Consider the following 144,179-nt stretch of genomic DNA (forward strand, 5'->3'; position numbering starts at 1 on the left):
TCTCATTCTGGTTTATTTCTTCAATGGCAAATATCATCGTCTGTGCCAGTCGCAAGCTTGCAAAACCAAAACTGTGGTTTAAATGTAAAATCAGATTATAAAAGTGTTCAGATTCCTAATACAATCACATACCACGTCAAAGATTTAAAATGTATATATATTCTTATTGTCGATAATGGTGTCTATAGTACTGACCCGGGGTGCGTCACCATCTCAAGATAACATATACGATTCATTTCACAGTAAGCAACACAGTCAAATCAACCTATCGTTAGTGATCAAGTGGCAGTACTTTCCTAGTAATGCAAAGGCGAACTCATAAGTGCCGGGATAAATGGAACATAGACCAGACAAATAATACCAGAGCAACTCGGTAGGCCGGGATAGGTGAAGTGATCAATCACGTTTCCGTCCGATACTCTTACTTCACGACTGTAACAGAAGGGTGTAGCACTTCATATAGGCGAAGAGCCGAGGCCAGCAGCCTCTCTAATCCCGCTGAAGGGTCTCCGCACAGAGTATCGAATCTTTTTTGTCGTCCAGAGATGCTGTCTTATCTTCGGAGTTTGTCCTGTGTTTTGCATCTGTTGCTCAATATTTTCAGCTTCTGCTGAGTCTCATGAGTTCAATAATTGAAGTTAATTTATTGACAAAGTATGTTTCTTTCAGCGGTGGTAGTGATTGAACTTCATATGAATCCAATTTGAGTTCTGAGTAATTTGAAGTGTGGGTGGGTAGCCAGCTAATAGTACATAATATTAATATACTCCGCCATCTTCCATTATTTCAGACGATGTTCTGAAATTTGATTTGCGTTATTTTACTTAAATATAAATACGGAATAAATATTGAACATTTCTGTACAGGGATAAACCATCGGCTAATGATGTAGTGCCGAACCACTTATACTTGAAATTAATTCCCTAATTAATCTAATTCTTACTGCGTATGCATTGCCCGATCTCCACCCCAAACTCTATTCCCTACACATTCATATGCCCATGAAACATCTATTTCATTTGCCTCCACCACCACTGACAACATATGCCAGCGACCCACCAACATCCTTGCTAAAAGAAAAACAACAAACAATCTTATCCGGTCATCTCCTTTCATTTTAGCCCTTCGCACTTATGTCCTCTGGTGTTATACGTTTGGAGTTTTGTAAATTATGCTGGTAAGCTATTCTTTGGTTGCGTCATAATTTTATAATCTCTCCTCAGGTCTCCTCTCAGTATCCGCTCTTCCAGCAGAAACGAACTAATTTTGTCCAATGTTCCCTTATTGCACACGTCCTATAATCCAGACAATATCCTGGTAAACCTCACCTGCGCCATTATCAAAGTACTCGTATTGTTCCTGAAATCGGACGACCCGAAATAAATGAAATACAACTGATATTTCAAATTAAAGTGTTTGTCATAATATAAAGGATCAGATAAGCGCATGTCTTGTTTTAAAACCTTGACACATCCTTAAAGTAGTTTAGTATTCATCAGACAATAGTTTAAATCATTGAACAAATGAACATATAAACACGTATTTCAATGAATATTAATGTACATTGTAGCTGAAACTTTTTTTCAAATGTGAAGTTACGTTGCACCGACGCATTGACGAAGTTCGTGCGGCATTTAGGCAGTTATTTTGAGAGTAGATACCGAAGAAATGCAGAGTTTGGAATGGCACTATGGTTGGTATTGACCAGTGAGCTGAAAGTAGCAGCTGTGAGCTCCTCTGATTTATGATGTTGTGAATTTCAGCAAATTGACAAAAAATTGTCAATGAAAATGCAAGATAGAACACTAGCGTATATTAACAAAGTAACATTATTAGGCATTTTCTCTCTGACATTTTTTAATGGACACAGAATCGAAGAATCTTCTTCTGGGGCATCTCGTCTTAGAATGACAACAATCCAAGATTGCAGTAAGTTTCATAATGTTGTCGGCACTGCGCGGCACGTTATGGAAACCACCTCCCCTATATGGCTGCACTTCTTACTACCTCAGCAGAGCAGCAGGCATAATCAAAGACCCCACTTCACACATCTGGCCAATTTCATTGTGCATACAAAAATAAACAAGTGAACACGTAAAACTATGCAGGAGTACCACTTTCATCCCAGAGTTATAAGAATATTGAATGTTCTGTTTCTATAAAAGGATGGAGTATTGACCATAGAATCCAACCCATTATGGCTTTGTGCTTGATTGCCCATCTTTACTGAACGTTCTTGAAAATTGTGAAACTATGTGCTGAATTTTATTGTAGTTGTCCATGTTACTATATAATCAGTACACCTTTCCAATGAAATGATATGTGTTGTTGTGTTTAACGAATTAATCATGAATGAAAAACGTATCATTCTAAATAAGCATCCGTTAGTCTCGTGAGACCATGGATTTGCGCCTTGGAAGGTTTCCAGGGCGCAGGCCTGGGCGGCGAGGTTGTATGAAAGACCGGTAGTTGCCAATGCTGCAAATCCCCCCTTTTCACGCCACCGATGTTGTCCAAGGGATGAGCACTAGGGCCGATAGAGCTTGGCACCGGTGTTGTCACAGAGCAATGTGTGGATAAGTGCCTTGCTCAAGGACACAACAGGCTGCCTCAGCTGAGGATCGAATTAGCGACCTTCACATCACTAGACCGACGCCTTAACCACTTGGCCACGCGCCATCACTCTAAAGATACGTAAAAAAAACGGTGTAAATCTCTTTCAGATGTTTGCTTGGTTGGTTTAGCCACATACTTTGGATCATGGCAAAGGTAACACACGGTCTCTTACGATAAACGGATTTTACAACACAGGAGAGTATGTGAAATTGACATTTGCTTTACAATAACATTTAAAATAGTTGCAGATGTGGTCGTATCTAAGCGTCGAAGTTGTAGCGCCTGACATTGAAAAAACTAATAAATGCCTTGCCACCAGGATACGAGAGAAATCCTTCCAGAGAATTGTTCGTAACACCAAGTCAATAATGCGGCCGCGAAACTTGAATTGTTATCACAGAAGAGGCGATGCTGCCCATCACACTGATGCAGGTAAACCCATCGCACTGACGAAGTTCCTGTGTGCGTCTGCACATTAAACGGACATTAGTAACCTGGAGAAAATCTAAAAATGGCCGAAAAAAATCACCAGTCCAAAATGGGGAGCAGATGCTCTGATTAATCATAGGCAACACTACTGCTGAGGAGAGTCATTTTCTCCAGCTTTGTTATTAAATTTGCACGCCAGAATGGTTGATACCTATCCGTATCAATTGTGGTACCATTACCGAAGGCATGGATACAGCAATTGCTGTATTCCAGAATAAAAATCTGTATTGCACCTCTGTACCTCCATCTGCAATTGGATCTTCGACTTCCTAACCGGCAGATCACAATCTGTGCGGATTGGTGATAACATCTCCTCCTCGCTGACGATCAACAGTAGTGCACCTCAGGGGTGTACACATAGCCCACTGCTCTACTCTATATATACATATAACTGTGTGGCTGGGCATAGCTCAAATGGCATCTGTAACTTTACTGATGATACAACCTTTGTTGGTAGAAGTTCTGATGGTGATGAGAGCTCATACAAGAGCGATATATGCCAACTAGTAGTGTCGCAGCAACAACCTGATACTAAATGTCATTAAGACGAAAGAGCTCATTGTGGACTTTCATAAGATTAAGGCGAAGGAACGCTCACCAATCCTCATAAAGGGATCAGAAGTGGAGATAGTAAGCAGTTTCGTGTTCCAGGGTGTCAAGATCTCTAAGGATCTAACCTGCTTACAACAAATCGACGCAGTTATAAAGACGGCAAGACAGCGGCTTTTGGAATTTGAAGAAATTTGGCATTTCAACAAATACACTCAAAAACCTCTATAGGTGTATCGTGCTAGAGAGCGTTCTGCCTGGTATGGGGAGCGGGGGGGTGGGGTCCTACTTCACTGGGTTTAAAGAAGCTGTAGAGAGTTCTAAATTTAGTCAACTCTAGCTTGGGTACTAGCTTACAAACTACCCAGGACATCTTCAAGGAGCAGTGCTTCATAAAGTCAACGTACATTGTTAAGGACCTCCAGCACCTAATGTATGCCATTTTTCAATGTTACCATCAGGAAGGAGGCACAGGAGGATGCAGGCACCCACTCAGCTATTCAGGTACAGCTTCTTCCACTCCGCCATTCGATTCCTAAATGGGCATTGAACCCCTGGACACCACCTCATTTTTGACCACAATTTTCAATCTATTCAATATATGCATACTGTCTAAAGTATACTGAATATGATTTGAATTATTATTATTATATATATTTTTCTTCTATATTATGTATTGCATTGAACTGCTGCTGCTAAGTTAACAAATTTCAAGTCATATGCCGGTGATAATAAACCTGATTTTGATTGTGATTCTAGATACGCAAGCTAATGAAGGAACTCAGCGGGTCAGATGGGGTGTGGTGTTGGTGAAATTATTCACCCGAAACATTGTCTGTATATTTCCTTCCACAGTACCTCTCTGATCAGCTGATACAGCACCTTGCTTATATTAACTGTTGTCTCCATCATCTGCCGTCATTTTTGTTTCCATTGATTATATCTCTCTCAAGGAATACCCAGTAGCCTTTACAGAATACCCAACACACAACAGATTGAACAATTATTAACCGGTGCAGCACCTACCATGGTTGTTACGTTCGCTTGCATGTATCTTTATGTGACTGCACAATTTCTAAGGTAGGCACAGCGGTTTCCTCAGGTGCCTTCCTGAGAGAAAATACATTGTCCAGCCCAGTTTTACAAGGATCCCTGAGCAGGAATACAGACCCAGTTATATTGTTCACTGCTGGTTGATGATGAAGAGAAATAACTTATACTATTCCGTTCAAAACTATATTATTTGTGTTACGATTTCATTTCAGTCGCCCCGTAACAATTGAAGTGTTGTATAACAAACATATGTTTGTGAAGACACACGAAAACTAACGGTAATTCAAACATTTCACGTTGATGTACAATGGAAAATAAATATTATTCAAGGACGCTGCTAAGTAGCAATAAAGGACCATTACAATGGTGCACAAAATCATCGGATGACAATTTTCTATCGAATTGAAAGGTCTATTCGATGTGTAGTAATCATTTCTGCTAATAGCAGAGATGTAAACCCACCTTTTACACTCAGTGCTCTTTGGAGAAAGGGTAAATGTATGGAAGTGACGAATAGGATCCAAATGTATGGTGAATATCCCACCAAGTATGATATCTCCATTCTTCGCTAAATCAGGCAAACTCTCCTTTACTCGACGTTTGCAGAGGATTCCGTGCGCTTCTGGCGTAGCGGTGAGGAACACGAAAAGCAGGAACAGAAACATTGTATTTTTAAAGAGTCTTTCACGGCCAGTAGAAAATCGTGCATTTATATTGTCTGCAATATGATCTGAAGATGTTCCAAAACGGATTTAAAGTGCAGTCACTGTAATAATGTATTATGTCTCTAATAATGACTTGGTGCATAAGGGATACAATTAAAAATCTAGGTACATCTGTTTAACAGCTGGGACAATTTCTCAGAACAAAACAATTACATCTAATAGAATGAGTTAAAGGCGCATTTTCAGGAAAGTGAAAACAAAAAAAAACTTTTCGTTCAAATTAGAATATACTCCAGACAATATGAATGCTTCGAGCTGCTAATAATTCATTAACGGTATGCAATTTAGCCACTACTCACCTGATACCACCATGATTAACTAAAATCAATTCTACGTTAAATAACAACTGCACAACACAACTATAGCTGGAGACATCGATGGCAAGGAATGCAAATTCTACAGGAGGCGGTGGATACGGTCGTGTCAATCACAGTTACCATTTGCCTTTTACCATTGAGTCCAGTTACATGGAGTACTGGCACAAGTAAAAAAACATCTATCATCCCACCAGGTTCAGGAACTAACCAACAACCACCAAACTTCTGAACTGGCGATGATAACTTTATGGATATCTACTCTGAACACGTTACGACCGACATAATCACCTGAAAGCCCTCTTTACATCCCATGACCTCAAAATTGCTTTTCATGAGCATTGAAATCATGTTTAACTTTCCACGCTTTCATATTTTCCTGCCTTATCCCGATATCCATTAGTTTCCTTAATATCCAGAAATTCATATATCTCTGTTCTGTGTGCTAAAGAATCCCAAGGATTAATTCCTCTATTAATGAGAAACTTTCTCCTCATCTCAGTTCTGAGTGGTTCTTCTGGCCTCAACATGTGAATCATTCCACTGCACCCATTCCCATTGTGTCAGCTTTTGTCGGAACATCTCACTTTCACTTCAACACCGGAGCATATGGAGGTAATCCATTCAATTCCTTCTGATGTTGTAAACCTGCCATGGCAGGGCAATTCCGGTGAATTATTGTTACACTTCTTCCTTTGGAGAAGTGTGCTAATGCACATCATAATAATCAATTCTGCTCTCGAACACAGCGGTGCGATTTCATATCGACACTTTTATAATCAAAAACGCAAGAGGTAATGCAGATGCTAAAAATCCAGAACAAAACAAGCAACGGCTAGTAGGACTCACTGGCAGCAATGAGTTAATAGTCGATGTTTCCAACAGAGTTACTTCATCGGGACAGAAACGGGAGGGGACTATGCCAGAATAAGAAAGTTGTATTAGCAGTTAGAATCCAAGTTAGATGGTTCTGGTGAAGCCAGTTAGATGGGGAGGGACATTATCACAATGGGGGCGTTGGGGACGGACCCATATGCAAGACATAGACACCGAAGTACTAGGAACAGGACTTGACTAGAGTACGGACGTGACAGGATACAGACAAAGAGCAGGGACAAGAACTCAGACTTGGGCTAAGACTTGGACAAGACAGGGAACCCAAACAAGGAACAATTCACTAGGAGCCTGGGTTTGGGCTCTAAGCCAGAGACTGGACAAGGACCCAGAACCTGGGTCTTGCCTCGGGCTCGGGCCTTAGAAACGGCAAGGACATGACATAGCTACAGAGCAGGTCGTGGCAGGGGTCTAGAAGCTTGGGGCTGCAGGCTGGCGTCTTGTGTCTTGAGGATTGAGGCTGGAGTCTTGAGTATTGAGGTTTGAGACTGGGGTCTTGGGTCTTGAGGATTGAGGCTTGAGGCTTTGCTCTTGGGTCCTGTGGCTTGAGACTGGGTTCTGGATCTTGAGGCTTGAGGCTGTGGTCTTGGGCGTGAGGCTTGAGGCTGGGGTCTTGGGCCTTGAGGCTTGAGGCTGGGGTCTTGGGCCTTGAGGCTTGAGGCTGGGGTCTTGGGCCTTGAGGCTTGAGGCTGTGGTCTTGGGTCTTGAGGCTTGAAGCTGGGGTTTGGGTCTTGAGGCTTGAGGCTGGGGTCTTGGGTCTTGAGGCATGAGGCTGGGGTCTTGGGTATTGAGGCTTGAGCTGTGAGACAGGTTGGGGACAGTACATCAACATGGAGCCGGGAATTATCCTTAGAAAAGCCGAGAATCATCTTTAAAACGCCACCAACATGAGATAGGACAGTACATAGACATGGACCATACTTAGACAAGCCAGGACACAAATTCATCTTCACACCAAGGTGGGACAGGACCATCCGTTGGGTAACGGCAGAACGGCCGGTCTTACCCAACAGAGGCAAAGACAAGACAAGAGAAGACAGGTCCCCCTGCAGGGCAACGGCAGAACGGCCTGATTATCCCACGCAAGCGAGGACAAGACCAGTCAGACCCCCTGCAGGGGAACGGCAGAAAGGCCTGACTTACCCCACGGAAGCGAGGACAAGACAGGAGAGGTCCCCCGGCTGGGCAACGGAAGAACGGCATTACTTATCCCACGGAGGCGCGGAGAAGAAAAGGCAAATACCAAAGAACGGCAGACAGTTCCATCTCCGCATCGGGGTTGCTCCGAGTAGCAGTTCCAACCCGCAACCTCAGCTGGCTACGGAAACAGCTGGATCCCTACCTAGCTCCGAGTGGCTGGCAGCCACTCAGTTGGCCCGGGAAACAACCGAATCCATACCGCAAAGACGGCACCGACTACCGACAGCAAAGCTCCATTAAGCGATGCTTCTCTAACGCGGCCTAACGTGGCAAGTGCCCACTCTAGCCTTCAACCGGCAGCCTGCTCCCAGGGAATCTTGTAAAGACAAACTAGCACCTCACACTCAACCCCAAGGCTACTGATATCCCAAGCCCCAAGATGGGAATCAGGTGCCTATAATTAACTCAAACAAAACAAGGGGCAGCTGGAAGACCCGAAGTCCCGAGTCTACGGACCGGACCGTGAAGCGGAATGCGGAGTTCACGGACTGGACGATGACAGTAATGAAATAAAACGCCGGAAGTCGGTAGATGGAATAAGTAAAGGACTGGTGAAAAAGAAATCTGATAATAGAGGAAATTGGATATAGGAGAATGGCATGAAAGAGAGGCACAGGGAATAGTTGATGAGCAGCTGACGAGGAAGAAGGGGTAACTGGGGAATAGGAAATCCTCTTTCTGGAAACAGATGAGACAGGGACGAAAAATCAAAAAAAAAGGAAAAAAAGTTTTTTTTTTTTTTACAAGAGACAGATTAGGAGGAGGAATAGCCAAAATAGCCAGTAAAAGTTGGAGGAAAATTGACGAGCTGAGCATGGGTGCATGAAGCGGCACTCCCAATCAGCTCTTTTCACAAGAATAAGTCCTTGTGTAATTCCCACTAATCCTTCTCCATCGCTTATCGCTGCAAGCCGAAGAAATGCTACAACTTCGTACTCATCTCATCCCTCACCACTAATTAGGACTCTAAACAACTCATCTAGACGAAACAACGCTTCAGCAACAAAACTATAGGTGTGATTTGCAATATCTGATGTTCACAATACGGTTTTTAAAATTTGGCGAGACACTATGTAGATTTGGAGACACCATTGTGCAGCACCTTCGCTTCAGAATTAGGTTTATTATCAGCCGAATGTAACGTGAAGTTTAAACATAGAAACATAGAAAATAGGTGCAGGAATAGGCCGTTCGGCCCTTCGAGCCTGCACCGCCATTCAGTATGATCATGGCTGATCATCCAACTCAGAACCCTGTATCAGTCTTCCCTCCATACCCCCGATCCCTTTAGCCACAAGGGCCATATCTAACTCCCTCTTAAATATAGCCAATGAACTGACCTCAACTGTTTCCTGTGGCATAGAAGTTTGTTACCTTAGCAGCAGCAGTTCAATGCAGTACATAATTTATAAGAGAAGAAAAATAATAATTACAATAAATATAATAATAAATCAACAAGTAAATCAAAAGAACACAAATAGAATACCGTATATTAAAAAAAAAGTGAAGTAGTGTCAAAGGATTCAATATCCATTTAGTAAACGATGACAGAGGGGAAGAAGCTGCCATGTACCAAAGACGTGATTACCGATTGACCAAGTATTTAAATTCCAATCCCTCTTCTCATTATGACATGTCAGTCCATGGCCTCCTATTTTGCCATGATGAGGCCACTCCCAGTTTGGAGGAGAAAATCTCATATTCGCTCCAGTTAGCCATTCTGACAACATGAACATTGATTTCTCCACCGTCCAATAAATTCCCCCCTCCCCTTCCCTGGTCTTCTGCCCGGCACTTTGCACCCGTCTCCCTTCTTCTCTTCTGCCGACCTAGCTATCCCTTCCTTTCTCCTAGGCTCTCCTCTCCCTTCCTATGATTTTACCTCTTATTCAGCCTTTATGTTTTATAACTATCACCTCGCATACCCACCTGGCCGTACGTATCACCTTCTGGCTTGCAAGACTTACCGTGCTGCATCATCTTATTTTCGCGTGTTTCTCACTTCCAGTTCTGATCAAAGGCCGAATTTTCTCCCTGGTTTCCGCCTGAAATGCTGAATTCTGCTGGATTTTATATGTTTTGCTGTTCTAATCAAACCTTATTTCTTCATTGAAAAGGGATTTTTTTTTACGTTATTTTCCATCCGGTATGCAATTACCTACTAAATCATCTTGTCAGATTCTCGAGCGCCTTAACAGCGTCCTCCCTACTTTCAACTCCTCTTACGTTTGTATTATTATCAGATGTAAGTGGAATATTTGCTTCCCGTCAGCCAAATCGCTGATAAAGATCAGGAGAGATTGCGGAAGCATTCGCAGTAATCTTTAAAGATTCTGACATGGTATCCAATGACTGGAAAATTTCAAATGTTACTCCACTATTTAAGAAGGGTGGGAAGCAGCAGAAAGGAAACTATAGATTTGTTAGCCTGACATCAGTGGTTGTGAGCTGTTGGAATCGTTTGTTTTGGATGAGATTACAGAGTACCTGGAGGCACATGACAAGATACGCCAAAGCCAGTATGGTTTCCTGAAAGGAAAATCCTGCCTGACTAATGTATTGATTTTTTTCTGAGGAAATTAGCAACACGGTAGTCAAAGGGGCTGCAGTAGATGTGGTTAATTGGATTTTCAGAATGCCTTTGACATATAAGGTTTTTTAGCAAGATAAGAGCCCTGGGAATTACAAGGAAGTTACAGCCATACGTCGACCATTGGTTAATTGGCAGAAAACAGAGAGTGGGTATAAATTGACCCGAAACTGGCTAGCTGCCGCTTGTGGAGTTACACAGGGGCCGGTGTTAGCACGCTGAATTTTAAGATGTATGTCAACGATTCTGACGATGGGATGAATGGTTTTTGGCTAAATTTGCCGATTCCGCTCAGATATGTGGAGGTGTGGGTAGGTTTGTGGAAACAGAGAGATAGTTTAGGGGAGTGGGAAAAGAAGTGGCAAATGATACACAATGTTGGAAAGTGTATCGTCATGCACTTTGGCGGGGAGAGAATTCAGAGTGCGACATTGCAAAGGGACTCGGGAGTCCTTGTACAGGATAGCCTAAATATTAAATCTCCAGGTCAATAGCTGTTGTAGAAGGCTAATGCAATGTTGGCATTCATTTCTAGAGATATAGAAATAATGGCAGAGATGTGATGTTTAATCTCTATAAGACACTCGTGAGGCCACACGTAAATTGCGTGCAGCTTTAGGCTCCTTATGTTAGAAATGATATACTGATATTCGAGAGGGTTCAGAGAAGATTCACGAGGAACGACTGGCAGTTCTTGGGCTGCATTGCCTGGTATTCAGGAGAATTTTGGGGTGGGGAAAGATCACATAGAATGTTAAAAGCCCTGAAGAGATTAGATATGGCAAAGTTATTTCTTATGGCAGGGGAGTCTAAGATTAGAGGATCCGAATTCAGCATTGTGGAACGTCCATTTAGAACAGATATGCGGAGAAATGACTTTTTCAAAGTGTGGTAAATTTGTTGCCACCAGCCGCTGTGGAGGCCAAGTCAGTGATTGTAGTTAAGTCATTTGAGTGTATTTTGATTAGCCAGGGCATTGGTAGAAGGTAGGGGAGATAACTGGAAGAATTGGATCAGCCCATGATTGCATGTTGGAGCAATTCGATGGGCAGAATGGCCTTCATCTGTTATTATATCTTATGGTCCTATGATGTCATGGGAAAAGCTACCGTCCAAAATTCTGATCTCTTCCACACACTATGATTTGCAGCTCGCTGACGAGGGAACGGCCAAATTTTCCCAATTAGAAAAAAAAAATCAACTTCTGATGTGCACTCGTGCACACTGTCCTGGTGTATTATCCCCAATTCCATATGCTTTAGAGCTGTCGAACAACTTAATGTATAGATCCCTCCTGAAGTACTTCATGAAATCTATACTCGTATATGTTCCTCATCAGTTCTCGGATGTTCCCGGAAGGCCGAATACAATTAATAAAAACGATTTTCCCATTTATAAATATTTGATGATCATTTTCATTTCTTGATGTACTGGTAAAATGTCCCGCATTTAAAATATCCTGCAGTAGGTCCCCTCATATCATTGTTATAGAAAGATTTAATACATTTCGCTTGTCTTGTACTGTATATATTACAACAATAACTCACTACTGACGCACTAACCAATCTACCCGTTTAAACCGTACTTGTATCTTCTGTCCACGTTTTCACTTCTGTCCATGAACTCTGGTCTACACAGGATGTACCAACCATCGACACTCTGAGAACTTTGCGGAGGGATCACACAATGTTCATGATTGTCCGTCAGCTGTCTACATCACTTCAACTCTTATATTTCTGGCCGTGCAGCTTCGCTATTACATTTAGTTTTGGTTATGAGGGACATTTATTCACTTGGTCGCAAGCATCGTTCTGAACTAATGCAATTTCGCTTATGATTAAGCTTATGATATTTATACTCTGTTTTCATAGAGTTATGGAGTACAACACGCGGTAGATACTTTAATAGGTTCTTTGAGTTTAAACGTACAATGCATTCTGAAATGCTGTTTTATTGTAATACGTGTTTTATAACCATATAACCATGTAACAACGACCTTCGGAAACAGACCATCTTGGCCCTTCTAGTCCGTGCCGAACACTTACTCTCACCTAGTCCCACCGACCTGCACTCAGCCCATAACCCTCCATTCCTTTCTTGTCCATATAGCTACAGACGTCAAAGTTGCTGGTGAACGCAGCAGGCCAGGCAGCATCTCTAGGAAGAGGTACAGTCGACGTTTCAGGCCGAGACCCTTCGTCAGGACCCTTCGTTAGTCCTGACCGAGGGTCTCGGCCTGAAACGTCGACTGTACCTCTTCCTAGAGATGCTGCCTGGCCTGCTGCGTTCACCAGCAACTTTGATGTGTGTTGCTTGAATTTCCAGCATCTGCAGAATTCCTGTTGTTGTCCATATAGCTATACAGTTTAACTTTAAACGACAACATCGAACCTGCCTCAACCACTTCCGCTGGAAACTTGTTCCATACAGCCAGCACTCTCTGAATAAAGAAGTTCGCCCTCATGTTACCCCTAAACTTTTGCCCTTTAACTCTCAACTCATATCCTCTTGTTTGAATCTCCCTTGGTGCCTGCCTCATTGACCATCGCCAGTGGTCCAATCTACCCTCCGATCGCGAGGCCTGGCGACGCACCACTCACCAGTATATTTCCTCCTTCGAGAACGCACGCAGGGCTGGCATTGAGGACAAAAAGGGAACGAGGAAGAACCGTTTCACAGCAGCACCAAACCCAGAACAGAATTTCCCTTGCAGCCGCTGTGGCCGGGCCTGCCTGCCCTGTATTGGCCTCGTCAGCCACCAGCGAGCCTGCAGAAAACATGGACAGCCCCTTTCCTAAATCTTCGTTCGTGAAGCCAAGCCATGAGTGAGAGTGAAATACAAAGAAAGCAATAATAACAGTTATCATAAAGATATACTATCATCATATGGGTTTCCTTTGGGAGATTGGAAGAAATACGTGGAGACAGCCGATCGCTGATTTAGAGACGCTACGTTGCATCAAGTGATAATTAATTTCTCATAGTAAAGGAACACTGATGTAGCAGTAATTAATCTAGGATTATATGATCCATCCAGTCTAAGGGAGTGCAGAATAATGCATAACAAATGTAGCTAAAAATGACCTGTCAACCATTACATAATAAAATCAGACCAAGCTTCCACTGGCACGTAAAACGGAAAGACTATCCAGGGAAACATCGGATTCTATAGAAAATATTCCTTGTAATTTGGAGCGTACTTAGAATGTAAGCAGGGAGAGAAAACTAAGAGATTTGTTAAGTATAATATTGTTTCAAACACTTACAAATTCCCAATATCGTCATACGTGGCCCGATACAGGGGTTAGATCTCAAAACACCTATCTTTTCTACCACCACCCACACCCACCCAGCAGAGGCCTGTAAATTTTATTTTATATTTATTACTCAGATTGCTCAGTTTCGTGTCATGAATGTACTTTGATAAGTGCTTGAAAATAAGGAATTGTAAAATACAGGCCAAACAGAGGAAAGGGGAACTTACATGGGAATGTTACTTGATATTGACAAGTTTGGCCCGATGAACCATTTTCATTCTAGATGATCCGACAATTTCCACCCATTAAATTTCCTCAGCTAAGGTATATATGCAATATGATCACGAAATAATTGTATCTACTTATCCCTAATGTACAGTATTGTTCAGCGCATGGCAACACATGTATAACTCATAAGCTCCGAACCTTTAATCCAAGCCAACTTTGCCACCAGCTTTATTCAGGTTCAACAACGTCTTGTCGAATACTGCATTGACTGCGTGGCATTTACTTAACCAGAAGGACTGTATTTGAGAAACCACTTTTCTGTGATTTTCTACAGGAGGGATTTATCTTTGAATAACGTTCACAAACTTACGACAATTGGTAAATGTAAGAATGATTAATATCTCATAGAAAATACCTGACAATTGTTCAATATGGAAGTCTGCAAATAGACTAAATTAATATTTTAAAGAACACAACATTATCATTCTTCCTTTACAATTCTTAACTGTTAGTAGCTACAAATTTATGTTCATCTTATTTTCCTTACACCTTTAGATGAAAAGTCACTTCAGCTATCAAGCTATAAACATTACCTCACCAGTTAAATTTAACAATTTTTTTTTATTATATCGCAAAGTACATATCACCATGCAGCATATTAAACGCCTCTAACCTAAACTGACTACAAATTTCTCGCGGTTTTCCTCGGAACAGTACAACAACTCTATAAGTTTCACGAAACTGAATCAATCTTCATAAATCTTCATTGATTCAAAGAAATATTATCATTTTTTAGTGTCTTTATATCAGAGGGTTTATATTATATTCCAACATTTTCCAAACTCTCATCGTCAAACTAGCAAATTGGTAGTTCTCTGCGTTTTCCTTCCCTTGTTGAAATAAATATTGAAATCAGATTTCCTCACTGTTGGAACCTTGGGGAATCCATGGCTTTGGAAGTCGGTGTACAAATTATCCCTAGACTCCAAAATTCTAGCGCTTAAAAACACCAGGCCCTTGGCACTTGTCATTTTATAGACTAATGTCGACCACTATAACATAACATGTACTTGTCCCGGTACTGATTGCGATGTTATTGAAACGCTTCTTCAACATGCATACGTTCGATATAAACTTTCCAATATATTTCAAGCAACACACATAAAAGTTGCTGGTGAACGCAGCAGGCCAGGCAGCATCTCTAGGAAGAGGTGCAGTCGGCGTTTCAGGCCGAGACACTTCGTCAGGACTGCCTGGCCTGCTGCGTTCACCAGCAACTTTTATGTGTGTTGCTTGAATTTCCAGCATCTGCAGAAGTCCTGTTGTTTGCAATATATTTCAAGTCTATTTTCCTAGGTAAGTATTTTATTTATTATTGTTCAACAGCAACAACCTATTAAAGCTATCTCAGGGCTTAAATGACATGAACAATGAAATTGAACAAAGACGTAACCATGACGTAACCATAAATCGGATATCAGGTTGCCTGTTGGTTACACTGCATGTTAAAGTTTCCATGTTCGCACAATCCAATTAAAACTATTTGAATATGTGCGTAAGCGCAATTTTTTTCCTTAGAATCCCACTTAATTAAACGCCTGATACATCAAGAAAGAGAAAACAGCATTTAATAATCGGTGATTACAAACAATAATGCGGCAATGCTACACCGGGATACTGGTCGTTACAGAGATGTCCCTATCGCCATCATATGTTTCTTTGTATTAATGTGTGGTTGCAGTAAGATAGTGTAATACTTCGGTCCAAAAATACAGCAGAGCAGACCGAAGCTTGATGCCCAAATACCGAGCACTTCTACAACCACGGTGTACTTTCCTGGAGAGCTCACGTAAGCTGGAATAAAAGTTATCCAATCAGCGCAAAAGATCAACATGCTGAAGGTGATATACTTGGCATCATTGAAACTGTCCGGGAGTTTACGAGCAAGGAATGCAAGAATTAAACACACAACAGCTAACAGAGCAATATAGGCTGATACTAAGTAAAAGGCAACTAAAGAGCCCACATCACATTCCAAAATAATTATATCTCTGTAATGACTCGTGTTTTTTAGGGGGTAGGGAGGATTGACAGTTATCCATCCAACGCAAAGCGAAATTTGTAAGAAAGTATGGGTTTTTGGGTAACTGAATGGACTGAAGGTGGCTAAGTCACCTGGACCAAATAGTGTACACCCCAGGGATCTGAAAGCGGTATCTAAGAAAAACGTGGAGGGATTAATATTGATCTTTCAAGCATTAATAACATCTGGACTATTTCCGGAAGACATGCAAATCTTACTGCACATACCATGCAGGAAGCAAGGAAGAGTGCGTCAGAAGCAAGGAAACTATAGGTCAGAACTCAACAGTTTGGAAGATGTTGGAATCGATTATCAAGAATAATATCTCAAGGTAATTGAAGGCACATGATAAAATAGTACGTTTTCAAAATATCTCCTCAAGTCAAAATCTTGCCCTCTATACCTATCAGAATTATTCCACGAAATAACAAGCCGAGTAGAGAAAGAGGAATCGCTTGTTGCTTTGTCCTTGGATTTTCAGCAGTCCTTTGCCAAGGTATAGCTGATCGCCAGTATTCAAAGAATGAGGAAAGATGGAACAATTTTTTGCTGGTTGCCGGTGACGGGTGGTATTCCAAGCGGTCTTTATTGGGACCGATCCTTTTTTACCTTTATCAGTCAATGATTTAGATTGTGGAATTGTTAGCCTTGTTGAAAAGTTTTCAGACGATATGAAGATAGTTGGGGGTGGGGGAGAGCGGTGATGGGGAGAAACAGGTCATTTTGAGGAAGTAGAGAGACTGGCGAAGGATTAAGACAGATTAGGAGAATGGGCAGTGATATGACAGATAGAATATACTGAGGGGAGCGAATAGTCATGCACTTTGGTGGATGAATTGAAAAGTTTGATTATTTTCTACCTGGTCAAAGAATAATATAACACATAGGTACAAAGGAAGCTGGGAGTCTATTGCAAGATTAACTAGAGGTTAATTTGTAGGCTGGGTCTGTGGTAAGGAAGGCAAATGCAGTGTTAGCACTTACTTCAAGAGGAATATAAATGTAGGGATGTAATTTCGAGATTTTAAAGCACTGATGAACTTCACTTGGATTATTGTGACACCGTGGAAGCGTAGAATGGAACATGAAGAGCTTTAGATGGCTCTGGGAATGTATCCACTAGAATTTAGATGAATGAGGGTTACCTCTTTGAGGCCTATCGAATGATGAGAAGCCTTGATAGAGTGGAAATCTAGAGGATGATTCTCCTGCAGGATGCTCTAAAACCAGAGGACGCAGCCTAAGAATATATGGGCGTCCTTTTAAAAAGGAGAGGGGGATGAATATCTTTATTCAGAGTGTGGTGAATTGTGGCAATCGGTGCTGCAGCCAGATGTGGATGCCAAGTCTTTATGTATATTTAAAGCAGAGTTTAATAGACTCTTGAGTGGTAAGCACATGATGGAATACGATGAGAAGTCAGGAGATTCGGGCTGAAAATAAAATTGAATCAGCCAACATTAAGTGGAGTACCTGAAACACTGAGCCAAATGGTTTAATTCTACGCCTATATCGTATGGTATTTTGGTCTGATGGAGATTGCATCCCTGCACATTAGCTGCTGTAATCCCCGTTGTTAAGAGATAAGAGTGCTAAACTTTCGAAACTATTTTCTGGGATTAACATTTGACTTCTCAAACAGAATTATTTGATAAAATATAGTGGCTCTAACTGGACACCCACAAATAAAATTAGAACATAGTACACATTTCAAAAGTTAATCATACCGAACGACATTCTCAGTGCATTGTTGAATTAGCAAAGGAATTCATACCTACCTGCCATGGCTCGAATTTTGCAATATGTGCGCACGTGTCATTGCGAAAGGGTCCGTCTCCTTCTACACAGGTTAACAGATTGTGGAGTGCGTGAGTGTTGGAGTAGACCGCAGTATATACGTGGTTTGAACTTCCATCCATTATCGCCGGAAGGTAAGCATTTTCTATCCCTTTCATCTTCTCCTTCCCTGTGCATTGTCGAACTTGACCTGAAGAGTTCCCTAGGTTTGTCCCGTTGTCTGTTGTAAAACAGCAGTTGAATAAATTTTCCCAAAAGTCCTCCACAATATTATTATCAGGAAAGTTAGAAGGATGGACGTTGAGAAGAAAATCTCTGAGATCCGCTATCTCTGTCCTTCAGTGGACGGCCCGATTGTTCCTGCAAGATAAATTACCCTTTCTTCGGGCTGGAGAAGATCTTCTGTCACCCACGCTTCACTTCCAATCCATTGTAAACCGGTTATGTTTTAACGCAGAATTTCATTCAATAAAATTCGCATATCACCGACATGAGCAAAGGCTACTACCACTTTAGTGGACGCTTGTTTAATCACTTGGACCATTTTGCGGATTTTCTCCGGCGGATCGGTCCTGTAAAATGACTCAGAGTAGGCAATACAAACCCCAAACATTTGCACATTGTCGACAAATTCTTGCATTCCGAAATTACCATAATCGGTGTTACTTCTAATGGTTCCAATCCAAGTCCAGCCAAATTTTCGCACAAGTTCCGCAAGAATCTTGGACTGGTATTGGTCGCTGGGAATAGTTCTAAAGAACGTGGGATATTCTCTCTTATCGCTGAGACAGGAGCAGGTAGAGTAGTAACTGACCTGCAGAGAAGGAGGTAAATAGATGAATATCTAGATCTGGCTTTTGTATGTACGTGCCTGATAGACGCGAACCGTTTCTTTGTGAATGTTCTTACGTTTGTACATAACTATAAAATTGGATATGCAATATGAACAATACAGCAGGATAACGTAAAACGAAGCATGAACTACCACTTTATCACTCAGTTAATAGATATCTGGTCAGCCAAATCAAAACTACTGTTTTCAATTCTGACAGCTCAATTATAGAAAAGATCTGGAGTTTCCCAAGGGTGCGTAGGCGATGCTAAATAGTTTGCTGGCTGAATTCCAGAGGATACGCGAAAGGGACAGTTTGGCCAAACTTGGGCACTTGTCAATGCAGCGACAAAGAAGGAAGTGATACCTGAAAGAAATATATGAGATTCAGATACATTTGACTGCCGGTGTTTCACTCCTAGAGTTGAAATATTTTCTACCATAATCCTACATTTTAGGTAAGGCCGGGAATGGAAATGCGTTCGACATTATTTGTTCCCACACAGAGCTCATTATCTAAAATACGTTGCCTGTGGTGGTGAGGGAGACAAGTACGAAAGAGGCGTTTGAGTCTGAAATTACAGAGAAAAGAAATACATTGGCATTATGCAGTGAAAGCTGGTTATTTAGTTCATCATTCAAATAACATTTTAATTATTCCGGTGCTGTATATGGGCCAAAATTAATAGTCATGGTCTGAACTGTTAAGTACTCTGTGCTCTATTTTTTTAATATAAAAAATAACATATCATCATAATTTTGCATTGGTGCTAAGAAGGAGATGGCACGACCATCTCACATATTACCAGAGGAATCCCGAATAATCCAATTGTTCTTGCGGTTACGATAGAATTTGTAGATATATCATAGCCAACGATGGCCGCAACGTTGGAGGAACTTCTACATTCGTATTCAATTGATTCCCCTTCTCCATTGATCAAAGCGAGATCTGCTTTCGAAGCGATTGTGGAGGACGAGCAGTCATCGTGGATCTGATACCCGAGTGTAATCCCCGGGAGGAGATTCTCATTCTGGTTTATTTCTTCAATGGCAAAAATCATCGTCTGCGCCAGTCGGAAGCTTGCAAACCCAAAACTGTGGGATAAATATAAGACGAGGTTTAAATGGTATTCTGATTTCTACCGCAATCGGAAAGTGACATTCAAAAGTCTTACGTCTTGATCTTGAAACATTTAAGATATAACAGTTTTCTTGATGACGAAAAAAAAGTGTTCACCGCACTGACCTCTGCTCCGGACGGAAACTGATATTTGGCAATTTTAAAAACTGAAATCACCAAACGCGTTCCATTTCACAGTGAACACAGATCAACGGACTCCATTGGAGAGGGATAGAAAGGAACTGTATTCTTAGCAGTACACGGCCCACCGCACGAATACATGAATAGCGCAGTAAAAGCAACACACTAAAAATGTTTGAGCAATTCAGTATGTCAAGCTGTGTCTATGGAGGGAAATGAACACTTGAGTTTATGGGCCGAAACCCATTGTCAGGATTGGACAGAGAACGCACATTATTTTACATGGTTGCAAAGTCGTTAGGCAGCAGTATTTCGAGTTCTAATGATCGTTCTCGACCCGAGTTACTCACTGTTTACTCTCCTCCATATATGACATTTCAGCTGCTGAGTTCCTCCAGTACCTCGTGTGTATTGTTCAATATTTTCAGCATCCCCAGAATCTCTGGTGTGTTTGTGACGAGGGCAGAATGTGCTCAGTTGGGAAGATACTCTGTGGTCGCCCTGGAATATTCCGTTTAAGGACAAAGCATGATCGGAAACTTCCGAACAAATATTATATTCCGGTAACGCTGACTAGAAAGCTTATGAACACGAAATATAGCACATTAAACTGTTGGGTGAACATCCAATGAATCTTAAGTGAAATGCAAGTTCTACCGATGCTGCCAATTGAGAGAAATATGCATAGAATGCTGAATGAATTTCATAGGCCATCCAGCATGCAAAATTTCGGTCTACGAATTTTCATCAACTCTCTCCATAACGTGAATGTACTTGGAATCTACCAGTAAAATTCGTGAATATTTCTGGACGACAATTCAATACTTAGCTAAACTAACCCCTTCTGCCTACACGATGCCTCTATCCCTCTATTCTCAGGACAGCCATGTGAAAATCTAAGCTTCTAAACCTTGTATGCGCCACCCCAACCCCAGACATCGCATTCCAGTCACAAACCAGTCTCTCTATAAATAACTTATCGGCACATCTACTTTGAATTTACATACCTTAACCGTTGAGTAGTACTAAACATTTCTATTCATGGAAAATAATACCGGTTGTCAGGTTGTCCATTCAACAGGAAGGTGAAACATCAATACCAACTCCGCTGAGAATCTGTCACAGTCCAATAATCCCGCTTTTACACTCGACACATAAAAGTCTCATTTCCGAAAGAATCATGGTTAGGTATAGCAACTGTACTAATGGAGACTACAAAAAGATGCAGGGTGTTGTCGACATAGTGCAACATATAGACCTACGATTCCCGTTATGGGTACACTTTCCACAATTCCGTACAGCAGACAGCAGAATGAAGGACCACACCACCCTCGGCATTTTTGTAGCTTCCTACCTCTTCCCCACTCCCCATCCACCTACCTTCCCTTTTACTTGTTTTCATTTACCACCTGCCAGCTGGTGCTGCTTCCCCTCCCACAAATTTGTATTCTTGTTTTTTTTTTTTACCTTCGCTACGAGATATTGGAGGAACTCAATGGGTCGGGTAGGATGTGCACCCAATGAAATGTTTCGATTCGAAATGTTGACTCTTTATCCTCTTCCACATATTCTGCATGACCCGCCGACTTCCTATGGCAGTTTGTTGCTCTTTTTCGTTTAAAAAAAAAGCTCCATATTCTATCGTTTGCCGTCATTTGCTTCCACAATGATTATAGCTCTAAGAATATCCAAAATTTTTCAAGGAATAACCAAGAGTACAAAGTTTTACATCACAGTGCAGAAACAGTAACTGATGCAGAAACGAGATTGTAAATGCCTTGCCATAAGCACTTCACTGAATTCCCATTTTGTTACTTATAGATTTCTGAATCCGGTGCTGCGGTACCTAGTTTACCACGATCCCCAGCGAAGGTGGACCACAAGCCAAAAGCATACCTACTGTGTATTTTCCAGGATCTTTGAGAAGGTGAAATGTAAAATGACTACTATTCCGTTAAAACGGGATTCTAGGTGATTTTTTTTTTGTTAATCGCAGAGAGGAAAACAAAGTGATGAATAACAAACAGCTATGTTTATTAAGACACGTGAGACATTTTGCGAACGTTAATTCAACAACTTCAACAGGATACACTAAGTTCGAATTGATACAGCAACATGCTAAAACGGCAGATAAAAAAAAACTACGATAAAAGTACGCAAAATTCCACATGATAAGCAGCTCTACAATAAGAAACATTTCCACCGGACGAAAACGTTAAGGATTGCCACTTTCAAGTGGTAAACTCACGTTTTGCACACAGTGCTTTTCGGGGAAATGCTAAATGAATGAAAGTCATGAATTAGATCCAAATGCATAGTGAATATTCCGCCGAGAATGATATCTCCATCCTTGCACAAAACAGGCAAATTGAGTTTTGCTTGACGTTTGCAAAGGATTCCATGTATTTCCGGTGAAACCGCGAACAACAGCAAGAACAGAAAAGGAGGCATTGATCTGAAGCAGGGACCTGTTATGAATAACTGGAAGAAAGTGGATTTATATTGTGATTGAAGATCTGAAGGTGTCCCAAAGCAGACCAAAACTGCTACAACTTTTGTAATGTATGAGGTATCCGATGATGACATGCTACACCAGGGGATCATATCCTGATATTGGTACATCTGGGTAGCAGCTGGGGAATTTCACTGAGAATAAGAATGACATCTAATAATAGTAGGCATATCTTCCCTCCCAGAAGGGAGCAAAGATTTTCTAATAAAATAAGGGATTCGTGATGTTGGGTTTTGTACTGCTAATAATTGACAGCTAATATGTTATTCCACCAGTAATCACCTGGTCCCATCAGGGGTAACTAAAATAAATTCTTAATTAAATACTAACGACAGAAACAATTTATACATACTTATCTCATCATTGGAAAGACTGAAGTTGAACCTAAAATCTGTCTCTGCTTTTCAAAGGAGACAAAATCTCGGCAACAACCAGTCTAGATTCCAGCATCTGCAAACTCTTACATTACTAACGAAATCCAGATTGGAAGAAATTGTAAAGGTTTCTTCTTTTATGTTACTGCTAAGATGAATAAAGTGGCTTCTCTGTATGTAACTTCTGAAGCAGTGGTTCTCTATAGCAGCATGTTAGTGTTATAATTAGTGACGACGAGACTTGTATTCATTTGCTAACCAATTGGGATAGATATTATTTCTTCTGTCTGTGTGGAACCTGTTAATTGGCGCGGGCTTGGGAGAGAAGGCGCAAAGAGGATGAAGAGAGAAGAACTGGCTTGAGGAGACGGTTGCCGGACCCGCTGGGCCTGGGCTCGTGGCGGGAGCTCAGGCGTTGAGGACGAGCAAAGGAGGATCAGCGAAAGGAAATCCGTGAGCTCCAACGTTTGTGCACTGGACATGATTATGAGATTTATTGGCGCCTTTTATTTGTTTTTCTTTTTCTTTTGTTTCTCTACCAACCCCACACTTAAATATAAAATCTTAATGGTTTAACCGCACATTGTGGACTGAATGTTATTTCGGGGTACTGAAGGTACACAGGGGACACAACACGCAGAATCCACCCAATCAAGAGTGCTAAAGTTTGTTCGGGTAGGGGAGTGCCATCTCCGAGATCATGCCACTAGGCAAAGCGAGTCTTACAACATGAAAGTACAAGATGACCAATCGTGTTGAGGAACCAGAGCGTGAGTCTGATTAGGAGCACGACTACTTTTCTGGAGGTAGCAACATCTCTGCCAGTCCTAACTCATCAAAGGTGCCCTGCAGGATTATTCGACAAGTACTCTATTCAGAGAGACGTAGAACACTACAGAGCAGGAAGAAACATTTTGTGTAATCCAGTCCTATCAAATTATTAATCTGCCTAATCCCAACTACCTGCATTTGGACCTGAGACATCCATACACATCCCAAAGATGCACCTAGAGTTATAGACTCCTAGAACACGACAGCACAGAAATAAGTTCTTCAACCCACCAAGTCCAGGCTAAAAATATATTCTGCCTATTCCAATCGTTCTTATACAATTTTTGCATTACTTCCCATCTCCTGTACTCAATACATTGATTTATGAATGTCAACATGCAAACAAGTTTCTGTAAGACTCTATAAACCTGTTACGCCACTTTCAATGAATCATGTATTTGTATTCTAAGATCCCTCTTTTCTACCGCACTCCTCAGTGCCCAATCACTCATCTTGTAAGAACTACCCAGATTAGTCCTCCCAAAGTGTAGCACGTCAGACTTCACTGCCTTAAATAGCATCTGCTATTTTTGGCCTATTTTTTACAGCTGGTCCAGGTGCTCTGCAAGCTTTGTTTGTGCTCCTCGCTGTCCACTACACCCCGAAGCATTGTGTCATCCGCAAATCTGCTGATCCAGTTCACCATATTATCATCCAAATCGATGATATAGATGACGCATAACAATAAGTCCAACACCAGTCCCTGCGGCACAAAACTGGTCACAAGTCTCCCGTCATCGAGACAACGATCTACTACAATACTTCGTCTTCTCCCACGCCAATTCAATGTCTAATCGAATGTACTAACTCGTCTTGAATGCCAGAGAACTAAACCTTCTGAAGCAAACTCCCATGTTGTACCTTATCAACGGAATTGCTAGTGTCCATGCGTACATCATCCACTGCCTTCACTTGAAAACCTATCCTCGTAACGTCCACGAAAATCTCTATACGTTTGGTTAACCACCACCTACCACGCATGGAACCATGTGGAATATCCGTAATCAGATCCTATCTATACAAATAGTTACATATCCGGTCGCTAAAACTGCCTTAGAATAGCTCTCTCGCAGCTGATCTCAGGCTCACTAACCTATATTTGTCTGCCCTATTTTTACAACTTTTCTTCATGAACGAAATAGTATTAGCTATATTTTGATGTTCCGGTACCTCATATGTTTCTAAGCATGTTGAATATGTTTCTACGAAGGCCCCTGCAATTTATCTACTAGTCTCCCATGGAGTCCAGGTTGACACATTGCCACCAACTGGGGATTTATCGGCCCTAATTTTCCTAAAGACAGCAAAGACCTCTTCTCCTGTAATCTCAATGCGATCAATGAACTGGCAGCTGTTTTGCCCAACTTCTACAGTCTCTGTGTCCGCTTTCAAGAATTCCATTCAAAACCTGTCCCTACTACATCAACTTCACAAACATATAACCGCTCTTATCTCCCAGAAGATCATTTTTCAACCCCTTGCTGTCGTGTTTTTTTTTTAATTTTCTGAGGGCACCTGTAAGATGCTTTACGATTCTTCACTTGTTGGCTAAAGTAAAACCTTGCTTCCTTCTAACTCTCTTCTTACAGTTCTTAACTGTTCTACTTCATCTCTGATACTCCTCAAGTGTATTATTTGTTCCTATCTGTTTATATCCACTATGCACTTCCATCTGTTTCCTAACCAGGGTCTCAATAAGTCTCGCATACCAAGCTTACAGAAAACCTGATTAAGGAAACGTAACTGTACACATTTGACAAGCTCTATTCCACCCATTTCTTTTACAGTATGAGAGTCCCAGCAAATATGCTATAAGTTAAAATCACCAACTATTTTAAAATTTCTTGTAACAATTTCTCTGAATATCTATCTCCCGCAGACTTCAGAATAGTATATAATGTAATTCCATTATTTTGTTCATCAATTTCTTATTCGTTAATTCCAAACATATTGTCCTGTATATGAGCTTTCTACCCTATCCTTTCGGAGCACATCCGTGTCATTGTCCCGAACTGGTAATTCCAACCCTTGACTTTTAATCGGTCCCGTTTTATACTCCATATAACAACGGATTCCCGGAATATTAAGCTGCCAGACCTGTTCCTCCTGTCAACAGTCTCACTAATAGCTACATTGACACAATTTCACTTGATAATCCATACCCTCATCAAATTTGCAATTCTTAATATATACCTTACATTGAAATGTACACAAATCAGAACAGGAGTCCCACCATGCTCAACTATTTGGTTCATGACTTTGCCGGTTGGTTTAAAAAAGTTTCTCCCCATAACCACAACTCTATCTGATCTGGCGCTCTAGTTCCCATCTCCCTGTAAATCTAATTTAACCCGTCTGCATGCAGTAAAATAAAATATTTCCCCAAGGATATTACTGCCCCTACAGTTGAAGCACGAACAGTCCCTTCTGTACGGGTTCCACGTTCTCTAAAGAAAGCCTAATGATCAAAAATTCTGAAGCTCTCCATCCCACACCAGCTCCTAAGCCACGCGTTAACCACTATGATATTTCTACTTCCGGCCTCATTAAAACATGCACGGGTAGCATTCCTATCAGCAGAAGCCCCAATGTTCTGTCCTTAAATTTAGCACCTAGTTACCTGAATTCACTTTGCAGGACTTCGTCAACTCTTCTATCCACGTCTTTGGTGCCGACGTGGACCCGACACTCTGGCTATTAACCCTCTTATATAAAAATGATTGCCCATGGACTTAGCAAATGGGAGGAAACAAAACATTTCGTTCTGTTGAACAGAATCTGTTGTTTGTTCAGCCAGACAATCAATTTCGTAACACTATAGGTCGCCTCTTCTCACTCCACCACCCCACCTACCTTCTAAGCCATAGAGTCATCTCAGTGCCAGAGACCTGACCGCTGAGGCATTCCTCTGGAAGATCAACGCACCTCCCATAGTTTCCAGAGCTTTATCCCCGTTGATGATGTGAACGACCACACTGTACTGGCTTCCCTCCCACTCCCCCTTCCTGACGATCATGTAGTTACCTGTGTCCTGCACCCTCGATGTAGCTGCCTCCCTCTCTGTACTACCAATGGACCAGTTAGCCTCACGAATAATCTGGAGTTTGTCCAATTCCAGCTGCAAGTCCTTGACACGTTCATTAATAAACTGATAACTTACAGCTGTAGTAATTAGGGACACTAGAAGTCTTCCTGTCTACCTCAGGCCGAAAGAGGAGTGCTCCACTATTCTGTCCTACTTCCCTCTGGTCTAACTGTGCAAAAATAAAGAAGGAAAAGTTAAATGAAATAAACCTACCTACTCCCTCCACCTATCTTTGAAAGAGCCTCTGAGCCAAAGCCTGAAATCCTGATTCACACTGGCTAATTCATACAATGTCCCGTGCAACAATGGCCACTTTGCATAAAAAAATAATTTTATTAAAAATTGCCGATTTCATGAGTTCGCACAATTCATAGTCTCCTTGGGAGGTTTGATGGGTGGAGAGACTCTAATGGCCCGCATAATACTTTTGAACTCCCTCCTTCTGTGGCACACCGAATGTGTGCTCTCCTCTGAACACTCTCACGACTCTGTGGGCAGATTCTGCTTTAACAACAGCGGCAAGCTTGCAGATGGCACATCCTTACTAGGCTGTGTCCCAAATAAGGAAGAGTCGGAGTACAGGACAGGGGAAGTCCAAATAAGGTGGAGCCAAAGTGTGCTGGGCTCTGAAACAAACAGTCTAGTGCACTTGCTCAAAAAAGCAGAGTGTTGACGAAGAATACTGTGTTCAGAGGAAATTTAATAGACTGAGGACCAGACACGAGATTATTTGGGCCGAGGTGGAAAGTTACTTCCCTTTTGCCATGAGCCGGAATGCCGCCGATCGTGTCCATACCATTGTCAAGGGCAAGGGTGAGCAGAGAATAATGAAATAGGTAGACAATGTGATGAGGGTCCGCAGAGATATTTTAGGAAGCTATGCAAAAAGCTGAGAAACAGGAGCTCTAGGGTCGTGATCTCCTGACCCGCTGTTTCAGGTGTCAGTAAGGGAAAGAATAGGATAAATTGGTAGGTGAATGTGTGGCTGAGAAATTGGTGCAGCAGCGGACAGGGGTTCAGATTTATGGATCATTGGAACCTCGTCTGGGGAAGGTATAACATGCACAAAAAGGATGGGTTTCGCCTGAAATTGAGGAGTCAAATATTTTTGCAGGTTGGCTGGAATTCTTCAGGACGTTTAGATGGATTTGGCAGGTGGTGAAAACCAACGTGATAGTGCTGAAGATGAAATGGTTGGATGATTAGAGGCAATATGTAGTGACTTGCCGACGACATGGCAAAATTCCAGTCAACACAATGAGCTGCAGCGAAAAAGGTGGTCAAAATTGAAGAGTTATTACAGAACGGACGGGTGTTATATATCAATGCGCGCAGTATAAGGAGGAAGGGCGATGAGGTCGCACAGTTAGTTAATACTTCAAAATGGGTCAATTTGCTGGTCCTGTTAACATTATTTCTCGAAATGTGCAGAACAATTAAAAGCGCCTCAGGCTATTTCAATCCCTCCTCTTGGTATACTTTGGCTAGATGTCTTTCGGTACTACACTCATCCTTCTCCACTAATCCCGATGCTTGTGGTTCGTAGGGTAACGCTACCTCCAGGAGAAACCCATAGCTTATCCCAATACTTCACATATTTTTCTTTTACCACTGTTAAATTTACAAGGAATCTCAAATCTGGGAATAATCTTCATCAGGACTATAACTATTGACCTATTGTAACCTTGCAGTTTGCCAATGGCATGGGGAAAACATGTGCACTATTATTGATATATTTAAATCTTCCTCTTGCTACCATCTATACAATGTGCATCTGCAGATTCATTGGTGGAGTCTACGGGGCGGGTAAATGATCAAATTTAGCAGCAAACTTCCCCCAATTATTTCTTTGGCAAATCTCACGACTTCTAACTTGCTGTTCTGCTGCTACCGGTAGCCCCGCGGTAAAGCACTGCTATGATATTTGGCCACTCCTCCTTTCCCTTAATGTCCTTGGCCATGTTGTAGTTCAACGATGGCATACTACTGGTACACACAGGACAAGCATCACCCATCGGCATCACCTGTGCAGCATTAACAAAGCTGCTGTTTCTTTGTATTGGCCACCTGTTACGCAGCTAGTAAGGAATCAATGGTAGTGAGTCCTGGTGTAAACAGTTGTAAGTTTATTCAAACTGTTATGGCCTCTCCGAAATGGCGGTGGATTTAGCGGCCGCATCTACGGTAGCTTTACGTTGTACCACAGGGCTTCACATTTCATTACAACAATCTGCTGAGGCAACAAAACTGCTTGTAGCTAATTCTTAGTAAATTGGACATGCTGTATAGATTTAGCATAGAAGATAATAAAAACTATGATGCAATAGGATTCCGATATCATGCACTACACCAGAAGAATGTCGTGAATCGGTAAAAATATTTGACTCTGCAGCTTGTTTTCATTTAAGTAAGGTTTAAGTAAGGAGACACACTTACACATCACTCGCAGCTGGAATCGGATAATGGAAGGAAGCCAGTGACTAAGGGGTCACTACTTGGAAAGTTCGAGTGCCCACAAGGGTGGGAGAGTATCGATCCAGCACATCTATAAGTGGCTATCACGTTGTGTGATTGGGTCAACTTCGTGGAATCTACCTATGCGTTAACCCTTGCCTGGGTGATAGTTCTCTTTGAAGATGGTACCCCCTGTGATAAGTTACTATTGGTGATAATTCGTAGGTAGATTTGGAACGACGACGGCTAAAACCTAAGGCGATTGTTACCCTGTTACCACCGTGGAACCTGTAGAATACGACATAAATGCCTTCTCTCGATATTTTCCTTGCAGTACAAATATCTTTCTCACACCCTTTAATCCGTGGATGAACTAAACTTTCATACCTGACCATGTCAAGATTTTAAGCCTGGTGCCGCCCCTCGCCCCCGAGTTTAATTGTTTGGGAGTTATATATACACATATGTATACTCATAACACTGTTAACTTTTGATTATCCTTGTTTAAGTTGCTATAGTAAGTAGATACGAGTAAAGATAGTCGTTTTAACATCAAAACGAGCTTCAAGGCGTGGTTTACTGCTGCTGGTTCATTTAATTTGTTCGGGGTACGTAACGAAAACAATAAGCATCATGCATATTGCTAACTAAAGGAAGGGGAAGGGTGTTAACAATTCAGATACTGTAACCCTTCATTGAGAAATTTCTTTCGTAACAAGGAATTATTAACCGGTGATTCTGACATCAGTTATGGGAAAATTATTGTAAGCTATTCCAACGGACCGGGTATATAAGAAATTGGTTAGCCACACTCAGATTGTGGATAATCAGCATGGCTTCATGTGTGGTAGGTCATGATTAAATAATATTATAGAAAGTGGTGTAAGGCAAGGCAGTGCATGTTGTTTGCACGGATTTAAAAGGGCATTTGACAAAGGGTTGCATACGAAATCGGTCAAGAAAGTTCAGTCGCTCTGCATTCCTGATCAGGTAGAAAATTTAGTTATACATTGGCTTCATGGGAGATGTGAGGGAGTGGTAATATATCGTTACATCTCTTACTGGAGGCCTGTGACTGCTCAGCCGCAGTGAGCGATGCTTGCCCGTTGCTTGTTGTCGTCTATATCAGTGATCTGGATGACAATGTGGATAAGTGGATCAGAATATTTGCTATAGGCGTTATGTTTGGGAGTTTATTGGGCAACGAGGAAGGCTATTTTAGCTAGTAGAGTGAGTGAAACAACCGTGAAAATGGGCCGATGAATGGCAGATGGCGTTTAATGCAAACAGGTGTGAGCCATTGAACTTCGGTAGGTCAAACTGGGGTAGTTTTTTCTTCACAGTCAATGGCAGTGCGCTGAGGAATGAAGGAGGAGAAAAAGATCCAGAGCGATAGGTCTATAATTCGTTGAAGTGGCTTCGAAGGTAGATGGGTTCTAAAGGAACTTTTTGACTCATTGGCCTTCGTAAATCAACTTACTGAATACATGAGATAGGTTGATAAGTTGAAGTTGTATAGCACGTTGGTGAAGCTGAGTAGTGTGTTGTTCGCCTACCTACAGAAAATATATAAGTGTTGGAAGCATACAGAAGGATATTGCCCACCTGGATGACGTGAGTTATATGGAAAGGTCGAACAGGTTAGAACTGTCTTCCTTACATAGCAAATGGATGACAGTACAATAGAATAGAGAGGTAGACAAAATTATGAGGGTTACAGTTCAGCTTAGTACAAGCAATTTTTTACTGCAGAAGTTGTGCGGAATACAACTAGAGCTCATGGGTTCAGAGTGAAATGTGAAATAGCTTGAGGTGAGTATGCGGACATACAACTTCACTCAGATGGTCGTGGGAGTCGTTGCTCAACTGCCAGCACAACTTGTGCATCCTTAAATTAACGTTTAAGATAATTTTGGATATGTAGAATGTATAGCGGGCTATGTTTCATGTTCAGTCCGTTTGGATTAGGCGGTTTAAATGGTTTTGGCATGTAATAGATGGACAGAAGGTCGTGCTTACTTACTATCTTCCCTTGAGTCTATGTCTATGATAAGAACAGTACCATGCAAAATCGTTCGATACACAACCTATACATAGATGTCTAAGACTTTTTTGGTGGTGGCTAGGCTGGTATTGGTGCGTTGGCTGTTTTCACTCCCATTGTAGATCCTTCCTCTACACCGCAGTGCAGTTTCATATCATAGCGTGATTAAGCTTGTTAGGGTGCTCTGTTAAGGTGTAGAATAATGTGAGTTTTGATGTATAGGTCAGGTCTCATCAACATCCTCAAAAAATAAATTCGTTGTTGACATGTCCTGACTGAAGGAATGTATCCTTTGATAATGCCAGGTATTCCAGAATATCAGGACCCAGGAGAAGTTAGGAAAGAAACGATTTTTCAAACCTGACAGCCGAGGAAGCCCAAGAAAACTATGGTCTCATCCCGTAGTCGTCACTACATATTGGATGTTACTATCCAAAATGATGGATTTAAAAATAGTTCCTATTATTGGTGGGTGTCTGATATATACGGATGGAGTGAAAATAAAAGAAACTGTTCACATGCTGGGCTGTCGTGGGTTTAACCAGTCATAATGCAAAGATTTGACCTCAAACTATCAACTGTTTCTTCCTTTCCACAAATGCCTGTAATGCTTATTATTCACAGTATTCAGCTTTGTGTTATCAATGCACCTGCACAGGGACATTGAAAGGAAAGGTTTCGTAGCACAGGGGCAAAACACAGGCAGATTCGATGAGCTTAGATACGAATCTCAGTTGGCTCGGTGAAGTTAAGCCAAATGGCCCATTTCAGTGCTGGGTGACCCCAAAATATTTTGGAAGTGTTACAGTTCCTATACTAAATTTTTGATACAGAACCAAACCAAAATATTTGTTAACATAAAATAATCTGCAGATGCTGGGGTCAAAGCAACACTCACTGCACGCTGGAGGAACTCAGCAGGTCGGGCAGCATCCGTGGAAAATTCGAAATATTTGTAATCACTAATTCCTGTGGTATTCCATTAGTCACAGCATAACAACCTAAGTGGGACCCATTAATTGCAAATTTTAATCCAAGCTTGCTACATGACGGATCACAGCAGATAATCGTTTTTAAATGTGATGCTTATTGCAGCAGATATTACCACACCTGTGAATATTAACAATATTATTTTGTCATTACACACCGATCGATTACTAAGTAGAGTATAAAATATCACTATTCTGAAACACATGTAATCTTTTCGCCATATTCTTCGCCAGGCAAAGAGCATATACGCATAGCCAGACATTCACATTCTTCATAAACCCATATTGACTTCACACAGACATATTAATGTTTATTCATATTTCGAAATTACTGACTTTAGGATGCGTTCCAGCATATTCCCACCTATTTGCGTCAAAGCAGCAGATTGGTAGTTCCCTGTCTTTGGTTTCTCTGGGCTCTTAAATATTTGCTTTACATTTAATATCTGCAGAAACTTTTTTATGAATCTACATTATTTTGGAAGATATTAACCGACGTATCCACTGAATCCAAAACCATCTGTTTCAAAACTATTTTCTTTAGACCACTAGGCCTCGAGAACTCTTAATAATCAGACTAATGTCACCACTACAGCACAGGAAGTATTGTACGTGGACTTTATTACATGCACTCAAAATGTTCTCCGTCGATATGAACTGTCCATTGCGTTTGAACACAAGTGTTTTCAGATACATATTTGATAATTATTTAATAACCTTCTAGTCTTAACCTTCTACGGCAGCAGCCGTTGAAGAAACACCTAATGAATATGGTATTCATGGAATTCAGTAATAAATTTGAATAAAGGCATTGCAATTTCACACTTCCCTAGGGTTGAAATACACTGAAGGAAATAATACGTTTTGCGTAAAATTGATGTAGTGGCTTCATGTAATGTTAACTCCAAAGGGTACTGCAATAGCTTCTCTGTAATGTTAACTGCTGAGGTAATGGTTCTCTGTAGCAGAAATGTTTGGGTTATGACCAGATAACTGGACTTCGGAATTCAGCGGCTAGCCAATGGAGAGATGTTATTCTTGCTTGTGCGTCTGAAACCTGTTGGTTTCGCGGGCTTTTTTCCAGAAGGCGCGATGGGGAAGAAGAGAGGAAACGCGAACGTAGAGATACAGTAGGGCGCTTGACAGAGTGGGCTCCGAACGGGAATCCAGAGGTCGGTGACTTTTCGACAGAGGTCGTTTGTGGAGGAATACCTGGTGCGTGAGCTCCAACGTATTTTGAGACTTTAACTGTGGGCCCTTTTATTTTTGTTTGTTTATTTTCATACTAACTCTATATTCGAATTAAGATTCATAAAGTTTATCATCTAATTGTATATGGTGTACTGTTCGATATCTTGTGCAGTGGGTTTGTAACTAAGGGTACATTACACAGCATCCACACAAACGTGATTACCTAGTTTGGCGAGGCCGAAGGCTGCTTCCCCGAGACGAACGCGAGCTGAGCAAGTCTGGGGGTTACATTGAGATTTGTACTGGCAGGTAACTTTCGACCAGCACAAGTTAATTATGAGGTAACCATAATTAGAAGTGAGACATTACATTAGCTGTTGTCCATACTCTCTCATAAACGTTCGCACAACCGAATATAATTAATTCACAGCGAATTCTAAATAAACTTAAAACACTTGAGTCCATAAATCACAAAATTCAACTGTCGACATATCAGAAAAAAATTCAAAATTAACTTCAATGGATGAGGACAACAAGCACGGATGAAATATTGAAAAAGGACGGACGTAGTTACAAGGCATCCCCTTTAGCCATCACCAGTTTCTTTGTGTTACGCTCCGGTTTCAATAAGATTATGTAACATTTCGGTACAAAAATGCAGACAAGTATACCGAAGCTCGATGCCCAAATAGCAAACACTTCTACAGCCACTGTGTACTTTCCCGGAGAGCTCACATAAGCTGGAATAAAAGTTATCCAAACAGCGCAAAAGATCAGCATGCTGAAGGTGATGTATTTGGCATCGTTGAAACTATCCGGGAGTTTCCGGGCAAGGAATGCGAGCACTAAGCACACAATCGATAACAGAGCAATGTAGGCCGACATTAAGTAAAAGGCAGTCAACGAGCCCACGTCACATTCCAGAATAATTATATCTCTGTAATGTTTCATGTTTTTCAGGGGGTAGGGAGGTGACACACTTATCCAGACCAAGCAAACTACACATTGCATAGATGTAAGGACGAAGATGCCCAGGCGCTGCTGCGCTACTCCGAACCAGTTCATCACGCTGCTGTTAGGAGAAGTTGCGTTAAAGGCGACCACGACAAGAATGGTTTTGGCCAAAATGCAGGAAATGCAAAGAACGAAAAGAACTCCGAAAGCCGTTCGGCGCAATATGCAAGTCCAGCGGGATGGCTCTCCAATGAAGGCGAGCGAGCAAAAGAAGCAAAGCAGGATTGCGAGGAGCAACAGGAAACTGAGCTCGGAGTTGTTCGCTTTAACCATGGGAGTTTCTCTGTACCGGTAAAAAATCACAACGGTGACCAATGTACAGCATATTCCTACCAGAGTAAGCGTCACTAATACAAACCCCAAAACTTCTCCAAGGGAAAGAAATTCAACGTTCTTGAGAACGCAAAGAGTTTTTGCATGATTTGACCAGTATTCCGATGGACACGTGAAGCAATCAGTAGAATCTGGAATGATCATTTTATAAGAAATGAGTGTGAATGCGGAACTGCGTAAGTGAGAGAAACATTACTGTCAAATCTCAGCACTTACCAGTGACATTGCTGATCTCACCATCGGCGCACTCTGCACAATCAAAACAACACATCGGCTGCCCCTGCCGGCTGACTTTCCTTGATCCAGGAAGACAGGGTTCTGAGCAAACTGCTCGCGGGATCTGAGGCAACAGAAAACATTCTGATTGTAACAATGGGATGTGTAAATGCACTTTGTCGATCATGCGGAACAGCTGACAGATTACCATAAAACTATGGTTGAGAAGGAAAAGTAAATTAAATGTCCAGTGAACATGCGATGAAAATAATTATAATCATACAACCATATAAAAATTACAGCACGGAAACAGGTCGTCTCAGCCCTTCTAGTCTGTGCCGAATGCTTACATTCACTTTGTCCCACCGACCTGCACTCAGCCCATAACCCTCGATTCCTTTCCTATCCATATAGCTATCCAATTTTACTTTAAATGACAATATCGAACCTGCCTCTACCACTTCTGCTGGAATCTCCTTCCACACAGCTACAACTCTCTGGGTAAAGAAGTACCCCCTCATGTTGCCTCTAAACTTTTGCCCCCTAACTCTCAACTTATTTCCTCTTGTTTGAATCTCCCCCACTCTCAATGGAAAAAGCCTATCCAGGTCAACTCTACCTATCCCCTCGTAATTTTAAACATCAAGTCCCCCCTCAACCTTTTACGCTTCAAAGAATAAAGACCCAACTTGTTCAACCTTTCTCTGTAACTTAGGTGCTGAAACCCATGTAACATTCTTGTAAATCTTCTCTGTACTCTCTATTTTGTTGACATCTTTCCTATAATTCGCTGACTAGAACTGTACAAAATACTCCAAATTTGGCCTTACCATGCCTTGCACAATTTTAGCATTACATCCCAACTCCAACACTCAATGCTCTGATTTATAAAGGGTGGCATACCAAAAGCTTTCTTCACCACCCTATCTACATGAGATTCCACCTTCAGGGAACTATGCACCATTATTCCTAGATCATTCTGTTCTACTGCATTCTTCAATACCATACTATTTACCATGTATGCCCTATTTTGATTAGTCCTACTAAAATGTAGCACCTCACATTTATCAGCATTAAACTCCATTTGCCATCTTTCAGCCCACTCTTCTAACTGGCCTAAATCTCTCTGCAAGCTTTGAAAACCTACTTCCTTATCCACAACGCCACCTATCTCAGTATCATCTGCATACTTACTAATCCAATTTACCACCCCATCATCCATATCATTAATATATATGACAAACAACATTGGACCCAGACTGAGGCACACTACTAGACACCGGCCTCCAATCTAACAAAGAGTTATCCACCACCACTCTCTAGCGTCTCCCATCCAGCACTGCTGAATCCATTTTACTACTTCAATATAAATACCTAACAATTGAACCTTCGTAACTAACCTTCCGTGTGGAACCTTGTCAAGGGCCTTACTGAAGTCCAACATCCACCGTTTTACCCTTGCCAACTTTCCTAGTAACCTCTTCAAAAAATTCAATAAGATTTGTCAAACATGACCTTCCACGCAGAAATCCATGTTGACTGTTCCTAATCAGACCCTGCCTATCCAGATAACTATATATACCATCTCTAAGAATACTTTCCATCAATGCACCCATCAGTGACGTCAAACTCACAGGTCGATAATTGCTAGGTTTACTCGTAGAACCTTTTTTTGTAAACAATGGAACAACGTGAGCAATACGCCAATCCTGCGGCACCATCCACGTTTCTAATGACATTTGACATATTTCTGTCAGACCCCTACTATTTCTACACTAACTTCCCACAATGTCCTAGGGAATATCCTGTCATGACCCTGAGACTTATCCACTTTTATATTGCTTAAAAGCGCCAGTACTTCCTCTTCTTTCGTCATCATAGTTTCGATAACTTCCCCACCTATTTCCCTTACCTTACACAATTCAATATCCTTCTCCTTAGTGAATACCGAAGAAAACAAATCGTTCAAAATCTTCCCCATCTCTTTTGGTTCCACACATTGCTGATCACTCTGATTTTCTAAGGGACCAATTTTATCCCTTACTATCCTTTTGCTATTAGTATAACTGTAGATACGCTTTGGATTTAGCTAGATAGATAGATAGATAGACACACTTTATTAATCACAAGGGAAATTGGGTTTCGTTATAGTTGCACCAACCAAGAACAAAGTATAAATATAGCAATATAAAACCATAAATAATTAAATAATAATATGTAAATTATGCCAGATGGAAATAAGTCCAAGACTAGCCTATTGGCTCAGAGTGTCTGACCCTCCAAGGGAGGAGTTGTAAAGTTTAATGGCCACAGGCAGGAATGACTTCCTATGACGCTCAGAGTTGCAACTTGGAGGAATGAGTTTCTGGCTGATGTACTCCTGTTCCCAACCGGCACATTATGTAGTGGATGGGAGACATTGTCCAAGATGGCATGCAACTTGGACAGCATCCTCTTTTCAGACACCAGCGTCAGACAGTCCAGTTCCATCACCACAACATCACTGGCTTTATGACGGAGTTTGCTGATTCTGTTGGTGGCTGCTATCCTCAGCCTACTGCCCCAGCACACAACAGCAAACATGATAGCACTGGCCACAGACTCATAGAACATCCTCAGCACCTTACTTGCCAAAGCAACCTCGTATCTTCTTTTAGTTTTTGTATTTTCTTCCTTAAGATTCTTTTTACATTCTTTATGTTCCTCGAGCCCCTCATTTGCTCCATGCTGCTTATATTTATTGTAGATATCTCGCTTTTTCTGAACCAGATTTCTAATATGCCTTGATCGCCATGACTCACTCAAACTTTTAATCTTTACTTTCAACCTAACATGACCATAAAGAATCTGTACCCTGAAAATTTCACCTTTACATGACCTCCATTTCTCTATTCCATCCTTCCCATAAAACAAACTGTTCCAATTCACTCCTTCTAAATCCTTTCGCATCTCCTCTAATTTAGCCTTCCTCCAATCAAAAATCTCAAACCTGGGTCCAGACCTATCCTTCTCCATATTTGTATTGAAATTAATGGCATTGTGATCACTGGATCCGAAGTGCTCCCCAACACATACCTCCGTCACCGGCCCTATCTCATTCCATAACAGGAGATCTAACACTGCCCCTTCTCTAGTTGGTACCTCTATCTATTGCTGCAAAAAAAAAAAAAAAAACTATCCTGCACACATTTTACAAACTCCAAACCATCCAGCCCCTTTACAGTATGGGCTTCCCAGTCTATGTGTGGAAAATTAAAATCTCCCACAATCACAACCTTGTGCTTACTGCAAATATCTGCTATCTCTTTACAAATTTGCTCCTCCAATTCTCGCTCCCCATTAAGTGGTCTATAATACACCCCTATAAGTGTTGACACACCTTTGCCATTCCTCAATTCCACGGAAATAGCCTCCCTAGACGAGCTCCCTAATCTATCCTGCCGGAGCACAGCTGTAATATTTTCTATGACAAGCAATGCAACACCTCACCCTCTTGTCCCTCCGATTCTAACACACCTGAAACAAGGAAATTCAGGAATATTTAGTTGCCAATCACACCCTTCTTACAACCATGTTTCACTAATAGCTACCACATCACACTTTCAGGTATCAATCCATGCTTTAAGCTCATCCACCTTTCTTACAATGCTCCTAGCATTAAAAAATGTATTTAAGAACATTTCCACCTCTCATTCTCTGTTTATCACTAACGGTGCAAACATCCTTACTATTTTCTTTCTCTTCCTTCTCCCCTACATCTGTTCCTACACTCTGATTTCCCTTCTCCCTTGTATCTAGGTTAAATCCACTGCTACCTGCAAGAATATTTGTTCCCCTCCAGCTCAAATGTAAACCGTCCTGCCGGAACGGGTCCCACCTTCCCTGGAAAACCGCACAATTATCTATAAATCTGCACCATACCTTCGGCCACGTGTTGATCTACGTTATCTTACTATTTCTAAACCCGCCTGCACGTGGCACTAGTAGGAATCCTGAGATTGCTATCGTGGAGTTCCTGTCCTTTAACTTGGCGCCTAACTCTCTGAACTCACCTTTCAGGACCTCCTCACTCTTCCAAACCACGTCATTGGTCCTTACATGGACCACGGAATCCAGCTGCTCACCCTCCCTCTTGAGAATACTGAGAACTCGATCCCAGATATCGCGGACCCTCGCACCAGGGAGGCAACGGACCATCCGGGATTCTCGATCTCTTCCACAGAACCTCTTATCTGTCCCCCTAACTATTGAACCCCCTATCGCTACTGCTCTCCTCTTTTCCCTCCTTCCCTTCTGAGCTGTGTGTCCCGTCTCAGTGCCAGAGACGCAACCACTGCAACTTGTCCCTGGTAGGCCATCCCCATCAACAGTATCGAATATGATATACTTATTATTGGTGGGAACGGCCACGGGGTGCTCTGCTCATTCTGTTTGTTCCCTTTCTCTCTCCTGGCTGTCACCCAGCTACCTGTCTCTTGACTCTTAGGGATGACTATCTCCCTGTAACCCCTGTTTATTTCTGCCTCTGCCTCACGAATGATCAGAAGTTCATCCAGCTCCAGCTCCAGTTCCCCAATTCGGTTTGTCAGGAGCTGCAGCTGGATGCACCTTTTACAGGTGTAGTCATTAGTGACGATTGTGTTCGTCCTGACTTCCCACGTACTGCAAACAGAGCACTCAGCTGCCGTAACTGCTGCCCCTCATTACCTACTCCTGAGGTAATTAAATTAATTAAAGGAACTTACCCGATCTTATCATACGTGGAGTGAAGCTCGTCCTTCAGCCTCTGCTCGCCAAAGCCTCTCGATCCAAAGCCTTCCTACTCTGTCTCCCACTACTCCACATATGTTAAATAAATTATACTTTTACTTAGCATATCTACACCTCTCAATATTCTGTATAACGTTCTCAGGACTACACATTCGTAGACCACAAGACCATAAGACATTGGATCATAATAAGGCCATTCCTCCTCGCGTCAGCTCCACTCTTTCTTCATAGCTGATCCCGGATCCCATTGAACCCCATGCACTAGTCTTCGCGCCATATCCTTTGATGCCCTGACCAATCAGGAAACAATCACCTTCCCCATTAGATATAGCCATGGACTTCACATCCATCGCAGGCTGTAGCAGAGCGTTCCGCAGATTCACCACTCTCTGGCTTAGTGAAAACCATCTTGCATCTTTTCTGAAGTTTGCACCCTCAATTTTGATTATGTGCCCTCTAGTTCTGGATACTTCCACCATAGGAAGCTTCATCTGCATATCCATACTTTCCAATCCTTTCAAAATTCGTTAGCTTTCAATGAGATGCCCAAGCATACTTCTAAATTCTATTGAGTACTGGCGAAAAGCGTGTCGAAAAGCTGTCAAACGCTCCTCTTCATTTCGTTAATTATACTGTTCCAGTGAAGAAAGTCCTAACCCATTCAACATTTCTGTACGATCTTGTTTCTCAGCTCCTCGCAACATTCTTGTAAATTTTCTCTGTACTCTGTCAAACTTATTTGCATCTTAACTGCATGTACATTATTCAATGTGCAGAAACAGTGCAAATAAGAACATTTCAACATCTAATAGAATTTCTGCATAACATTCCAACTCCTGGACTCAAGGGCTAATTTATGAAGGTCAATATGCCAAACATTTTTAGAACCCTGTCTACATTTGACTCTCTTTCAATGAATCAAGGTTCTGTATTCCCGTATATATTTGTTGTACCACACTCCTCGGGCCCCAACAACTCACCCAGTAATTCATACCCTAGTTAGTCTCCCAACAATGCAACACCTCATAGTAGTTTGCATTAAATTCAATCTGCCAGTTTTCACCCTATTTTTGCGGCTGGTCTATATCCCCCTGCAATACTTAACAGTCTCCCTCGCTATCCACTACAACACCAATCTACACACATCAAAGTTGCTGGTGAACGCAGCAGGCCAGACAGCATCTCTAGGAAGGGGTACATTCGACGTTTTGGGCCGAGATCCTTTGTCAGGACTAACTGAAAGAAGAGCTAGTAAGAGATATGAAAGTGGGAGGGGGAGGGGGAGATCCAAAACGATAGAAGACAGGAAGGGGAGGGATGGAGCCAAGACCTGGACAGGTGATTTGCAAAAGGAATATGAGAAGATCATGGGACAGGACGTCCAGGGAGAAAGACAAGTGGGGGGGTGGGTGGGACCAGAGGATGGGCAACACCAATCTTAGAGTTTTCCAGACTTTGCTGATCCAGTTTACCACATTATCCTGCACATGTTAGATATACATAACGGGCAACAACTGGTCCAACACCGACTAATACGGCACACAGATATGCGGTAAGAGGGACAATCATTTAATTCAACTGCATGGTTGCTTCCTGAATTAATTTTTTTTTATCTCATCTTGAACGCCGCATTACTAAATCTTCTTAACGTAACTCTCATGCGGGACCCTGTCAAAAGGCTTGCTAAGGTACCTGCTGGCAACGTCCGCTGTCTTGCCTTCGACAGCTTTGCTGGTAACATTATCGAACAACTCTTTAATATCCCACGCACAAAGCCATGAAGACTATCTCTAATTATTCCATGTGTCTCCATATATTTATATATCAGGTCCTTAGAATACCTTCCAACCTCTTACCTACTGCTGAAATCTGCAGTACAATATTTTTATTTACATTAGAACTCAAATTCGGATCTGATCATCGGCCGTCTTATTTGAACGTCTGTACTTTGTGTCGTAATTCTCATGCACTATATATGTTTTTGGAAAATTCGAAGTTATAGCTTTATGTGCACCTTTGTGACGGCCCGGTTAAGCACTAGCACGACGGGAAATGCGGTATAGCTTTCTTCTACTTCGGCGCAATATAAAAATTGTGATATGCCTGGGATATGGGAACATGAATAGAACGTTGCTGACATTACAAGAAGGACGCTTCTTGTCGGCACTACTGCGCGCCATACTTCTCGAGGAGACATTAGATTGCGGATAATGAGCCACTTGGCAACATTCAAGAATAATAAAGAAAAGTTAGGCGTAAGAAGACCGGGCAGTGTGTGAGGTAGTCACTGTTTTAGTGGAAAGTTTTATATCGTATGTGGCAAAAGAGCAAGTCTTTGTGTTTCTTGCTCTTTGGATCAGAAGACTTGATCTTTCTGCTGATTCGAGGTTTCGGGTAGGAGAGGTGTTGGCCATAGCTAGATATTTTCTATTTTATTTATTCTTTCTTTCATATTGCACATTTATAGCACTGGGGATGCCAAGCAAGGTAGAGGAATTCCACTATTACGGAACCTGGGGAAAGCAGGGAGATCTTCAATATCCCTCGGAGCTACACATGCAAATATTTGATCCAGCTACACCTTCCAAAAGAACACTTTAACGGGTTAGAGCTGGAACTGGATTAGCAACGTGTCATTCTGGAGGCTCGGGGATTGCTAGGCAAGACAGAGATTGAACTGTACTCAAGCTGCAGGAGGCGAAAAGAAGATAGGCAGACAGTGTAGAACGGCGCTGTGGTCGTGGATGGCAACAACAGATATACCGCTTTGTATAACATTCAGGGACGCACCTAACAGACAAAAGCTACAGTGGATATCTTCGGCAATGAGACTTTGTCTTTAGTTTTGAAGTTGTGGGTGTTGAATAACAGAGCTGTAGTTCGTTGGTTTAACACTCACAAGGCGATTCTGTGCCGAGAAGGGGATTACTACGTTGTATATTCCCTCCCAGGTGCCGGAGTCAGGAATATCTAGGATGGACTCAAAGGCGCGTTAATATGTGACAGTAAGAAGGCAGTTTGTAGTCCACGCCGGCACCAATGACATGCGTAGGAGGCATTACGAGGTCCCGCAAAGAGATTTTAGGATGTTATGTGCTATGTTTAAGGACAGGACCTCCAGAGTTGTGATCTCAATATTGTTACCCCTGCCACGTGCTAGTGATTTTCGAAGTTCCAATGGAATCACAGTGAAGGGACAGGATAGATGTTAAAGAAGGAAAGATGGCATGCAGTCAGACTGCCAGGAAGGGCAGGCAGGTGATGGGGTTTAGTTGCAGCCAACAGACTGAGTATCAGATCATTAGAGATGCAGAATCAGAAAGGATAGCAAATACTGCAATCAAGTTTATGTGCCTGAATGCCAATAATATAAGAAATACAATGGATGATCTTGTTGCAGTATTGCAGTTGGCCAGGTATGATATTGTGGCGATCACTGAATCGTGGCTGAAAGATGGTTGTAGTTGGGAACTGAATGTACACGTTTACACGTTATATCAGAGGGTTAGTAGGTAGGCAGACGGGGTGGTGTGGCTCCACTGGTAAAGAATGGCATCAAATCAGTAGAAAGATTTGACATAGGATTGCAAAATTTTGAATCATTGTGGGTTGAGTTAAGAAACTGCAAGGTTGAAAGGACGTTGATGGTATTTATATATAGGCCTCGCAACAGTGGCTGGGAGATCGACCACAGGTTACAACATGAAAGAGAAAAGGCGAGTCAAAAGAGCAACGTTATGGTAGTCATGGAAAATCTTAACATGCAGGTAGATTGAGAAAAACAGGCCGGTAATGTATCTCATGAGAGTGAGGTTGCTCTATACCTAAGATATAGCTTGTTAGCACCTGCGATCTGTTCGGCTCTGCACGCTCTTTTGGTGACCTGGTTAGATCAATTTGAGTTAGTCTCAGTTGGTGAGAATAATGGAAGTCACCTCAGGCAGAAATCTGTTTGAAACACACAGAAAGCATGTTGATTGCATCCCTGGGTTACATCCACTTCCCATTGGATGTCAGATAACCTTTTTACCAAATAAATTGCTGTATCACAGATTGATCTAATGAGGAAAACGATAAGATTGTAGATCTAGGGAGTCACTGGTAGTGAAATCTCATAGAAATCAACAGTCCTGAATGTAAAGGATCCCACATCGGACACATGGACATAACACTAGGAACACCAGGTACGACTGGCAAGAATAAACTATTTCTCCCGTGTATTACCGTTTCTCTTCATTGACCTACATGGAGGATCAGAAAACCCTAGACGGTCTGCAGTCCGGTATTCGCTTGTATGAACTCACATGCTTATAAACTCTGCAAATAAAGGCTTTTTATAAATAAAGATCCTTTCTGTGCAGAAAGTATCGTTATTGCTGAGGGTAATCTTATTAGCAAGGCTTTCAAAAGTAAAATGTTGAAAGTAGAGAGTTACTACCCTCTTGGCAGAATAAAAGGCAGGGCTAATATGTTTAGAAAATTTTTGTTTTCGAGAGGCCAGAAGACATAGGAGAAGAATTAGGATATTTGGCTCATCGAGGCAGGATCGCCAGTCAATCACGTCTTATCCTTTATTCTACCCTCCTTAGTCCTGCTCCCTGCATCACACTCGTAACTTGTGATGGCAGGGCTAATCATGCCAATCTCTTCCTTAATTATATGAAAACGACCTGGCCTCCACAGCTGCAAATTCCATAAATTCATCACTCTCGACCTAAAGAAATTTTCTCCGCTTCTGTTTGTTAAATTGTCGTCCCTCTATCTCGAGGATGTACCTTCCTTTCCTACACTACCCCATAATGGGAAACATCGTTAGATTCTGGGCTAGTTCCTGAGGATTGGAGGGTGGCTAATGTAACCCCACTTTTTAAAAAAGGAGGGAGAGAGAAACCGGGGAATTATAGACCAGTTAGCCTAACGTCAGTGGTGGGGAAACTGCTGGAGTCAGTTATCAAGGATGTGATAACAGCACATTTGGAAAGCGGTGAAATGATCGGACAAAGTCAGCATGGATTTGTGAAAGGAAAATCATGTCTGACGAATCTCATAGAATTTTTTGAGGATGTAACTAGTAGAGTGGATAGGGGAGAACCAGTGGATGTGGTATATTTGGATTTTCAGCAGGCTTTTGACAAGGTCCCACACAGGAGATTAGTGTGCAAACTTAAAGCACACGGTATGGGGGTAAGGTATTGGTGTGGGTGGAGAGTTGGTTAGCAGACAGGAAGCAAAGAGTGGGAATAAACGGGACCTTTTCAGAATGGCAGGCGGTGACTAGTGGGGTACCGCAAGGCTGAGTGCTGGGACCCCAGTTGTTTACAATATATATTAATGACTTGGATGAGGGAATTAAATGCAGCATCTCCAAGTTTGCGGATGACACGAAGCTGGGTGGCAGTGTTAGCTGTGAGGAGGATGCTAAGAGGATGCAGGGTAACTTGGATAGGTTGGGTGAGTGGGCAAATTCATGGCAGATGCAATTTAATGTGGATAAATGTGAAGTTATCCACTTTGGTGGCAAAAATAGGAAAACAGATTATTATCTGAATGGTGGCCGATTAGGAAAAGGGGAGGTGCAACGAGACCTGGGTGTCATTATACACCAGTCATTGAAAGTGGGCATGCAGGTACAGCAGGCGGTGAAAAAGGCGTATGGTATGCTGGCATTTATAGCGAGAGGATTCGAGTACAGGAGCAGGGAGGTACTACTGCAGTTGTACAAGGCCTTGGTGAGACCACACCTGGAGTATTGTGTGCAGTGTTGGTCCCCTAATCTGAGGAAAGACATCCTTGCCATAGAGGGAGTACAAAGAAGGTTCACCAGATTGATTCTTGGGATGGCAGGACTTTCATATGAAGAAAGACTGGATGAACTGGGCTTGTACTCGTTGGAATTTAGAAGATTGAGGGGGGATCTGATTGAAACGTATAAGATCCTAAAGGGATTGGACAGGCTAGATGCAGGAAGATTGTTCCCGATGTTGGGGAAGTCCAGAACGAGGGGTCACAGTTTGAGGATAGAGGGGAAGCCTTTTAGGACCGAGATTAGGAAAAACTTCTTCACACAGAGAGTGGTGAATCTGTGGAATTCACAGTTCATTGGCTATATTTAAGAGGGAGTTAGATATGGCCCTTGTGGCTACGGGGGTCAGGGGGTATGGAGGGAAGGCTGGGGCGGGGTTCTGAGTTGGATGATCAGCCATGATCATAATAAATGGCGGTGCAGGCTCGAAGGGCCGAATGGCCTACTCCTGCACCTATTTTTTATGTTTCTATGTTTCTATCCTTTCCACATCTCCTCTGTCTCGGCCCTTCAATATTCGAAAGTTTTCAATCATATACCCCCTCATCCTTTATAGTTCCAGCGAGTACAGGCCCAGAGTTTCCAAACGTTATTCATATGATAACCATTTCAGAATCATCCTTCTGAAGCCCATCTAAACCCTCTCCAATGCCAATAAATAGTTTCTTAGATGAGGAACCCAGAATTGCTCATAATACTCAATGTGAATTCTCATGGTACGTTATAAAGCATCAGCATCATATCCGTGCACTTCTACTCTAGACCTTTTGAAATGAGTACTAACATGCATTCTCCTTCTTCACCACCGACTCAACCTGCACGTTAACCTTTAGAATCTTCTGAACAAGGACTACCAAGCCGCTTTGCAACTCAGAATTTTGCATTTTCTCCCCGTTCAGAAAATTGTCTGCACTTTTATTTCTACTAACAAAGTGCATAAATCTGTATTTCCAACATGGTGTTTCGTTTTCCATTTTATTGCCTATTCTTTTAATCTGTCTAATTTCTGCAGCATACCTGTTACCCCAACTAATTTTCGTATCATCTGTAAACTTGGCCACAATGCCATCACTGCCATTAACTAAATCATTGATATACAGCGTAAAAGAAGCGGTTCCAACACTGGGAAAACAAGTAACCACCTGCAGCGAACTGGAAAATAATCATGTTATTCCCACTACTTGCCCTCTGCCATTCCGCCACTACGCTAACCATGCCATTAACTGCCCTGTAATACCACGGGCTATTAATTTGGTAAGTAACTTCATATGTCTCATATGTGGCACGTTGTCAAAGGCACTCTGAAAGACCAAATATACTATATCCTTTACATACCCCTTACCAGCCTTTGTTGTAATTTCCTCAGAGAATTCCAACAGGTTCATCAGGCAAGATTTTCCCTAAAGAAAACTACGTTAACTTCGTCCTATCTTGCCCTTTGTTAATAAATACTCCCTAACTTCATCCTTTAAAACTGAATTCAACATCTTTCCTAGCACAGAGGTCAGGGTAACTGGTCTATAATTTCGTTTCAGCTGTCATCCCCCTTACTTAAAAAAAGAAAGAGTGGAGTGACGTTTACAATTTTCCTTTCCTCTGTGACCATGCCAGAGGCCAATTATAATTTGAAAGATCATTTCCAAGACTTCACAATCTCTACCGCTATCTCTTTCAGAAATCTGAGCGCAGGTCACTTGGTACGAATGACTTATGCACCCTTAGGTCTTTCAGCTTTTTGAACATCTACTCCCTTATAATAGTAACTGCACTCACTTCTCTCCCCTTACACGTGGCACACTCTGATATCTTCCACAGTGTTGACTGGTGCAAAGTACTCATTTAGTTGATCTGTCATTTTTTATCCCCGTTGTTATTTACCCGGACTCGCAGTTGTATATGCACTCTCAGCCCTCTTTTACTTTATGTGTATATATATATATATATATATATATATATATATATATATATATATACTTGAAAGCGCTTTTGCTATCCACCATGGTATTGTTTCTTTTATGTTTGATCTTTTCCCTCCCAATGTTTATTTTCATTCCTTTCCGTTGGTTTATACAAGCTTCCCAATATTCTATATTTCTTCTACTTTTGTGCTTTGTTCTAGATGTTATTTAATGCTTTTACATTAACTTTGGCATCCCCTGTCAGCCACGGTTGTACTATTTTGACATTTGTGTATTTTCATATTTATGGGATATATGTATCCTGCGCCTCCCTCATTTTCTTTTTCATCAGGAATGCAACCCACTGCTGTTCTGCTATCATGAGTATCAGCAACGTTTTCCTCTCTACTTTGGTCAAATACTCTCTCATAAGACTACGATTTCCTTTACTGTTCTGAAGTACTGCAATGTCAAACGTTACCTTCTCCCTATCAAATTTCATGTTGAGCCCAAACAAATTGTGCTCACTGCATCCAAAAATGTTCTGTACCTTCAGCTCCCTGATCATCTCCAGTGCATTACATACCACGCAATCCAGTATATCTGATCAACTACTAGGCTCTGCGACAAGCTACCCTAAAAAGTCATCTCGTAGGCCTTCAACAAAATTACTCTGTTGATATCCATGACCAATTTAATTTTTCCAATTAATCTGCATGTTGAAATTTTCAAAAGCTATTATAACGTTGACTTTTTGACATGCACTTTCTATTTCCCATGGTAATCTGTAGTCCACATTCCTGCTACTGTTTGGAGGACTGTGGACAACTGCCATCAAGGTATTATGTCCTTGCATTTTCTCACGTCAACCCACAAGCATACAACATATTCCGACTCTATGTCACCTCATTCTAATTATTTGATGTTATTCTTTACCAGCAGTGACACGGCACCCCCTCTCCCTACCTTCCTATCCCTCTGATATAATGCTAACTGCGTAAAGCTGTGCAATTAGCTCCTAACTACAATCATGCCGCAGCCATGCTTCAGTGATGGTCACAACGTTATACTCGACAGTGTGTAAAAGTGCAACAAGTTTAACCACTTCATTTCTTACACTGCCTACTATACTGATACTCACCTTGCTGCTGCACTTTTGTCCTATCGTCTTCCTGCCCTTTCTGACAGTCTGACTGCACGTTAACTGTGCTTTTTATCCTCGGTCCTATCCTGAGTCCTTTTACTTCGGCTCCCATTCCAATAAAAATATGTTTAAATCCTTCAAAATAGCTTTAATAGAAAATAGGTGCAGGAGAAGGCCATTCGGCCCTTCGAGCCTGCACCGCCATTTATTATGATCATGGCTGATCATCCAACTCAGAACCCCGCCCCAGCCTTCCCTCCATACCCCCTGACCCCCGTAGCCACAAGGGCCATATCTAACGCCCTGTTAAATATAGCCAATGAACTGTGAATTCCACAGATTCACCACTCTCTGTGTGAAGAAGTTTTTCCTAATCTCGGTCCTAAAAGGCTTCCCCTCTATCCTCAAACTGTGGCCCCTCGTTCTGGACTTCCCCAACATCGGGAACAATCTTCCTGCATCTAGCCTGTCCAATCCCTTTAGGATCTTATACGTTTCAATCAGATCCCCCCTCAATCTTCTAAATTCCAACGAGTACAAGCCCAGTTCATCCAGTCTTTCTTCATATGAAAGTCCTGCCATCCCAAGAATCAATCTGGTGAACCTTCTTTGTACTCCCTCTATGGCAAGGATGTCTTTCCTCAGATTAGGGGACCAACACTGCACACAATACTCCAGGTGTGGTCTCACCACGGCCTTCTACAACTGCAGTAGTACCTCCCTGCTCCTGTACTCGAATCCTCTCGCTATAAATGCCAGCATACCATTCGCCTTTTTCACTGCCTGCTATACCTGCATGCCCACTTTCAATGACTGGTGTATAATGACACCCAGGTCTCGTTGCACCTCCCCTTTTCCTAATCGGCCACCATTCAGATAATAATCTGTTTTCCTATTTTTGCCACGAAAGTGGATAACTTCACATTTATCCACATTAAATTGCATCTGCCATGAATTTGCCCACTCACCCAACCTATCCAAGTCACCCTGCATCCTCTTAGCATCCTCCTCACAGCTAACACTGCCACCCAGCTTCGTGTCATCCGCAAACTTGGAGATGCTGCATTTAATTCCCTCATCCAAGTCATTAATATATATTGTAAACAACTGGGGTCCCAGCACTCAGCCTTGCGGTACCCCACTAGTCACCGCCTGCCATTCCGAAAAGGTCCCGTTTATTCCCACTCTTTGCTTCCTGTCTGATAACCAATTCTCCACCCACACCAATACCTTACCCCCAATACCGTGTGCTTTAAGTTTGCACACTAATCTCCTGTGTGGGACCTTGTCAAAAGCCTTTTGAAAATCCAAATATACCACATCCACTGGTTCTCCCCTATCCATTCTACTAGTTACATCCTCAAAAAATTCTATGAGATTCGTCAGACATGATTTTCCTTTCACAAATCCATGCTGACTTTGTCCGATCATTTCACCGCTTTCCAAATGTGCTGTTATCACATCCTTGATAACTGACTCCAGCAGTTTCCCCACCGACGTTAGGCTAACCGATCTATAATTCCCCGGTTTCTCTCTCCCTCCTTTTTTAAAAAGTGGAGTTACATTAGCCACCCTCCAATCCTCAGGAACTAGTCCAGAATCTAACGAGTTTTGAAAAATTATCAATAATGCATCCACTATTTCCTGGGCTACTTCCTTAAGCACTCTAGGATGCAGACCATCTGGCCCTGGGGATTTATCTGCCTTCAATCCCTTCAATTTACCTAACACCACTTCCCTACTAACATGTATTTCGCTCAGTTCCTTTAACAAGCCTGCCCGTGAGAATATTGGTCCCAAACCTATTAAGGTGCAGCCCGCTCTATTTGTACAGATCATACCTAACCGAGAAGAGATCCTAAATGATCCAAACACCTGAAACTCTGCCCCTTGGGCCCACTTCTCAGTGACGCGTTGATCGGGCAAATCTTTCTGTTTTTACCCTCACTGTCGCGTGGCACAGGTAGCAATTCCCACCCTGGAGAGTGTTTCTCCTCTGTCTCCCCTTCCTTTCAATTTCTCTCTTCAGGACATCTTTGTTTTTCCTTTACATCATTGGTACAACTGTCTGCTTCCCTTCCCACTCCAATTGTGAGACCTCCCTGACCTTGTCACCTGGGAGGTAACATACCATATCGGTTTCCCGTTCACTTCTACAGAGTATCCTTTCAGTGGTCTGACTATTCATCGATATTAATGTTTTGAAAAATAAGGTACGAAGCCAGTACAGATACATAGCAACAGATAGGGCATTTGAAAACTATATGACTTGCAAAAACACTTCAGAAGGAAATCAGGAGGGCTATAATAAGACATGAGGTTACACCACCTAGACGGTGAAAGATAATGATGTTTTCCTACAAATATATCAAGAGCAATTGGTTAGCATGAGGCAAAGTTGGTCCTCTGGAAGAAGAGGGAGGAAAATAATTATACAGGGACCAAAAAGAAAGATAAGGGAGAATTTAAATGGATATCTTTTGCGTCTCTATTTACTCAGGATATAGACGCAGAGTGAATAGAAGTGAAGCAGACAGGTCACGGAACTATAAGGTGTACAGAAAATGAGGTATTCGCTGTCTTGAAGCAAATTACAGTGGCTAATTCCCCATAGCCTGATAAAGTGTTCCATGTGAGATCCCAGGATAAAATTGCATGCGCCCTTTACAGCAGAGGTGTACCAAAGGATTGGACGATAGCAGATGTTTTTGATGTTTCAAAAATGCTCTGTGAATAAGCCAGGAAGTGTTTGACCGATGATCCTGATGTTAGTATTGGGAAATTTATTGGAATTTACTCCTAGGTGCTAGACATTTAAATATTTATTTAGAGAAGGGTAAATTCGGAGTAGCAAACATGGTATTCTGCGTGGTAGTTCAGGTCTAACCAATGTTATACATTTTCGAAGAATTTACCAGGAAATATATTGAAGACAAGTCACTGTATGTTGTCTATATGGACTTTAGCAAGGCGTCTGACAAGGTCCCATATGGGTGGTCGATCAAGAACGTTCAGTCGCTCGGAAGTCACGACGTATAAATTGATTAGACGTTGGCGTCGCGGGAGATACCAGAGAATGGTAGTAAATATTCGTTTCTCCAACTGTAGGTCTGTTACTTATAATGTGCAACGTTATATCAACGTTCTGGATAATTATTTGGTAAATTTGATTATTAAATATATGAAAGGAACCACGATTGGCGGTGTAGTGGACAGCACTGAAAACTGTCAAATCTTCCAAAGTTTTCTGGACCACATGTAAAAATGGCCGGAAAATGGCAGATGGAATTTAATACAGGCTAGTGTAAATTGTACTTTTGGAGGACCATCACTTACACCATAATTGGTACAGCACTGAAGAATGCAGTCGAACAGAGGACACTGGTAATACAGAACCATAACTTCTTGAATGCTACTTAAATAGGGTCGCAAATAATGCCTTCAGTACATTGGTCTTCATAAATCAACGCACATATTGAAGGATTAGGAATGTTGTGTTGAAATTGCTTCCGTTGTTAGTGAAGCCGCACTTGGAGTATTGTGTGCAGTTTTCGACACATGGTTACAGTAAAGATGTAAGTAAGTTTCAGTGCAGAGGATATTTACAAGGATTTCTATGGGAATTCAAGACCTGAGTTGTAGGGAAAGAATGAATGGGTCAGGACTTTATTCCTGGAACGTAGAGGTTTGAGGAGAGATTTGATGGAGGTACACAAGGTGATGAGTGGCATAGATAGGGTAAATGCAAACACGCCTATTCCACTGAGTTTCAGTGAGACTAAAACGGGAGGTCACGGTTTAACGCGAAAGATGGAATGTTTAAGGGGAACATGAGGTGAACTTCTTTACTGAGTGGGTGGGTGGTCAGCAACGTAACTGGTGGATGGGGGATAGATATCGGCATCTTCGTGAAATTTCGATAGATGCATGGATGGATTGGTTATTGGTTATTGAGGGCTATGGTCCAAGTTAAGATTGATTACTGTTTCGAAGCGGACCAGATGGCTGGAAGAGGGTGTTTCTGTGCTACTGTCTCCTCTGTCTTTATATTATGCAGATATAAGCGATTATTGACAAGAATGCAATGTAAAATGCACTATTAACAGTTTGGTAAGTTCTCATAAGATTTAGAGGACCGGGGTATGTTATTATTATTTTAAAAATCGAGGTCAACGTGAAGGTGTTGAGATCGTTTGTGCAGTTTGAATGTATCGTACGAAAGGAAACAGTAACGAAGTATGACGCTGACTATTTCAAACATTTTTCTTGTTTCAGATCATGTTGAATCTCTGGATTCCTCGCTCCCTAATGTGGTAGAAGCCAGATCATAAAATGCATTTACGATAGAATGAGACAGATGTTCGATAGGAATTGAGGGTGAACGGGAACTGGCATAGAATGAGTTGAGGCCAGATATACCATTCATGATGAGCCTGAATATTTGCACAGGCTCGAAATACCATGTGCCCTATTCTCATATGATTGTTGCCGGTGTGATTGTACCTTCTATTTTACTTCGTTATACGACATCTAATAATTTTGCAAATAATATTGCTTAAAGCAAACCTGTTTTTTTTTTAAATTCTGATATGAACACTGGTACAGAATTATAGAATAGTTTACATTCTGAACTTGGCGATGTATTGAACTGAGATAAGTTACTAGTCCTTATTTACTTAATTGAGCCGAACCATTCGTGATTTCGAAATCCGGATATCATCGTCTGTGTGTAGTAGTTTCCATCGTTTTTGTGTCTGTATATCCCACCCTTATAGTATTGAAACTAGAAGTAGAAGTCATGGGTTGATGAAGAAAGGTGAAATGTTTAACGGGAACATGACTGGGAAGTTCTTCACAGATAAACTGGCGAGAGAGTGGAACGGGCTGTCTGCGAAAGTGTTGGATGCATGCTTTTATTTCAACATTTAATAGAAATTTTGAATAAGTAATGTCTGGTAGGATCTTGGAGGACTCTGGCCCGGGTTCATCTCCATGGGACTAGTGCAGACTATTCTACAGTCTAGTTGAGCTGAAATTGTGTTTGTCTATGGCTATCGAAAACTGAATTAGTGTTAGGAAACATTATTTTAAGATTAGTAAATATTGCTGTAGGAAGTGAAATTGGATGCACATGCACATAAGCACATAAGGATATAAGGCAAGCCCGTTCGGTGCCACGAGCCTTTTCCATTATTCAGCCTGAACGTGACCGTGCTACGCTCGGCTCACCTCCCATTTTGTGACAGTTCCGCTTCACTCTCAATTCCTTTCGACACCTAATTAAACGTAATTCACTATGTGTTCTTCACTGTTCACGGGGGCCGAGAATCCCGGAGATTCACGAACATCTGAAAACAGAAATGTCCATGCACATAGTTTATACTGACGAGCGACTTACCTCATTGACTGGTTCCCCTTGTTCGGTACTATCCAACTGGCCAACCGATCCGAACATCTAATCTTGGGCCCATGTCTTTAAATAAGCTTTTCAGTTGTTCTTTTAAGCGCTTAAGAAAGCAAACTGAAGTGTGCGGACTGCAGTTTACATTGCAGTTAGCCAGAAAATGACAAGTTACATCTGTTTCTATAATACCAACCATATACCGGGTGTTTTCCATTTCGCTTGCTTTAAATGCATGGTTAAAAAATCATACCGTATTTCCGGTCGTGCTCCACATGATATCTCCGATATTCAGCGTTAGCTCATTCCCTGCCGGAGCCGAGCCATCATAATATCCGACTCTTACTATGTCAACGCTGCCTTTCAAATTCGTTTGTAAGTTCACGAATTCATATCTTGGAACTGGGTCACCATTTTCATCAAAATATACGGCTTCTCCACTCTTCGCTGTGAAATTCACGGTTCGGAGGTAGTTCACCATCTAGGGGGTAAGGAAACAATAGAGGCTTATCTCTGTGTCGTGCGTTCGGATCACGACTTTCAAATTTGCCATGAATGTAACTGATTTGAAGGTGCTGCAGTTGAATCTACCACAAAAGAAGTGACGTATATTAGAGACTGCCGAAAATCGGATCTGGAGTAAAAACTATGATGTGAAAAACGTTTTTAAAAAGTACTACTCGGGAAGCTCAGCAGGCCAGGCTGAAATCTATTTGGAATTGGATTTACAGTCCATATCCCTTCACAGATAATACCTGAACCCGGTGAGTTCTTCCAGTAATCTGTTTTTCGGGATTGATGATAGATACGGGTCAGTAGTGTAACGTACGAGTTTCTACGGAGGGTGAAGAGTGTTTATGGAATACTATAATTGCCGTGCATCCCCAGATATGATCATTGAATAAAAAAGCTCTAGGCTGTAGAAAGAAGGTGGAGACACAAATGACCTCCAGGCCACTGCAAAACCGAAGGAATGCAACTTTCTTCAATGTACATTGTGTTACAATGTGCCTCCCTATCACTAATATAGAAGAGTAAATTCGAGACAGCTCTACTTACTGAAAGAAGGAAAACATAAGATTTTGAAGCAGAATTATGCCCTACGTTCCAACGTCTAATACGCCATTTCATCATTGCTAATTCTCTTAGCACTACTCTCCTGTGGTCTCTCTTCATCCCTACATACCCTGACCATACAAGAATATATCACCACCAGCTAATATACAGGAGTAAATTCATCAGAATGCCCTTGACGGAAAGCAGGAAATGTGCACCAGTACCCTGGCTAAACTTTATCCTTCAGCAAACACCCTCGGCAAATGATCGAAGCGTGATCACGCTGTTATTGTTGGAGTTTACTTTTCAGTTCGTAAGCTGCACTATTCAAAATTTATTAACGGATTGGCATGCTATGTATTTGAGTCACCTGCTGAGAATAGAGGTTTTGACACACAAGTATGATTCGTTGCTGATAGTTGTCAGTGGCTGATTACCCGCACATGAAATTACCTGGATGAAGCGGCGGAAGGATGGGTGGGTAGCTTTACGGATGACGCAAAGATTAGATGAGTTGTGAATGGAACTGTAGGTTGTCGAAGGTTACAAGAGGAGGCAGGATGCAGAGTTGGGCAGAGCAGTGGCAGATGGAGTTCAATACGGATAAATGTGAGGTGATGCATTTTGTAATGACAAACCAGAAGGCTGAGTACATGGTTAATGGTCGGTTACTCAAGAGTGTGGACGAACAGAGGGACCTTGGGGTTTAAATCCATACATCCCCCAAGGTCTCTGCACAGGTTGATAGGATAGTTAAGAAGGCCTATGGGATGCTAGGCTTCATTAATAGAGGAATTGAGTTCAAGAGTAGAGAAGTCATGTTGCAATTCTACAAATCTGTGGTGAGACCACACTTAGAGTATTGTGTTCAATTCTGGTCACCTCAGTATAGGACGATGTGGAAGAGACATCAGGGGTAAGTGTTTTTACACAGAGAGTTATGGGAGCCTGGAGCCTGGAATGACTTGCCAGGGATGGTGGTGGAGGCTAAGTCATTAGGGGTATTTAAGAGTCTCTTGGACAGGCACATGGATGAAAAAAAAATAGAGGGTTACGGGGTAGTGTGCGTTTAGAACATTTTTTAAGGAATATATTGGTTGGTACAACATCGAGGGCCAAAGGGCCTGTACTGTGCAATGGTATTCTAGTGTACTAGAAAAAAATCGACAGATATTAATTATAAACTCTCCCTGCTGTCAATTAGCTGCCTCCTTTTTTAAATGAAGTACAGACCTACCTGCCAGGGCTCGAAGTTTGCAATATGCGCGCATGTGTTGTTGATAAACGGTCCATCCCCTTCGACGCAGGTTAATAGGTCGTGGAGTGCGTGAGCGATGGAGTAGACCGCTGTATACACGTGGTAAGAACTCCCGTCCATGATCGGCGGTAGATAGCTATTTGCTATCCCTTCCATCTGTTCCTTCCCTGTGCATTGCCGATTTTGAACTAGAAAATTCCCCGAGCTCGACTTGTTGTCTGTGCTAAAAGAGCACATGAATAAATTTTCCCAAAACTCCGTCACCAAATCATTGCCTGGAAAGTCTGAAGGATGGACGTTATGCAGATAATCTCTGAGAAAATCTATCTCGATCCTTCGGGTGGCCGGACCAATTGTCCCGGTGAGATAAATTGCACTTTCTTCAGCCGGGAGAAAGTTTCTTGTCACCCAAGCTTCACTTCCGACCCATTGTATACCGGTTACATTTTGACGCCAAATCTCTTTCAATAAAATTCGCATTTCACCACTGTCAACAAAGGCCACTACCACTTTAGTAGAGGCCTGTTTAATCACCTGGACGACGTTAGTGATTTTCTCTGCCGGGTCCGTCCTGTAGAATGACTCAGAGTAGGCAATGCAAACCCCTAAGTTGCTCACATGTTCTACAAATCCCTGCATTCCAAAATTACCATAATCGCTATTACTTCTAATGGTTCCAATCCATGTCCAACCAAAAGTTCCCACAAGTTCAGCGAGAAGTTTGGACTGGTACTGGTCGCCTGGGATAGTTCTGAAAAAAGTGGGGTACTCTCTCTTATCGCTGAGGCAGGAGCAAGTGGAGTAGTAACTAACCTACAAAGAAGTAATCAGATCAATACCTAGGTCAGATGTGTAACTGTAAGTGACTAATATACCGTTCTCGTTTCGTTGAATCATTTTGTTTTTACATAACTCTAATACTGAATATACAATACGAATATACAAAAGATATAACAGTAATTGCAGATATAATTTAGAACGTTCCAAAAATTACTTAGTTATTGCTTCGGTAAGATAAATATTACATGTTTAAAACTCTAATACCAGATGGCAGGCATTTAAGCTGCGAGGGGCATTGTTAGATTTGCCGACCATTTTTAATGCAGAACGCGAGAATGCCTGCAATCGTTGACAAGGGATGGTAGCGCAGGTAACTGAGGCAACGCATTTTAGATTCTTGGGCAATAAAATGTGCATAGAACGTAGTAATATGGACACAGCACAAATGCATATGGTAGTAGTTTAGTTCGGCGTTGAAGTAATAGTTAAATTCGTTCAGCGGAACACCATTCTGCAAAAGGGATTGATCCTAAACCGTTATGTTCTACATTCTGTCGTCAATGTTCTATAACAGCGAAATCGAACAAAATTTGTTGAAGGCTTGTGTTTTTATTTTACACAGTTTTATTACTGTGAATGGCACATAACATTCTGGTGGGTATATCAGGCCCTCCGTTGGTCATATTCATAGTCATAGTCATACTTTATTGATCCCAGGGAAATTGGTTTTCGTTACAGTTGCACCATAAATAATTAAATAGTAATAAAAACATAAATAATTAAATAGTAATATGTAAATTATGCCAGGAAATAAGTCTAGGACCAGCCTATTGGCTCAGGGTGTCTGACCCTCCAAGGGAGGAGTTGCAAAGTTTGATGGCCACAGGTAGGAATGACTTCCTATGACGCTCTGTGTTGCATCTCGGTGGAATGAGTCTCTGGCTGAATGTACTCCTGTGCCCAACCATTACATTATGTAGTGGATGGGAGACATTGTCCAAGATGGCATGCAACTTGGGACAGCATCCTCTTTTCAGACACCGACTTCAAAGTGTCGAGTTCCATCCCCACAACATCACTGGCCTTACGAATAAGTTTGTTGATTCTGTTGGTGTCTGCTACCCTCAGCCTGCTGCCCCAGCACACAACAGTAAACATGATCGGGGTCTGGGTCGAGTATTGCTATTGCGTCCCGGCTCACTATATGATACACAAGCCTATACGCAAGGCAGACCAGGCTTCCTTTTGCACGCATCTGATGAATCTATAACAACGGCAGAAGCCTATACAGTTTGGCATCATCGACATCGCGGGAGGTGCCATTCATCGTTGAAAGCCACGTAGGACCTCTTAAGGACCCCAGTTCCCTATGACTGGGTCTATCCACAAGGCAGCGAAGGTTTGAAATCTCAGTTTGCCTTCTCTTAGCTGAGCTTCCAACCACGGCTAACAAGCCCCATCTGCTCGAGGCGACTGGTTTTATGCAGCCAATAATCCGCGTTTGCCTTGTCTTCTATCAGCTGAAACAGTTCGACTAGACTTAATAGCTAAGAGAGACGTGAAAACCAGGAACTGGACTTTGATGTTAGAGTCCATTTGAGACGCATGCTCTTGGGAGTATTTAATAGACAATGAGAGCTTATCCTCATTCCCTCTATGGGCTATGAAAACAACGTATCAATGCTATAAAATATTACATCTACTATCAAAACTATATTTAAACTAAATCAAATTAAAGAGGCTAGGCGTGAGGAGGTTAGTTCACTACAGGGGGATGGGAACCAGTGCAGAGAGACAGAGGGGTGTAAAGTGAGGGTAGAAACAAAAAGTACCATGGAGAAAAGTAAAAGTGGCAGGCCGACAAATCCAGGGCAAGCATTAAAAAGGGCCACTTTTCAGCATAATTGTATAAGGGCTAAGAGAGTTGTAAAAGGGCGCCTGAAGGCTTTGTGTGTCAATGCAAGGAGCATTCGTAATAAGGTGGATGAATTGAAAGTGCAGATTGTTATTAATGATTATGATATAGTTGGGATCACAGAGACATGGCTCCAGGGTGACCAGGGATGGGAGCTCAACGTTCAGGGATATTCAATATTCAGGAGGGATAGACATGAAGGAAGGGGAGGTGCGGTGGCGTTGCTGGTTAAAGAAGAGATTAACGCAATAGAAAGGAAGGACATAAACCGGGAAGATGTGGAATCGATACGGATAGAGCTGCGTAACACTAAGGGGCAGAAGACGCTGGTGGGAGTTGTGTACAGGCCACCTAACAGTAGTAGTGAGGTCCGAGATGGTATTAAACAGGAAATTAGAAATGTGTGCAATAAAGGAACAGCAGTTATAATGGGTGACTTCAATCTACATGTAGATTGGGTGAACCAAATTGGTAAAGGTGCTGAGGAAGAGGATTTCTTGGAATGTATGCGGGATGTTTTTTTGAACCAACATGTCGAGGAACCAACTAGAGAGCAGGCTATTCTGGACTGGGTTTTGAGCAATGAGGAAGGGTTAATTAGCAATCTTGTCGTGAGAGGCCCCTTGGGTAAGAGTGACCATAATATGGTGGAATTCTTCATTAAGATGGAGAGTGACATAGTTAATTCAGAAACAAAGGTTCTGAACTTAAAGAGGGGTAACTTTGAAGGTATGAGACGTGAATTAGCTAAGATAGACTGGCAAATGACACTTAAAGGGTTGACGGTGGATATGCAATGGCAAGCATTTAAAGGTTGCATCGATGAACTGCAACAAATGTTCATCCCAGTTTGGCAAAAGAATAAATAAAGGAAGGTAGTGCACCCGTGGCTGACAAGAGAAATTAGGGATAGTATCAATTCCAAAGAAGCAGCATACAAAGTAGCCAGAGAAAGTGGCTCACCTGAGGACTGGGAGAAATTCAGAGTTCAGCAGAGGAGGACAAAGGGCTTAATTAGGAAGGGGGAAAAAGATTATGAGAGAAAACTGGCAGGCAACATAAAAACGGACTGTAAAAGCTTTTTATAGATATGTAAAAAGGAAAAGACTGGTAAAGACAAATGTAGGTCCCCTGCAGACAGAAACAGGTGAATTGATTATGGGGAGCAAGGACATGGCAGACCAATTGAATAATTACTTTGGTTCTGTCTTCACTAAGGAGGACATAAATAATCTTCCAGAAATAGTAGGGGACAGAGAGTCCAGTGAGATGGAGGAACTGAGCGAAATACATGTTAGTAGGGAAGTGGTGTTAGGTAAATTGAAGGGATTGAAGGCAGATAAATCCCCAGGGCCAGATGGTCTGCATGCCAGGGTGCTTAAGGAAGTAGCCCAAGAAATAGTGGATGCATTAGTGATAATTTTTCAAAACTCGTTAGATTCTGGACTAGTTCCTGAGGATTGGAGGGTGGCTAATGTAACTCCACTTTTTAAAAAAGGAGGGAGAGAGAAACCGGGGAATTATAGACCAGTTAGCCTAATGTCGGTGGTGGGGAAACTGCTGGAGTCAGTTATCAAGGATGTGATAACAGCACATTTGGAAAGTGGTGAAATGATCGGACAAAGTCAGCATGGATTTGTGAAAGGAAAATCATGTCTGACGAATCTCATAGATTTTTTTGAGGATGTAACTAGTAGAGTGGATAGGGGAGAACCAGTGGATGTGGTATATTTGGATTTTCAGAAGGCTTTTGACTAGGTCCCACACAGGAGATTAGTGTGCAAACTTAAAGCACACGGTATTGGGGGTAAGGTATTGGTGTGGGTGAAGAGTTGGTTAGCAGACAGGAAGCAAAGAGTGGGAATAAACGGGACCTTTTCAGAATGGCAGGCGGTGACCAGTGGGGTACCGCAAGGCTCAGTGCTGGGACCCCAGTTCTTTACAATATATATTAATGACTTAGATGAGGGAATTAAATGCAGCATCTCCAAGTTTGCGGATGACACGAAGTTGAGTGGCAGTGTTAGCTGTGAGGAGGATGCTAAGAGGATGCAGGGTGACTTGGATAGGTTGGGTGAGTGGGCAAATTCATGGCAGATGCAATTTAATGTGGATAAATGTGAAGTTATCCACTTTGGTGGCAAAAATAGGAAAACAGATTATTATCTGAATGGTGGCCGATTAGGAAAAGGGGAGGTGCACCGTGACCTGGGTGTCATTTTACACCAGTCATTGAAAGTGGGCATGCAGGTACAGCAGGCGGGGAAAAAGGCGAATGGTATGCTGGCATTTATAGCGAGAGGATTTGAGTACAGGAGCAGGGAGGTACTACTGCAGTTGTACAAGGCCTTGGTGAGACCACACCTGGAGTATTGTGTGCAGTTTTGGTCCCCTAATCTGAGGAAAGACATCCTTGCCATAGAGGGAGTACAGAGAAGGTTCACCAGATTGATTCCTGGGATGGCAGGACTTTCATATGAAGAAAGAATGGATGAACTGGGCTTGTACTCGTTGGAATTTAGAAGATTGAGGGGGGATCTGATTGAAACGTATAAGATCCTAAAGGGATTGGACAGGCTAGATGCAGGAAGATTGTTCCCAATGTTGGGGTTGTCCAGAACGAGGGGTCACAGTTTGAGGATAGAGAGGAAGCCTTTTAGGACCGAGATTAGGAAAAACTTCTTCACACAGAGAGTGGTGAATCTGTGGAATTCTCTGCCACACGAAACAGTTGAGGCCAGTTCATTGGCTATATTTAAGAGGGAGTTAGATATGGCCCTTGAGGCTACGGGGGTCAGGGGGTATGGAGGGAAGGCTGGGGCGGTGTTCTGAGTTGGATGATCAGCCATGATCATAATAAATGGCGGTGCAGGCTCGAAGGGCCGAATGACCTACTCCTGCACCTATTTTCTATGTTTCTATGTTTCTAAATACATGAAATATCTTTCATTTGTGTCAGCATTCAAAATTAAGACTTATCCCTATTTCAATTGATATCTCACATGGGAAATTTATGCCTTGTGCCACTGTTAATAAGGAAATGTACCGCTATACTAAAAATGCAGTCGAATGTTTGACATATTACCAGCGGAATCCCGAAAGGACCCATTGTCCTTGCTGTTACGATGGAGTTTGTCGACATATCGCATCCAACAATAGCAGCGACGTTGGACGAACCTCTGCATTCAAGGGATTCAACTGTATCTTCTTCTCCGGTGATCAGAGCCAGCGCTGCATTCGAAGCCTTCGCAGAGGAAGAACAGTCGTCGTGGATCTGATATCCGAGTGTGATCTCCGGGAGGAGATTCTCATTCTGGTTTATTTCTTCAATGGCAAAAATCATTGTTTGCGCCAGTCGGAAGCTCTCAAAATCAAAACTGTGGGATAAATGTAAGAAAAGGTAATAAAATTATTCGAATTCCTAATTTAATTGGAAATCATGTCATTGCTTTATTGTTGTTGAAAGATGGTGTTCTCAGCGCTTAGCTCGGCTCGGAACGGACACTGTTTATCGATTATTTCACCAAAGACCAGCTCAAGCTAACAAACACATCTCATCTCAAATTAAACAGGAGTGATCGGATCTCACAGTCGAATTCAGCATTAGGGGGACAACCAGAACAAAGCAGCACGAAAATAATGATGGAATAGCTAACAGGTCGGGATATATCTAGAGAAGAAAATCAACAGTCCCGTTTTGAGCCGAGATATTTTAACAATACCGCTGAGGACGGGCGGAACATCACATAGTCTAAGAGTCGAAGCCTAGCAGCCTCAATCGTTCTCTTGAACGGGGTCTTTATTGGCGATAACGGATCTAGGCGATTTAACTTACTTGTGAATAATAGGAATAAGAAGTATGTCTGTGAGGCCGGTGTTCTGTGCTAGGTGTCAGACGTGGGATGTCGGGGCGACTCGCAGCCTCCCTGACGTCCACACCTGCACCAGGTGCGTCGAGATGCAGCTCCTTTGCGATCGGGTTAGAGAAATGGAGGTGTATCTCGCTGACCTCAATCTGGTCAGGTAAAGTGAATAAGAGATAGAGAGGAGCTAGAGGCACGTAGTGACACCGTGGCCTCGGGAGACAGATAATTATGTAACAGTCAGGAGAGGAAAGAGCAATTGTCATATATCATTAAATATTTCATTAATCGAGGTATTACCTTGATAAGCATTTTTTGCACCGTTTCGAAATCCTGCATGTCCTTCATCGGACAACCCGAAATGAATGAAATATTACGAATATGGTCAAACTAGAGTTTTAGTCACAACATCAGGAATCAGATACGGGCAATAACTCCTTTTTAAATAGTAAAACACCCTTAAAACGGCTCACCGTTCACTTTAAAAATATGGTCCAATATTAAAATCCAAGAACAGGTAAACACCAAGTTAAATGAATATCAATATTCATTATCGATGAACCATCCTTTCATCAGTAATTCTGTATTTACATTGCACACATGTAATTACTTCGCTTGAAATGCAAATTTGGCAGGTAATTGAACAATATATTCCGAATATCTGGTTGACGTCGACAGACACTGCGGTCGACATTGACTAGTGTGTCGGTAGGACCAGCTGCCAGCCCCCATGATTTATTATGCTGTGGCTTCGAACATTATTTAGGTTGTCTGCCAATCAAGGTTGAAGGTAGAACAATATTATAAACTATACTGAAAAAGTGACATTATTATGCATGTTTCCTCTGAAGTGCCCCTTTTTAACGATGCAACATAGAAACCATCCTATTCCAATGCAACACACAAAAATTACTGGAAGAATTCTGCAGGCCCTGTAGCATCCATGGCAAAAGGACAGTCAACGTTTTGGGTTGAGGCCCTTCAGCAGGACAAATGCTTCACGGTTACTCAGATGCATCACAGTTGGGAATAACAACTGCTCCTTTCAACATCCAAAGTTGTGGATAGTGCTCAGCTCATCATGCAAACCAGCCTCCCCTCCATTTTTGCCCCTGTTTCTGCCTCGCTAAGGCAGAGAACATCAGCATCACTCCACACATGGAAACCTTCTGCTTCGGTACCATCCTATTGCGCCAGAGATAATAAGAATGAGAACGCCATAAGACCATGAGACTCTAACCTACTGGAGTAGAACTAGGACACTTGGCCAATCGAGTCTCCTTTGCCATTTCATCATGGCTGATAGATTTTTCCTCTCAACCCCAATCTCCTGCCTTCCTTGTTTTCCACTCCTTCCAATCCGTATCCACGCAAGAACTGACCAATCAAAATTCAATGAACGTTTCAGTTAAATATGTATAGGTATCACCCCCCCCCCCCCCAGATTCACCACTCTGATCTATTAATACTATAATTCCTCCTCAACTCCGTTCTACAGGATGCCCCTATAATTTTAAGCTGTGTCCTCTGGTTTTAGATATTTCTACCATTGGAAACATACCATCCACATCAACGCGTACAATTTGACACAAGGATTAATTCTGTCCCGCTCTTATAAAAATAGTTAAATGTTCCCTTATTACAAGACTTGACCGCATAATCTATCCTGTTATGGGCTTGCACTTGTAACGCTCAGCTAATTGGCTCGTATAAATCTAGGGGAAATCCCGTCCGGCGCCTGCCTGGACGCTTCCAGTTGTGTCGGTTGCTGTACCACTGCCACCGAAATCAGTTTCAAACATCAATCATCAGGTAGCACACACAGTACGTTTTACTAAGTACACTTTATAGATACAGCATTACAAAGTCTATGAAATTAATATAAATTCAACACAGAAAAAAACAGGAATAGAAAAGGCGCCAGGCTTATCAAAATTCAAGTTCTTCGTGCACAGGTTGGAGCTCAGGAATTTCTTCGGGACCACCCTGACCCTGTCGACTCGCGGCTCGGGACCACCCAGAGTGATCGACCAGAGTCTTCCCTCAGATCCGTCGTCCTCCCGGTCTCTCGTCTGACTCCCCGCCAAAAGCCCATCCTTCCCAGTTATATGAGACAGCACTATCGCCCCAGAAAAGAATAAAATTGTCACCCATTGGCTAATAGCACCCTGCTGTCTCTATTAACCCAAGCAAGTGTCTAGCTGGAGACTTTCTCAGCATTTAACATAACATAGAAGCCATTTTATTCCACATACGCAGCAGTTTAGAAGATTAACATAACAAAGAAGCCATTTTAAATTTAACATAACAAAGAAGAAACCCCGTACACACTTCAATACCTGTATGCCGTGTTACACAACGTGCTGCAGTTTGTTTTTGTTTTCCATGGTACTAAGCCAATATTTTTTTTAATGAAATAATGTTTACTGAATTTATCATGATGCCAGAAATATCAGTCTAATGAGACGAGACCTTTGGATTCTTCGACAAAGCCAAGTGGGGATAAATTATTTCAGAATTTTACCCATTTGTGGCACATACTTAGTGTAGGTGCAGCAACAGAAAATCATATGATCTTTCATGATAAGTTGTTTTTTGCTCTCAGGATGGCACAGAAAATTGGCCTTTGCTATACTGCAAAATTACGCATCCCTGAATAAAATCTTTGCAATCGTGCTTGTACGAACAGTCGAAATCTTGCTCTGAAACCTCTCTCTGATACACTGATGACTCACGGTGTTATTCTAAAGAAAAATAAAAAATACATACGAGCTACTGGTGGAACCGAGCGGGTGAGGCTGTATGTGGTCTTCGTGAGATTATTGATCCGAAACATTGCCAGTTGATTCCCTTCCAGAGATCTTATCTGGCCCGCAGAGCTCCTCCAGCAGTCCATTTGTATTAACTGCTTACTCGAGCGTTTGCCGTCTCCACTGGTTAAACCACTCTCATGGAATACTTAACATATTTCATAGAAAACCCAACACATGAAGTGTAGCATCAGCGTGGACAACCAGTGCAGAGCAAGCCATGGTAATTAGGTTTTAATATCACACTCTTTTATGTAACCACATAATTCTAAAACTAGCCCTTTCAATACAGCATCAAGGAGGTTCTTCAGAGAATGTGTACCGCCAGCCGTGTTCTAATAGGATCTCTGAGATGAAAGGCAGACACAATTATGTTGTTCACTACAACCGTATGATGGAGAAAAGTAGCGGATACTACTCCTTTTAAAGCTGAATTCTTTGTGCCATGATGTCACAGCAGCAAGTGTTGAATAAGAAACACTTATGTTTCTGAAGACGCAAGAAAGCGTTAACTCAATAATTTCCCATTGATGTACCATGCTAAAATAACAATTGCACTACGGTGCCGAGCAACAATAAAGGACAATGGCAACGGTACAAAAATATCCGCCGATTATTAGCTCTCGATTTGAAACATATACTCAATGGGCAAAAGCGATTTCTTATGGACAGAATGTTGTCAAAATGCCGGACTACAAGAATTAAACTCACCTTTTACACCCAGTAGTCTTCGGTGTTAAGGTAAATGAATGGAAATCGTGAATCTGATCCAGATGTATGGTGAATATCCCGCCAAGGATGATATCACCTTTCTTTCTTAAATCAGGCAAATTGTTCTTTGCACGACGCTTGCAGACGATCCCAGGCATTCCCGGCACAGCGGCGAGTAACGCCAAAAACAGAAACGTAGACATTGCTCTGCTGTACGAATCTGTCACGGTCAGCAGAAAATCATGGATTTATATTGTCTCCAACAAGATCTGAAATCCTCCCAGAGCGGTTTAAAAATACAGCTACTGTTCTAATGTATGATGACTCCGATGACGGCATGTTACATGAAGAGCGTGTTTATTAATATAGGTACATCTGACACTTGGGAGATTTCAAAGTAAAGTGAAATTACAATTCATAGAAGCCTGCAAATTTGCACTCCCAGCAGGTTCTATCGACTTTCCAATTTAATAAGAAGGAACCCTGAGAGTATGAAGCCTTCGGGCTTCTAAAAATTGATACCTGGTAGGTAATTAAGTCATTAGCCACTCGATCTCATCAGGAATAAATTAAATCAATTCTTAATGAGATTACAAGAAGCCAAGGAACTGAACAAAAAAACTACAAAAGCAGGATATACAGCGCAGTCAAACACAAGAAAGTACCGCTCCACCACTGAGTACACTTACATGAGGTATTTCAACAAGACAGCAGCTGCCATCATCAAAGTACCCTACCATCCAGACCAAGTTTTCTTCTCGCTACAATCATCGGACAGAAGCTTTAAAAACCTTAAGTCCCATGCCACCAGCTTCAGGTCCTTCAATCATCAGCTTTGTGAACCAACGTGGTTAACCTGAACATATTCTACGACCTAAAGAACCATTTGCAGGGTCTCTATACAACCTATGTTTGTCACCAGGTTTGGATATGACTCAAGTGGTGAGTGAGAGACAACGAAACGTGTCGAAATTTCATAGACGTTAATGCGAACAGTGTTAAAGGCAAAGGAAAACAATAAACACTAGGCTAAACAGAGCCGTTAACTAAGCTCTCGAATGAAAACGAAGCCTACAATGCGGCTGAAACGAACAACTAAAAATAAAACGAAAGCAGAGTCAGTGCACTCGACAGTCCAGTTTCCCAGGCTTGGCAGAATGCAAACGTATTCGCTCCCAACGGGCAACATAATTCAGTCAACCACTAATATAGATAGCAGAATCTTCCGTGTGTTGCTTCACTAGCTGTGTTCAGGCATCCTGGTGAATTCACGCAAGGCATCAATCTGGAATGAATGGAATTATCAGACAATAATGACGAGGGAGTAAAACAATACTCCAATACTGAACACGAAAGATGCCTGAGATGCAGCAACAGCCCTGCCACGATTTTTCTCAACACTGGTGCCCCACAAAGCTGCACCCTCGACCCTCTACTCTACAAGGAAAATCTAACATGTTATATCTACCTACTCCTATTTATCGTCCTTATGTGTTACATCTTGAAAATTATAAATACATTGATTGATCTATTTCACTTTCACGAATACTATAAATTGAAACTGTCTAATGGTTATTTGTCATAATATAGTTTTATTAAGCGTATGTTAGCCTATTTTGTGGAGTTCGTTTGTCAGCAAGCCAAGATGCGAAGTGATCCCAGCTTCTCTTCAGGCAGTAAAGTCAGCTTCTAAGTACAGCAGTCAGAGGCCTCCAATCTCAGTCCACAAGACTGAAGTGTCTTCTTATACCTCCTCTTCGGCTGACACAACACGCAAGAGTAAAGTGGGTCCTGTTAAGCAATGCCCCTTCCAAAATAAACCGCACCTCCTCTAAAAATGCCCTGGATTTAGGGAGAAGTCCATCAAGAACAGGAAAACCTTTTTAAAGTAGCGTGGCATCTGCTACAAATGTTGTGCAGCATCAGCACATCGAGCCAAAAATTGTGACAGCAGCATAAAGTGTTCTGAATGTGGAAGCGAGGGTACTACCTCAGCCCTGCACCCTCAACCTGCTCCTTGGTCCTCAAAGGCCCAAACCCCTGCACGTAAAGCATGGCGGGGAGGAAGGTAACAATATTAAAGAAGCTACTGTTTTCTAAATCTGTACACAGGTCTGTAGGGGAGACCTCACTGGGAAATCGTGCTCAAAGATTTGACTCGTGGATGTTTATCCAGCTGGCCAGCAGGAAAATGCAATCGGTTATATGCGATACTGGACGATCAGAATAATCGCTCATTAATAAGGTCTGAGTTCTTTGACCTTTTTGACATCAAAGGCCACAATTCTCCTTAAGACGTGTGATGGTGTGTTTGCGACAGCAGGCAGAAGAGCGCCTGGCTTTCTGGTGGGATTCATGAACGGGCAGTTTATGCTCTCTCTACCAACTCTGATTGAGGTTCACGCGATTCGCAATAATCTCCACACCGGAAGCAGCACTGCATCATGCACATTTGAAACATGTGGCGCAAAAGATCCCGGAGCTCGAACCTCAGGCTCCGATCATAATACTGCTCGGAAGAGACATCATAAAGATCCATACAGTACGGAAACAGATAAATGGACTACATGACTCCCCCTAAAATACTGGATTAGGATGGGTTATTGTTGGCAACGTCTGTCAAGGAAATGTCCACAAGCCGGCCACTGTGAGCACCAACTATACCAACACTCTGGAAAATGGCCGCCACTCCGTCTTTGAACCAAGCTATGCTCCTAGCATGTTATGTTAATCGCTGTGTCGTAAAGGAAAAGTGGTAACGCAGCAAGGCCCCTGGTCTCCCCTCACCTGTCCTTGTGGAGGGACCCATATGTGAGGACTACGGAGACCACCTGGGATGTAGTGTCTTTCAAGAGGCAAAAGATGATAACAAAATGGGCCTTTCAGTTGAGGATATACTCTTACTGAAGACTATGGAACAGAAAGCATATAAAGATGAGGACAATAGCTGGGTAGCTCCCATGACATTCGGAGTACCACGACCTCGCCTCCTCAACAACAGATCATAAGCAGCAGACCGTCTTTCTTCACTGTACATCTCCTTGAACAAGAAGCCTGAGTTGAAGGATCATTTCATCTCATTCATGGTAAAAATATTCCAGAATGGCCTCGAAGAGGTAGCTCCTCCCCTTGGAAGAGATGAAGAATATTGGCACTTCCCTTGCTTTGGGGTTCACCATCCAATGATACCAGGCCAGATTCGGATGGTCTTTGATTCAACTGCTCAACACAAGGGAGTCTCACTTTATCAGGTCTATCTGACTGGCCCGGACCTCAAAAACTGACTTCTTGGGGTACGTATCCGCTTCCATGAGGACTCCATTGCCATCACAGTGGTCATACAACAGATATTTCACTATTTTGTCGTCAGGCCGGAGGACAGAAATTTCCTGTGATTTCTTTGGTATCGAGAGAACAATCTGGAAAATGACATCACGGATTATCGCATGAAAGTGCATGTCTTCGGGAATAGTCCATCGCCAGTAGTCGCCATTCACTGTCTCAGACGAGCCGCTGAAGAAGGGGAGAGGGTGTTCGGAAAGGATGTAAGCCAGTTCGCTGAAAGTGTCTTTTATGTTGATGATGGACTTAAGTTCCTGTCCACATCAGAGGCTGTTATCAACCTGCTCAAAAGAACACAGAACATGCTGGCTTGCTCCAACATCGGGGTACATAAAATAGCCTCAAACAGGAGACAGGTCATGGAAGCATTCCCCACTGAGGATCACGCCAATGACCTTAAAGATCTGAATCTTGGTATTGACTCCCAACATAGACAGCGCAGCCGTGGACTCTGCTGGGACCTGGAGACAGACACTTTCCTATTCAAGGTCGCACAAGAAAGGAAGCCGTTCACTCGCCAGGGTGTATTATCAACAGTGAACAGCTTATATGACCCGTTGAGATTCGTAGTACCGGTCGCTATACGATGCAAGACCTAACTTTATGAATTCTCAATGGAAACGAGTGATTGGGATGCTCCATTACTTCCAGACAAAGAAGAACTATGTGAAAAGTGATGAGAATCTTTAAAAGAGCTTCAGCACCTGAAGATCCCAAGGCAATACATAGGTGTGTCTCCAACAGAGGCCCAGCACAAATAATTGTGTCTTTTCGGATGCTTCAGATAAGCCAATATCGGCAGTTACCTATCTAAAAATCTCAGATGCAGAAGGGAACTGCCACATAGGCTTTACATTAGGCAAGGCAAGATTAGCTCCACGTCCAGAACAAGCTCTACCTTGGTTAGGGTTTGTGCTGCTGTAATGGATGTGGGCATGACGGAGCTCAATTCCTTTGAGATGGACATCGAGTGTGATGCAGTCACATTCTATACAGACAGCATGATATTTCTGGGCTACATTTATAATGAAAAGCGGAGATTCTACTTTACATCAACAATCGGATCCAGAGGATCAGGAGGGGCACACAGCCGCAACAATGGTATTATGTGTCCACTGAACACAACCCTGTAGACCATGCCACAAGGTGCACCCCTGCAGCCCGTCTGAAAGACACCACCTGGTTTACTGGACCTGCTTTCTTATCGCTGCCAGAGAAAACTTCTCTCAAGACAGCCTTATTTGAACTAGTGGACCCACAACAAGATAAAGAAATTCGGAAACAACAGGAATTCTGCAGATGCTGGAAATTCAAGCAACACACATCAAAGTTGCTGGTGAATGCAGCAGGCCAGGCAACATCCCTAGGAAGAGGTACAGTCGACGTTTCAGGCCGAGACCCTGCGTCAGGACAGAGGGTCTCGGCCTGAAACGTTGACTGTACCTCTTCCTAGAGATGCTGCCTGGCCTGCTCGAAAGAAATTTGCACGCAACTAACAGTGCTGACCTCCACCAAGACAGCGGACTTCGACCTCAACACTTAGAGCGCTTCTTACCTGGAGGGCTCTTATTGTACCAAATATTGTCTCAGACATATTGCATGCCTCTTCAAGAAGACCTCATAAGTCTCTACTGGGAGCTGCAGGGGATGTCATTATTGCAAGACACCATACACAGTGGAGGGACGCAGTCAGAGCAAAAATGTCATCATTCGATCTGTGCAACAGGAAACTTATGCTGAAGAAATGGAATGTATCCGAACCCAAAGAGATATCCCTGAGGACAGTCCTCTGAGAATGCTAAATCCGTTTACTGGTGAGGATGACCTATTAAGAGTCAAAGGACGTATACAGGAATCACAGTTAGGACATAAAGGGAGAAGGCCCCTAATCATTCTCAGATGGCATCATGTTTGTGCAGCATTACCATGTGGAGTCACAATATCAAGGATGCTATTTTACTGAGGGCGCTGTCCGCTCAGCTGGTTACTGGATTGTGGGTGCCAAAAACAGTGTAAGCAGTTTCATTTTCAAGTACATCACCTGCCGTAAGCTTCGGGGGATTTGTGAAGTCAGAAAATGGCTGACATACCTCCTGAGAGACGCAACATTGAACTGCCTTTCACTTATATTTGTGCTGATGTATTTGGACCCTGGACATCTCGGCGCGCCGTACGAGGAGTGGGCATGCCGAAAGTAAAAGATGGGCAGTTGTATTTACCTGTTTGACCATGAGAGCTATCCACCTCGAGGTCATAGAGTCGCTGGACAGCTCAAGTTTTATAAATGGCCTGAGAAGGTTCCTGGTGATCCATGGGCCAGTCAATCAAATTCGTTCCAACCGGAGAACGAATTTAATCGGAGCGTGCAAAGATCTAAGAATCTCCTCCAATTTTGATGAAGATGCGGTGAAGAGGTATCTCTCAGAAAAGGGCTGTACCTGGACTTTCAATCCGCCTCATTCCTCCCATATGGGAGGGGCATGAGAGAGCATGATCGGCATCACCCGCAAAATCCTGGACCCAATGCTTCTCCAGTCAAGGTCTTCTAGACTCATTCACGAGGAAGCCACTACCTTTATGCTGAGCTGATGGCTATTGTGAACAATAGACCTCTAGTGCCTGTGTCATAGATGCAGGAGATACATTTATCCTCACTCCTGCCACGCTGCTCACACAGAAAGGCGGCTCTTAGCACATTCCTCAAGGTGTGTTCAACAGCAAGGACCAGTACTAGAGACAATGGCGGCAGGTGCAAAGCCTCGCCAGTACCTTCTGGAAAGATGGCGCTAACAACACGTCGACCTTGACCCAAAACCCCACGCCTGAAACTACACACCTGAGACCCCACGCCTGAAAGACCTCCACTGAAACTCCACCCATGAAATTCTTTCCCTGAAACTCCTGCCCTGAAACTCAACCCCTGAATCGTCCAGAAGGCCAAGCATCACACCAGGATCTGTGGTGCTTGTGAGAGATTGTCAATCTAAGAGAAATGATTGGCCCCTGAGAGTCTTAACCCAGGTATTTCCCAGCAAGAACAGAGAAGTCTGTAAAGTTGAAGTGAAGATCAACAGAGGTGATGACATTTATTAGGCCTGTGGCTGAAGTGGTCCTGCTGCTCTCCCCTGAGGACTAGGAACGAGTGAATTCTTCATTCAGCGGTAAACTGTGAAAGTGTAAAATTGTGGTAACTAGGGATACCAGGCGGGGAATGTTCTGCCTCATTAGTCAGTTATTTTTATTTGTTATTGAGAATGCTCTACTGGTAGCTTTGAATAGCAGTTATTTATGTCATGTGATCTCTGTCTCCAGTTGACGACATCATCAGTAAGTGTCTAGCCAGTCCTCCATGTTGAAGCTGAGGAAAAGTTCATGCCTTTTTATCCGACATCATCCTGCTGTCAGGTCTTTGAAAGCATCGTTGGTATGTAAAAGTAATTGCTGGGTTTATTATTTACTGAGATATATGTACATTTCCACAAATTAGAGATATTCGAACGGTTTGTGTGCAGATAAAAATATAGAGTGAGTGTAGGGCACATGTTTTGGTTAGCTTGTAGTGAGAAAATTTGCATAAGATACATTGCATATAACATCTTGCCTACCAGTAGCCTAACTTCATGATATATTTGTAACTTATTTGTATACAGTATCATGTGTATTATTTTGTATCATTTGTGGCAAACTTAATGCTTGCCTTGTACTTACCATAATGGGAATTTGGAAATCTTTTGATTGTATGTTTTTCTTTGTCAGTTTTACCCTACCGTCAGTTGCTACATTAAAGAATGTCAACTCGGAACAGCTTTGCCAGTGTAGTAATTGTGGATGGAGTTTAACTGCCTTTCAATTCATGCAAGGCATGTGAAGAGGACAGGAAAGTCAACCTTTATTATTGGTCGATATCATGGTTAATATTCTATCATGGCACATTTTCATACACGATCCCGATATTCATTGTTCACATTAATATCTGGAAATCCATAAATCTGTTTTGTATGGAAAAAGTAAACCCCAAATATCATCACCGTATTTGTGATGGAATTCCTCCTCATCTCTGTTCTGAGTGGTTGTTCGAGACACCTCAGACAGATGAGTCTCCTCTGCTTAGATGAAGAAGCCAGATTAGGAATCTGTGGGAAGGAGATTGAGTATAAGCTAACTAGTTATATGTAAAGCTAAGTGTCTGTGGGAGTGCTTGAAATACCATTCTGGGAGGTGATAGATGGAAAGGGTAAAGAGCTAGTGAAGAAGGAATCTGGTCAGGTAGCAGAATGGACCATGACTGAAAGCGATGTAGCAGGGGCACCAGTTGAATGTTATCGACTGTTTACGAGAAGCAAGGCATAAGCGGGGAACCAGAACAGGGGATAGCAACAAAAGCCTCATCCTGTAACACTTGAATTGTAGATGAAGGAACAGAGAAAAGGGAAACTCAAAACAGTTGAGGAATAGGTATCGTCCAAATAGCCTTGGAAGTCTGTAGAATTTGGAGGCAACTAGACGATGTCAGCATGGGTGCAAGAAACAACACCAATGCAGGGTAAATATAGCAAAAAGGTGTTGTTAGTATTACTAGGAATTGAAGGGCAGGATGGAAGATCGAGGCAAAGTGAGAAATAATCGAAGGACAGGGTGGACAAAAACACTTCAACACTCATACACTCAAGCGGAGCACATCAATGTAATTACCTTTGCTTCCAACTCCCAATCTGCCGTTAAATACACTTCATCCATTTCTAAAACCTCCGTCCTCTTTCACGATCTCGATATCTATGCCTTAATCTCTGGATACAGACCATCTACCGATATCTTTTTATACAACGACCAGTTCCTACGCCTATTTTAACTGTATCACTACCCACCCCGTCTCTTGTAAAAACGTAATTCCCCTTTCTGAGCTGCTTTGTCTCCAATGCATCTGTTCCCAGAATGAGACTTTCTTTTCCAGGACATCATGGTTCATTTTCTGCAAAGAACGGGGGTCAAAGATGTGGAGACTTGATATGTTGATGTCTGAGTTGGAGACAGCTGCTGTATCTGTTGCTTTCGATGCGGTCTCCTGTATATTTAGTGAGACACTGTGTAGATTCTGGGACTACTTTTTATAAGAGCATCAGACCATATGAAACAGGAGCAGGAGTAGGACATTCCACCCATCGAGCCTGCTCTGCCGTTCAATCATGGGCTGATCCAATTTTCCCAGGCATCCGCATTCCCCTGTCTTCTCCCCATACCATTTGCTGCGCTGGCTAAACAAGAACCTATCTATCTCTGCCTAACGTGTACCCAATAATTTGGCCTCGAAACTTCAAAGGTTCACCACCCTCTGACTAAAGTAATATCTGTATATCTGCTCTAAAGGGAGGTTCTTCAATCCGTGCCTGTTTGTCCTAGACTTACCTTCCATGGAAAATAACTTTGCATATCTAATCTGTTCAGGTCTTTTATCATTAGGAATGTTTCTCTGATATCTTTGCCATTTCCCTGAAGTATCTCAGTCTCTCTGCAGGCTGTCTTTTTCCTCAACACTACCCGCTCCTCCACCTATCATTGTATCATCAGCAAATTTAGACACAAATCCATTAATGCCGTAGTCCAAATGATTGACGTACATCGAAAAAAGCAGAGGTTCCAACACCGACCCCTGTGGAACTCCACTGGTAAACGACAGCCAGCTAGAATAAGATCCCCTTATTCGCTTTCTGCCGATCATCCAATGCTCCATCCATATTATTAAATTACTTGTATTTTCAAGGCTCCTATCTTGCTTAGCACCTTGTCAAAGGCCTTCTGAAAATCTAAGTACGCCACATCTCCTGCATCTCCTTTGTCCACCCTGCTTGCAATTCCCTTAAATCATTGCAATATGTTAGTAAGGAGGGATTTTCCTTTCAGGAAACCCCGCTAGTTTTCTCTTACATTTGATGTGCCTGTAGGTATTCCGTAATCTCATCCCTAAGAACAGATTGCAGCAACTTCCCAACCTCTGATGTCAAGCCAAATAGCGGAGGATCTTTTGCAATTTTCCAATCATCCGGTGCAATATGAGAATCTATTGATCCTTGAAAGATCATTGTTAATGCCTCTGAAACCTCCCCAGCTACTACATTCAGAACCCCAAGGTGTATTCTATCATTTCCAGGATATTTATCTACCCTCGAACCATAAACTTTCTGTGCACCTTCTCATTCGTAATTTTCACTGCACATGCTTCACTACCCTAGCACTCTTCAATAGCATACAATCTGCAGATAACCTCCACTGTGAAGAGTGATGCAAACTACACACTCAGTTCCTTTTGCATCTGTATGTCTCCCATTACAATATCTCCAGCTTTATTTTCTACTGGTACTATATCTACCCTCAACTCTCTTTTACACTTTATACACTAAAAAAAAATACAAAAAAAAAATTTAGTACCTTCTTTGATGTTAGTTGGCAGATTCTTTTCATAATTCATCTTTTCCTCGTAATGACTCTGTTAGCTTCCTTCTTCTGGTTTTTTCTCTGAAAAAAACTCCCCAATCCCCTATCTTGCCACTAGCTTTCGCTTCATGTATGTTCTGCTCTTTTGCTTTTATTTTGGATATGACTCCACTTGTCACCCGGAATAGTGCCCTTCTTCTATTGGAACATGTCTTCTTGTTTGGAATATCAATACCTTGCACTTCCCTAATTTTTTTTTCGCAGGAACTCCAGCCATTGTTTCTCTGCTGTGCTTCGTGCTAGTGTCCTTTTCCATTCAACTTTGGCCAGTTCCCCTGTCATGCCAATGTAATTTCCTTTATTCCACTGAAATACCAATATATTTGAATGCGGTTTCTCCTTCTCAAATTTCAAAATGAAATCTACCATTCTGTGATTACGGTACCCGAAGGGTTCCTTAACCTTAAGCTCTCCAATCATGTCCCAATCATTTTTCGACACACAATTCAGCACAGTGATCCCGTAGAGGGCTCAAGATCAACCTATTCTAAAATGCCATCTTAGACATTATATAAATTATCCTCTTTAGATGTAGTACTGGCCTGGTTTCCCAATCCACTTTCACGTTAAAATCACAAACGATTATCAAGACATCGCCCTTCTGACACGCCTTTTCTACCTCCTGCTATAATTTGTGATCCATATCCCATCTGCTGCTTGTAGGCCTTGAGGGTCCTTTTACCCTTACCACTTCTTAAGTTAACCGATAGAGACTACACCTTCCGATACTGTATCATCCCTTTCTGTAGGACATAAGTTCATAAGAAATAGGAGCAGGCGTAGGCCATCCATCCCATTGAGCCTGCCTTGTCATTCAATAAGTTCGTGGCTGATCTGTCCGTAAACTCAGCTCCATCTACCTGCCTTTCCCCCATAACCCTTAATTCCCTTACTATGTAAAAACCTATCTAAATGTTTCTTAAATATATTTAGTGAAGAAGCCTCAGCTGCTTCCCTGGGCACGGAATTCCACAGGTTTACCGCTCTCTGGGAAAAAACAGTTTCTCCTCATCTCCGTCGTAAATCTTCTCCCTTGAATGTTGAGCCAATATCCCTAGTTCTAGTCTTTTCTACCAATGGAAACAACTTTCCTACTTCTATCCTATCAATCCCTTTCAACATGTTGTATCTATCTATAAGGTCCCCTCTCATTCTTCTGCACTCCAGACAGTATGATCCCAGGCGACTCAATCTCTCCTCATAAGTTAACCCCAACATCCTTGGAATCAACTCTGTAAACCTCCTCTGTACTGCCTCCAAAGCTAGTATACCCTTCCTCAAGTATTGAGTCCAGAACTGCACACAGTACTCCGGTGTGGCCTCACTGGTACCCTGAATATTTGTAGTATGACCTCCCTGCTTCTAAATTCAATCCCTCTATCAATGAAGGCCAAAATTCCACTTGTCTTCTTAATAACCTGTTGTACCTGCAAGACAACTTATTACGACTCACGCACAAGCACTCCCAAGTCCCTCTGCACAACAGCATGTTTCAAATTTGCGCCATTGAAATAAAAGTCTGCTCTTCTATTATTCCTTCCAAAGTGGATAATCTCTCATTTACCAACGTTGTATTCCATCTGCCAGACATTGGCCCACTGACTAAACCTATCTAAATCCCTCTTCATATTCTCCAAATCCTCTGTACAACTTTCTTTTCCACAAACTAAATATTTAATATTATTTCTTATGCAGGGCCACACCACCTCCTCTGCTACTAACCTTTCTTTCCAATCCACCATATATCCTTGGACGCTCAGCTCGCAATGACAGCCAAATTTCAGAGATGTACACAACGTCATATTTTCCCATCTATAGTTGAATATCAAGACCGTCCATTCTATTTCTTATGGAGTACTGTGTTTGGTTCTGATCACCTCACTAAAGGAAGGATGTGGAAACCACAGAAAGGGTGATGAGGAGAATTACAAGAATGTTGCCTGGATTGCGGAGCATGCCTTATGAAAACAGGTTGAGTGAACTTGTCCTTTTCTCCTTGGAACGATGGAGGATGAGAGGTGACCTTATAGAGGTATACAAGATGATGAGAGGCATTGACCTTGTGGATAGTCAGAGTCTTTCGCCCAGGACTGAAATGGCTGCCACAAGAGGACACAGGTTTACGGTGCTGGGGAGTCAATACAGAGGAGATGTCAGAGGTAATTTTTTTTTTTTTTTTTAAATATATATATAAAAACGCAGAGAGTGGTGAGTGCGCACAATGGGCTGCCGGCAACAGTGGTGGAGGCGGATATAGATAGGGTCTTTTAAAAGACTTTTCGATAGGTGCATGGAGCTTCGAATAACAGACAGCATTGTGTAAGCCTAGTAATGTATAAGGTAGGGACAGGAGTAAAGAAAAAATATGAAGCTATCTGGCAGGTAATTGGAAGGACAAATTGGAAACAGATGTCCTCGGGGTAACGTACAGAAGAAATGTGGCAAATGTTCAGGGGATATTTCTGTGGAATTTTGCATAGGTGCGTTCCAAAGAGATGGGATGGTAGGGTTCATCAACTGTGGTGTACAAAAGTTGTTGTAATTCGAGTCAAGAAATAAAGAAGAGCTTACGAAAGGTTCAAAAACGTGGGTAATGACAGAGATCTAGAAGATTATACAGATAGCAAGAAGGAGCTTAAGAATGAAATTAGGGGAGCTGTAAGAGATAACGAGTAACCTACAGCAGTCACATCAAGTCATTGGAGTGTTTCCACATAAGCTGACTCCAGCACATCCTGGGAATTACCTGGCGTGAACGGGTGCTTCACTCTCAAATACTTGTGAAGAGCAACTGAAGTATTGGGGCCATGATCACCCAGCGTCAGCTGCAGTGGCTGAGCCACATGATAAGGATGCCACCATGTCGGTTACCCCGCAAGGTGTTATACGGCCAGCTACATCATGGTCAACACTCAGCTGGAAGGCAAAAGAAGCGCTATAAGCATCAGATGAAGAATCTTTGAAGGAAGTGCATGATTAGACCCAAGGACCTGGAGGGGGTTGCTGCTGACCATAGCACTTGGCGACAGCTGTGTATGGACAGGTTTCATATTCAGGAGATGGAAAGAATAACCAGGAGACAGCAGAGAGCCAGGAGAAATGCAGCCATGGTTGCCACCATTACCAGCCCTCTACCACATATACATGTCCCACCAGCAGTATGGCTTGTGGGTCCAGGATAAGGACTAGGACTAGGACTACTTTTGAAGAGCAAGAGAATAATACGTGAGACAATAGAGGCAATAAAGTGTGAGAGTGGAAAAGTGTGTATGGAACCGAAGGAGATAGCAGAGGTACACGATCAATAGTTTGCTTCAGTATTCACTACAGAAAAGGATCTTGGTAATTTTAGGGATGTGTCACAATGGGGTGCTGAGAATGGACCCAAATGCGAGACACAGACACTGAAGTACAAGGAACAGGACTTGACTAGAGTAGGCACGATGCAGGATACAGACAAGGAGCAGGGACAAGAACACAGACTTGGGCTAGGTCATGGACTAGACACAGGGAACCCAGACAAGGAACTATGAACTAGGAGCCTGAGCTTGGACTCCGAGCAGAGGCTAGAAAAGGACCCAAGACCTGGGTCTTGCCTCAGGCTCGGATCCCAGAACTCGGCAATGACATGACATAGCTATGGGACAGGACGTGGCTGCCGTCTAGAGGCTTGGGGCTGCAGGCTGGGGTCTTGGTCTTGAGGCTTAAGGCTGGTGTCTTAGGTCTTAAAGGCCAGACAAGGACAGGACGGTGCAAGGATACTTCGAGGCAACTCCTGGGCAGGATGTGGAACTCTAACCCAACGGAGGCAACGGACAGGGAGGGACTGAACCAACCGCAGGGCAAGGGCAAACGGCATGGCTTACCAGACGGAGGCAAGGGACAGAGCCAACGCCAGGTAATGGCAAATGGCCTGGCTTTCCCGACGGAGGCAAGGGACAGGAAGGGAGCTGGGTCCGGGGTGGCTCCAAGACTGGAGGCGACTGGTAACCTCAGCAAGCTACTGAACAGCCAAATTCATATTTCAAAGACTGCAGTAGCCTTCCACTGGTAGGTTGCTCCAAGGCGAGACTGACGAGGTGCAAGCGAGGGTCACAGGCAAGGCTTCAGACAAGGCAAGACGAGGCGATGCAAGGCAAGGCAACAGAAGGAAAGGAAGGGATTCAGACAGGAACAATCCAGCAAACAAGCCCTGGTCTCGAAGTATTTATGAGTCTGTCCAAACCAGAATCATGTAGCTCAATTAGAGTGATCAACTGAACTGGAATCCGGACTTCACGGACCAGACCATGACATCCTCAGGCTTCGGCGAGCAGAGGCTGAGGAAGAGCTTCACTCCGAGTGAGGTAAGGACGGGTAAGTTACTTTAATAAATCTAATTACCTTAAGAGTAAGTAATAGAGGCAGCAGTTAGGGCGGTTGAGAGCTCCGTTTGCAGTACATGGAAAATCAGGGCGACCACAATCGTCCCTAATGACTACATCTGCAAAAGGTGCATCCAGCTGCAACTCCTGACAAACCGAGTTAGGGAACTGGAGCTGGGGCTGGACGAACTTCAGATCATTCGGGAGGCAGAGACAGAAATGAACAAGAGTTACAGGGAGATAGTCACCCCTAAAAGTCAGGAGACAGGTAGCTGGGTGACTGTCAGGAGAAGGAAGGGGAATAGACGGAATCAGCAGAGCAGCCCTGTGGCCATTCCCACAAATAAGTACATCGTTTTGGATACTGTTGATGGGGACGGCCTACCAGGGACAAGTTGCAGTGGTTGCATCACTGGCAACGAGATGGGACCCTCAACTCAGAAGGGAAGGGAAGGGAAGGGAAGGGAAGGGAAGGGAAGGGAAGGGAAGGGGCTGCAGGCTGGGGTCTGGGGCTGACAAGACAAACCAGCAGCCCACACTCAACCCCAAGGCTGCTTATATTCCAAGCCACAAGATGGGAATCAGGTGCCTGTGCTTAACTCAGTCAAACGAGGGACAGCTGGAAGACCCGAAGTCCTGAGTCCACGGACCGGACAGTGAACCGGAATGTGGACTTCACGGACCGGACCGTGACAGGATGACTTCCAGCTGACTGAAAAGCTTGAGCATAAAGATAATAAGGAGGCGGATGTGTTGGAGCTTTTGGAAAGCATCAAGTTGGAAAAGACACCGGGAAGGAACAAGATGTACCCCAGGCTACTGTGGGAGTCGAGGGAGGAGATGGCTGAGTCTCTGGCGATGATATTTGAATCATAACTGAGGACAGGATTAGGTACCCCTCCAAGGCTTATTGCAAAACTAACGAGGCATTGGGTCCAAGGAGACATTGTTTTGTGGATCCAAAACACAGAAGGCAAAGAGAGGTTGTAAATGGGCCATTTTCTGCATGGAGGTCGGTGAGCAGTGTGTGCCTTAGGGATCTGTTCTGGGACCATTACTCTTCGTGATTTTCACAAATTATATGGATGAGAAATTGGAGCAATGGGTTAGTAAATTTTGCTTATGGCACAATGGTCGGGGGTGTTGTGGATTGTGTAGAGGGCTGTCAGAGGGTACAGCAGGACATTTATCAGCAAAACTGAGCTGAGAACAGGCAGATGGCGTTCAACCCAGATAGGTGTGAGATGTTCATTTTGGTATGTCAAACATCATAGCAGAATATAACATTAACGGTAAGATTCTTAGCAGTGTGGATGATCAGAGGGATATTGGGGTCCGAGTCCATATGACACTCAAAGCTTCTACGCAAGTTGAATCTGTGATTTGGAAGGCATATGGTGCATTGGCCTTCATCAACAGTGGGAATGAATTTAAGTCCCAAGAGGTAATGTTGCAGCTATATAGCACCCTGGTCAGACCTCATTTGGAGTACTGTAGTCAATTCTGCTCGCCTCACTAGAGGAATAACGTGGAAACCATAGAAAGGGTGCAGAGGAGATTTACAATGATGTTGCCCGGATTACTGCTAGCATGTGCTATGAGAATAGGTAGAGGGAACATGGCCTTTTTCTCTTTGGAGCGACGGAGGGTGAGAGGTGACCTAATAGCGGTTTATAAAACGATGAGATGCATTGATCGTGTGGATAGTCAGAGGCTTTTTGCCAGGGCTGAAATGGCTAGCACGGGAGGACGTAACTTTAAGGTGCTTGGTCGCATGTACAAAGGAGATGTCAGTTGTATTTTTAATGCAGAGAGTGGTGAGTGCATGGAATGGGCTGGCTGCGGCGGTGGGAGTGGAAACAACAGGGTAGTTTAAGAGCTTTGAAAATTAGAGGTAATTCTAGGTAGTTCTAAGGTAAGAACGTATACGGCTGTGGGAGAAAAATATCAAGGCCTAACATTGTGGTGGGCACTGAGGGGCTAATGATTTGTTTTAAAATGTGAATTCGAAGTCTACAATAATTTATCTGTAACTAATGTATTCTGTGTGACTGAAATGTGCCTCACAACCGAGACATAAAAGTAACTGCATCTGCACTTCATCGTTCTGAGAATTTTTTTATGTCTGCGATTGAACCAGGTTTTTTTGAGAACTAACACTTAAGTAAAATGTGTAGCTGCTCAAGGACATATTTTTGCAACTTCACTATTGGGTGCCATTGCTGGAGTTCCACTAAAATATCAAGAAACTGTTTGCTAAGCTTTACCTTGAAGTCGTCATGCAGGATGCAGTGGACTACTTATACAGTGACGTGCAAAAGTTTGGGCACCCATGGTCAAAATTTCTGTTACTGTGAATAGCTAAGAGAGTAAAAGATGAACTGATTTGCAAAAGGCATAAAGTTAAAGGTGATACATTTATTTAATATTTTAAGCAAGATTATTTTTTTTCCATCGTTTACAGTTTCAAAATAACAAAAGAAGTAAAAAGGCCCGAAGCAAATGTTTGGGCACCCTGCACGGCAGTACTTAGTAGCCTCCCCTCTGGCAACTGGATTAGCCACTTTAGCAAATTTGGCAAATTGGATTAGACATTGTCTTCGTGGGAGTATTTGGTTGCCTCTTTGATTGGAGTCATGTGCTGCAGGGATCGGTGCTCAGCCAATGTTAGTTGTCATCTCTATCAACGATCTGGATATTGATATGGTAAACTGAATTAGTAAATTTGCGAACAATGATAGAAGTTGCACTGGACAGTGAGAATGACTGTCAGAGCTTGCAACCTTATTTGGGCCAATTGGAAACACGTGTTAAAAATGGCAGATGAAGATAATGCAAACAAGTGTGATATGTTGCAGACACGAGGCAACCTGCAGATGCTGGAATTTCAAGTAACACACATAAAAGTTGCTGGTGAATGCAACAGGCCAGGCAGCATCTCTAGGAAGAGGTACAGTCGACGTTTCAGGGCAAGTCGCTTCGTACGTCCTGACGAAGGGTCTCGGCCCGAAACGTCGACTGTACCTCTTCCTATAGATGCTGCCTGGCCTGCTGTGTTCACCAGCAACTTTTATGTGATATGTTGCAGGATGCGGATGACCCCGGAGAAGGCCAAACATAATATTTGATCGTCGAGCTCTGAAGAATGCAGTAAAACAGAGAAATCTGGACATACGAATCCATAATTCAGTGGAAGTGGTATCACGGATAGATAAGATCACATACCAATGAATTGAGTACAAGAGCTGAAATGTTATTTTGGAATTATAAAATATGGCCAGACAAATCCCAGGCTGAAACATTCAACTTAATTGCTCGGCACGGACTAGATTGGTTGAAGGGTCTGTTTCTGTATTGTAAGTGGCTATGACCCTTTGACTCCAGTTACATGGATGGGAGTGGTATTGACGTCTAATTTGCAAATGCAAGCTATTGGGGCGAGATAGTTTAACATTTCATCCGGACTGGATTGGGCAAAATGTTCATCTTCTGCTATTGTCTTCTATGACGGCACAAGTAAAGCAGGGCTTTGCGGGGGTCACCGATGTTGAGAGTAGTCGTGTCGGCGGTGTTGGTACCTTTGGTATAACATTTAGATTAGATTATTAGATTAGATTTCTGCTCATTATCAGCCTTCCGCTCTTGTTCCTCACGATGTGTGAGCATCTGATATTTTCAGTTCTTCCCAACTGCTTCCCTTACGTGGATTCAGGATATCTGGATTCTATTAGTGATGTAAGAGATTGTAGATGCCGAAATATGGATAGTTTGTCTTCTGAAATCTGATGGCTTTTGGGGGCAGGGAGTGACTATAACAAATAGATTTTAATTCAACCAGTCTGTCATTGATGAAATCTGTAGCAATGGTTATTTTCTGTAGTTATTATTTCACTTCATATTTATTACATTTATTCATGATGGGTCCAGGTATCTAATGAAGGAATTACACATGATGTATCAATTATCAACAGTACGAAACCTTCATACCCTCGTGGTTCCTTGTTCGTTCTTTACAAGTCTTTACATTCTGCTGGGAGTGCAGATGTATTTGCTATTATTAGATGTAATTTTTAATTTCGTTGCAATTCCCCAGCTGTTATGCAGACACACTTACATCAAATAATGATTCCTCGAGTACCATGCCATCATTGGAGATTTCATATATTACAATAGTTGTAGCGTTTGTAAACCGCTTTGGGATGTCTTCAGATCTTCATTGAGACAATATAAAACCATGTTCTCCCCAATAATCGTAACAAGTCCAGCTAACTGAGCAATGTCTCTGTTTCTGCTTTTGCTGTAGGTCACATCTTCGCCAGAAACACAAGGAACCATTTGCAAACGTCGAGCAAAAGTCAATATGCCCGATTTATCGAAGGATGGGGATATCATTCTCGGAGGAATATTCACCATGCATTTAGATCTATTTCATGACTTCCACTCATTTAACTTTCCCCCGAAAAGCACCATGTGCAAAAGGTGAGTTTTCCTAATGTAAACTGAAAATCTTCATTACTCCATCTGGTAGAAATTGCTTTTACCCATTCATTAGATTCTGCAGTTCAAGAAATTATTATCTTTTGAAATGTTTACATGTTGTTATCATTGAATTTTAGTCCTTCTGATACAGCGTGTTAGGATAGTACATTTAACTTTGTGCGTCAAGGTGAAATAGTTGAATTAACGTCAACATAAACGTCTCTTCTGTCTTCATAAGCGTGTTTTTTTCTCTTTGTTATTCAAAGCTTTGCTTGCCTCCCTGCAATAAAAAAAAACATCTTGGGACTAAGAACAAACAAGAGAAAATCTCTAGATGCTGGAAATCCAAGTAACACACACAAAGTGCTGGAGAAACTCAGGAGGCCAGGCAGCAACTGTAGAAAGTGTACGTTCGACTTTTCGGTCCAAGGCCCTTCAGCAGCTCTTGGCCTGAAACATCGAGTGTACTCTTCCATAAATGCTGCCTACCTGCTGTGTTCCTCCATCATTTTGTTTGTTATACAAAGAATCCAGTTTTAATGCAATTTTGGTCACTTTATTTTTCTCCATTTCGGAGACCCTAGAAAAAAAATACCTTAAGCTTTTTTATCATTAGGTGCTACGCTTTCGCTGGGAATTGGAGTAAATCAGGCACCCCAGTGCTAGAATAGAAGCTCCGTATATAAATAAAATGGGACATTCATTCATGTGCCTAATTAATAGTATTTATAATTGTTCAATTAAAGATTTATTGGTGCCCAGCCAGCAGCACTTCAAATTACAAATTCTGTGTCCACACCAGTTAATAGTTGTCCACTGTTATAATACATTTCATTCTATTGGTTATTTCATGTAGGCTGTTTGGTGTTCTTGAAGAGTGATATTATTGGCGAAGATGCAAAGGACGGCATGTGATAGAATAGGTTAGTTTTAGGTCGAAACCCTACGCTCGATTCACATCGTACATAACTAAAGACTGAAGAACAACTGGTATTGATATTTAATTAATAATCATCCTAGTCAACGTGACATAGAGGAGAGATATTGATAGTTTTGTGGCAGTCTAAAATAAAATATGTTTGGTATTTTACACGGAAGAGGAAGGGGACGAATCCAGAATACTAAATTGTGGTTGAGGTGGAGTGGTCGGAGGGAACACAAACAGAATGGTCATAAGTAAACAAGGTGAGACGAAAAATGGGAAGGAAGGGGGAGGAGAAGAAGCAGGAATTTGGGAAACAGGCCAAGTTGCATGTGGTCCTTTATAATGATGACTGCATCATCCAGCAGTGAAAAGCTTACACAAGGCGGGGATCGTAGCTTACCTGGTACACGAGAGGTGTCAACAGCTTAATGCAGGTTTTTGAGGTCTCAGATAGAGCAGTGTCATACCTAGCCATGATGCACCTCGATAGAATTGTTCTTATGATGCATTAATACATTTTTGAGTGTCATGAGGACGTGCCAGATCATGCTAGTTCTCAACGGAAACTACATTAGTGTTTCACTTTCTTCTTTATCTGCCAAGCAAACAAAATGTATCATTTTCTCAGTATGGAAATGTTTAATAATCTGCGGCATAATTTTAAGGTTAGCGAGGGGAGTACGCTTTTTGTTACAGAGTGCTGTCTACCTAGAATTCACTACTAGGGTTTGTAGTTGGGATAGATACAATTTATAGATGTTTTAGAGCTCTTGGATAGACAGAGTAATGTGCATAGTGTGGATCGATAGGGACATGTTGTTGGCAGGAACGATATTGAATTACCAGTAGAATTAGTTTAGAAACATAGAAACATAGAAAATAGGTGCAGGAGTAGGCCATTCGGCCCTTCGAGCCTGCACCGCCATTTATTATGATCATGGCTGATCATCCAACTCAGAACCCTGCCCCAGCCTTCCCTCCATACCCCCTGACCCCCGTAGCCACAAGGGCCATAGCTAACTCCCTCTTAAATATAGCCAATGAACTGACCTCAACTGTTTCCTGTGGCAGAGAATTCCACAGATTCACCACTCTCTGTGTGAAGAAGTTTTTCCTAATCTCGGTCCTAAAAGGCTTCTCCTTTATCCTCAAACTGTGGCCCCTCGTTCTGGACTCCCCCAACATCGGGAACAATCTTCCTGCATCTAGCCTGTCCAATCCCTTTAGGATCTTATACGTTTCAATCAGATCGCCCCTCAATCTTCTAAATTCCAACGAGTACAAGCTCAGTTCATCCAGTCTTTCTTCATATGAAAGTCCTGCCATCCCAGGAATCAATCTGGTGAACCTTCTTTGTACTCCCTCTATGGCAAGGATGTCTTTCCTCAGATTAGGGGACCAAAACTGCACACAATACTCCAGGTGTGGTCTCACCAAGGCCTTGTACAACTGCAGTAGTACCTCCCTGCTCCTGTACTCGAATCCTCTCGCTATGAATGCCAGCATATCATTGGCCTTTTTCACCGCCTGCTGTACCTGCATGCCCATTTTCAATGACTGGTGTATAATGACACCTAGGTCTCGTTGCACCTCCCCTTTTCCTAATTGGCCACCATTCAGATAATAATCTGTTTTCCTATTTTTGCCACCAAAGTGGATAACTTCACATTTATCCACGTTAAATTGCATCTGCCATGAATTTGCCCACTCACCCAACCTATCCAAGTCACCTGCTAACCAATTCTCCATCCACATCAATACCTTACCCCCAATACCATGTGCTTTAAGTTTGCACACTAATCTCCTGTGTGGGACCTTGTCAAAAGCCTTTTGAAAATCCAAATATACCACATCCACTGGTTCTCCCCTATCCACTCTACTAGTTACATCCTCAAAAAATTCTATGAGATTCGTCAGACATGATTTTCCTTTCACAAATCCATGCTGACTTTGTCCGATGATTTCACCGCTTTCCAAATGTGCTGTTATCACATCTTTGATAACTGACTCCAGCAGTTTCTCCACCACCGACGTTAGGCTAACTGGTCTATAATTCCCCAGTTTCTCTCTCCATCCTTTTTTAAAAAGTGGGGTTACATTAGCCACCCTCCAATCCTCAGGAACTAGTCCAGAATCTAACGAGTTTTGAAAAATTATCACTAATGCGTCCACTATTTCTTGGGCTACTTCCTTAAGCACTCTAGGATGCAGACCATCTGGTCCTGGGGATTTATCTGCCTTCAATCCCTTCAATTTACCTAACACCACTTCCCTACTAACATGTATTTCGCTCAGTTCCTCCATCTCACTGGACCCTCTGTCCCCTACTATTTCTGGAAGATTATTTATATCCTCCTTAGTGAAGACAGAACTAAAGTAATTATTCAATTGGTCTGCCATGTCCTTGCTCCCCATAATCAATTCAACTGTTTCTGTCTGTAGGGGACCTACATTTGTCTTTACCAGTCTTTTCCTTTTTTATATATCTATAAAAGCTTTTACAGTCAGTTTTTATGTTCCCTGCCAGTTTTCTCTCATAATTAGCAAAACTGTTCTATGATTATGATAAATTATGATGATTATGATTGTATAACTGTTCTGTTCCTTATTTATTTAAATTTAATTGATATCGCCCATTCAAATGCAGTGGAGAAATAATGATGAGAATTATTTGAAGATACCAGCTGCATTTACTTTATCGCGAGTCTTGATGAATGGTCTCAGCCTGAAACGTCGCCAGTTTATTGCTTTCAACACATGCTGGCTGCCCTGTTGAGATCCTCCAGCAATTGTGTGTGTGTGTATCTCAGGATTTCCAGCATTATATAATTTCTAGTGTTTCTATGATAATTTATGGGTGCCTACACACCAACACATAGCAATGTACTGTGTCGAGAGGGAAGTGAATATAACACTGCTCACGAAGATCCCGATCATTCTCTTTCAATGAATAGACTCTTATAGGGCGATGATAGAACATGTCATCACCTGAGCAGACACCATACTAGTTACAAGGACACAACAGATCCTGAGTTGCTGGAAATCCTTAAAAATGCTCACAAATTATTGGTGGAACTCAGTGCCTGACAGTGTTCGTAGTGATGATTAAACAGTGAAGGTGCGGACTGAAACCCTTTATCATAACTGGAAAGGTAGCTGCTCTCCTGCTGTGCACATTCTGCTCCAGTTCTGATGGAGGGCTTCTGTCCAAAATGTCAAGTATTCATTTCCTACCGGAGAACAACCTGATAGGTGAGTGAAGCCAGCATTTAGTGTCTGTTGTTTCTTCCTCGTTATCCACGAACTTGTGAAATGGGCTAGAAATAATGTTACTTTCCCGCCCTCTCGTATAACGTCCCATGAATCCTCCATACGGTGAAATTGAACCTATTTGGTATGTAGAGCAGGTAAAATTACCAACAATCAATATACGTCTGGAGCCAAGATCAGTGCAGAGATCATCTTGTATCGACAAGAAGAAAATTGTTCCATTTTAAATATTTCCAGATTCAGAATTGTTGAATGTCACTTCCTGATTGAATTAAGAATCTGGAGACTTCAATAAACTTATCTTATATTTATCACACAGTTTTGGGTTTGCAAGCTTCCGACTGGCGCAGACGATGATTTTTGCCATTGAAGAAATAAACCAGAATGAGAATCTGCTCCCGGGAATCACACTGGGATATGAGATTCACGATGACTGCTCGTCCTCCACGATCGCCTCAAAAGCAGCACTCGCTTTGATCAACAGAGAAGAAGAATCAATTGAATACCCCGAATGCACAGGTTCCTCCAATGTCGCTGCCATTATTGGCTGTGGTCCATCTACGAATTCCATTGTAACTGCAAGGACAATTGGGTCTTTCAGGATCCTGATGGTAATGTATCAAAATTTTGAATGCATTTTAACTAGGGCGGTACATCTCTTAATTAGCACGTACACCAACAAAATAAATATATTATTTGTGACATTACAGTCGATGAAGTATGTCAAGAATTTGATATGTCCGAGTCACAGTAATAAACATCAAGAACTTTATTACTTTATTTTTCCTCGTTAATTTTCGGTATAATAGAACCTAAAACACAGAGCATAGGAAGGTAAAGCACAGGAACATTCCCTTCATCCCATGTGCGGTGCCGAAGTAATTAAACTATTATTTAAATGATGAACTAACTGGTCACTGTTGCCCAAAAATGCCTATATCACTTTTTTCCTGCACGTTCATGAACCCATCCAAGAGCCTTTCAAAACCTGCTATCGTATGTACCCCCTTCACCATCCCAGGTGACGTATTCCATGTACCAGACACTGTGAGGAAAATCGCCCAGCATATCCTCTTTGATATATCCCATCCCTCACTTTAATGCCTTCACTATGGCATTAGAAGTAAGCACTTGACGATAGGAGAAAAGAAAATACAGGGACAATCTACTCTGTCCATGTCACATTTGTTTATATCAAACTTCTCCTCTCTGCCGTTGACCCAGAGAAAGCAACGCAAGTTTGTCAAAATTCTTGTTGGAGCTTATGCCTTCCAATCCTGGCTGCCTCCTGGTAAACCTTGCAGGCATCCGTGCCAAAGTTCGCACGTCGTCTTAATAATTGGGTGACGTGAACCGTAAGCAGAAATCCTGCTGTAGCTAACCAGTGTATTATTACATGACCGATAAATAAGTTGTTTATGCAATGTTGTAAATTATGCCAGTAACATGTTGTATATTCTTCATGTTGTAACTTCAATAACAATTACATAGAATCATAGGTAGATTCACAAAGAAACGTCAGCAGTATATCAGACACTTATAGTCTAAAGCTGGTGCCAGGTATTCATCTATTTACCTCTTTCTCAACAGGTTAGTTACTACTCCACCTGTTCCTGTCTCAGCAATAAGAAAGAATACCCAACGTTTTTTAGAACTATTCCCAGCGACCAGTACCAGTCCAAAATTCTTGCTGAACTAATAAGGACCTTCGGCTGGACTTGGATTGGAACAATTAGAAGTAACACCGATTATGGTAATTTCGGAATGCAAGGATTTGTGGAATATGCAGAGAAGTTTGGGATCTGCATTGCGTACTCTGAGTCATTTTACAGGACCGATTCGGCACAGAAAATCAGTAAAGTTGTCCAGGTGATTAAACAGGCGTTTACTAAAGTGGTAGTGGCCTTTGTTGACGATGGTGACATGCGAATATTATTGAAAGAGATGATCCGTCAAAATTTAACTGGTATACAGTGGATTGGAAGTGAGGCATGGGTGACAAGAAATGTTCTTCCGGCAGAAGAAAGAGCAGTTTATCTCACCGGGACAATTGGTCCGGCCACCCCAAGGACAGAGATAGATGATCTCAGAGATTATCTTCAGAATATCCATCCTTCCAACTTTCCTGGCAATATTATGGTGACAGAGTTTTGGGAAAGTCTATTCACATGCTCTTTTACCAGAGACAATGGGACAAGCCCGGAAAGCTCTCCAGGTCAAGTTCGGCAATGCACCGGGAAGGAGCACGTGGAAGAGTTAGAAAATGACTATTTTCCGCCGATACTGGATGGGAGTTCATACCATGTATATTCCGCGGTCTACTCCATCGCTCATGCGCTCCACAATCTGTTTACCTGCGTAGAAGGCGACAGACCCTTTATGAATAATACATGTGCGAAAATTGCAAACTTCGAGTCATGGCAGGTAGGCATGTAATTCCTTTGCTAAAGCAAGCATGTCATTAAGAAAGCTTGGAGGTCTGAGTATATCTTGAATATAAAATCTGTTCCAATTTCCTTTTCGAGTATTCAACCATTGACTATTATATTTTAGCAATGAATTTTCTTTCTGGTGGTCAAATATTTATTCCGTGAAAATGGTTTCCAATGTTTAGCATATCAATCTGTTAATAACAGCGGAATGGATCAGCTAATTAACAGAGAAGCGATCTCTCTCAATTACAGTGTGGTTCACGCTTGGAACTTTTATACAGGGTCTTGTTTGAACTATAAATATTGGCAAAATCTCTGTTTGATCTACATGTACAGCAGCTCCCAGTAGATTGTATTACACTTTATTAGGTGGTGGTGAGGGAGCAGCATCGAAGAGACAAAACAAATCGAATAGGTCTACGATTTTGCAGTTTTGCACACTCCAAGAGGAGGAGGGTGAGTTTGTACCTCAGATCTACAACCACAGCTTCTTATACCTCGGGACTGACGGCAAATAGAAATTTCTTAAACACTCTCGCCGGAATTATGTACGTTTCTGTTTCTGTTTCTGTTCCGCTTACAATATCAATGGAGAAAAACAGATTGCTGAAGGAACTCACCGGGCACGTAAATGGACAGTCGATCCAATTCCAGTCGAGCAGAACTGTGGCCCGTTGCATTTCACGAGAAGAATTAAAATTAGAATCAAGTTTATTTTCACCGGCATGTGACGTGAAATTTGTTTACTTAGCAGCAGCAGTTCATTACAATACATAATCTAGAAGAGAAAATAATAATAATAAATACAAATTAAAAAATAAGTAAACTTGTAAATCAAGTGCAGTATAATAGATCTTTTAAATCGTGCAAAAACAGAAATACCGCATATTTTAAAAAGTGAGGTAGTGTCCAAGGATTTAATGCCCATTTAGGAATCCGATGGCAGAGGGGAAGAAGCTGTTCCTGAATCTCTGAGTGTGTGCCCTCAGGTTCCTGTATCTCCTACCTGATGGTAACAGTGAGAAAAAGGGCATGTCCTGGGTGCTGGAGTTCCTTAATAATGGAGTTGTCTTTCTGAGACACTGCTCCTGAAGATGTATTTGGTACTTTGTGTCTAGTAACCAAGATGAAACTGGTTAGATTTACAACCCTCTGCAGCTTATTTTGGTCCTGTGTAGTAGCACCCTCCCCAGAGTAACTGGCAGTGATGCATCCTATCAGAATGCTCTCCAAGGTACAACTATAGAAGTTTTTGAGTGCATTTGAGTGACATGCCAAATATTTTCAAACTCCTCATGAAGTATAACCGCTGTCTTGCCTTCTTACTAACTACATCAATTTTTTGGGACCAGGTTACTTCGTCAGAGATCTTGACACCCAGGAACTTGCAACTGCTCAATCCTCTATGAGGATTGGTATGTGTTCCCTCGTTTTACTGTTCCTGATGTCCACAATCAACTATTTCGTTTTACTGACGTTGAGTGCCAGGTTGATGCTGAGGCACCACTCCACCAGTTCGTGTATTGCACACTTATACGCCTTCTCGTCACCACCTGATTTTCTATCAACAATGGTTGTATCGTCAGCACATTTATAGATGGTATTTCAGCTATGCTTAGACTCACAGGCATGTGTGTATCGAGAGTATTTGCAGTGGGTTAAGCACATACCCCTGAGATGCGCCAGCGTTGATCGTCAGCGAGAGGGATATGTTATCACCGATCCGCACAGATTATGGTCTTGCGTTTAGGAAGCTGTGGATCCAGTTGCAGAGGCCTGTGGATTGCGGGAATGATGGTTTTAAATGCTGAGCTATAGTGGATGAACAGCATCCTGAAAGAGGTGATGGTGTTGTCCAGGTGGCCTAAAGCCGTGTTGAGAGTCATTGAGATTGCATATGCCGTTGACCTATTTTGGCGATAAGGAAATTGCAGTAGGACCAGGTCTTGCTGAGGCAGGAGTTCAGTCTATTCAAGACCAATCTTTCACAGTATTTCATCACTGGCGCTGTGAGTGCTTCTGGGCGATAGTCAACACACATTATTCTTCTTAGACCCTGATATAATTGTTGCCTTTTTGAAGCAACTGGGAACTTCTGGCCCTGTCAGGGAGAGGTTGAAAACCTCCTTAAATACTCCCGCTAGTTGGTTTGCCCAGGTTTTCAGAGCCTTACCAAGTACTCCATCAGGACCTTCCGCCTTGCGAGGGTTCAGTCTCTTTAAAAGCAGCCTAACATTGGTCTCTGAGCCGAAGTTTACAGGGTAATTCAGGTGTAGCAGGGATCTTCAGAGCTGTAGTTGTGTTCTCCCTTTCGAAACGAGTATAGAAGGCGTTGAGTTCATCTGGTGGTGAAGCATCGCTGCAATTCGTGCTGTTGGGTTTCTCTTCGTAGGAAATAATGTCTTCCAGACCGTGCTAGAGTTCCTGTTTTTCCGATGTCACCTCCAAACTGTTTTTTAAAATTTTATTCAGTTTTTTTACTCTTGACTGCATCGTTGGCAATCTCAAATTACATCTCTTGTTTTTAAACGCAAACAACAGGAATTCTGCAGATGCTGGAAATTCACGCAACACACATAAAAGTTGCTGGTGAATGCAGCAGGCCAGGCAGCATCTCTAGGGAGAAGTACAGTCGACGTTTCAGGCCGAGACCCTTCGTCAGGACTAGACGAAGGGTCTTGGCCTGAAACATCGACTGCACCTCTTCCTAGAGATGCTGCCTGGCCTGCTGCATTCACCAGCAACTTTTATGTGTGTTGCTTACATCTCTTGTTTATGTGTTATTTATGCAGCACATTTCAATCATTCACGTTTACAGCAAAATTTAATCTCTATATTTTGAATGTGTATATTTATTCCGCGGTTAACGAAAAGCCTACCTTGCTTCCTTTTTCTGTCTCTTCCACCCCCCCCCCCACCACCACCACCCGCGCCCCAGTTAATGCACTACTTCCGCACCGTGAATTTCACAGCTAAGAGGGGCGAAACAGTATATTTTGATAAAAATGGAGACCCGGTTCCAAGATACGAGTTTGTGAACTTACAGGCAAATTTGAAGGGGAGCATTGACATTGTAAGCGTCGGATATTACGATGGCTCAGCTACGGCAGGGCGCGAACTAATGATGAACTTTGGAGATATCATGTGGAGTACGACTGGGAATATGGTATGGCCCGTCTTTTAACATCTATTTGCATTAGTGAAATGGGAAACGGTCTCATGTCCTAGCTATGGCCGATAAAGCCCTGAATGGAATCGCTTTATGTATTGGAAAGTCCAGTCTCCACAGTGTGGTGTATTTTCTTAAGACGTTAAGTGAACGGGGGATGAACTTATTGAAAGTGTGTGTTATTACGTTAGGTGTTGAGATCGACTGGGCAGTTGGAGCATGTCAAAGAAGGGGAAACAGTTACGAGATAAGACTCATTTCAAACTGAGTGATGCAGGCATTTCATTTCTGAGATTTTCGTGAATGTCTGCGATCTTCTGGCCCGGAGGGTGGTGAAGACAAAATTCTTAGGTATATTTATGATGGAATCAGGTAGATATTCTAAAGGAATTAAAATGAAGGGGAATGTAACATACAGCAAGTTGAAGCCAACGTAGATTGGCCATGGCCAGACTGGATGGTGGGACAGGCTCGAAGCATCGAGTACCCTACTCTCATATCACGGTGTCCTCTATTTCTCGTACCACTATAATATTTAATAATCTTGTAAACAATGCTGATAAACATCTTGGATTTGTTGATTCATACACTCATACAGTTATGGAACATTACAGCACAGAGCAGCCCCTTTTTTCCGATCACTTACAAGCCCAAGTATTAATCTGCCGTGTCTCGTCAAGCTGAACTCGGACCATAGCCCTCCATACCTTTTCTACCCATGTACTTATCGAAACATATATTGGATTTTAAAACCGAACTCGCATCCAGCTCTTCCACTGGCATTTGTTCCACAATTTCACCATCCTCACAGCGAAGAACATCTCCCTCATGCGCTCCTTAAATTTTTCACCTTCGCTATCTAACCTGTCTACAAATTCTATTCCACCCATCTTTAGAAGTAAAAGAAATCGTGCATTGATCTAACTGTAGACACCTTTATCCAAACTACCTTCAGTTTTCGACACTTCAGAGTATAAAGTAGTAACCAACACAAAACATCAGTATAACTCACGTTCTCAAGTCCAGGCAACATCCATCTACCTTTTCTCTGCACACTTTCGATCTTATTGTCATCTCTCTTGCAGGTAGGGGACATGACTGCACACAATACTTAAAGTAAGTCCTCACAAACGTTAGATACAACTTCAATATAAATTCCAACTCCGGTACTCGATACATTGATTTATGGAGGCCAATGTGCCAAAATAGAATTATGAACCTATCCATTTTTAACGCCTTTTTTCAGGAATCATGAATCCCACATCCACATCCCACATCCGACTGTTCTCCGCTGTACCCTACCTTTCACTATATAAGTCCTACCGTGGTGTCTCCTCCCAAAGTGCAATAGTTGACACTTCTCTGTATTGAATTCCATCCGCCATTTTCAGTCAATTTTTCCAGTTTGTCATGTTACCGCTGCAATCTTTCTCACTGCCCACAACGCCCCCCCCCACCCCCATTTTGTGTCATACAGAAATTTGCTAATCCGTTTTACATTGTCATCTGGATTGTTGATAAAGGTGACAGCTAAAATGGGCAGAGCACCAATCATTGCTGCGGACATTTGTCAAAGACTTTAAGTTATAGAGGGAACCATCTGCTACCACTCTCTACTTCTAGCGTGAAGCCGAAATCTAATCCACTTTGCTACCCTGTCTTGAATGCCAGGTGACTGAAATTCTTTAACCATCTTTTTCATATGAGACCTTTTCAAAGTCCTTGTTAACTTCTACGGACAAAATCAATCTTGTGTTAATCAACCTTCCTGGTAACTTCCTCAAGAAATTCTATAAGATTCCTCAGACGCGACCTACCAAGCACAAAGTCATGTTGACTATTCCTAATCAGTCTCTGTCCATCGAAAACAATTATACATCAAGTCTCATAGAATAACACCCCTGCGATTATCTCTGGCTCTCCACACTTTAAATGGTAGGCTCAACATTGTGGACTTCCTTTATTAATAGAAGAAAATTAGATATTGGACCATAAAACCATAAGATATAGGAGTAGAAGTAGGCTACTTGGCCCCTCGATTCTGCTTCGCCATTAAATCATGGACAGATCCAATTCTTCCGGTCATCCCCACTCTCCGGCTTTCACCCCATAAATTTTGATGCCCTGGCTAATCAGGGACCTATCTTTCGCAGCCTTAAGTACCGTCAGTGACTTATCCTCCACAGCCGCTTGTGGCAAGGAAAATTCCACAGATTTACCACCTTCTAACTAAAGTAATTTTTCCGCATCTCAGTTCTAACGGAACGTCCTTCAGTTATGAAATCGTTCCCCCTTCTCATAGAATGCACTACCATAGGAAATAACTTTGTCATATTTAATCTGTTCAGGGCTTTTAACCTTCGGATTGTTTCTCTGAGATCGCCCCTTATTCTCCAGAACTCCAGGGAATACAACCCAAGAGCTGACAGACGTTCCTCATACGTTCAACCTTTCATTCCTGGAATTATTCTCCTGAATCTTCTCTGAGCCTGTCTAATGTCAGTATACCGTTTCGAAAATAATGAGTCCAAAACTGCTCACAATAACTAAAGTGTGCTCTCACGAGTGCCTTTTAGAACCTCAACACCGCACCTCTGCTCTAAAATTGTACGCCTTCAGAAACGAATGCCAGCATTCTAATCACCTTCTTCACAACCGACTCATCCTCGAGGTTAACCTTGAGACTATTTTGCACAAGTACACCCAAGTCCCTTTGCATCTCTGCATTTTGAATTCTCTACCCATCTAAATAATATTCTGCCCATTTATTTCTTCCTTACACTTTTCAAAATTGTATTTCATTTGCCACTTCCTTGTCCATTCCTATAAACTCTGTCTCTGCAGGCTCCCTGTTTGCTTAACGCTACCCGCTCCTCCACCCTATCTTCGTATCATCGGCAAAGTTAGCCACAAATCAATTTTACCGCAGTCCAAATCATTGACGTGCATCGGAAAAAGCAGCGGTCCCATCACCGACCCCTGTGAAACAACACTGGTAACCAGCAGCCAGCCAGAATGGAATACTTTTGTTCTGATTCTCTGTTTCCTGCCGATTAGCCAATGCTCCACCAATGCCAGTATCTTCTCTGTAATTCCGTGGACTCATATCTTGTTTTGCAGCCTCACATGCGGCACCTTGTCAAAGGCCTTCTAAAAATCCAAGTATACCACGTCTACTGTATCTCCTTTGTCAACCCTGGTTGAAATTTCCTCAAAGAATTGCAGTAGGTTTGTCAGGCAGGATTTTCCTTACAGGAAATCATGCTGGCTTTGGCCTATCTTGTCATGTGCTTCCACGTACACCATAATCTCATCCCTAACAATTGATTCCAACAACTTCCCAATCAAAATGTCAGGTTAACAGGACAATAGTTTCCTTTTTGATGTCTTCCAGCCTTCTTAAATAGCAGAGTAACATTTGCAATTTTCCAGTCATTCGGTACAGTGCCAGAATCTATCAATTCTTAAAAGATCTCTATGTTTTCTATGTTTCTATGTTTCTAAATCTCATGTTTCTCACGGACATTTCTACTATTATTCGGGAACCCGCAATGTTTGCACAAGCCTCGCACAGAATCCGCTGGAACGCCTTTTCAGGCCCGGGGGATTGAATGCCTTAATATGCCCCAATAGTGCAAACACCTACCCCTCTGTAATCAACAAAAGATCCAAAGGAAAGGCAGATGTGCTCAAGGCATGGATAGAAACATGTTACTGTCGCCATTAGTGACGACTGCTGGCAGGAGTGCTGGCCTATCAGCACAGTATTTCGTGGTTATTTTAGACGTGACAGAGCTGTGGGGTTTAGAGTGGAGAGGTGACGATATTCATCAAGGAAATTGTCACGGCTGTGCTCAGTCTGGATAAATTGGACGATTCGTTTAGTGATGTATTATGGGTGGAACTGAGTAATAAGAAAACTACGACCACGTTAATGGGGCTATATTACAGACCACGCAACAGTCCGTGGATATACAAGAACAAATTTGCAGAGAGATTGCAGATTGTTGCAAGAAGAATACGGTTATAATGGTAGGTAATTTTAACTTTCCACATATTGACAGGGACTCACATACTACGGAGTAGATGGAACAGAGTTTGTCAGCCGTGTTCAACGAAGCTTCATCCATCAGTACGTAGAAGTCCCAACGAGAGAATGTGCTTGATTACTATTACAGAATGAGGTAGCGAAGGTGAAAGAATTACACGTTGAGGAACACGTAGCGTCCAGTGAGCACAATGCGGTTACTTTCATAGCAAATATGAAAGACGATCCGTCTGGTCCGTGGGTTGAAATTCTAAATGATAAAAAAGCCAATTTTAATGGTATTAGAAAGAATTTTAATGTGTGGATTAGGACAGGTTGCTTTCTGGCAAAGGTGTACTTTGCAATTTAGAAACCTGCTGAACTGAAATTTTGACAGTATACAGTTTGCATGTGCAAGTCTAATTAAAAAGTAAAGATAGCTCATGCAATGAACCTTACTCTTCAAGCGATCGATTCCCCACTTAAGAGGAAATGGAACGGAGATGTACAGCAGGCATGAGCAGGTTGGAACAGATGCGGTGCCTATAGAGTATAATATAAGAGAACACTTCAGAACCAAATCAAAAGGGTTAAAGGAATGGATGAGTTTGCCCAGAAAACAGGTCAAGAAGATTCCTGATGGGTTCTGTAGATCTGTTAAGAGCAAAGGGATAGCACAGGACAAAATATGTCGTCTGGGAGATCAGAACGGTAATCGATGCGTAGAGCCAAGAGAGATGGGACCGATATTAATTGATTTATTGCATCTGTATTTACTCAGGAGACGGACGCAGATTATATAGAAGTGGGGCAAAGCGGCATCAGCTTAATGGAGCTTATGCAGTTTACAGAGGAGAAGTTGTTTGCGGTCTTGGGGAAAATAGTCGGAATACGTCCATAGCGCTTGACAAGGTGTTTCTTCGGAGTCTGCGGAGGCAAATGTCAAACTGGCAAGGGCCTTAGCAAATAATATTGTCCAAGGGCCATATAATATTGTCCAGGTAACTCATTTCAACGTTCGCTGGATAATAAATTTTCTTTTACTTTAGATATTCAATTTCAAGCTTAGCTTGTTAAATGGTGCATGTGAACATCCAATAGATACCTATTTTCTGTTGTTTCAGATCCCACAGGCAATTTGCTCCGAGCCCTGTCTTGCTGGAACAAGAAAAGTCAGCCAGAAAGGGCAGCCGATATGTTGTTTTGACTGTGCAGAGTGCACGGATGGTGAAATCAGCAATGTCACTAGTAAGTGCAAAGATGAAGAGCAATGTCTCTCGATCCCTGTATTAGATGTTCACATTTGTTTTCATATCAGATGAATATCTTTTTTTCCAGATTCCATTGATTGCATCAAGTGTCCCGCGGAGTATTGGTCCAATCAGGCAAAAACAAAATGTGTTCTCAAGAAAGTTGAGTTCCTTTCCTTCACTGAACTTCTGGGCTTTGTTTTAGTCACGCTTGCTCTAATGGGAATAGGTTTTACAGTGGCCATCGCTGTGATTTTCTACCGGTATCGGGAAACCCCAATGGTCAAAACAAATAACTCCGAACTCAGTTTCCTGCTCCTCTTTGCCCTCCTGCTTTGCTTTATTTTCTCCCTCGCCTTCACTGGAGAACCGTCCGGCTGGTCATGCATGTTGCGCCACACGGCTTTCGGAGTTGTGTTCGTTTTTTGCATTTCCTGCATTTTGGGCAAAACCATACTTGTCGTGGTTGCCTTTAAAGCAACTCCTCCCAACAGCAGCGTGATGAAGTGGTTCGGACCGACGCATCAACGTCTGGGTGTCTTCAGTCTTACCTTTTTGCAAGGTTTAGTGTGCGTTCTGTGGGTAAGTGTGTCACCACCCTCCCCACTGAAAAACATGTGTCATTACAGAGACATCATTATTCTAGAATGTAACGTGGGCTCATTGACCGCCTTTTACTTAGTGTCGGCCTACATTGCACTGCTGTCCATCGTGTGCTTATTGCTTGCATTCCTTGCCCGGAATCTACCAGACAATTTTAACGACGCCAAGTACATCACTTTCAGCATGCTGATCTTTTGCGCTGTTTGGATAACTTTTATTCCAGCTTACGTGAGCTCTCCAGGAAAGTACACCGCGGCTGTAGAGGTGTTCGCTATCTGGGCATCAAGCTTCAGTCTGCTCCTGTGCACTTTTGCACCAAAATGTTACATTCTATTACTGAAACCGGAAATAAATACGAAGAAATGTATGATGGCTAAAGGGACTTCATTGTAAATGCCAGCTTCCCTTTATATTATCGTCACATTCATGTGTGCAGTCCTCATTCATTAAACTACGATTGGAATCGTTTGATACATTCGAAATTCAATTACCCATGATTAAACTTTGGAGCAGACCCGATGGGAGAATGGCCTACTTCTGCTCCTATATCTTATGGACTTATGGTCTTACATAGATATGTAACATTGTATGAATTTAAAACAAGTGTTTAATAATTTAAAACCTGTTGCAATATTTTTGTTTGGAAAGTGCGTACGTTTATGAGCGAATGTGACAAAAAGGAAATGTGATGTCCGATTTACTGTATATTTCTGGTTCCTGCATTATTAAAATTCTTCTTCTGTCAATACGGATCATAATTTCACTCAAACGCAAACGCTGTCAATATGTCAGTCCGATTGGAACTTGGAGAACTTCAAAGATTGCACTTTCTTTTTTTTGTGTTATTATTGAATCAATTAAGACCAGTCATTGGAGAATAGATTTATAGTGATGAAAGTCAGTAAAAATCCTCAGTTTTATATCTCAAATACAATTAGTAGCTATATTATTCGTTTCCAAAATAAACGAGCACGGTGCCAACTGCTGTTTTTTTCTCCCCCATCCTCTTTATTTTCGATATTATTGACCCATCGAGACTGCTCCGCCATTTTAAAACAGCTGATCTTTTTCCCTCTGCTTTTGCAATGCATGGATATTTGAGTTACTGTCGTTTTCCTGTCAGTTGGACGAAGCTGGACGTTCTTCTCTGACCTCTTTCATCAACAAGGCCTTTTTCACCCACAAAGCTGCCGCTCACCTGATCATTCTCCCTAAGCTCCTGAGACTGTTGTGCGTGAAAATCAGTGCAGATCAGCTGTTTCTGAAATCCTCAAACCCATCGTTTAATAAATATTGGGGTCACTTTGGTTCTCCACAGGAACGAAAATGATTTTGGAAGATAGCAGCCTGGCTCCAAACACAGCTCTTTCAGAACTCCTTTATGTAGACCAACAGGGCGTTGGAACCTGTTAGTTTTTTGAATAATTTCCAGAGGCAGCATTGCAAGTACTGTACAAGGATCTGATAGTAGTGCTATTGAACCATTATAAATACACTCTGTGCCCACTTTATTACATGCAGCTACATACCTGCTAGTTAATGCAGATATATAACAGCCATCATATACTGCAGTTGTACAAGGCCTTGGTGAGACCACACCTGGAGTATTGTGTGCAGATTTGGTCCCCTAATCTGAGGAAAGACATCCTTGCCATAGAGGGAGTACAAAGAAGGTTCACCAGATTGATTCCTGGGATGGCAGGACTTTCATATGAAGAAAGACTGGATGAACTGGGCTTGTACTCGTTGGAATTTAGAAGATTGAGGGGGGATCTGATTGAAATGTATAAGATCCTAAAGGGATTGGACAGGCTAGATGCAGGAAGATTGTTCCCGATGTTGAGGAAGTCCAGAACGAGGGGCCACAGTTTGAGGATAGAGGGGAAGCCTTTTAGGACTGAGATTAGGAAAAACTTCTTCACACAGAGAGTGGTGAATCTGTGGAATTCTCTGCCACAGGAAACAGTTGAGGCCAGTTCATTGGCTATATTTAAGAGGGAGTTAGATATGGCCCTTGTGGCTACGGGGGTCAGGGGGTATGGAGGGAAGGCTGGGGCGGGGTTCTGAGTTGGATGATCAGCCATGATCATAATGAATGGCGGTGCAGGCTCGAAGGGCCGAATGGCCTACTCCTGCACCTATTTTCTATGTTTCTATGTTTCTATATGGCAGCAACTCAAGGATAAAAAAACATGAATTTAGGGTTAATCGGTTAATTTTCTGATCACAGCAAATATCAGAATGGGGAACAAATGTGGAATGACGGACTTTGATAGTGATGCCAGATTGGGTTTGAGGATTTCAGAAACAGCTGATCTGCAGTGATTTTCACGCACAACAGTCTCAGGAGTTTAGAGAGAATGATCAGGTGAGCGGCAGTTTTGTGGGTGAAAAAGGCCTTGTTGATGAAAGAGGTCAGAGAAGAATGTCCAGCTTCTTTCCAACTGACAGGAAAATGACAGTAACTCAAATATAAGTTAGATTTTGAAAGCTTTTCTAATAGTTTCTCCACCGCAGTAACGTGTATTTCCCAGTATCATTTCCTGTAACTAAATCATCAATATAGTCATCTGTATCTTTGAACCCATGAATTATAGAATTAATCATCCGCTGGAAAGCTCCTGGTGCATTCTTCATCCCAATAGGAAGGACATTATATTCCTATAACCCAGATGGGGTTACAAATGCAGAAATCTCTCTACCGCTATCCATCAAAGGAACACACCAATAACCTTTTAACAAATCAATCTTTGTAAGGAACTTTGCTTTTCCCACTTTATCCACATAATTATCCACTCTAGGGATTGGATATGCATCTGTTTTTGTCACAACATTTACCTTCCTGTAATCAGTACAAAACCAAATACTACTGTCTGTCTTAAGCACCATAACACACGTGGAACTCCAATTCGAATTAGGAGGTCTAATAATAATATTCTCCAACATATACTTAATTTCTTGTTCAGTAAGTTCACATTTTTCCATGTTCATCCAAAATAGATATTGCTTTATAGGTTTGCTTTCACCAGCATCTACATCAAGTGACGCTACAGTGGTTCTTTTCGGAACGTCTGGAAATAAATCGCTATTAAATTAAAATAGAAAACTGCTTCAGCTGCTGCCTCTGCTCTGGCTATAAATGAGCTAATCTCTCATCAATATTTTCAAGAATTGTTGAGTTTGGTAACCTGGCAGAATTAAGTTGGGTTTAAAATGAATCATCAGATGAATCATCCATTAAGTTACTAGTGGGATCAGACTCATCATTATTGACCACAACAGTCATCGTAGCGGACTGTTTCTCGCAATATGGTTTTATCACATTTATATAACAAAGCTGTGTTGGCCTTCTTCTGTCTGGTGTTTTTATCACATTTTCCACATCATTAACTTTAGATATAAACTCATAATCACCATGAAATTTAGCTTGTAACTGGTTCGTTTGTTCCGAGAAAAGAACCAACACCTTATCTCCAGGCTTAGAAGACCTGGTTCTAGCTCCCTATCATACCAAGATTACAGTTTCTCCTGAGCCGTTTTTTAATTTTCTTTAGCTGAGCTACAAGCTTTATGAAATCTTTCCTTAAATTTTAAAACATAATCCAACAAATTAGTGTGTACTTCTTTATTAATCCACTGTTCATTTAACAAGGCCAAAGGTCCTCTAACTCTATGCCCAAACACAAGTTCAAAAGGACTGAAACCTAGGGATCTCTGCACTGATTCCTGTACGGCAAATAGAAGTAAATGCACGCCCTCATCCCAATCATGTTCATTTTCCACACACTACATCCTAATCATTGTTTTTAGGGGTAGAATAGAACCTCTCCAATGCTCCTTGCGGTTCTGGATGGCACTCAGACGAGGTAATCTGATTTGCACCCAGTTTATAAACCATCTGCTGGAACAATCCAGACGTAAAATTACGACCTTGATCAGATTGTATTTCCTTAGCGAACCCAAAGTAAGTAAATAATTATATAAGAACCTTTATTACGGTTGTAGCCGTTATATTCCTAACCGCTATTGCCTCTAGAAACCTTGACGCTGTGCACATGATGGCCAGCATATAATGATGGCCAGTTTTAGTTTTTGGCAATGGGCCTACACAAGCTGTAATAATTTTTGAAAATGGTTCACCAAATGCAGGAATAGGTTGCTGGAGTAACTTGATTCGATTTACCCAAAATTGGGCGTGTATGGCATGTTCTGCAAAAGGTCACCACGTCTTTTCTTAAACTAGGCCAGTGGAAATGTTTAAAAACCTTGTTCATAGTTTTCTTCACACCTTTATGGCTACCTAAAGGCATACTATGAGCCACAGTTAAAAACTCATTCCGATAAACTTTAGGAGCAAGTACCTGATGAGAAAACTTCCACTCCTCACTTGCAGGAATGGTAGGTGATCTCCACTTCCTCATTAATACTCCCTTCTCAAAATAATATCCTACTGGCCCTTCTCAATTTCACTATCCGGAAGAGCTTTTTCATTTAATTTGATAATCTCAGGGTCTCTACACCGCTCTGTTATCATGTCCTTCCGAGATAAAGACAAATCTCCATGGTCACAAACACCACAAGAATCTTGATCAAACAATGAAGGTAAGAAAGCTTCTGACACATCCTCAAAATTCGAATCCCCATTTGAACAGTCATGGATAACAGTCCGGTCCTATAGGTGGAATCCGTGTTAGAATCCATCTTTGGTTCCTCAGAAATGTACTTTATTATCAAATGTACTTCAGGACAAACTTGTCCATGTGCTAAGTCATTTCCTAACAGCAAAGAAACATCATTCACGGGTAGAAACATAGAAACATAGAAAATAGGTGCAGGAGTAGGCCATTCGCCATTTGTTATGATCATGGCTGATCATCCAACTCAGAACCCTGCCCCAGCCTTCCCTCCATACCCCCTGATCCCCGTAGCCACAAGGGCCATATCTAACTCCCTCTTAAATATAGCCAATGAACTGGCCTCAACTGTTTCCTGTGGCAGAGAATTCCAAAGATTCACCACTCTCTGTGTGAAGAAGTTTTTCCTAATCTCGGTCCTAAAAGGCTTCCCCTTTATCCTCAAACTGTGACCCCTCGTTCTGGACTTCCCCAACATCGGGAACAATCTTCCTGCATCTAGCCTGTCCAATCCCTTTAGGATTTTATACGTTTCAATCAGATCCCCCCTCAATCTTCTAAATTCCAACGAGTACAAGCCCAGTTCATCCAGTCTTTCTTCATATGAAAGTCCTGCCATCCCAGGAATCAATCTGGTGAACCTTCTTTGTACTCCCTCTATGGCAAGGATGTCTTTCCTCAGATTAGGGGACCAAAACTGCACACAATACTCCAGGTGTGGTCTCACCACGGCCTTCTACAACTGCAGTAGTACCTCCCTGCTCCTGTACTCGGATCCTCTCGCTATAAATGCCAGCATACCATTCGCCTTTTTCACCGCCTGCTGTACCTGCATGCCCACTTTCAATGTCTGGTGTATAATGACACCCAGGTCTCGTCGCACCTCCCCTTTTCCTAATCGGCCACCATTCAGATAATAATCTGTTTTCCTATTTTTGCCACCAAAGTGGATAACTTAACATTTATCCACATTAAATTGCATCTACCATGAATTTTCCCACTCACCCAACCGATCCAAGTCACTCTGCATCCTCTTAGCATCCTCCTCACAGCTAACACTGCCACCCAGCTTCGTGTCATCCGCAAACTTGGAGATGCTGCATTTAATTCCCTCATCCAAGTCATTAATATATATTGTAAACAACTGGGGTCCCAGCACTAAACTGGGCTGTAGTCCTACTTTATCAAGTCCTGTATCTAACCCTGAACTTAAACTTATATTCTACAAATGTACAGGCATGTGGGCTCTCCCAATACCTCATATATAATTTACCTCATCAATGTCAGACTCATCACTAAACTTTAGAACACTGTCTAACATAAGTGACTGAGAAGCTCCAGTTTCCCTTAGGACTTTTATGGGCACCGGAGTGGATCACTCTTTCTAGGATACAAATCCTTCAGTTATAAAATGATCATATCCCCAGTTAAGTTGGACAGACTCTGACAAAGCTTCATTTGTATATATCGAACCCTGTGGATTTACAGGTGTTACAATATGTTGCACACAAGCATCTGGGACTGCGTCCTTCTCCTTCTTCTTCATTCAGAAATAGTTAGCTATTACGTGACAAGCTTTCTTACAATAATAGGACCAAAAAGATGTTGACTGTATGGACTTCAGTAAGGCCTTTGACAAGGTTCCACACGGAAGGTTAGTTAGGAAGGTTCAATTATTAGGTATTAATATTGAAGTGGTAAAATGAATTCAGCAGTGGCTGGATGGGAGATGTCAGAGAGAAGTGGTGGATAACTGTTTGTCAGATTGGAGGCCACTGACTAGTAGTGCACCTCAGGGACCTGTACTGAGTCCAATACTGTTTGTCATATACATTAATGATCTGGATGATGGGGTGGTACATGGATTAGTAAGTATGCAGATGATACTAAGATAGGTGGAGTTGTGGATAATGAAGTAGGTTTTCAAAGATTGCAGTGAGATTTAGGCCAGTTAGAAGAGTGGGCTGAAAGATGGCAGACGGAGTTTAATGCTGATAAATGTGAGGTGCTACATTTTGGTAGGACTAATCAAAATAGGACATGCATGGTAAATGGTAGGGGGTTGAAGAATGCAGTAGAACAGAGGGATCTAGGAATAATGGTGTATAGTTCCCTGAAGGTGAAATCTCATGTGGATAGGGTGGTGAAGAAAGCTTTTGGTATGCTGGCCTTTGTAAATCAGAGCATTGAGTATAGGAGTTGGGATGTAATGTTGAAATTGCACAAGGCATTGGTGAGGCCAAAATTGGAGTATTGTGCACAGTTTTGGTCACTGAATTAGAGGAACGATGTCAACAAAATAGAGAGAGTACAGAGAATATTTACTAGAATGTTACCTGGTTTTCATCACCTAAGTTACAGAGAAAAGTTGAACAACTTGGGTCTTTATTCTTTGGAGCGTAGAATGATGAGGGGGGACCTGATAAAGGTGTTTAAAATTATGAGGGGGCAGAGAGAGTTGACGTGGATAGGCTTTTTTCCATTGATATTGAGGGAGATTCAAACAAGACGACATGAGTTGAGAGTTAAAGGGCAAAAGTTTAGTGGTAACATGAGGGGGAACTTCTTTGCTCAGAGAGTGGTAACTGTTTGGAATGAGCTTCCAGCAGAAGTGGTTGAGGCAGGTTCGATGTTGTCATTTAAAGTTAAATTGGATAGCTATATGGACAGGAAAGGAATGGAGGGTTATGGGCTGAGTGCAGGTTGGTTGGTCTAGGTGAGAGTAAGTGTTCGGCATGGACTAGAAGGGCCGCGATGGCCTCTTTCTGTGCTGTAATTGTTATATGTTGATATAGTTATATAAAGTGTCTTTCCTTCATCCTTTACTTTCGCACTAACTTCTGATTTAATTTCTGGTTTATCTTGACTCTCTGTGCGACTTTTCCTTTTAAAAGTTCTACCCAGAGAAAAGTTAGTCTTATGGATTAAAGCATACTCATCTGCTAACTTAGCAGACTCCTGCAATGTAGCTGTGTCCCTCTCATTTAAGTATGTCCTTACTTCAACAAGGATGCTCCTTTTAAATTCCTCCAATAAAATCAACTCTTTTAATTGATTATACTTCCCATTCCCATTTTTGAGGAAGCCCATCTCTCAAAACACACAGATTTATCGCAGGCAAATTCCACGTAAGGTTTTTCCACGGATTTCTTCAAGTTTCTGAATCTTTATCTATAAGCTTCGGGAACCAGTTCATATGCTTTTAGTATATGCTGCTTGAAAATATCATAATCAAGTGCTTAGTCAACAGTTAGAGCTATATAAACTTGTTGTCTCTCTAATTAAACTTTGTAACATCACTGGTCATTTATCTTTCGGCCACCCTGAAATCAGAGCAACTGTTTCAAAATGTTGGAAATATTTCTCCACTTCTGCATCCTCAAATAGAGGAGCCTATATAACCTCCCGACAAGCAGCAAACTAGATCCAGAGGACTGAACCTCCATCTTTAATTTCTGCATCGCTAGCTCAAATTCCCTCTTTCTATCTACTTCTCTAGCTTCGAATTCCTTCTGATTATTTGCAGCTTCTAACCAACTTCGTTCCAAATCGGCTTCAAATTTTTTTGTTTTAAGTCAGCTTCTACTGTAAGCTTTTCTAACGCTACCTGTTCCAGGTGCAACTGGATTGCTGCTTTACTTACAGGGAACCTATCTAACTCTGCTTCATCAAAAACACCTGAATTTATATAGTGTTCCGCGATTTTCCTCTGAATGACTGGCCTTGTTGTAACCCTCGAAATTCCTTTAAGTTCCAACCTTCTAGCAATCTAGGCTACATAATCGTTTTTCGCCTTCCCTAATAGGAGTCTGGCAATGCCATAAACTCCTCAATGTTTATTGGTGCCGAAAGCACCTACAGACTAATCAAACAAAAGAGTCGGGGATTTCCCTGTTCCAAATCAGATTGATAATTAAACAAGCACTTAGGTTCGAAATCGAAGCAAACCCGGACGAGCCCCAATTTTTGTCACATGACCAGAAACAATGAACATATAATTGAGTCACGTTTTATAAACAAACAAACATTTTGAACTCTGCTCAACAATAGCGAGAAGTATTCAAACGACTAACTTCACCAGAAGTTAACGGCTATACGGCAAATCTGGAACAGTTCTTAAAGTGGTAAATTCGAACACATTCTTAAAATGGTTAATTCGAAAGTCAAAGTAATTTACACAGTCAATAAGGAGAGACTTCTCTGGAAACGGATTTCTTCGAGATGTGACATTACTGCTGATTCTCCAAAGGATTCACGACGAAGGAAATAAAATGGCTTAAAGGAACTGATCTTTTCCTGGCGAATGAACAGAGCAAAAAACCTTCCTGATCTTACAGGGGTTATCTCAGATGCAGGTCTCCATTTCTGAAAGAAGATTCAATAAGGTCGATCCTTTATGAAACCACCGAAGGACACCAACTTTACTCGATCCTTCAGGCTCTCGTACTTTAGGAAGATCTTCACTCTCGAATACTAGACTGACAATAGAAAGTCAAACTCCACTTTAAATAGAAACTGCATCATGAGTCGATTACGCAGCATAACGGAGTAACTGACGAATTAAGCAACAAACTAAACTGCATAACAACAGGGGTTCCAGTTATGTACCAGTTGAGAAGATGTAATCACGTGACCTTAGACTGGCGGGAAAATTACATCACCACACCATCAGAAGACCACTACATCATGCTCACAAGATAATCAATTACATCATGGTCATAAGATAGTCACAAGAGACCAACGAGGTATGTAACAACAGATGAGAGGAAGTTTCAGCTATTATGAATATTGATATTATGAGCTAATACGTATCGGCCTACACACACTTTAAATTACTATATGTTCGATCCATCTAAGTCGATAAGACCACGGGATATGGGTGCAGAATTATTTCATTTGGGTCATCGGGATGCACCGCCATTTCAAAATGGCTGATCCATTTACCTGCTCAGCCACAATCTTTGCCTTCTCCCCATATCCTTTCATGCTTTGTTTAATCAAGAATCTATCAAACGCTGCCTTATATATACCGACTGACTTCGATTCCACAGCCGCCTGTGGTAACTAACTTCACAGATTTACCACTCTCTGGTTAAAGAGATTCCTCTTCATCTCCGTTCAAAGAGGACATCCTTCTATTTTGACGCTGTGTTTTCTGGTCTTGGACTTTCATTTTATAGGAACCACCCTCTCGACATCGACTCCACTAGATAGTTTTCAAAGTGTTCACCCTACATTCCGCAGAACCGCCGTTGAGTAGAAGCCCAGAATCATCAAACACTCTCCATATCTCAAGCCTTTAAATCACAGAATCATTTTCGTGAAATTCCTTTAAAATTTCTCCAATGTAGGTACATCCTTTGTAAGATAAGGAACCCAAACCTACTCAGAGTACTCGAAATGAGGCCTCACTGGAGTTGTATAAACAATCGTCACCAAATCCTTGAGTTTATACTCTAGTTTTCTCGAAATGAATGCTGACAGCGCATTTGTTTCTGCACCACCACCTCAACGTGCAAATCACCCTAAAGGAACCTTGCAGAAAAAAACTACGAAGTTCCTTTGCACCTCCGACTTTCCAATTTTCATGACATTTTAAAAATCGCCTACCCATATATCTACCCGAGCAGTATGGTGGACGTTCCAAATATCAGGGTTCACGAGGTATGTGCAGTTACGATTACTAGGGAGAAACTCCTTGGGAAATTGAAATTTCTAAAGTTAGATAATTCACTTGGACCGTACGGTGCATTCCAAGGTTCGGAAACTGGCAGCTGTAGGGATTGTACTAGCATAGTAATGATATTTTTAAAAATATCTGGAATGGTTGTGGAAAACTGGAAAATTACAAATACCACTCCAAATTTCACCAACGGAGAAAGGTAGAAGCAGGGAAATTATAGTCCAGTTAGTATGACCACAGTGGTTGGGAAGATGTTGGAGTCGATTGCTGAGGATGAAGTTTTTGGATACCTGGTGCAGTATGATAAAATAGGCCATTGTCAGCAGAGTTTCCTCAAGGAGAAATCTTGCCTGACATATCCAATGCAATTCTTTGAGGAAATAGCAAATGCAATAGGTAAAGGAGAATCAATTGATGCTGTGTATTTGGCTTTTCAGTAGGCCCCTGACAAAGTGTCGCATATGAGGCGGCTTAACAAGCTACGAGCCCATGTTATTGCAGGGAGGATAATTGCATGGCTGAAGCAGTGGCTGATTGGCAGGGGGTAATGAGAGGGAATAAAGAGAACCTTTTCTGTTTGGCTGCCGATGACTATTGGTTTTCCACGTATTTCTGTGCTGTGGCCGATTTTTTTTTTACGTGGAACATAGAATAGTACAGAACAGTACAGGCCCTTCGGCCCACATTGTTGTGCCAAACCTCAAACCCTGCCTCCCATATATTCCCCCAACTTAAATTCCTCCATATACCTGTCCAGTAGTCTCTTAAATTTCACTCGTGTATCTGCCTCCACCACTAACTCAGGCAGTGTATTCCACGCACTAACCACTCTCTGAGTAAAAAAAACATTCCTCTAATATCCCCCTTGAACTTCCCACCCCTTACCTTAGAGTCTTATCTCCTTGTATTGAGCAGAGGTGCCCTGGGAAAGAGGCCCTGGCTATCCACTCTATCTATTCCTCTTAATATCTTGTATACTTCTATCATGTCTCCTCTCATCCTCCTGCTCTCCAAAGAGTAAAGCCCTAGCTCCCTTAATCTCTGATCATAATCCATATTATCTAAACCAGGCAGCATCCTGGTAAATCTCCTCTGTACCCTTTCCAATGCTTCCACATCCTTCCTATAGTGAGGCAACCAGAACTGGACACAGTACTCCAAGTGTGGCCTAACCAGCGTTTTGTAGAGCTGCATCATTACCTCGCGACTCTTAAACTCTATGCCTCGACTTCTGAAAGTTAACACCCCATAAGCTTTCTTAACTAACCTATCTATCTGTGAGGCAACTTTCAGGGACTGTGGACATGTACACTACCAAGTATCCTGCCATTTACTTTTTGCACTGCCTTGGAGTTTGTCCTGCCAAAATGTACCACCTCACACTTCTCCGTTTTAAACTCCATCTGTCACTTCTCAGCCAACTTCTGCAACCTATCAATATCTCTCTGCAATCTTCGAAAATCCTCTACACTATCTACAACACCACCAACCTTTGTGTCGTCTTCAAACTGGCCAACCCACCCATAACCCCAACATCCACGTCGTTAATAAAAATCACGAGAAGTAGAGGTCCCAGAACCGATCCTTCTGGGATACCACTAGTTACAACCCTCCGATCCGAATGTACTCCCTCTGCCTTCTGCAGGCAATCCAATTCTGAATCCAGCTGGCCAAACTCCCCTGGATCCCATACCGTCTGACATTCTGAATAAGCCCACCGTGTTGAACCATGACAAATGCCTTACTATAATCCATATAGATCACATCCACTGCACTACCCTCATCTATATGCCTGGTCGCCTCCTCAAAGGACTCTATCAGGCTTGTTAGACACGATCTGCCCCTCACAAAGCCATGCTGACTGGTGCTGATCCGACAATGATTCATTAGATGCCCATAGATACTAGCTCTAAGAATCTTTTCCAACAGCTTTCCCACCACAGACGTAAGGCTCACTGGTCTATAATTACCTGGACTATCCGTACTATCTTTTCTGGACAATGGGACAAAATTCGCCTCCCTCCAATCCTCCAGTACCATTCCCGTGGACAACAAGGACATAAAGACCCTAGCCATAGGCTCAGCAATCTCTCCCTCGCCTCGTGGAGCAGCCTGGGGAATATTCCATCAGGGCCCAGAACTTATCCGTCCTAATGTATTTTAATAACTCCAACACCTCCTCTGCCTGAAACGTCGACTGTACCTCTTCCTAGAAATGCTGCCTGCCCTGCTGCGTTCACCAGCAACTTTGATGTGTGTTGCTTGAAATTCCAGCATCTGCAGAATTCCTGTAGTTTGCGTGAATTATAAAGCTTATTCGTTTATTCGCATATTGTGTACTGTTTGTTATTTCGGGGTACTTATTTGTTACAGGGTCACATCGCACAGCATCCACCCTAACGAGATTTCTTAAGTTTGGCCGGGTCGGGGGCCGTCACCCCCTATATTAAGTCGCTAGCCGAAGCGAGAGTTACGCAGCTACGGAACTGCAAAGACACACTGTCTCTGATATTAGCTGTATACAGACCCCCACATTGTGGAAAGTATGTGATCTACAAATTACCACGGGTGTTAGAAATCACATGCCTAAAAGGCAATAATACAGTAGTCAGGGCTATTGTTGCATTCTTGGAGGGGGATTTCCAGACTGACTTCCAATTTGGTATTTAGAGCTGCTCGTAGTTGAACCAACTAGGGGATAAGCAATTTTGTATTGCTTGCTGTGCAAAGAACCAGGATTTATTACAAAGGTTAAGGTAAAAGAAGCTTTCGGAGCAACTGATCGAATCTGAACTGAAATTTGAGAAGGAGAACCTCATAATAGAGGTATCAGCATTACATTGAAGAGGCAAGAAAGAGCATTGGTCAGAATTAATTGGAAAACCAGACTGGGTGCGATGACAGCAAAGTAGCAATTGCTGGAATGTTTGGAAGCAATTCGAAAACCACATGATATATACATCCTGAAGAAGAAGTATTCGAATGGATAGATGACATAAACGTGGCTGACAGGAGAAGTGAAAATCAACAAAAAAGAAAAAGAGAGGGTATATATAGATCAAAAATTAATGGGAGTTTAGAAAGTTGCGACGCTTTAAAAAGCCATCACAACACAACAAAGAAACCATTAATATACTAAAGATGTATTACGAAAACAGGCGAGACAATAATTCTAAAGAGGGTACCAAAAGTTTCTTCCGATACATAAACTGTAAAAGATAAGCGAAGGTGGATATCGGACCGCCGGAAAACGATGCTGGAGATACAGTAACAGGGGGAAAGAAAATCTCGGAGGACAGGATAAGCACTTTGTATCATTATTTACCGTGGGAAAACCAGTAGTATGATTCAGGTTCCAGGAGTCTGCAGTCATGAAGTGTGTAAAGTTACCATTACTAGAGAGAATGCCCTTGAAAATATAGTAGGTCTGAAGTTATGTATGTCACGAAACCAGACAGCGTACAAACAAGGCTTTTGAAAGAAGTGGGTGCAGAGACTGTGGAGGCATTAGTAATGATAGTCGAAGAACCTCAAGATTCTGGAATGATTTTGGAAGATGGTAAAATTGCAAAAGTCACACCACTGTTCAAGAAGGGAGAGAGGTAGAATGAAACTATCTGTAGTCCAACTCATAGCAGTGATTGGGAGGATATTGGAGTCGATTATCAAGGGTGAGATCTCGGGGTACTTAGAGACACATGATATAATAGACCGTTTTCAACAGGAGAAAGTCATGCCTAACAAATCTGTTGGGATTCTTTGACGAAACAACAAGAAAATTTGGCAGGCAATATTGTGGTCTTTAGAATGGTGGTACTTCTGTTTGGAACATGTTCATCACCAGATTGTGCCAAATTCTTTCTTAGTTAATTCGAAGAAGTCAGTGAAGTACAGATTGTCTGCAAGAGAATGAGTAAGGATTTGCATTGTTTCTGTGTTGATGACTGCCTTGTCTCCGTGTTCTCCGAGGAAGAAGTAGGGTCTCTTTATAATGACCTTGTATATGTTTGTGCTAAAGCTGTTTCTAGACTCACAACGTACTGGATCTGATATGTTCCAATTTAAGATGACGATCGGCAATAGACTCTTCACCAAAAGGGGTAATCCTCTGCACAGTTTGTCCACGTATGATCCCCGAGGAATATTGAGTCCGGAGTTGTTGTCTGCTAAGGAGATTTTGCAAAATCATTGCATGAAAATTCTTGGCTGGGATGACATTGTACGAAATCTGTTCATGAGTAGATAAGCTGTCTAGAAGAACTCCGTCATTTGGAATAGCTCAAGTGTGTTAGATCGTTGAAAATCTTGGATTTTGGACAAGTTACTGGTTCACACTTAGACCACATCACAGATGCAGGCGAAGATGGCTATGCAGCAGTCAACTATCTACTGTTGCATGGCACGCTTTCACAATGTTTTTTTTTCATGAGAAAATCTAGTTGAGGTCGTTTTCCATCCATCATATCGAGCTCATCGCTGCCATGTTGGTCATCCATATGGACACTTTTTGGAGGAAGTAGTTGCACCTGCAGCTTCAGGACTCACATTTTGGACTGATAGTACTTACCTGTTGAAGTATATCAAGAAGAAAATTCTGAACATTTGTTACTAACTGACTTTCAGAAATTCTTAAGGCGCCACAAATATCTCCATAAATGTAGGTAAAACCTTCAAGTAATCTAAAGCTGTGGCTCTGAAAGTTTGAAGGTGAAGGACGTTCTGGAAAATAAGACGGCGGTAGGGATCAGCACCTCAGTATCCTTCTCAGCCTGAAAAAGAACGGGCTGTGAATCCTGAATGTTCTGGAGAACACCCGATAAATCATCTGAAAATTAAGTGGATTATACCATAAAGGTCTCACAGATTGAAGAAAAGGTAGACGCTGTAACACGTATAATCCACCACCTCGTCATGGACCCATTTGTGGTAGACAGTGCATGGATTGCTGGATTTAAGAACCTGTTCTCGTTTTTTTTTTTTTGTCGGAAGATGACGCGGTTAAATATAGTACTTGCTCAGTCTGACTTCGACAAAGAACACCGAAGGTTTGTTTTTTTCTGCGGATAGCAATTGAAAAGGCCAGAGGTCATACCAGCAGATATTCTCTCTCTATGGAGGAGCTTAGAAAAGCTGATATGGCGGTTGTTCTTCTTATTTGTGTGCCAAAGGGAAAAAAATAATCCAAAAGAATTATTGATTTTGCGAAGGGAGAAGTGTGAAAATGAACAGCCATATTTTCAAGCTGAATACAATACTTAAATCTTGTGCTTTGAGAAACGGTAGACGGCCTAGTAAGACAGCCGTTCTTGTAGAATCATACTGGCAACGAATCATCGGAGCCAATATCTAAATCTGAGGCTGAGGCATGTTCCCCAAGAGTTGGGAATGCTGGCCGCAACCACGTTATCCGGGTTACACCATTGCACTGGATTTCCGATGCCAGTGCCACGATATGAAGAATGTTGTCTAAATGTGTACGGTTGCGCTCAGCTCCTTCTTTAGTCATAGGTTCATTTGTTAATGCACTTCGACGTTCAGGAACAAGAAGTTGAGATGTTAGTGAACTATTTCTGTTAATGTGGCAAGATAAGTTAGAGCCAAGCGTGAGCTGAGAGAAGCCACTGAGAAGTGGATTAATTGACTAATCCGTGAAATCCTTGTTCAGAAATATATTAAGTGGAATTTAACGGTTTATACGCAATTCTTCCTGACGTAAAGGCTATTACCGATGATCGCCCAATTATTAAAGCATCATTCGTTCCCAATGAAAATGGGATCATTAACACCTAACCATCTGTTACTTCTGAAGTTATCACCATCCTTACCCTCAGGAGAGCTCCAAAATGAAGATGTTTAGGTTCGACGTTAATGAAAGTAATTCCAATGCAAGCCAAATTTGTTTTGTAGACAGTAGGTCGATGAGTATGTAGTAAATCTAGAGGGCTGTTAGAAATGGTTTGGTATAAAACTAAATTTCATTCCAGGAGATACTCTGCTTAGCGTTGTCGAAACAGCCCCTCCAAGCGCATGGATCAATGGAAGAGTCATTCATGTTTCTCGAAATAGAAACAGATTTTGTGGCAGTTGCGCATCGTGACCCAGGTGAACTGCCTGAATTGCCAATAACCAAAATTTGGCTTCTCTTGGAGGCAGGTTGTGAGAAATTATAGGTCTTCATTCTGTCTTAAAAGCGTGCGGTGGTAAATATCACACTGTAGTAGGCTAGGTACAGGTCAACTCTGGTCTAGATAAGTGCTGCATCATTTTTCTGGAAGAATTGAAAAAAGAAGTAGGTCATTTACATGAATGTTATGATATCAGTCCTCATATTTTAGAAGCTTCTGATTGTAATTATTACAGTGTAATAATTAGGAGTTCTCATGCACTGAAGGTTCGATGTATCTGTATTCTATCTCTGTTCAGTATATTCTGTTGTGGATATGTTATGTATAATTTGTCACGGAGGTTGGGGCGTTGTGGAGTATAGTTCTTATTTATGATTTGATTTCAGTTCAGTTTTAGTCTGGTTAGAGCGGGAGTAGGTAGGGGACTGATATCTTTCGTGGACCGCTTATCATTTATATACGTTTAAATACCCATAACATTAACGCGAAGATGCATTTGAATAGGCTGAGGGAACCAACGTCCTTATATAGCTAGTTTTAGTTACATTGATATTTATCGTATCAAGATTGTTCTTCTTTGCTGTTTACTTAATAATAGACCGAACATATGTTTTCTACTTAGAACGTCTTTACCCCGGAGCGTTTCAAACAGTGCCAATCTCTCCTGTTTAGCCTCTGAGTGTTTTTGTTTTTTTGGTTGTTTCAATTTCATGTAACCGCTACACGACGTATTGTACTAACCGACCGTGGAACATTGTCATAACTGCGGGATATACGCCGTCTTGGAGCCCGGTTTAATATGTATTCAGGTTTCATAAACTGCACAATGTAAGTGGATCGTGAGAATTTCCGAAGTTAGTTGAAACGTTAGAGAAGCAGCAGGGTAAACACAGTGTTGCTGAGGCGGAGAATAGTTTGCATGATGTGTCTAGCTGTGTCCGGAATTCTCAACAAATTCTTGCAGTCAAAGGCAGGGCAGCTGTATAAGAAGGAGTGATGCATCTGGACAAGATACATTATAGTAGAATCAATAAAAAATAGCGGGGATCGAAAGCAGCACGTCATAGCTCTTTCGCCAGCTGGAGGTCCTCGTGAGCATTCCTAGCTGCGGGATTTTCGTGGTTGGCCCAGAAAACGATGTTCCAAACACGAGAAATCCTGTGGTGCTTTAAATCCAAGTAACACACATAAAATGCTGGAGGAACTGAACTGGCTGGGCAGCATCTTTGGAAAGAGTAAACAGCCGTAGGTTCAGCTCGAGACCCTTCATCAAGACTGGAAGAAAAAAGATAAGCCAGAGTAATAAAGTGGGGGTAGGGGAGGAAGAAGTATAAGGTAGTAGGGCATAGGTGAAACCGGGACAAGGTGGCGTAGGATGAAGTTAATTGGTGAAAGAAGATGTCCTTGCAAGCGAAACATACTTCATCCCCTACTTCCATTCAGAGACCCAAAGAGTCCTTCCGGGTGTGACGATTCGATACACGTGAGTCTTTTGGGGTCATCGATTGTACCTGGTGCTCCTGGTGGACCTTACTGTATATCGGTGAAACCTGACGTAGATTGGGCCGATCCCCAACCCTCCGTCCGGCAGAAAAAGCGCTATCTCCTGTTAGCCAACTATTTCAATTTTACTTCACATCCGCATTCCAACGTCAGTCTATTGTTTCCAGTACTATCCCAACGAAAGCACACTCAGCTTGGAAGAACAATGCCTTATATTCTCTCTGGGAAGCCCCCAATCCGTCCATACTTTCCTCGGAGTAAACGGAAGGCAGTCGGGTTCAGAGGACACAGCCCAGTGCGGCATGTGTTCAGAATAATCTTGCTGCAGGTTTTGCTCCCTGGCGAACACAATTCATGTTCAATATCAGAATCCCGCCCTAGCTCCTCATCGTGTCACTATCGTCTGAAATTTTCCATTCTTCCCTGTATGCTTGTCTCGGATGAATGCAGCCGGATTACCGGATTCCGTTGTGAAGCTGGGGATTGCTTATCCTGGAATCTGGATTGTTTGTTCCTGGATTCAGTTTTGCCATATGGGGGCAAAGACAATGAAACAATCAGATTCTGCTGAACTTCGTTTCCTGCACTGATGAAATACAAAATGTTTGTTATGATCTTCAGTTAATGTTTAACTTAGATTTTTTTTTGCATTTGATCATGAAAGGATCAGGTGGCTAACGGCTGTTACCTATATGGAGCAATTATTAACATCACGAAACATTAATACTCTCGGGGATTCATCCCTGTTTCATAGGAACGTCTTTATACTCTGCTGGGAATGCAGATTTATCCAGTTATGCCTTGTAAAATTGCACAGCTGTTATACAGAATTACCTAAGGCAATCCTAGTGCACCTCATGCATTATGCCATTATTGGAGACATGATACGTAACAATATTTGTTGCAGTTGTAAACCGCTTTGGGGTATCTTCGGATCTAGTTACAGACAACATAAATACACGTTCTTCCCGCAGATTGTGACAGATTCCTGCAACAGAGCAATGTCTCCTTTTCTGCTTCTGATCTTGTTTGGTGCTACGCCAGAAACACAGGGAATTTTATGCAAGCGCCGAGTAAAAGACAGTTCAACTAATTTAGCCAAGGATGGAGATGTCATCATTGGCGGGATATTCACCATACATGTGGAACCGATTCACGACCTCCACACATTCAAGTCTACTCCGAAGATCACTGGATGCAGAAGGTGAGTTTACCTCTTATAGACTTGCATTTCTTCACCACTGCGTCTAGTACACTTCACTTTTAGGCATTGAGTAGATATTTCAATTGGACAGCTAATTATGGTCTGAAAATTTTGCGTACTGTTGTCGTTGTCCTTTAATGCTAGTGAACCAGACTGGTTGAAAAGTAATTTTAAAATTGTACATTATCAGGAATCTGCCAGGGAACCAGGCAATCAGAGTTCCCGAACAGTTAGTGGACAGGTTATGGAGAAAGGTGTTGGAAAGTCCTCAGAAAAAGTCAGAAATCAAAAGATTGAACATGGTGTGAGCAGTGTCCTGAACTGCGGTTATCTCCAATCAAAAATACCGTACAAAATGCAGATGAGCTCAGGGCATGAATCAATACCCTGGAATGAACGCATTGTAGTCGTTTGTGCGACTTGGTTGCAGTAAGAGCAAGACTGACAGCAATATACCGGCGTTCCGTTGATTCAGACGTGACAGAGCGGCTGTGATCAAAGGGGGAGTGACGTTACTAGTCAGAGAAAATAGCACGACACTACTCCGTCACGACACACAGGATAACTCCTCTGGAGAGGCGTTATGTTTAGAACTGAGAAATACGAAAGGTATGACCACGTTATTGGGCTACATTACAGGCCACACAACAGTCCATGGAATTGGGAGGAACAGAGGAGTACAAAGATCGCAGACTGTTGCAGAAATCTAATGTTGTTGCAGTGGGTGACTTCGACTTTCCACAGACTGACTGGGGTTCGCAAACAGTATAAGGACTTGATAGAATAGTGTTTGCCAATGTTTTTTTTTCAGGAAAGCTTCCTTCATCAGTACGTAGGTCCCAACGAGAGACCGAGTGATACTGGATCCTCTATTAGCCAATCAGACAGGGCAGATAATTGAGTTGTTTCGCGGAACACATTGCATCTAGTGACCAGAATACGATTAGTTTCAAAGTAAATATACAAAATTAGATCTTGTCGGAACGAGAGCTTCGAAATGGAAGAAAAGCCAATTTTAATGGTATCATAGATTAACTGGCAAGTGTGGATTCGGACAGGCTGTTTTCTGGCAAAGATGTACTAAGGAAGTAGGAGGCCTGGAAAGCGAAACTTTGGGAGTACAAAGGTTGTATGCGCTGGTCAGAATAAAAAAAAGAGGTAAACATAACAGATGTAGCGAGCCTTGGTATTCATGAAATATTACGCCCGTGGTTAAAACAAAAAGTGGAGTATAGGAGGTTTGGGCAGGTAAAATCAAACAATGTGCTTATGGTGTATAGAACTGCAAGTGAACACAAGACCAAAATCAGGAGGTTTCAAAAAAGACATGCAAATGCGGTAGCTAAAAAGGCGAAGGAGAGTCCAAAGGGATTCATAGATATGCTAACACAAGAGGGAAAAAATGGTTCTCTGTTGGACCTATATGGTCATTCATAGCTGGAACCAAAACAGGACCGAAAAAAAGATGCAGATGGTTGTAAATTTAGTCGGCTCCATCTTGGGTACTAGCCTAAAAATTAGCCAGGACATCGTCAAGGAGCGGTGACTCGGAGAGGCAGCGTCCATTCTTAAGGACCTCCAGCACCCAGGGCATGCACTTTTCTCACTGTTACCGTCAGGTAGGAGTACGAAAGCCTTAACACACGCAAGTGATTCGGGAACAGACTCTTACCCTCTGCTATCCGATACTTAATGAACATTGAACCCGTGACTAGCACTTCACTTTTTCAAAATATATTTTTTTCTGTTTTTGCACGATTATTAATCTATTCAACATAAGTATACTGCAATGATTTCCCTATGTACTTGTTATTACCCTTTCCTTCTTTAGCAAGGTACTTAACAATGTCCGCATAGGAGGTTGGTCAAGAATGTCAGTATCACGGCATTCAAGATGAGGTATTCGATTAGACATTGGCTTCGTGGGAGAAGCCAGACAGAAGTAGTGATGGAAGACTTTGCGACTGGAGGCCTCTGACTTCTGGTGTGTCGCAGGGATCGGTGCTGGGTCTTTTAGTCAGTTCTCACCCACATCAGTAATCTCGAAGTTAATGGTGTTAACTGGAACAGCAAATTTACGGATGACAAAATGATTCGGGGTGTATCGGGCAGTACGAAATGCTATCATGTCTTGCTGAGGGAAGTGTATCAGCTGGAATGTGCTGAAGAAAAATGCAGGTAGGATTTAACGCAGACAAGTGCGCGGTTTTGCTGTTTGTTAAATCAACCAGAGTGAATCGTACACTTAATTCGTCTGTAGAACAAAGGAATCTCGGAGTACAAGTCTATAATTCTTTGTAAGTGGCGTTACATGTAGATGGGGTCAAAAAGAAAGCTCTTGGCACATATGCCTTAGGAAATCAATTTATTGAGTACAGGAGACAGGGCTGAACTTGTATAAGCAACGGAAAGGCCTGATGTGGAGTATTGGGTGCAATTTTGGACAGCTGTTTACATGAAAGAGGTAGACCAGCTGCAACGAGTCCAGAAATAATTTGCAAGAATGTTGCGTGGTCTGGAGGTTCTGTCTTATAATGAATAATTGACTAGGTTAGGAGTTAATTCCTCAGGACATACAAGATTGAGGGGAAATTTGATGGAGCTTTTCAAAACTTTGAGGGACATAGACATAGTAAATGAAAGCAGGTGTTTTCCACTGAGGCAGCATGGAAATACAACTGGAAGACATGGATTACGGGTTAAAGGTGGAAAGTTTACGTGGAACATGAGGGGATTTTTCTTTTTCACTCAAAGGGTCGTTTGAGTGGAGAACACACTACCTGCACAAGTGGTGCATACGAATTCGTTTCCGAAGTTGAAGCGAAATAGTGATGGGTACATAGAAAGTGCATGGAATGCTCTAGTCCCTGTGCAGGTCGACGGGAATGGTCAGTTACAATTATTTTGGCATGGATCAGATGGGACTAATGGTCTCTGCAGGTGCTCTACTTCTCTAGGACTCTACCGTTCTTTTCTCTCTTCGTAAGAATATGTATTTGTTATGTTACACATTGTTTACCATTCTACGATTAAAACAACATCTTGGCATAAAGAATATATCTTGTCTGGAATAGTACACGTTATTTAATACATACACTATACATTTGTAGTAAACAACACAGCTGGGTCTGTCTTCCAGCCCAGGGATCCTAATAAAATACGGTGACTATCATGTCGGCTGGTCGTGCGCCTTTCCTGGGACACCTGCTTCATGAAGTGCCCAGCGCCCTGTTTAGGAACTGTGTAGTCACCCAGATGCGTGTGTCCATCAGAAGGTATTTGCCAGGCTCCGTTCTGTACTTGTTAAAGGCTATCTACTGTGATACAACATGTTTTCTGTTAGGTATTCTATGAGAGATGCTAGGTACTCTTTGGGAGATATATAATCAGTGGAGACACGAGGAAAGAGAGTTGCTGGGGTGAGGAGTTAATACAAACAAGCAGCTGGAGGTGTTTACTGGATTGGGGAGCATCTGCTGATGGAACTGTACAAAAGGGGTCTCCTTCACCCTACCTGACCCACTCAATTCCTCCTGCAGCAAGGCATCGGGGAGAGATTTCAATAGATCTTCGGTGAAACCTGAAGATACATAAGATTGATATTTGATTCGTCAAGGCCACCTTCAACAGTTGCTGTTGTGCAATGCGGTCGTTGCATTCTCCCCAGATTTCATCTTTGCAAACTGAGTCGACATATCCAGTACAGAGAGACAGGCTGTTGTAGGAGTGCCGCCGCGAGTTACCACACAGTTTATACGGATGTCAACTGATGCGGCGTGCAGCTTAATTACGAAGTGGTTTGTCTGAGAACATTATCTCCTTTTGGGCCCTGCTGTCTTCAGGGATAATTATGTAACCCTTAGACTTGACCACCACGTATTCGTCTAGTTGTTGACGACCTCTGGCCCCGCCAAACTGAGAAATCTCATTTATGTAGGATGCTGCGCGATGGGTTGCCAGCTGCAAATCCGCACCACAAAATATCAAACAGTACACCATATGCAATTAAATTATTGAACTTGTATAAATCTTAATCTGAATATAGGGTCAGAAAAGATAATTTTAAAAAGGGTGTATTTTAATGAAAAAGTCAAAAGTCCACGTTGGAGCTCACTGACATGGCCATTCATCAACCGTCGACCTCCTCCGAGCGTCGCTGACCTTCAGACCCCCGCTCCCAATACACTCCGTCCGATGATCTACCAGCTCTTTCTACACGTGTCTTCATTCTTCTTCTCTTGCGGACAATAGACCGCGAAAATCTGCTTTCCAGACACACAAGAAAGAACAATATTCCTTTCATTGGATAGCCCCACATTCGAAAGTCCCCGTTATCATAACCCAAACATTGCTGCTGCATTGAAACCATTACATTAGCAGTGAGACCTTATAGCGTGGTACAATTACATATTCTGTCCAGGTTATAAAGGTCCGATTTATGCACAGCTACACGCAGAAAAAGTCGGTTTGAAAGTCCTCGAGATGTGTTTAGCGGCTGGTGCTGATTGGCGGCAGGTCTGTAGTGTGGGAACTCGGTTCGCAGCGACATTTATTACATTGGGTTGCTAACAGTTCACCAGAATGAAATACTTTCGTAAACCGATGAGAGTCTTCAACCATATACTTTCATAAGAGCCAGGCGTTAAGACTTTGGTAATGAAATACGCGAACGTTTGTAACGACTGTATTCAGGGCTACAAAATTTAAATTTGAACCAAGAACCGATTTTAATTTCAATCCCGCGTAGTAATATCAAGTTATCATGAAAGATCATTTGCCTTGGCTGAAGAAAATTGTGTTACCCTAAGAGATAGGCTAAGAAATAAAAGTAATAATGTGTGAGATTATGAGATCAAACTCAGACTTATTGTAAGAAGAGAACATTGGATATTCTCATAACAGCGGAATAAAACGTGCCCTTGAGCTGGTTATATGTGTTTTCACTTTTATTATTTTCTGCCGATGGTATAAGGGATAAGAAGACTGTTCTGATAAGTGTTGTCTTTGATTATGTTGCTCCGCTGTCGGGACATCGAGAAGCGCAGACATGGCGAGTAGGCTGGTTTCCGTGATGTGCTGAGCTGTGTCCACAACTCTCAACAACTTACCGCGGACTCGGTCAGAACCGTTTTCATCGAAAGACATGATGCATCGAAGGGGATATTTTCTGTGACGTTTCGATAAAAATAGGAATTGATAGAGGGTCTTGCCGAATACTTTAACTTTCTAATGCAAGTTATATTTTATTTAATTAGGGCTACGGTTAGGGTTTATTCAGAATCATAATCAAAATTTGGTTTAATATGATGGGCATATTTCGTGAATTTTATGAACTTATCGCCGGCAGTGCACTGCAGAACATGATAACACATCACAAGTGCATCACTTGCTGAAACATAGAACATAGAAAACGTACAGCACAATTCAAGCACTTCGGCGCACAATGCTGTGCCGAATATGTACTTACTTTAGAAATTACCTGGGGTTACCTATAGCCCTCTAGTCTTCTAAGCTCCATGTAGCTATCCAGGAGTCTCTTAAAAGACCGTATCGTATCTGCTCCCACCACGGTTGCCGGCAGTCTATTACACGTACTCACCACTCTCTGCGTAAAAAGCTGCAGGCCAGTCCTTTTAACAACACAGAGAGTAGTAAGGGTCTGAAATGCGCTGCCAGACTGTTCGCGAAGGCAAATACAGCATAACAGATTAAGAACACTTGGGCACATGTATTTATGGGGAATAAGGAGACAGGAACATATTGTAACAGAAAGGATTAGATAAGTTTGGTATTTAGACAATAAGACCAAAAGATACAGGAGCAGAATTAGACCATCTGAGCGCTCGAGTCTGCACAGCCATTCAAGCATGGTTAATATTTTTTACTCCTCCTCAACCCCATTTCCGGCCTTCGCCCGTAACCCTTGATGACCTGTCCAAGCAAGAACCTACCAACCTCTCCCATAAATATACCCAACGATCTGGCTTCCACAGCTGTTTGTTGAAGCAAATTCCAAAAATTCACTGATCTTCTGCGAAAGAAATTTCTCCGCATCTCTGTTTTGAACGGGCGCCCCTGAGACCTGAGTCTGTGCCCTGTAGTGCTGAACTCCCCCAACATGGTAACTATCCTTTCCTCATCTTCTCTCTCTGGGCTTTACAACAATCGAAAGGTTTCAATGATAGCACCCCTCATCCTTCTAAATTTCGGGGAGTACAGACCCAGAATCATAAAAATATCCTCATACGATACCCTTTCATTTCTGGAATCATCCTTTTGAATCTCTTCTGGACCATCCCCAATCTCACAACACCTCTACTAAGATGAGCGGCCCAAAACTGTTCACAACGTATCCTTGTTTTTGTATTATACGCCTCCTGAAATGAATGCTAACATGGCATTTGCCTTCCTCACCACGGACTCAATCTAACAATTCAGAAGGATTCCCAAGTCGCCCTACATCTGAGATTCCTGGATTTTGCCAAATATTGAAAAAAAGTCTGCACATTTATTTCTACAATCAAAGCGCATAGGCATGCAATTTCCAACATTGCATTTCATTTGCCACTTTCTTGCCCATTCTCCTAATCTGACCTAAGGCATCCTACCTGTTTTCTCAATATTACCCGACCCTCCACCAATTTTAGTGTAACACGCTTTAAGGTTTCATTGCTGAGGATAATGTAGTGGCTTCTATGCAATGTTCTACTGTTAAGGTAATGGTTTCTGTAGCAGCAATGTTTGGGTTATGAGTAGAGAAAATGGGACTTTGGAATTTATTGGTTATCCAATGCGAGAAATGTTGTTCTTTCTTGTGCGTCTGGGAGCCGGTTTTTTTCGCGGTCTTTTGTGGAGGAGAGATGACGAAGGAGGACGCGTGTGGAGAGAGCTGGTAGACTACCGGACGGAGTGGACGGGGATCTGAGGGTCCGAAGTTCGTCGACGTTCGGAGGAGTTCGATAGTGGAAGAATGACCACTGAGTGAGCTCCACCGGGAACGTTAACTTTGACTTGGGCCCTTTTTTTGTTTTGTTCATTTTCATTACTAACCCTATATTCAGATTAACATTCATAAAGTTTAGCATTTAATTGCATATGGTGTACTATCTGATATTTTGCGCTGTGGGTTTGTTATTGGGGGGTACATTACACAGCGTCCACACTTACCCCGTTTGCGGGACCGAAGGCTGATTCCCCTAGACGAATGTAACCTGGACGAGCCTGACTGTTACAATTGTGGTGGTTAAGACCTTGATTGATTCCGTTGGATGCTGTGTGATTGCACTGTTTAAATCAGTGCTGGTATGGATGCTTCTGGGGTTCAACGCTCGTGTGCTTCTGTGGGATTGCCGGTAACTAATGTGTGCGTTTTGAGTGGGGTGGATATTCGCACCCCGGATGAATTGTTAATTTGATTTTTCAATATGGTTAAAGCTGTTGGCAGAGTTGAAATCCTAGTGCGAAAGCTTAATAAAATGGCGGGCTCAGAACTTGTTTCAGTTCAGACTAGCACTGACGTAACGCGGTGGGACTGCCAGCGGCTAGCGGTGCCCAGGGTGAGGCGGAGACATGACCTGTCCAAACTCTCAGGGACGAGGAGAGGGGAGCCCAGCAGGCTGGGTCACAAGCTGAGTTGCCCGCAGTTGGGGGCGGAGTTTTCAGAGACAGGGTTCTATCGTTTCTGAGGAATGAGGGGCAAGAGTGGTATGATTTGGAAAGTTTAATGAGTCGCCTTCCCCCAGTGACGAGGGAAGGTTCTGCGTTAGTATCAGCCCTTACCTCCCTTGCGAAAAAGTGGCCCAGTGCACAGGCAGCAGGTCCCCGCCAGAAGCTACGAATTTTCTCTGGAATAACGCCCACCGCCGAGGGGGAGGAGGAGTATGAGACGTGGGTGGAGAAGACCCCTCAGTTGTTAGATGTGTGGCAGTGTTCTGATGACGAAGAGCGACAGAGATTGGTTGAAAGTTTGAAGGTGTTAGCGGCTGATGTGGTAAGAGGCGTGACAGTTAACCAGCTCTCTGCTTCCCTTGCTGAGTATCTTCACGTATTAGAGAGCGCTTTTGGTATGGCAAGGAGCACACTGAGCTCCTGGAGGGGGTGGGGGAGGGGGTTCAAAACCTGCGTCAGGAGAAGGGGAGAAGGTTTTCGCGTATCTTTTTTCGGTGAGAGAAACAGCTAAATTGTTTGCGGCGCCGGGGGGTCATTCAGGCTGCGAAGGTGGATAAGTTAACGATGGACCAGACAGCAAAGGGCGCCCAGCCCCACGACATAATTGTCTGGCATCTCCGGCAGTCCCGTAAAACGTGCCTCACTCTCTCATTTCTTCAGCTGATCAGAGAGGTACAGGAGCAGGAGAACGTGCTGGGGCCGCTAGAGCACTCCGTCATCGGGGTACAGTCCTCTGTAGTAGCCCCTTCTGGTGAAGTGACCGGGGCCAGCCCAACCCGGGAAATAGTAAACAGCTGAGAATTGAGATGTCTCGGGTGTTAACATATTAACAGCGGGTGTGGACCCTCCATCGGATAGGACAGGTAGAGAGGGCACCCCTCTTCAAGAGACGGACTACGCAGTGGGCTGCTTATGGCCGGGGTTCCGCGGGAAGAGGGGCGGCCGGTAGCGTGTGATAATGTGGGGAAGAGGAACACTTCCGGCGGGAATATGAGCGGCAGGAACCCTCTCGGAGAGCGAGCCCCCGCGTATCTAAGAAGGGAGAAGTGGGGGGAAACTTAGAGGAGACCCAGTGAGGAAGCGGTCTGGTGTCTCTGGTGGAGCACTTTCCCAGCAATATACCAAGGAACTCCCGAAAGCAATAGGCACTACTCCTGAAGGCCTAGCGTGACCACGCTCCAGTGTGTCGCTGCAGATAGAGGGAATATACGCTAAATCCATACGCAACACTGGGTCGCAGGTCACGTTACTATACCGTTCGTTTTACAACCGGTATCTGAAGCATTTACCCTTGACACCATTCAATGCACTGGAGATTTGGGCTATCATTGCTAGTGATTATCCATACGATGGTTATTTGTCAGTGAAACTGGAGTTCTCGGAGTCCTATGTGGGAGTATCTGAGGTTCTTGATACATTAGTGCTGAATTGTCCGGACCCTGTTGAATCGGGCAGCGTCTGAATTCTGGTGGAGACCAACACTACTCTAGTGAGGAGGCTCATGCGGGCCTGCAAGGAGAAGGCAACTGAGAGCTTTTTCAGAACAATTATCCGTTCACCCAGTGATTGGAGCTGCTTTTGAGGAAGTGCGTGACAGCATTGGGCCGAATACGGAATTTAAGCGAGGGACTGTGTGGTTCACCCAGTCGAAGCCAATGGTGGTACGGCCCAGGGAAGTCCCGAGAGTGATGTTATCCCCGAAATTTCCCGGAGTGCCTGAGTGCGAAGCCCTCTTAGTGGACGCTACGAAAGACCACGACAGGGAGGCGGGATTTCCGGCTGGGGTAATAGTTAGGCCCGAATTTCAGAAGTACAGGCGAGCAGGATTGCAGTAATCGTCAGGAACTCTATGAAGAGGGAGGTAACCTTCAAACGTGTGCTGTCCCTGGCTCATTTGTTCCCTGTGACGGTAATACCTAGTGCCCCTATGTGGCACGCCGGGGAGAAACTATTGGAAAAGGGGGAAAAGTTGACCGCCGAGTCATTCAACTTCGGAGACTCTATTGTGCCGCCGAGTTGGAAAGTTAGGCTGGTAGAGAAGATGCTGAAATTGGATGTTGTCTTTTCCATTATTGAGTTTAATGTGGGTTGTTCCAAGAGCATTCGTCACACTAATCCGGGTGACCGAGGACACCCCGTTTAGAGAGAGGTCGGCGACCGGCCCCTGCAGACGTGGAAGACTTGAGGCAGCATTTGTGTACGTTGAAGGAAGTTGGCATCATCACTGAGTCCCGAAGCCCCTATGCGTCTTCCATAGTAGTGGCCCGGAAGAAGAACGTGAATAAATGCTTGTGTGTAGCCTATAGGACTCTGAACAGGTGTACAGTACCTGACCAGTAGACCGTCCCGATGGTCGAAGACCCGCTGGCCTGTCTGAGTGGTGCGAAGTTGTGTAATGTGTTGGATTTGAGGAGTGGATATTACCAGATCGCGATGAGTGAAGCCGACAAAGGGAAGACGGCATTTATGTCTTCCCTGGGATTCTTCCAGTTCGAGAGAATGCGCCAGGGCATATCGGGAGCCCCAGCAACCTTCCAGCGGCTCATGGAGAAGACGGTGGGGGATATGAACTTGGATAATCTATTGGTGTATTTGGATAAACTCATAGTATTTGGATCCACCTTGGAAGAGCATGAAGCGAGGTTACTGAAGGTGCTCGTCCGCCTGAAAGCTGAAGGGTTAAAACTATCCCTGGAGAAGCGCCAGTTTTGCAGAACATCTGTTAGTTATGTCGGACACAAAATCTCACGGTATGGTGTAGCTAAGACAGAAGCGGTGACGACTTGGCCAAGGCCCCAGACAGTGAGCACTCTGCACTAGTTCCTTGGGTTCTGTGGTTAATATCGGAGATTCGTGAAGAGCTACGCCAAACTGAGTCACCCCTTGAATCAGCTTCGGTGTGGGTACCCTCCCTTGGGCAAGAAAAGGAGGGGGGAGGAAGGACAGGACGGGGAAAAATATCTAAACCCACCGGAGCCCTTTGGACAGAGGTGGAATGTAAAACGTGAGGAGGCTTTTCAGTCGCTGAAGGAGTTGCTGATCCAGGCGCCGGTGCTGACTTTTGCAGTCCCCCGATTGCCGTTTGTACTGTACACAGATGCCAACCGAGAAGGTTTAGGGGGCGTCCTGTATCAGGATCGGGGCACCACGTAGAGGCCTGTAGCGTTTGTCAGCCAGAGTTTGTCGCCCTCCGAGGGAAACTACCTCACGCACAAATTGGAATTACTGGCGGTGGTGGATAAACTGAGTGACCATCTCTACGGGGCCAAGTCTGAAGTGAGGACGGGCAACAACCCCTTAACTGATATCCTGTCCTCGGCGAAACTGCATGCCAGAGGCCGTCGGTGGGTGGCAGCATTGTCCGAATATAAGCACCTACGCTCTGTCCGCCAGAGAAAGCATGATCTCCCCGTGGCCGCACATTTTAATTCCACGTCCCATTACCATTCGGATATGTTAATCCACGGCCTCCTGTACTGTGAAGATGCAGCCACACTCAGTTTGGATGAACAACACCTTATAATGTGTCTGGGTAGCCTCCATCATGATGGCATGAACATTGATTTCTCTAACTTCCGTTAATGCCCCTCCTCCCCTACTTACCTCGTCCCATATTTATTTATTTATTATTCCCCCCTCTTTTTCTCTTTCTCTTTTTTTCTCTCTCTGCCCTTCTCACAATCACTCCTTGCCTGCTCTCCATCACCCTCTGGGTTCCCCTCCCCTTTCTTTCTCCCTTGGCGTCCTGTCCCATGATCATCCCCCTTCTCCAGCTCTTTTGCCAATCTACTTTCCAGCTCTTACCGTCATCTGTCCCCCTCATGTCTTCTCGTATCATTTCGGATACCCCCCGACCCGCACTCCCACTTTCAAATCTCTTACTATCCCTTTTTCCAGTTAGTCCTGACGATGGATATCGGCCCGAAACGTCAACTGCACTTCTTCCTTTTGATGCTGCCTGGACTGCTGCGTTCCACCAACATTTTGTCTGTGTTGCTTGTGTCACGAACCCCGTGACGGGAATAAAGAACCAGCAGAAATACAACACTTTGGAGTCCGGTATTGCGATTAACTAATAATATTTATTAGTACCTACGCAATGCAGTAATATAAATGTAGATAAACCAAACAGGTTAGCAATGATTATATATAAGTAAGTAAATCAGTAAGTGTCGAAATATATATGAAAAACCAAGGTTTTTCAAGTCTAGGGGTAAAAATATACTGTCTTACGATGATGAATAAAGTTCAGTCCAATTCGTGGTATTCAGTTGAGTAGTGATAGAGAGAGAGAGAGAGGGAGAGATTTGAGTCTTCAGTTGAGCTGACCCCGTCGATGTTCTCGTTGTCCTCCGAAATATTTTAAAAGTCACCGACTGTGACCACAACAAATGGGGACCGGTTTTCTATGGTGGAGCTATCAACCCAGGCAAAGGTTGGACACATGGGCAACTCCCCACCGATCAATCCCTTTTCGCACTGTAAGAGCCAACTGATCAATTGCCTAAACGATCCTCCAAAAAAACCCACTTTTTCTGCGGGCACAACAAAGCTCATTCAGTGTCCAAAACATGTGCCTCAGGTCGTTATCATCTGACCTCCTAGTTACCTCACCGTACTGGGTACCTCTGTCATTCAAATAACTCCTCCTTCTTTTCTCTGTGTAAGAAATATACAAGCAAGCAAATGCCCTTCAGAAGTGTAAACACGCTGCCGGAAAATCATAACATCGATTGTCCATCAAATAACGCTGCCGTCTGTTACCACAGCAACTTGCGATCTGCTCGGTACCATCTCCAACTCAGCAGAAATCCTAAAGTTAGCCAGTTCTTTCTTGTGCCTTAAAGTGACAGTCCAACAGTTAGTCTTCGTCTCTCTCTCTCTCTCTCTCTCTCTCTCTCTCTCTCTCTCTTTCTTTCTCTCTCTTTCCAAAACAAGATATCGGTGTTAAATAACTCTCTCTCTCTTTTCAAATGCACAATACAGGGTAATCCAGGACCTGCAGATTTTCTTGTGTATACTTCTATTCCTAATCGCTGCCTCCTGCCAATCAGTCAATGCTCTAAACATGTTAGTAACTTTACTATAATGCCATGAACTCTTATCTTGGTAAGCAGTCTCATGTGTGGCGCCTTGTCAAGACTTATGAAAGTCCAAACTTACAACATCAACTGCATCCCGTTTATCTGCCCTACTTGTAATCCCCACAAACGATTCCATCAGGTTTGTCAGGTAATATTTTCCCTGATGGAATCCATGATGACTTTGTACACTCTTGTCCTTAGTCACCAAGTACTCCATCACCCCACCCTTATCAATTGACTCTATCATCTTCCCAACCCCTGAGGTCAGGCTAAATGGTCTATAAGTTCCTTCCTGCTGCCTTCCTCCTTTCTTAAAGAGTGGAGTGACATTTGCAATTCTTCCATTCTCTGGCAACATGCCAGAGTACAATGATTTTTGAAAGATCATTTCTAATGCCGTCACAATCTCTAACGTCACCTCTTTCAGAACAGTGGGGTGCAGTTCACCTGATCCGGGAAACCGATGAACCTTCAGGTCTTTCAGCATTTTGAGCACTTTCTCTCTTGTAAAAACACATACACCGCTTCTCTTCCTTCACACACTACCACATCAGGGCATTTTGCTCGTGTTATCTACAGTGAATACCAATGCAAAGTACTCATGTAGAAACATAGAAAACCTTCAGTACAATAGAGGCCATTCGGCCCACATTGCTGTGTCGAACATGTACTTACTTTAGAAACTACCTAGGATTTACTCATAGCCCTCTATTTTTCTAAGGTCCATGTACCTATCCAGGAGTCTCTTTTAATACACCATTGTATCCCCCTCCACCACCGTCATCGGCAACCAATTGCACGTACTTACCACACTTCTCGTAAAAAAGCCTACCGCTAAAATCTCCTCTGCACCTACTTCCAAGCACCGTAAAACTGTGGCCTCTCGTGTCAGCTATTTCAGCCCTGGGAAAATCCTCTGACTATCCACACGACCAATGTCTCTCATCATCTTATACACTTCTATCAGGTCACCTCTCATCCTCCGTCGCTCGAAGGAGAAAAATCCGAGTTCATTCAACTTATTTTCACAAGGCATTCTCGCCAGTCCTGGTAACATCCTTGCAAAACTGTTCTGCACCGTTTCTGCAGTTTTCACATATTTCGTGTAGTGAGGCAACCAGAAATGAGCACAATATTTCAAATAGGTCTGATCAGGGTTCAACACAGCTGCAACATTATCTCTCGGCTATTAAACTGAATCCCACGATTGATAAAGCCAATGCACTGTATGCATTCTTTACCGCAGAGTCAACCTAGGTAGCAGCTTTGAATGCCCTATGGAATCGGACTGCGATCGATAAGACCCCTTTCTGTAGTGAATACTGAAGCAAGGTATTCATTTAGTACCTCTGCTATCTCCTTGGGTTCCATACACACTTTTCCACTGTCACACTTGATTGGTCCTATTCTCTCACGTCTTATCCTCTTCATCTTCACATGTAGAATGCCTTGGAGTTCTCCTTAATCACGCCGGCTAATGTCTTCTCGTGGCCCCTTCTGGCTTCCTAGTTTAATTCTTAAGCTCCTTCCTGCTACCCTTTCAATCTTCTCGATATCTATCATTAACTATTTTTTAACCTTTCCGAAGCTTTTCTTTCTTTCTCTTGGACGAGATTTCTAAGAGCCTTTGGACAGGTCATATACCCTATCATTCTTTCCCTGTCTTATTGGAACGTAATTATGAAGAACACTACGCAAATATCCATGAATATATATCACATTTCTGCCGTAAATTTCCCGAATAACATCTGTTCCCAATTTATGTTTCCACGTTTTTGCCTGATAGCCTCATATATCCACTGACTCCAATTAAAAAGGCTTCCAAACTTGTCTGCTCCTATCCCTCTCCAATTTTATGGTAAAGGAGATAGAGGTCCGATTATTATCTCCAATATGCCCTCCCACTGAGAGATCTGACACCTGACCAGGTTCATTTTCCAATACCAAATCAAGTAAGTCTCTCCTCTTGTAGGCTTACCTACATATTGTGTCAAGAAAGCTTCCTGGCACACCTGAAGGACTCCACCCCATCTAAACCCCTTGTTCTTGAGAGATGCCAACCAATATTTGGGAAATTAAAATCTCCCTCCACGATAACGCTGTTATTATTACACCTTTCCACAATCGGTCTCCCTGTCTGCTGCTCGATGTTCCTGTAACTGTTGAGTGGTTTATAAAATATAACCAGTAGAGTTATTGACCCCTTCCGGTTCCTAACTTCCAACAACAGAGACACAGTAGACAATCCTTTCATTTCTGCAGCCACGACACTATATCCGATCAACAGTTCCACACCTCCACCTCTTTTGCCTCGCTCCCCGTCCTTTATGAAACATCTGTCGCTGGCACTCTGAGTAACCAGTCCTGCCCTTGAGACATCCAAGTCTCCGTAATGGCCAAAACATCATAGCTCCCAGTACTGATCCACGATCTAAGCTCATCCGCTTTATTCTTAATGTTCCTTGCATTAAAATGCATATATCTGAAACCATCGGTTTGAGCGCATTCCTTGTCTATCATCTCCCTATCCCCCCTCTCGCACTGTCTCTAAGATTTCTCTATTTGTGAGCTAACCGCCCCTTCCTCCTTCGCTTCAGATCGTTTCCCAACCCCCAGCAATTCCCGTTTAAACTCTCCCCAAATAGCCTTTTCAACCCTCCCTGCCAGGGTATTGGTCCCCATCGTATTCAAGTGCATCCCGTCCTTTTTGTACAGGTCACGCCTGCCCCAAAATAGGTCCCAATGATCCAGAAATCTGAACCCCTGCCCCATGCACCAATCCCTTAGCCACGCATTTGTCTTCCACGTCATTCTACTCCTATACCCTCTGCCACGTGGTACAGGCAGTGATCCCGAGATTTCTATCTTTAAGCTCTCGCTTCTGAACTTCCTCCCTAACACCCTGTTGTCTGTGTCTAGCACCTCCTCCCTTTTGATACCTGTGGGGTTGGTACTAATATGTACCACGAATTCTGGCCGTACTCCTACCCACTTCAGGATATCGTGGACAAGGTCAGAAACATCCCGAACCCTGGTACTAGGGATTTCAGCGACCCAGTTTGATCGTATCGTTGAATAGCCATCCTCTTGTCACCCGTTATTATTTCTCCTGCTTCATTTTCGAGCGGTCCTGTATTCACTCTCAGTTCTTTCAATTCTCTTTTGACATATTTGAAAAAAATACAATCTACTTTGATATTATATGCGTGATTGATTTCATATTTCATGTTTTCCCTTCTAGTGACTTTTTTTCGTTGATCTCTTCAGGTTTTGATAATTTTCGCAAACTCCAACTTTCCACTAATTTGGGGTTCGTTGTTTCCCTTTTCTTATCCTTGTAGAATAGCTTTGAATTCCCTTGTCAGCCATGGTGGTACTATTTAACCAGTTGTGTACTTTACCATTTTTGGAATACATATATTCTGCACCATCCGTATTTTTCCCACAAAAGCACTCCATTCCTCCTTTGCTGACATGCTTGCCAGCAGCTCCTCCCATTTTACTTTGGCCAACTCCTCTCTCATGCCACTGTAGTTTCCCTTACTCCACTGAAATTCTGCTACACCAGACATTACTTACTCCCTATCAAATTTCAAGTTGAACTCAGACATATTATGTTCATTGGTTCCTCAGAGTTCTTTTGCTTTCAGCTGCCTAATCGCCTCTGGTTCATTACATAACACCCAATCCATTATAGCTGATCACCTAACAGACTCAACGACAAACTGTGCATAAAAGCTATGTCTTAGGCATTTATCAAACTCACTCTCCTGAGATCGATTACCAACCTGACTTTCTAGATCCACCCGCATGTTAAAACCTCCCAGGACTACCACAATATTGTCCTTTTGACTCGCCTTTTCGATTTCCTTTCGTAACCAGTGGTCCACCTCTCAGGCACTGTTTGGTGTCCTGTATATAACTGCCATCAACGTCCTTTTACCCTTCCAGTTTCTTAATGTCAGATCTTTCTGCTGATTTGATGCCATTCATTAGTAGTAGAGTCACTCCACTGTCTCTCCCTCCTATCCTTCTGATATATCGTGTACTCTTGGATATTCAGCTCCTAAATGTATTTCATGAACAGAATAGCTAGTCCGGCACAACATCGCGGACTGGAGGTTTTCTGTCTGTGCTAAACTGTTCAACATTCTATGACCATTTAAATTTAATCAAAATATCACAGACCTAATGTATTTCGTAAATATCGACTGAAATTGCTCGTAGATGTCTAAGTACAGATCCATTATGAGCTATTATCTGCCCGAACAGACACGTTTCAAATTGCTATATTTTGGGATCATAGAAATTTTGATCAACAACACTGGAATATAAAACCCCTGAAGGATGTTTCCAATCACTCTCTATCAATAAACTGACTACCATTATTACAGAGTCCCCACAGCACATCACATTGCCTGAGCACACTCCATCCCCGTTATGCAGAATTAGGAGAGTTGCGGAATCTGGAAATCTTGAAAGAAATACTCATCATACTCTCCTCTACTGACCAGATTAAAGATGAATGAGTGGGGTTCTCACTGAAATCTTCCAAATGTTCAACTGTCTCGATAGAGTGGATGTGGAGATGATGCTTTCTATGACATGGAAGTCTGATAATTGTGTGGCGTAATTTTAGAACGGAAATGAGGAGGAATTTCTTCAGCGGTAGAGTGCTCATTCTCGGGAATCTGTTGCCAAAGGTTTTATGGAGACTGGGCATGGTGGAACAGGAGAAGGACCAAATTGGAATAAGACTGCTTCTGTATCTTATGGTCTTAATGCAGTGGTTAATGGATTCTTGATTACTCAGGGAATGCAGGGATATGGGTAGACGGCAGCAGACTGGGACGTGAGAGAACATGGATGACAAGTGATGAAAAGCGAAGCAAACTCGATGGGCCAAATGTCCCAGTCCTGTGGCTATATCTTACAGTCATTGTCTAAAGCTCTGAAGGAAGAGCAGGCAAGCAGTATCTATGGACGGGAATATTGGCGGCGGGAGATGATGGGGGTGTGACGCAGTCCGCAGCGGCCACTCCGGTGGTTGTTAGATAATGAGGACACGCAGTCCTCTTTTATTGTCATTTAAAAATGCATGCATTAAGAAATGATACAATGTTTTTCCAGAATGATATCACAGAAACACATGACAAACCGATTTAAAAGCTGACAAAAACACATAATTATAACATATAGTTACAACAGTGCAAAGCAATACCGTAATTTGATAAGAACAGTCTCTTGAAAGTCCCATCATCTCACGCAAAACGGTGAACCTCCAGCACCGCAAACTTGCCGATGCAGCATCCTGGAAGTATTCCACCACAGTCCGACTCCGAGTCCGTCCGAAAACTCCGAGCCTCCGACCAGCTCTCCGACACCGAACACCGACCACCATCTCTGCCGAGCGCTTCGACCCCAGCCCCGGCAACAGGCAATAGGCAAAGCCAAGGATTTGGGGGCTTATCCTCCGGAGATTCTCGATCGCACAGTAGCAGCGACAGCGAAGCAGGCATTTCAGAAGTTTCTCCAGGTGTTCCTCCGTGCTTCTCACGGCTGCCTCCATCAAATGAGGATTGTGCACGGCCCCCTAGTTAGCACATGCGATATCATTCGGAAGGGCCACGCAAGCTGCGTGTCGCCGCCATCTTCTCCTCCCTCCTCCCTCATGCCTGCTATTTGTCAAGTAGGGAGCCGTGCACAATCCTGATTTGATGGAGACGGACGTGAGAAGACGGAGAAACATCTGGGGAAACTTCTGAAATGCCTGCTTCGCTGCTGCTGCTAACTGCGTGGTCCAAAATCTCCAGAGGAGAAGGCCCCGAGTACTCGGCATTTCTTGTTGCTCGGCGGCCGGGGCGGATCGAAGCGCACGGCAGAGGATGGTGCTCAGAGAGGCTGTGTCGGAGGGGCTGGACGGAGGCTCGAAGTTTTCGGACGGACTCAGACTCCGCTGCGGTCGGGTGCTTCCAGGGTGCTGCATCGGCAAGTTCGCGGCTCTTGGAGTTTCATGGCAGGGAGAGTTTCTCCCTTCTGCCGCCTGCGTGAGATGATGAGTCTATCGGGATTTTGAGACTTTTTTTTACCGTGCCCATGGTCTGCTCTTTATCAAATTATGTTATTGCTTTGCATTGTTGTAATTATATGTTATAATTATGTGGTTTTATCAGTTTTAGTCTTGGTTTGTCCTGTGTTTTCTTGTGATATCATTCTGGAGGAACGTTGTTTCATTTTTTAAAGGATGCATTTCTAAATGACAATAAACGAGGACTATGTGTCCTCATAATCTAATCTAATATCAGTCGATGCTTCGAGCTCAGACACTTCAACGGGACTGGAGAAGCTGCTCGTCTCCGGCTCTTTGATCATGTGCGATACTACAGCCTTCCTTTCCAGTCTGGATGAAGCGTCTCGGCCCTACACGTCGACCGTTTATTTCCGTTCGTAGCAACAGCCTGAACCGTTATGTTCCACCAACATTATTTGCGAGTTGAGGCCTTTTCGTTGTGAGATGGAGCATATTTAGTATCTTCAGCCCGCAGGTTCTGAAATTATCAACAATCAGTGTGTCGTTAGCCATCCACAATCAAATACTCTTTACCCACAACAGGAAAATTATTATATTTTTGGTAATTCAAAGTTTGAAAGGTCAAATGTTATGTCAGAGAAATGCATGCAATATATTGTACATCCTGAAATGTTTTTTTCCTTCTTCGCAAATATCCACAGAAACAGACAAGTCCCCCAAAGCAAAAACGACATTTAACCGTGAGAACCCCAAAGTCCCCCTCCCCAGCTCCCCCCCCCCGCGCGTAAGTGGCAGCGAAAAAAGACCCCCCTCCCACCACCAGTATAAGAAACGCACATCGGTACCATAACCGATCCCAAGTGTGTGCAAAGCAATAGCAAAGACACAGACCAAAGTTGCCCCAAGGGCTTCTCACTTCATCCGAAATTGGACAAACCACAGGTTCTCTCTCTCCTAGGCAAGGAAGAGAGACATAACAACAGCCCGCTGGTTTACGAATTTAAAAGTCCGTTCCGTCGCTTTCTTTTATAGATCTGTGCCCGGAGACGCAAAGACCTCGGGTCTTCCGGCCCACAGCAAAAGATTTTCCGGCCTCCCTGACGACTCACGAGTCTCCTGCCGTGTCACCGAATCTGAATCTGCCCGTCTCCAGAGCCCGGAGATCTTAGGCTGCCGAGCACGCTCGAGAATCTCAGGCCAAACCCTTGGCATGACGAATAACGCCCAGTCGTGGAACCCCGAGAACGGGTCCCATTCCCGCAAAGAACCGAGCCTGCGTGTCACTCCAGCTCGGGGTCTTTAGAAGAACCCTGAAAGGGAAAAATAAAGAAATCAATGGTACAAATAGAGCTGTTTCCGGAGACGCAGCAAAAGAGTCGCCGCTAGGCTCCATCATCCCTCTTAAGCTCTGTCTTCACATGCGGAGACAGTTTGCGAGATATCTCACCTAATTAAAAATCTGTAAGCATTTATCAACTCAACTTATATTTATCCCACAGTTTTGAGTTTGCAAATTTCCGACTGGCGCAGACGATGATATTTGCCATTGAAGAAATAAACCAGAAAATGAATCTCCTCCCGGGGATCACACTCGGGTACCAGATCCATGATGACTGTTCATCCCCCGCGATCGCCTCGAAAGCTGCACTGGCGTTGATCAATGGAGAAGAAGATTCAATTGAATACCCTGAATGCAGAGGTTCCTCCAACGTCGCTGCCATTGTTGGCTACGATATATCTACCAATTCCATTGTAACGGCAAGGACAATTGGATCCTACGGAATTCCACTGATAATGTATCAAATATTCAAGTTATAAAATAGCGGCACAAAATGTTGACCAGCAGGGAGCCTTAACTTGACCTTTATCCTCTTTTACTGCAATAGAGCATAGCACACTGAACATAGAGCAGTACAACCATGCGCTGACCATAAGGCCGATAGTGCTATGTGCCTAAAGAAACTAATTTAATTTGTCTACACGTTGTGCACATCACTCCGTTTTCTATAGTTTTGAGCAGCTATTTAAGAGCCGCTTAAACTTCTCTGGCATATTTGTGTTAATTCTACAGCTGGCAGCCCATTCCTGGGGCACCGACTTTGAAAAACCGGACTGCCATATCTCCTTTTTAAGTTAAGACCTTAAATGCACGCCGCCTCGCATTAAATATTCAATCCTGGAAGAAAGATACCGGAAGTGTTCTCTTTCTATGTCACTCACAAGATATTTAAATTTCGTCCCTCCAAGGAAGAGATACTGTTGATACAGCATATGTCTTTTGATCCTGGCAGCATCCTGGAAAGCCCTATCAGTACGCATTCCAAAGTGTACTGATAATTGACCGAACAGAACTGAAGGCGATTCGTCTGAGGTGCCCAACGAGAATTCTATTATCAGAGCAAAACTTATGTAATTTACCCAACGTTATAAATTGTAAATAAATTTCAGTAAATAACGAAATGCTGTGCATTGCTGACGTTATAATTTCAATATTATAGCCATGTACACACATAAGAATATTGGCAAGGTGACCTAGACCGTATGTCAGTCACTAACATTTTAAAGCTGGAATCCGGTATTTATCTATTTACTTCCTTCTGTATAGGTTAGTTATTTCTCCACCTGCTCCTGTCTCAGCGATAAGAGAGAATACCCCACGTTTTTAAGGACTATCCACAGCGACCAGTGCCAGTCGAAAATACTTGCTGAACTGGTGAGAACCTTTGGCTGGACCTGGATTGGAACTATTAGAAGTAACACCGATTACGGTATTTTTGGAATGCAAGGATTTGTGGAACATGTTGAAAAGATTGGAATTTGCATTGTCTACTCCGAGTCATTTTATAGGACTGACCCACCAGCAAAAATCAAGAAAATTGTCCATGTGATTAAGCAAGCATCCACCAAAGTGGTGGTGGCCTTTGTTCATGGTGGTGATATGTGAATTTTACTGGCGGAGATTTGGCGCCAAAATGTAACCGGCGTACGGTGGATTGGAAGTGAGGTCTGGGTGACAGAGGATCTTCTCCCGCCTGAACAAAGATCAATCTATCTCTCCGGGACAATTGGTCCAGTCACCCCCAGGACCGAGATAGCTGATCTCAGAGATTATCTTCATAAAGTCAATCCTTCCAGCTTTCCTCGCAACATTCTGGTAACGGAGTTTTGGGAAACCATCTTCAACTGCACTTTTACCACAGACAATCGGAAAAACTTTACAGGTCAAGTTCGACAATGCACAGGGCAGGAACAGATGGAAGGGATAGAAAATGCTTACCTTCCGGAGATACTGGACGGGAGTTCCTATCACGTGTATAAAGCGGTGTACTCTATCGCTCACGCACTCCACGACTTATTAACGTGTGCAGAAGGATACGGACCATTTATTAATAGAACATGCACGCATATTTCAAATTTTGCGCCGGGGCAGGACGGAATATATTTCCTTTGCTGATGCCAGCACCGTATTGCCAACGTGGACTGGCATGATTGTAGTATGCTTATATTTTCTTGTGAGGGTAATCATGAACTAGCGACTATACTTTAGCAAATAATTGTTTCAGTGGGGCCTAATTAATTATTCTCAGAAAAATGTTCAAATCCTGACCATACCAATCCGTTATTAATTGGGATATGGAACAGCTAATATATAGAGTTGCAACATCCACAATAACATCGTGACAGGCGTTTTAATCATTTACGGAGTGTGCAGGCTGAAATATGAACGTTGGTAAATGTGAGCAGTTTAGACTCTTTATCTCGGAAAGGATGTTCCGAAAATGCAGAGGGTTCAGACAGGTTCCCGAAAATGTTGAACGGCTTGTCTATATGAAGACCTTTAGATGGATCTGCGCCTTTATTCACCACAATTTAGTAGAATGAGGGGTGATCTAAAATCAGAGGACACAGCCTCAGGATATTGTCCCTTCAGAGCCGATATGAGGAAGAATTGTTTTAGCCAGAGCATTCCAAATCTGAGAAATTTGTCGCCACGGCAATCTGTGAAGGTTATATTTTAATATATGAATTTAAGGGAGGTGCTTAAGACTCCTGATTGGTTAGGGCATGAAGGGATATGGCTAAGTCGGAGTGGGCAAGAGAATGGGGTTAAGAGAGAAAATAAATCAGTCATGGTGAAATGGTGGACCAGACACGAGTCTGGCATAATCAGGAGGAAAGGGACAACGTTAACCAGGAGTTCTTCTTGAACCCAATGGAATCTCCACAGTTCCGACTGGGGTCATCCACTTTATTGACTGTATATCTCCAGAGATTTGACGCCACCTGTGCTCCCGAAATTATCCATTCTTATTAACTTCCCTGTCGTTTATTCTCTATGATGTATCAATTTATATCACTCAAGGTTATCTGACCGATGTGTGTCAACTTTTCATTTGGAACTGACCCAAGACTGCAAGCCTTGTACCTTCGGTAATGTCTGCAGTTCTGCCCAAATGAGACTATATCAAACTAGTATAACCAGGCTGACCAAACACAGGTCCCAAACAATCAGACCACAGTTCTTCTTTCTACAATAAAATCTTATTATATGAAAATCGTTTCAAGTTTAGCAAGTCATTGGCATGAACTCCTCCTGTCCACGTTCAGTTGCTCTGAATAAGATATCCCGGAGCAAGCTGCAGTACATCAAACAGTTCACAAAATGGCAATTGCAAATATAACCCCACAACATGGCCACTTTCATTCCAGCAACCACACAGCAAGAAGAAAATATTTTTCCTTTGTCTGCCCCGCGGCTCTTGCCCCTTTCGTGTTCACAGATTTGTAGATTGTAGTTCCTACTGGCCACCAGGTACAATTATATAACTGCTGTTTTCTGCTCCCCCTCCACGAGAAATAAGTACGCTATATTGATGATCCGCTTCCAAAATAAATGCCAAAAAATACACAAAATGTTCGAGGAACTCAAGGTGAGGGCACAGCCGCCCGTCGAGGGAAACGGAGAATTGACCGTTTACTCCGGATTGTTCCCCTCCCGATTCGACCTTCTGCAGCTTGCAAACATACGTGTGTTTTAAGACTCTGCGACCATGGATAAAAGAGCAGAATTAGGCCATTTAGAGAAACGAGTCTGTTTCGCCATTTATCATGGCTGATCCAATATTCTTCTCAGCCCCGATTTCAAGCCATATCTCCGTATTCTCTCATGCCATGGCCAAAGAAGAGTCTATCAAACTCTACTTTAAACATACATAAAGATTTGGCCTCTGTAGCTGCATGTGACAAAGAATTCCACAGACTCGCCACTCTCTAACTGAAGAAATTCCCGCTGATCTCCGTTTCAAAGGAAACTCTGTCCTTTGATCTCCTCTCAAAAGAAACATCGGCTCCGCATTCACTTCATCAATATCTTTCACCATTCGAAATATGTCAATGATGTCACCCACATTCTTCTGAATTCGAGTGAATACAGTTCCAGAGGAAACTGACATCTTCATATGACACGCTTTTCAATTCGGAAATCGTTTTCACAAAGCACCTTTTCATGGCACCCCCTCCAGTGTCAGCACATCACTTCTAAGAGAACAGGCACAGA

The 144,179-nt window shown here is 42.6% G+C and overlaps 3 protein-coding genes and 1 pseudogene across 3 annotated transcripts in view; 2 read left to right on the forward strand and 2 right to left on the reverse strand.

The window, feature by feature from the left end:
- LOC140196975 (extracellular calcium-sensing receptor-like) overlaps window positions 1–37 on the reverse strand; it is a 23,349-nt gene extending 23,312 nt beyond the window's left edge. Inside the window, exon 1 of the mRNA XM_072256911.1 lies at window positions 1–37. This exon is cut by the window's left edge and continues 230 nt beyond it. Within this exon, the coding sequence (XP_072113012.1) occupies window positions 1–37 (37 nt within the window).
- An 18,206-nt stretch (window positions 38–18,243) lies between these two features.
- Window positions 18,244–71,276, reverse strand: LOC140196976 (vomeronasal type-2 receptor 1-like). Its single transcript, XM_072256912.1, has 9 exons — window positions 71,238–71,276; window positions 69,584–69,936; window positions 62,042–62,333; window positions 56,241–57,074; window positions 54,201–54,428; window positions 34,932–35,055; window positions 33,943–34,846; window positions 19,434–19,722; window positions 18,244–18,609 (listed from the first exon to the last, which is right to left on the reverse strand). Exons 1-9 carry the CDS (start codon window positions 71,274–71,276, stop codon window positions 18,244–18,246), a joined length of 3,429 nt encoding a protein of 1,142 aa, XP_072113013.1.
- An 18,271-nt stretch (window positions 71,277–89,547) lies between these two features.
- Window positions 89,548–101,083, forward strand: LOC140196977 (extracellular calcium-sensing receptor-like). The gene is made up of 5 exons (XM_072256913.1): window positions 89,548–89,820; window positions 90,800–91,633; window positions 94,580–94,807; window positions 99,962–100,085; window positions 100,176–101,083. Exons 1-5 carry the CDS (start codon window positions 89,563–89,565, stop codon window positions 101,081–101,083), a joined length of 2,352 nt encoding a protein of 783 aa, XP_072113014.1. The 5' UTR covers window positions 89,548–89,562.
- A 42,452-nt stretch (window positions 101,084–143,535) lies between these two features.
- LOC140196978 (extracellular calcium-sensing receptor-like) overlaps window positions 143,536–144,179 on the forward strand; it is a 9,277-nt pseudogene continuing 8,633 nt past the window's right edge.

Source organism: Mobula birostris, chromosome 4, assembly GCF_030028105.1.
Source record: "Mobula birostris isolate sMobBir1 chromosome 4, sMobBir1.hap1, whole genome shotgun sequence".
Classification (NCBI taxonomy): Eukaryota; Metazoa; Chordata; class Chondrichthyes; order Myliobatiformes; family Myliobatidae; genus Mobula; species Mobula birostris.

Bases quoted from the DNA above. Each gene is read 5' to 3' on its own strand.
- LOC140196976 (XM_072256912.1), bottom strand. From the start codon at position 71,276: ATGTCTGAGACAATATTTGGTACAATAAGAGCCCTCCAG. The intron at 69,937-71,237 runs GTAAGAAGCGCT...TGATGTGGACAG, and splicing joins GTACAATAAGAGCCCTCCAG to GAACTTAAGTCCATCATCAA. The intron at 35,056-54,200 runs GTATGATTTTTT...CTGTTGCCTCAG, and splicing joins GGAGCACGACCGGAAATACG to ATCCCGCGAGCAGTTTGCTC.
- LOC140196977 (XM_072256913.1), top strand. From the start codon at position 89,563: ATGATTTTTGCCATTGAAGAAATAAACCAGAATGAGAATCTGCTCCCG. The intron at 94,808-99,961 runs GTATGGCCCGTC...CTGTTGTTTCAG, and splicing joins GGAGTACGACTGGGAATATG to ATCCCACAGGCAATTTGCTC. The intron at 100,086-100,175 runs GTAAGTGCAAAG...CTTTTTTTCCAG, and splicing joins TGAAATCAGCAATGTCACTA to ATTCCATTGATTGCATCAAG.